Genomic DNA, 122466 nt, shown 5'->3' on the forward strand with positions numbered 1-122466 from the left:
GTACCCCTTTTCACACCAGCATACTGTTGTAAACTGTAACAAAAAAAAACAAATAGCTACAGAATAAAAGTAAAGACATATAACTTGGTGTTTATTTAATTCCACAACTCTAAACTTTGCTTGCTTTGCGGCGTTAATTACTTCATACCTGTCACAATACTAATTACGCTTTCAATAGGAGCCCTTATAATTTTTAGATTCTATTTTGACGTGACCGTGACTCTTATCAGTTCCGGTCAATTAAATGTGATTCGGGATTTATCCAAACACAACACGGGCATGACACTGTTTTAATTTTTATCAGTATTTAAAATATTTCTTACTTTAAAGCAGAATGTTGGGTTGTGATCATCACAGCGCTCTTCACACCCACGCCGCATGGAGTCGTAGGCCTCGTTTTCACCACAAAAGCCATCTTTCCAAGAGTCACTGTTGATGGGCGAAGTTTCGATCCCTTAAAAAAATAAAAAAATAATATTAATACCTATTTCACTAGCTAATATCTAGATGGTGGTGTTGAATAAAAAAATATTACACATATTGGATATACATATATTATTTATACTTACCAATAAAGGCGATGCAAGCGACGAGCAGAACAAGTGCGAACTTTTCTGACATCATGTGGCCTTTAGTATTAACTTCTTTCCTACGATAAAGTTAATTAACGACTATAACTTAGATTAATATTGCAACTGGTTATATAGGCACAACAATTAATTTTGATGACGTAAAAGAGTTACTCAACTATTTTTCTATCTAGCTGTATGCCTAAATATGAACTCTAGTTTGTCATAATTTCAATATTTTCATAATATTTTTCAACGTTTATCGGGCGTACATTCCGATGCGGTTTTCCTGTTTTCAGGTTTGCGTTAGAATTTAAATTTTTAATAATATTTATTATTGATTTTGAATGATGCAATAAACTTCTGCGTTCCCTACCTACTTTACGTCGTGTTTGAAATACAGATATCTTTTCTTTTTTTTGAAAAAGCTTTTGTGGTGAAAACGAGGCCTACGACTCCATGCGGCGTGGGTGTGAAGAGCGCTGTGATGATCACAACCCAACATTCTGCTTTAAAGTAAGAAATATTTTAAATACTGATAAAAATTAAAACAGTGTCATGCCCGTGTTGTGTTTGGATAAATCCCGAATCACATTTAATTGACCGGAACTGATAAGAGTCACGGTCACGTCAAAATAGAATCTAAAAATTATAAGGGCTCCTATTGAAAGCGTAATTAGTATTGTGACAGGTATGAAGTAATTAACGCCGCAAAGCAAGCAAAGATTAGAGTTGTGGAATTAAATAAACACCAAGTTATATGTCTTTACTTTTATTCTGTAGCTATTTGTTTTTTTGACTTATTCTACATAACCTCAATGCAAACGCAACCCGCACTCTATTCGATTCTACCCCTCATCGAGCTGATAGGTTTTTACAAAGCATTGCTTACGTAATGCCATATTTCATATCTTCAAAATCCAACTATGTTTCAACAACCGACCTAGAATGAAAAGTGATATTAAAAGAAACATATTTCTTTTTGATAGTTTTGCTTAACATATTGCAGCTCAACAAATACCGACATCATCAAAATAAGTCAATAAGGATGATGAAATTTGAAGTCAGCTAAATTATTATTTTGTTTTAACTTTAATTCTTCGAATTGTCGATTTTTGACCTACATATTAACGCTCGGTAAATATAATATTAAAACGTGACTAATGACATGTATTATTGTTTTTGAACTAAAAGTTCTCATCACCGACAAAGGAAAAACCAGTGCTCGTTTACCGATAAGGTTTATCAAAATATACAATACAATACCAATTTAATATAGTGGAAACCTAAAACATGCAAACCTTCTCAATAAGACAATTTATAGATAAATTGAGAAAAATATAGATAGCCCGAACTGGGAATCGAACCCAGACCATGTCGGTATCGCGCCGAGTGCTCTACCAGTTGAGCTATCCGGCACTATACTATATTCCGTTCAATTTTATCTATAACTTATTGAGCCACACCGTCCATCGTACGGTATTAACACCAATTTAATATAGTGGAAACCTAAAACATGCAAACCTTCTCAATAAGACAATTTATAGATAAATTGAGAAAAATATAGATAGCCCGAACTGGGAATCGAACCCAGACCATGTCGGTATCGCGCCGAGTGCTCTACCAGTTGAGCTATCCGGCACTATACTATATTCCGTTCAATTTTATCTATAACTTATTGAGCCACACCGTCCATCGTACGGTATTAACACCAATTTAATATAGTGGAAACCTAAAACATGCAAACCTTCTCAATAAGACAATTTATAGATAAATTGAGAAAAATATAGATAGCCCGAACTGGGAATCGAACCCAGACCATGTCGGTATCGCGCCGAGTGCTCTACCAGTTGAGCTATCCGGCACTATACTATATTCCGTTCAATTTTATCTATAACTTATTGAGCCACACCGTCCATCGTACGGTATTAATACCAATTTAATATAGTGGAAACCTAAAACATGCAAACCTTCTCAATAAGACAATTTATAGATAAATTGAGAAAAATATAGATAGCCCGAACTGGGAATCGAACCCAGACCATGTCGGTATCGCGCCGAGTGCTCTACCAGTTGAGCTATCCGGCACTATACTATATTCCGTTCAATTTTATCTATAACTTATTGAGCCACACCGTCCATCGTACGGTATTAACACCAATTTAATATAGTGGAAACCTAAAACATGCAAACCAATATACAATACCTAAAAGTATACTAAATACGAGCTTGTTCCCTGGTGATTGCACCCCACACCATTAACCGTAATGCCTGATGATTTCATACAAACTGATAAGAGCCATGTATAAATAGCCTGACGAATTAAATTACTCCAGAGTGGCATGTACATTGACACTGGCATCATGTCGAACAACATTTTCCTGTTTGCATTTTTCGCTCTCGTCGGCTTGACACGTAAGTACAAATAATATGTGTGATAAATATATCTTTATTATTTAACAATATTTTAGGTATAGAGATGAGCACAAACTATTTTAATTTTTTTGTTTCAAGGGATTGAAGCAATGCCTACTAAAGGAAGTGAAGGGACCTGGGACGTGGATTACGAAGATCAAGAACACACAGGCATTACATGCAGAGAAAACGAGCATTACAACAGCACGCGGATAGAGTGTGAAGATGAGTGCAACGATCGTAATAACAAACTATGCTACCGGGTAAGATATTTTTTGTACTGCTATTACGACTAATCAAGTATGCGTACGTTTCTCTCAAGTAATTTCCAAAAACAAGTCCATAGAGATCAAAGTATTAAAAATTAGATAAACATAAGGTCATTAATCTTCACTTCATATACAATACCTATTATAGTCTTACCTTAATTTTATTTTCTAACTTATTTCTTTGTTACAGTTCCAGCAATTCTGTTGGTGCAACGAGGGTTACATACGAAATTCATCACACATTTGTGTAAAACTTGAAGATTGCCTTAAGGACGAAGAACAGAAATCAGAGACTTTAGCATCCAGTGCCAACAATGATTCTTCAAAACGGCTTGAAGATGATCTAAAATTATTCTCACATGATTCGGTTTCACATACCTCTTTAGAACCTGAAACGCAAGCACAGAAGTTTAACGGAATAATCGATCAAGAAACTCTTGATTTGGTGTTTGGAAAACCTGAAAACTCTTCGGCTGATAATAAACCCTTAGAAACTAAAACGCAAGCACAGAAGTTTAACGGAATAATCAATGAAGAAACTCTTGATTTGGTGTTTGGAAAACCTGAAAACTCTTGGGCTGAAAATAAACCCTTAGAAACTAAAACGCAAGCACAGAAGTTTAACGGAATAATCAATGAAGAAACTCTTGATTTGGTGTTTGGAAAACCTGAAAACTCTTGGGCTGAAAATAAACCCTTAGAAACTGAAACGCAAGCACAGAAGTTTAACGGAATAATCAATGAAGAAACTCTTGATTTGGTGTTTGGAAAACCTGAAAACTCTTGGGCTGAAAATAAACCCTTAGAAACTAAAACGCAAGCACAGAAGTTTAACGGAATAATCAATGAAGAAACTCTTGATTTGGTGTTTGGAAAACCTGAAAACTCTTGGGCTGAAAATAAACCCTTAGAAACTAAAACGCAAGCACAGAAGTTTAACGGAATAATCGATCAGTATACGAGAAGTATAGTCTTCGTTTTTTAAAACATATAGAAGAGAGAAAACTTTTGTTTAGTTTTAATGAGAACGTAAATAGGCAAGATAAGCTGGTACCGCTGACGTCAGTCCAAACCACCAGTAGGCATCGTTATCATTTAAACCTATACCGTAAACGAATAACAGGATAACCGCACATGTTTTTATGCACATTGAATGCCTAAATAAAGGATCGAATACAGAAAATTAAAATTAATGTTAGCTGCTGTTTATACTATAAAAGTAAGACTGTATGCGTGATTGAAGTCGCATAATCGAATCCATATATAATAATATTTACCATAACTACACTTATTAGCAACTCAGTGTTGACTACGAGCATACTGCAGCATGTTGTTAAACAGGATTCCTACTTTTTCTGGTTATTGCAACCATTATTTGCGGTATAAGGCCTTTTTTTTTTAAAGAAAATAAATGATGAAATAAAATAAATAATCATTATCGATCATTACTTTGTTTGATTGTCCTTTATTCGGTATTTTAAAGATGAAAAATCCGGGGATCTCAAGTTTTCTAACAGAAGGTCCACTGTCAATAAATCATTTGACAGAATAAAATAGTTCTACGTCTATTTTTGAGGATTTAAAGCCTAGTCATCCAACAAAATCTCTTATGGTAAACACCCACCCAAATACACACACATGCATACACACATTAATTTTATGGATCTCAAAGGTCATAATTATTCAGCTGCATTGGACAATAGGTCCTTGGTCACTAGTCTATTCAATAGATATTACAGTAAATCATTACGCTAGCAGAAAGTGGTCAAAGCGTTTAAGCATTACATTAACTTCTCATTTCGTAGCAAATTTGCTAGTAGTCAACTCACTTGCACATAAAACGCCTAACACCAACAATTAGAACTTATTAATAATCCGTAATTACTAGCGCATGCGTCATTAACGTCTCGATATGGGATCCCCGCATAACCGGGTTTGCCTTAGTAACATTCATTTATTCCTCTGTGTGGACGTCAAGCTCATCATAACATGTTACTAAACGGAAATATATTGTTTTTCTTATTCGCTGCTATTGATATTACATGTAAGTATAAATAGATCATGTGTGTAACAATAGTATACAACATACCAAGGAAAAAAAGTGGGACATTCCGATCCGAGTGTGTAATTGCCTACCTGTACCAATAGAGAGAGTATTGTGTTTTTTACCAGATCTGCACTTGGAAGTTTAAATGCTTGCCTTTGTTAAATAGGACAAGAATCTAAACATCCAGTGCTTCTATGGTGAACAATGAATTGACTTCTTTATATTCCTAGTGGAGGTTTAACTAAATAGATAATATTTAACATTACTGTTGTTTTTTCTTAAGTTATTGGCGCGCTACCGGCTGAATCTGGTCAAAATGGAGTGACGAATCAATTTGGACCCACAGGGGTACCACTGCAGACAGTTTCTCAACTTCACTATCTACTGTGTGGAAAATATGCAGTTTTAAATAAAACTATGCGAGCTCTGGAAGTTCGTTGCTACGACAACAAGCCAGATCCCGAATACAAGGTAAAACTCTTTATTTTCCTTAACTATTGTTGCCACCAACTCACATCGACCTATTAATTATTAATTCGGAAATAAAGTTGTATAGCTGCGTGGTAACAAATAAATTCTATTGTCATTATAACCTTGAAGCGGAAAGCGATAAAAGTAAACTATTGACGCCTCGTGGCGCCCGTTATATATTTTCATACATCGTACGTTATAAATTGTCATGTTTTCCAGCTTTCTCCGCCTGATTGTGGATGCTTAGATGGTTACATGCGGAATTCAGCCAACGTTTGCATTAAAGCTTCAGACTGCGTTCCAGTGCCCAATGGATCCAGTTCCTCAAGAAGTGAATCAGTGGGCAAAGGCATTGTATTTATTATTTGCAGCGGAGTCGTTGGTATCAGTTACATTATGTCATATATCGTGAACATGTATGCTATTGTGTATGTCTTTCGTTCTCAGTTATCTGCTAAAAATTGGATGGTTAAATAAATTAAATAAGTATCAACTATTACTATTTTGTTTAATTTTCCATTATCTAGTATTTTAGAGATAAAAAGTCAGAAGAATCCAAACTGTCTAACAAAAAAATCTCTGTAAAATAATAATTTATAGAGCAGAATAAAGTTCTATGTCTAATATACGAGTTAACGAATACTCTGTATGCAAGTAAAACCTATTGACTACAGAAAAAAAAGGATTTTTTTCTATCGATACTCAAATTAGCCGTGTAAACAACTCTAACTACAAAACTGTCACTATATACAAAGTGAGATTGACATTAGGGGAGATGAACATACAGTAACACCGCTACCATACGATACCACGAAGATTTTTGATTCGCAGTCTTATACAAGTTACATTAGCAGTATCTTTCACCGATGATCTTTCGGGTTTAAAATTGCAATACTCTGGCGCTAGCTTCTGGATCAAAATATGAAGCAATATTGCACAATTCATATGCAAGATATGTGTTACTAATTTCTTACAGCGAATTTTAGTTAATTTTGAACACTATGACGCAATAATATTGTAAGCAAATCTTACGCAAGCATTGCTTAATATTGTCACTAAGGAACTAGTCCGAAATGTCAAAAATGTCAATTGACGATTCACGACGATTTAAAACTATCAAAAACTTAATCGTTTTAAATTCTCTCGAATCGTTAGTTGACGATTCACCACGATTAAAAACGATTAAAAATTTAATCGTTTTTAATCTTCTTTAATAATCAATTGACGATTCACGACGATTTAAAACGATTAAAAATTTAATCGTTTTTAATCATCAATTGACGATTCATGACGATTTGTGACGATTAAAACAGTTTTAATCGTCACAAATCGTTTTGTTTAATCAGGGTAATTTGAACCAGTGACTCAAATTAGTGTTATCATAATACCTATATCCTGCCGGGACGTTGATAGCGGCTAACATTAGTTCTCGGTATGAGTTTTCGAAGTCATGTTTTCCTGGTTTGGTATCCATTAGGTAGTGTGAGTCAGATAAATAGTAATAGTTATACTACTTTAGTTCTGACCAAGTGTCCCTGCTAAATCCATGCGACTGAAATCTTTGAAAGCAAAAGACAACAGGGTCACTGCAGCCAGCTACCCTAGCGGCAGTTTCTTCAACCAATGAATCCGTGTTTCTGTGATTAACTATCAGCATTTTCCTAATCTTGGCAGTGTCTGAGTACTTAAATAATTTAGAGTTTAAATGAGGGTGTGAAGAATAATACGAATACGTTAATATGCAAAATTATTGTTTATTAGTAATTTATCAGTCCGTTAATTAGTCCAATTTCCATTTATATGTTACGCTCTACATGCCGATGATTGTTTCAGAGAACTCCAAGTTTTCAGATACATTGGGACAGTCTTCAACTTTGATGCAAGTATCTGATTTATCTCTAACGTACCCCTTTTCACACCAGCATACTGTTGTAAACTGTAACAAAAAAAAACAAATAGCTACAGAATAAAAGTAAAGACATATAACTTGGTGTTTATTTAATTCCACAACTCTAAACTTTGCTTGCTTTGCGGCGTTAATTACTTCATACCTGTCACAATACTAATTACGCTTTCAATAGGAGCCCTTATAATTTTTAGATTCTATTTTGACGTGACCGTGACTCTTATCAGTTCCGGTCAATTAAATGTGATTCGGGATTTATCCAAACACAACACGGGCATGACACTGTTTTAATTTTTATCAGTATTTAAAATATTTCTTACTTTAAAGCAGAATGTTGGGTTGTGATCATCACAGCGCTCTTCACACCCACGCCGCATGGAGTCGTAGGCCTCGTTTTCACCACAAAAGCCATCTTTCCAAGAGTCACTGTTGATGGGCGAAGTTTCGATCCCTTAAAAAAATAAAAAAATAATATTAATACCTATTTCACTAGCTAATATCTAGATGGTGGTGTTGAATAAAAAAATATTACACATATTGGATATACATATATTATTTATACTTACCAATAAAGGCGATGCAAGCGACGAGCAGAACAAGTGCGAACTTTTCTGACATCATGTGGCCTTTAGTATTAACTTCTTTCCTACGATAAAGTTAATTAACGACTATAACTTAGATTAATATTGCAACTGGTTATATAGGCACAACAATTAATTTTGATGACGTAAAAGAGTTACTCAACTATTTTTCTATCTAGCTGTATGCCTAAATATGAACTCTAGTTTGTCATAATTTCAATATTTTCATAATATTTTTCAACGTTTATCGGGCGTACATTCCGATGCGGTTTTCCTGTTTTCAGGTTTGCGTTAGAATTTAAATCTTTAATAATATTTATTATTGATTTTGAATGATGCAATAAACTTCTGCGTTCCCTACCTACTTTACGTCGTGTTTGAAATACAGATATCTTTTCTTTTTTTTGAAAAAGCTTTTGTGGTGAAAACGAGGCCTACGACTCCATGCGGCGTGGGTGTGAAGAGCGCTGTGATGATCACAACCCGACATTCTGCTTTAAAGTAAGAAATATTTTAAATACTGATAAAAATTAAAACAGTGTCATGCCCGTGTTGTGTTTGGATAAATCCCGAATCACATTTAATTGACCGGAACTGATAAGAGTCACGGTCACGTCAAAATAGAATCTAAAAATTATAAGGGCTCCTATTGAAAGCGTAATTAGTATTGTGACAGGTATGAAGTAATTAACGCCGCAAAGCAAGCAAAGATTAGAGTTGTGGAATTAAATAAACACCAAGTTATATGTCTTTACTTTTATTCTGTAGCTATTTGTTTTTTTTTGTTACAGTTTACAACAGTATGCTGGTGTGAAAAGGGGTACGTTAGAGATAAATCAGATACTTGCATCAAAGTTGAAGACTGTCCCAATGTATCTGAAAACTTGGAGTTCTCTGAAACAATCATCGGCATGTAGAGCGTAACATATAAATGGAAATTGGACTAATTAACGGACTGATAAATTACTAATAAACAATAATTTTGCATATTAACGTATTCGTATTATTCTTCACACCCTCATTTAAACTCTAAATTATTTAAGTACTCAGACACTGCCAAGATTAGGAAAATGCTGATAGTTAATCACAGAAACACGGATTCATTGGTTGAAGAAACTGCCGCTAGGGTAGCTGGCTGCAGTGACCCTGTTGTCTTTTGCTTTCAAAGATTCCAGTCGCATGGATTTAGCAGGGACACTTGGTCAGAACTAAAGTAGTATAACTATTACTATTTATCTGACTCACACTACCTAATGGATACCAAACCAGGAAAACATGACTTCGAAAACTCATACCGAGAACTAATGTTAGCCGCTATCAGCGTCCCGGCAGGATATAGGTATTATGATAACACTAATTTGAGTCACTGGTTCAAATTACCCTGATTAAACAAAACGATTTGTGACGATTAAAACTGTTTTAATCGTCACAAATCGTCATGAATCGTCAATTGATGATTAAAAACGATTAAATTTTTAATCGTTTTAAATCGTCGTGAATCGTCAATTGATTATTAAAGAAGATTAAAAACGATTAAATTTTTAATCGTTTTTAATCGTGGTGAATCGTCAACTAACGATTCGAGAGAATTTAAAACGATTAAGTTTTTGATAGTTTTAAATCGTCGTGAATCGTCAATTGACGATTCGACAGGATTAAAAAAGATTAAAAATTTAATCGTTTTTTATCTTCTTTAATAATTAATAGACGATTCGTGACGATTAAAAATTTCAAGTCGTCATGAATCGTTTTTAATCTTTATTCGGAACCAGAAATTACAATATTATTTTACGATTAAAGACGATTCATGACGATTTAAAATTTCAAATCGTCATGAATCGTTTTTAATCTTCCATCAGAACCAGAAATTATAATATTATTTTACGATTAAAGATGATTCATGACGATTAAAAATTTCAAATCGTCATGAATCGTTTTTAATCGTAAAATAATATTGTAATTTCTGGTTCCGATTGAAGATTAAAAACGATTCATGACGATTAAAAATTTTAATCGTCATGAATCGTTTTAAATCGTAAAATAATAAATCGTCTTTTGACGATTTAGGACGATTAAATCTGAAACTCCATGACGATTATGACGATTAAAGACGATTAATTAAATCGTTTTGTTTAATCAGGGTAAATTAACCGAAATGTAATAATCGGTTATTGGAACAGGATAGCAGATCAGAGTGGAACGCATTTTCTAACTAAATATAAAGTAGGTTTCAAAGTAAAGCATTAAAGGTTCTACTGACAGCGACTTGATACTCGGATATAGACATTTTTTTTTAAAAAGCCGAGCTGAAAATTACTATTATTAATATATATTGCTATGTATATAACCGTTTAATGATTAATCATTTGTGGTGGCACACAAAAAACCCAAACACACGGAACTGATAAGAGGTAATATTGACGTCTGGTCAAGTTAGGCATGATGTTATTACTCACCATTTCCAGTTGATAACACTGACCGTTTCTAGGCCGAGTAAATGATAGTCCTTATATATGTACATTTAACAGTCATTAATTTAGAAGTAACATAACTTAATTGTAAAATTGTCTCAACTATAATTACTTTACTTTACACAGTATAACTTCGAAAAATACTTGTCACTAATACTATTGCACGACTCATGATGCGAAGCATCTATGCGAATTGCATAATAATGTCAATTCGCTCTTTATAAGACAGACGAATACATGCTGTTTTTTTTAATAAATACGTCACAAAAAGATCCATTTGGTCTGCAGATAGGTAAATATTTACCAGATCATCTTTGAAGACACAATAAAAATTATTTGAATAATAGGCTGCATACAATAAACAAATAACAATAACAATAACAATTGTTATTTATAGAACCGTTTAATAATGAATCATTACTGGCGACATACAAGAAAAACCCAAACAATATGGATCTGATGAGAGGTTATAGGTCTGGTCAAGCTAAACAAAATATTATAACTCATCATTGGCGGTTGATAGTATTGACTGTTTCCAGGCCTAGTAAATGATTTAGAAATAATAATTAAATAGACTATACTAGTAGCATTTATAGCTCGAAATGCCTGTCAGAGTTTCAAAATGATGTTTCATTTGATTCCAACTTGACGGTTTTTTCAAGTGATTCTTAGAGCCTAACTTTAGCCGCAATACTAATTGAAACAACTTTTTTCTTATGTATTCGTTGTTTTTTACTAATGCGCATCATTATAAACGACTTGAGTAATTGCGTTAATTAACTTTTATCATTTATATTCTACTTAAATATCAACTCTTATTTACATTGGTGCCTATGGATTAAAGCCGAATGCTAATAGACGTCTTTAGTTATATTTGAATGAGTAAATTAACGTTTCAAACGATTTAAAGTTGTGATTTCATTGGGTCTAGTAACATGATTAAGCTAGTATTGCTTACTTATTTATGCGTTATTCTAATAGCTTTTTAAATTATAAATCTAAATAATATTTGAATGGGTATTGTTATCGCTGTGTTAAAAACGCGTGGAATCGAAACAATAACAGAATAATAATTTTTTATAGTTTTATTCTTATTATCAGTTACATCACGGGGAAGAATATATATATATATATATATATATATATATATATATATATATATATATATATATACCCCCCCTAAACTGTGTCTCTAATAAAAGCATGAAAAAAAATATTAAATAATTATTTGACCAAAGTTATCAAGTCTAATATCATAATGTCGTAGTATATAAATCAATTTCTTATTCTTTTGTCTAGAAACTTTAAGACAGATATAAAAGAACAGCATAAAAGCACATAAGTGGTGTCATAATATTGCCAGCTAAGCAGAAAATGATTCATTCGAATTGGAACAGAATAACCAACATATCCAAGTTATCATTGCTAACCAATTGAATGAGCTAATTAGTCATTGAATACAATGATTGGTAACATAGTATCAACGATAATCGTTGGAAGTGCTGGAATAGTGGTGAGGATTAGGAAGTATAAGACAGAATTATTATGAGATGAGCGTCTGCTCTGTTTGGATTTTTGAGAGTGACTGTACAATAATGAGTAAGTGTAATCAATGCCCTATGGACTGAGGTTTTGTATGTCCTATACATTATGTACGAGAGAAAATGATGTTTGCATATGTGTCATCGTTCTCAACAATAACTAATCGAAACATATTGAATGATGATATATTACCTATCCTTTGCTTTTAAATAATAATTATCAAATTTAAGAATGAACGAGAATTTTAACACACTAATAATGCCCGAAGCAAGTTTTCATTCAAAATATCGTATGTTATATGTAGAAATTAGTATAGTGCAAACTTTTAAAATGAAAACACTGAAATATATCTCAGATTAAAAACTTTAATTTATTTTAAATTCTAAATTAATATTTGTGATTACTCACCGAAATTATTAATTAGATAGACTTACCATGCGTCCTAAATATTGATAATAAATAACAAACAATTAACAACTGCCCCAAATAATGAATGATAATACATGGCAACTTAAAGGCATTTCTTCTCATTTTTTAAATCAGATTAAGCTAAACAATTAATCAGTGTAAAAATTAGTGAGCAGGCCTAGTGCAATCTTATTGTTTTGCTGATACCGACATAAAAAAATACACAGAAAGAAAATTATAGGAAGTATTCCTATGTATTATGAGAATGGTTCCCATAATGGTATAGGAATTGTACCCATACTATTATAGGAATGGTTCCTATATTTTATAAGAACCATCCCTATATCATTATGGGAACCATTCCCATAATATTATAGGAACAGTTCCTATAATATTATAGGAATGGTTCCCATATCATTATGGGAATGGTTCCCATAATATTATAAGAATGGTTCCCCTAAGAGTACAGGGATGGTTCCTATAAAATATAGGAACCATTCCTATAATAGTATGGGTACAATTCCTATAATAGTATGGGTACAATTCCTATACCATTATGGGAACCATTCCCATAATACATGGGAACACTTCCTATAATTTTTTTCCCGTGAAGAAGTAATTTTCACACTTTTCTTTGAATTAATATTTTCACGATAGCATGGGAATCATTCCCATAATATTATAAGAACCATTCCTAGAAATTATAGGAACCATTCCTATAATATTATAGGAATGGTTTCTCTAATTTCTAGGAAAGATTTCTATAATTTATTGGAATCGTTCCTATATATTATGGGAGTGATTCCCATAGTATTATAGGAAGTATTCCCATAAATTATAGGAACTATTCTTATAATTATGGGTAACATTCCCATAATTATAGGAACTGCTCCCATAATTTATGATCGTCATTCCTATACTGATATAGGATGAAATTTCACAAAATTATAGGAACCATTCCTACAATTTTCTTTCCGTGTAATAACAGTAATGGTAATATGGAAGATATCCCTATAATGTGGGTCAAATTTCTTTTAAATATCGTTGTATTCTCTTTTTTCTTTAGTAAAACTTACCATGTTGATAAAGCAAAATTTTCTATGTCAACAAAGGAATTTCCCCAAGCAAAATGAGAAAAATTCCCATATTTTCACTGATTCAATTTTAGAGAATAAGTATTAATAAACTTTTTAAAAATTATCGCTTACAATATTTACATATAATAAAGAAAAGAAAGAACGATAAATGACATTTTAGTTTTTCTAATAAATATAATTAATATGTAATATATAAAAATACAAAAAAATTGGTTAGTAATTTAACGTAGTTATTTATAAAAAAAATAAAATACTGGTTGATAACATGGGATATGATTATATACAAAAAGTAAGTCAGTACTTTAAAAAACTCGAGTTAAAAGACGCGTTTAGCTGGATTTCCTGATTAGTTTTCCATGTGATAAGTTCCTTTTCAAAGTTCGATTGGTTCTTGGACTTGATGGAACTGAGCCATCTATTGAATAACGGCCGCTTGTGATTTTCATTACTGAAAGGTTTTTTATTCTCGACCATCAATCGGTAATATCGAATAATGGTGTGCACTCCAATCCACAAAATTGATATAATTGAGCCAAGAATTTTCCATACGTCAGAAATATTTTGCGAATGCAAACTGAGTTCTTTTCTCAATCCTTGTTTCCGTGAGTCAAAAGAAAGGAATCTTGGTATTATTGAGTCATAATTGAAATTACAGTAGGGATCCAATACGAAAAAAGTCCATATTATCAATACAAAACTGAATGAAAGTGGTATATTCCAGCCTAATCTTGATCGGAAATCGAATCCTCGTAGAATACGTAGTCCGCCTTTGTCATCTGGAAATATTTGATAATGACAATTTTAAAATTAGAAAGAAAACAATAGACTCAAGTAAAATGGCGGCAAAAAGTTACGAGTTTCAGTATACAGTCACGGTCTTACAAATTTGAATTCATGTATAATTTAAACTGAAGCTATTTTACCAACATTTCTTCCATTTGCGTATGTATAATTTAATAACTCACCTTCTACATTACTGAGAACAGATAACAATATTTGAGTCAACAAAACTAAAACAACAAAAGAAAGACTTCCATCTGGAATAGATATTACTCTTCCCAAATCAACTATAGTTCCATTGTAATTAACAATTTTCTGTTGCGTGTTTTCAATAAGAGTTATATTATGCTGTTTGAATGAATCTACAAAATGTAGTACAATATCTACAGGATTATCACCAGTTATGTATAAAATAGTAAATGAACTGACTAAAAAGACGGTAATCCTCCACTGTGAAGCTAATGCATCTGTATAATGTCGTACAGGATAAAGTTGTTCACGTGCTGTATTGAAAGTACGAATATAACCTAAATGAAAAGAACACACATTATTATTATTATTATTATCATCAGTTGTGTATAATGACCCGCATGGAAAAGCTAATATATACACTGAGAAAAAAAAGTACTACTTTCGAAACAAGAATTTCTTGGTTCAAGAAATCCGTTCAAAATATTTATTTTATTATTATTAATTATCAATTTCTTGAGAAAAGAGCATCAAATTTATTTTTGTTATTATATGAATTTGATATTATATTATGAGTAAACAAAAGAATAGCTTTACTTGAATTAAATAAAAATTATTTCCTTCAATTCTACGAATTCTTGAGACAAAATTATATATTCTTGAAAGTTATCAAGAATATATGTTCTTGTATCAAGTAAATGTTCTTAACAAAAGTATTTTTTTTCTCAGTGTAGTGTTAAAAGTATATAGAAAAATATATGGTGAATATGTGATAAATATATAGCGGCAAAAATATCTATACGGAAAAATATATGTTTTTTACACATATTGGATTATATATTTATAATAATATATTTACCCATATATAATGTTTTGTATTTTTCCATATATATTATCTCATATAATGCTCAACATATTCTTGCCATATAAGTATAATATAATAAACTTGATATATACTTTCATATATTTTGATCCATATAATTAGTGGTATATGGTCTCTATATAATTGATTATATATGAGAGAATTTATATGGTTAAAAATATATGGTTCGCAGTAGATTGGAATTATATTTTGCCAATATATTAAAACTTATATTTTTCGCTATATATTAAAAATTTTATTTTTTCATTATCCTTTTCCGATTTCTACACAATTCCACAAAAAAAAGTCAAGTTTATTATTTGTTTTCTTTTCATGGACCTTACATTTACTGAATAACTAACGCAATAACCTAAGAAAAGTAAAAAAAGTGCCATATAATTTACAATATACTGGAAACCATATATTTTGCAGTATACTGAAAAACATATATAAAAATACAAAAAATACTATATATTAATTAATATACTACTTTCAATATAATATATCAATATAAAGAAAGTTATATTAAAATATATATGTGAAACATACATAAAAAATTCATATATTGATAAATATATTGGTAATATATTCTAGCAATATATTTTTATTTAATATATTATCATATATTAATACGGCAAAAATATTAGTATTATTTTATACATTGTACAATATATCACATTATAATATTAATATATTTTATCATATATGTTTTCACATATAGAGCTTTTTCATGCGGGGAGGCTTTCCATTCCAAAATCGACAGTCACTATTACTATTCAAAATGGCCTGCCTCATTCGTGATCAAATTATTTATTTTTATTATTATAGTTACCAGTAGGACTGAGTATAGAATAAGAAACATCCTGCCAAAATCCAAAAAATATGAAACTAGATGACAGAATGATAATCCAAAAACTATTATCATAAATAGTGCTGTCATGTAACGAAAACACAATATTCTCGATAGCTAAATTTGCTAAAATAATAACATCTCCAACAATAAACACAATGTTATTTTTAGCGTTTCTTCTGTCAGAAAATCTCGATATCAGATTGAGCAGTCCCATGTCAAATACGAACCAAACACACAGCAACCAAAATCGCATAATATCAATTTCCGGTAGGATAACAAAAATCATCAATGTTATTCCAATCACATGAAAAGTTTCGGGAACTAGCACTGATAATAATTGAAGTCTTGATGGTTGTTCTTTTGATTTGTAGAAACATACAAATGAGTTTATCATCTCGGGAACAATGAAAGCAATCATCAAACACGAGATCCACATAATTCGTTCACTTTTAGATTGAACAAGAAAATATTTCTTCATTTCATTTCTGTTGGAATTTTTAATACAGTGCACTGTGTGATTAGGCTCCAATTGTGATGTCATAGATAGCAAAGTGGATCTAGATACAAGACAGCTTATGAAAAATAATGTTCTGTACGAAAATAATGCCAACACTGATAACAACTTGGTTAATTTTCTTTTTAACCTTCTCACTGACGACGGAATACTAGGCAAGCTGTTGAATGATTTATTCATTTTATCCACGAAGCTTAGACTGTAAAAAAAAAATTACCGTAATTAGATGAATTTTTGAATCCAACAATGGTTTTGTTTAAATAATTACCTATTAAAGTCATCATTCGTCAATGGAAGCTTGTCATTGTCCGAGAAATCGTCATCATTTTTTAGATCCGAGTACATATCGTCAATTTTTTTATCCTCAGGCAGCGTTTTATATATACTTAGTCTGAAAAATTATAAATAGTTATGAAAAATAACTTTTAAAATATATCAATTTTATATTTTTTTATCGAATTATTCGAAATTATTGCTGAAATGGAATGAATAATAAATGGAAAATAAGACCAGTCAATTTCATTGAAATCAATATGATATTTTATGAAATGTATGTCTTGATTAATTTTTGTTTGATGAAAACAGAAAATTTTACTGAAAAATGGAAATTAAAAAAATGTAACCATGTCAGGGCAGCTGCCCGAAATACAAGGATCAAATATTCCCATATATGGAGCATAAATAGATTATACGTGGTTTTATATTTTCCATACGTGATTAATATATGTTCCATGTATGAACTATATGTATTGCGTATATGGATCATATATGTTTCAATTATAATTTATATATGGTCTATATGTTCTAAATATGAATCGTATACTCTGATGATATATATTTTATATATGAAACATATATGGATCCGTATATGACTCATACATGAAATATATATCATCTATAAATAAATCATGTATGCTTTTTGAAACCTTAATCTTTCAGTTAAAAAATAAGATATAAAATAGATTTTAGAAAATAATTAAAATATAAAAATATATATATACCCCCCCCCCCCCATTGTAACTAATAAAAGATTAAAGATTTTTAAAAATTTTGTATGCAGTCAAATTTATAATAACAAATATGACAACGTTGTTTCCATTGCGCTAACCGCGATACTCATCAAATACATTTTCAATTAATTTTCATCCAAGTTACATTACTACGACAATATCTTCTTAAGTCATTGAAAAGTCTTAAAGCTTTCTAAATAATGATAAAAAATATTGAACAAATTTTGTTGACATAAACTACGATTATAATTATAACAATGAAAGGAACAAAAAATCAAAATGTCCCTCAGTCGGCCCTTATAGGATCTACAATATTGCAAGATTTGAAGTACCTATTAATGGAAAATAAATTATTGATAGCTGATGTGTTGTCAAATTTTGAGATAACGCTAAATTGTTATTCGTTATCACGAAAAATCCATTTCGCAAGGATAATGCCCTGTTAATTATTATTAGTGAGTTGCAGTATACGGTCTCTGTAGAGACCTTTTACACCTTTGTCTTCAATTGTCTTTTCCTATTATTAGACCCAAAAACAAAACCAAAGAACTTAGAAGATTTCTGTCTCGAATTATTTATTAGGATTACGCAATAGGCATGAATTAAAAAAAAATCTTTAAATTAGAGATTTCGAGCCTCAAATTGCTTTTTTTAATTCTTCCCATACATTTTGATGCCCTAATTTTTTTTACCTAACGCCTTACTTTTTTTTACAGTCAGAGCGGTCATTCTATACTGTACTGCATATGCCTGTGTTAAGCATGTAAACGAACCCACCACAATGACCAGAAAAACCCTAGAAAACCTGGTCGAGTAAAGGCAACCCCTTTGTGGTGACTTCCCGAAGCATTGGACCCGAGATGTACTGAAAAAAATCTTGTTCTTGCGGAGATTTGAATCCATGTACCCGACGTCTAAAGCGCCAAATAATCTCTCACGGCTGGCGCCCGAGACTGCTCGGCGACGGCGTTCCAGTTCAATACCCTATTAGTTGAAAATAACCCTACACAAGCTGTTTTATTTATGTAACCTTCTACAAATCAGTCAACGTTCCGTAATATTTTCTTTTAACCAACCACATATGGTCCATAAATTAATTATAAACTCCAAAAGCTATTAAACCTTTAAGACAACTTTTTTTTTACCTCACGTATTAGCGTTCTAAGTTAATTAATTTAGAGCAATAATCTGATCTACCATAACTTAAATCCGGCAATAAGTATTAGTAATGCAAATTTAAAAAAAAATTACACCCGTTTTGTCATCGTTCATTTCAATGTAAACAAAATAATAATAGAAGTTAATAATAGAAGCGATTTATTATATGCGTCTTGCGATAAACATGTGAGTAAGACGTCGATCTAGATTCTTGGACTCACTCCATCTTAGTATCAATTTACCAGTTTTTTAATTGCAGCAAAAAATTGTGCAGTGGGTTGACCGCTGAGAGGTCATAATAAAAACATCACCTGCTTTATCCCGTAACTACCGAATTTTCTAGGCCAAATTGGAGGACAAAAATTTGTTTATCCATTTATCCCAATTATGTCAAAAAGATAAAACATTATTTTAAATAATAAGTGAACAATGGTTATTAGTAAGTTTATTTTGACAAAAAATATATATGTTGTTAAAGATTCTTATAGAGTAATTAATTACTAAGACTACGGAAAAAAATTGTGGTGCCTAAAAACCATAATATTGGGGTAAAACAATGTAGTAGCGGGTAGTCCAGAATGAAGTAAAAGGTATATTATACGCAGCTCTAACTACTAAATATTCTAGTAAACATGATAACTGTAGTTGGCGTCACTACATGTGTAGTCCCAGTTATTTCAAATGAGTAAAAGCATTTCTTTACACCAATTTGAAGTAATTTTAACAACAGCTGCAGCAGCCACGATTTTTTCCGGGCAATAGACCAATCTTATAATAAACATATTTAAATTTCTTAGAATAATCGAAAACACAAAGAGTTAAGATACAAACAACATAGCATAATTATAGCATGAAATATTCAGTTACCTAATTACATGGTTAATTTACAAAACATTTACACTAGACACAGATGAGCAACAAAACTTACATGAAATCATATGAAAACCAGAAAACAAATACTTAACAGACTAAAAAACTAGTTACGTCACTTTACAATCAAGCATCAGAACACATTTTCACTCATCACTAAATAATCTGGTCTCTTAAAATTTTGGAACTTCATACCGTGCTCGTTACTCTTCTTCTGATAAATCAGCACCTGATGGATGCATAATTTTGTACCACTTCTTCTGCTCCATCAGTGCGTTATTAATTTTCTTTTCAATACGTTCAATGGCAATATCATGGGGTGTCTTCTGAGCATAATTGAGAGCTGTTTTGTTGATTGAGGGCTGCTTGCACAACCATTTAACTAATTTATAGTTGTTGGAATGCACAGCAAGGTGCAAAGGTGTGTTGCCACCTTTCCTTTCCTGGCCATTGATGTCGGCACCCATTTCTAAGAGTACTTTTAATTTCTTGATGGCATTTACTTTGTCTTCACAGACGACAATATGAACACACTGTCTCTGACTGAAATTGTAATCTAATAATAGATGTCGATTGTCGTCATTAATAACCTCTTTCAAGGCTATTAAGTCAATGACGTCTCCTTGACGACTAAAGTAGTGCGCTAAATTATCTCCTCTATCGTTTAAACAGCCGTTCAATACAATTTTGAATCCAGACTTTGCTAACATGTTGCTAATTAAAGTTGCGTTATGGGTCAATATACAGTAGTAGATACCGTATTGAGAACACTGGCTCAAATGACTCGTTGGTCAGTTATTGTTCCATTAAATATCCCTCAGCAGCAAGTTATCACCCAATGCGGATTATTATTATAAAGTTCACAGATCAAATATTATCACTGAAATACATTTGGGGTCTGGCAAATGGTATCAATGTTGACGTCATGCGTAAGATTTGAACTGTCCACTCATGTTGTTTGTTATTAGTTGACGTTAAATAAGATAATAGGTAACTGAGCATTTAACACTTACAAAAATTAAATTGATATGCCTTCATTACTTTCACTTGAAGTTTCGTCAGATTCGTCAATATCGATAGGATCGTCACAAACTGCGCCGTTGACCCTCAAAATCTCCATCATTCTTGCATTCTGACGTTCATATGCAATATGATAGGCCGTTTTGTAAAGGAAGTTTATCGCTCCAAGTTCAACACCGGGTTTCTTACACAGCCATTCGGCCAATTGGTAATTTTCAGTACCTGCAGCAATGTGAAGCAACGTATTACCAAACTTCAGTTCCCGTGAATTTATATCTGCACCCAACATCACCAGTAGTTCAATTTTCATCACGGCATTAGAAACGTCGTACTCCGCAGCAATATGAGTACACTGTCTTCCCTCGTGATCGTACTGGAACAATAGATCTAGGTTTCGAAGAATGACAGGCGCCATATCCACCAGCTCGTTCATATTCCCCGCGCGGCAGATATAGTGGAAAGTATGTCCTTCTTGGTTGACTAATTCTACGTAGTCTATACCATTCCGAAAATGTTCATTCTCCGCCATCGCTACTTTGTTGCACACTTGCGAACTAGAAAACCGTCTGCAATCTTATGAGAGCCAACCGTAACTGATAATCCTAAAATTATTTATAAAAACAAATATCATACATTTGATTATTTTTCTTATTATCCCGATGTTTTTAAGCTTTCATATATGCTTTCGATCTGAGATTTGTTAGTTACTCATAAAAAGACAAATATATAGCCGATATAACATATTATAACAGATTAATCACAGCCAAGAGTTGTAAAAATAAATTCTTATAGGGGAGGGTGGGCAGAGCAGCCCCTTGATGCCGAGACGGCCCTGAAATTCTGATCAAAAAAAAAAATTTAATATACTAATCCATTTTTCGACTGATTTTCTAAAGCTGAAGCAAACTTAGCTACTAACAACATTCAATAATAATAATTTATTTTTCAATTGATAAAATTTTTTAAATAATACAAAATAATATGTAATCTAAAAAATCAAAAAACACGTTTTTTGGGTTCAAAATAATGACAAATAAGAAATATAGAATTGCTTTTTTTTATTAAATAACAATTAGTAATTAAGCTAATCGAGAGAACGATCTATTACACCTTAAAAAATTGTTTTTGAGCAATATGAACTAAAAATAGTTGTCAAGGGAAAAAAATATATTCTTGATGATGAAAACAATTTAAAAAAAAAAATAAGTGTCCATAAATTTGTTCGAAATACGACAAAAGTGAAGTGACCTGATGGTTGAAAGCCACAAAAAAAAATAATTGGCTTAGGAGGGCCGCTCTGCCCCACCCTCCCCTACTTTGATACAGTCATAAAGAATATGTTTCATGTGTCGTTAGCGTGCACCTAATATTACATTTTCAACAGATAGTGGTTAGGTCATTTTTTTTATTCCGCCATTAAATCGCTCATTTTACTACGTATCTGGAATCATATGATACCCTTTACATATCTTTATGTCAACACTTGGTAATAAAAATGCAGTTATTTCTTATCTTAATGTAAATATTAGCGGCAATTTTTTCTGTTATAATTTATTTGCTAAACACTGTACAATATCGTTCGCTAGGCGATGGCTATAAAAACCTATTACTGATTTCCATTCATGCCCTCAAGTATCATCAAGGTTACGATGGAGCGTACGTCAGCACTGAGTTGTAAACGCCCACGTTAAAAAATTTTTTATTCATATCATTGTTTATAAAAGATAACCATAAATTGTTACGATAGGTTATGTAGATCACTATGTCTAGTCGCAATAGTCTATGAGTAATGTGTATAAAAAGCAACGAAAGATAACGCTAAACTGATCTACAGCAATAAACAACGGGGTAACGACCGTCACATGTTTTCGGTAATATTAATGCGCGCCAACGCGTTGTATAGAATTTATTAAAGTATATATTGTTTTGCTCAACGTTCAACGAACTCTTGTCATTATAATATGAATTCAAGGTTACGAAGCTAGATATTTATGCGCGATAGTTTAAACAGGTGATTAATAATGGATTCCACAGCTCATTTTTTGTGCGTGGAGTAGGTCAAAAGCGCTCTAATGGACTACAGTTTATATGTTGAGGTTGGTTTAGCTTTTAGTGATTTTTCGTTTGTTTAATACTGAGGTCTACTAACGTAGATATGAAAGGCGACAAAACGAAATTTATCAAATATAACCTACGCTATGATGAAATCCTACATAGGTCATGTTTGAGAACGATACCTTACTAATTAAACCTTTAGCATCGGGCGTCTCGGTATATAAGCTGCGCTCAACCTAGTTTAGCACCGGCCCACCTGAACATTGAGTAGAGTTTCAAGTTCAAACGCCAAAGGATCAATGCATTTGAGGCTTATAATTTGTGATATAGTAAACCCTTTCCCGGTTGAGCCCCTACTCTTAATTTGAATTGTACGTCTTTGTCATAATGAAAGAGCGCTAGCCTGCTTAGTAAAAAAGGATCAAGAGAAATAGCAGAAGGAGGTACATGTATGCACTTCTACGATTAAACCGTTACTCAAACAGCCTTACTAAGAACTGTGATTAGTTTTATACCCAAACAGCTTACAACGATACTCCTCGAGATGAAATACCAAGAAAGGGTTAACCCATTTGGGCTTGAGTCTCGAAGTATATCAGTGGTCGTCAAGTGGGAAGAGCGCGAATCAAAAAGTGTCGTGGATTTTTATGCATTCAATGTAAGAGTAGTAGTGTAACTTTACGCCCTTTCTCACTTCTTTCAACCCTTCTTTGTGTCCAGCAACAGCGCCGTTATTAGGATTGTTAAAATGACTAAGTTGGATATTGAATGAAAAAAATCTTTTTTTCTGTAACATTCCCACCCGCGAGTACTACGCACTTACTCTAGTTTTACAGCAATCCGCCGAAAAATGGAACGGGGTTTTTAGGCCAACGGTTAAAGGGTTAAGTTTTTCAAAACTACTTTAAAATAGGTAATGATGTAATAAAAAATAATTATGTTGTTTTTTTCATTGCGCAAGCATTATCTTATTGCATGTTTTGCATAGTTCGTAGATATCTGTATTTAATGTCTCACCTTTTGTATCTTATCGTGACCTAAGACGGATGTAAGTGCTACTATTTCATTTTCAGACCTGTATTCAATTACAACAATTTTTAAATACTAGTCGTGTTATTTACTTCGTGTCAAAATAACTTTAATAACATATTAAAGTTATTTAATATGGTGGATGAACAAAGTGAAAATGTTGTGTACGTCGAATTGGCACCTAATATTCTAGTTCCTCAAGAATGGCCTATATGCAGGATAGAAACATTTCTTTTGAAAGTAATTGAAAAATTAATAAATCATTGCCAGCATACGAACCCCATTCTTCAAGTGACAAATATACCAGCCCGGTTGGTCAGACGTGAAGCCATAAATGGGATGTGTTATATTTTTAAAAAAGTGTCCAATGAGTAAGTGTTTCCGAGCGACCTCTATAGCTATAACTGCGACGTGTTTACAAACACTTTCTTAACACATAGTGTCCCACTTGTTTTTTATTCCAGACAAACAATTGGTGTTTATATTTACGAAATAGTGATCCCTGAGAATGGAAGTAACAACACGGCAAAAATAATCAGCGGAAGTAGTTATCACGAAGTACTGGAGCTAGGCTACAGAGGGCCGTGTATCCAATCTAAGAAAATGGCCTGCTACCTACGGCCTCCATTACTTAAGTAAGTTGCCGATTATCTTCAATTTACTTGATAGCAGTCTATATGTCGTATTAGGTTTTACTAATTAGACCGTACAAAAATATTGTTCCTATCTCTAGTGACTTGTCCCGTATCCATTACTGCAAACACATGTGCTATCAGAAATAACGATAAGAACATTTAACCAAATATTGTTTTTACTGATGGCAAAATATAAATGCGTATAATATAGACAAGAATTATAAAGATACATCAATGATAAGGAAATTTTTTTTCAGGATGACCTTACAAGAACACAAATACAGATTTTATGACGATAAACTAAGCCAATGAAGCTCGTGTAGCTGCGAGATCAGATGACGTAAGTTGGCGTATAGATTAGTATAAATATTTGATACCTTGACTTTCAAATGTTCTTTTAGACCATAATAGAGTTTTTCAGGTCTCTGGAAAACAATACTCAAGGCTATTTAGAAGCCATCATAAGCCTAAATATACATGAACCAACAACCCAAAAAATTGGAAAATGATTCGGATCTTCCATTTCTGTTTAACCTATTTTGTTAATTGGTCTTTATCGGTTGACTTTTTGTTGTGTTTTGTTTCAGAGAGACTTTGGCTCATAACATTAACTTACTTTTGGTATCTATCGTCACATATTTTTTATTTTATTATCTTGGTTATTTTGCTAAAGCAACAAGCAGATACTAAGACAGTTCTGAACAATCTACTATAATTCGTCGTATGAAATCCTGTACTTACTCATGAGTTAAAAAAAAAAAAATTTGCAGATTGCATAATACTTTCTAATTACAAACTTGTCCAGTGTTGCATTAAACTGACATAGTTCGGCGGTTCATTTTACACAAACAACTTTGAGGTCAAAAAAGCTATTGTCTTTGACATTGGCAACCGTTGATAACATTAATCTTGTTTACCACGAGTAGCTCCAAGCATCTGTTTCTATTTAAATAAATTTATCAATATTGTTCCAGCACTTGTTTGTAAATTCGGATTATCATTTATTTATACTTATATTCAGGTGCATTGAAAAAGTATATAAAGCACCGTGTTATTCATTTTCATTTATTCTCGTCGCATTCGCGGCTTTGCCAAGTACTTTGCAACGCCCAGCTGCTACATATTTTACTGCAATAAATTTGAAATTTCGAAGAAATGGCCGAGAATTCTCGTTATGTACGTTTGGACGCTAATGGTACGGAAGGTATTGAAGAGCCTAATCCAAGTAGACGGATAAGAAACAAAAGCATTCTTGAGAAGATGTTAAATTCAAACGACGCTGAGAGTCAGCAAGTGGCAAAAAGAAGAAGAGTAGAAGAACGTCCTGCATCTTCATCGAATCCAGATTATGTGTGCATAAATGATGTCTCGATTAACTCACCCGTCACACCAATACCAGCATCTCCATCACCGGCAGCCTTAGACTTTCCTACGATATCTAGAAGAATTTCACAATCATTAGAAAATCTCGCGAATGTGTCTGGATTTCGTGTGGCCACCGAAACTTCTCAAGAGAATCATTTAACTGAGTTTCATTGCTGGTTACTGAGTACTGCAATACTGAATGATTTGAGCTCTCGTTCATTTCTTGGTAACTCGGACGTAGCCCAGATGACAAGTCAAGAGTTGCTGTGTCAGGCCATTGATCTCTATGAGGATGTAGAACAACTATCACCACGGGAACTATTGAATCTACCATTCATTCCTAGTCCAATGCGTTCTAACAGCCAGTTAATGGAGATCCCATTTCTCGATCCTCTGCTGGTTGTATTGTGGAGCATACACCTCGATGAGATTCCTTGGATGCTCAACATCTTACCATGGAGAATCCTGGATCGCCCTACTCGAGCGGGTCGCAGTATTCTCGAGGTAAATAAATCCTATTAGCATAGACAGACATAACCTATTACCCATCACACCCTTAAAATTTATGCTAATCATTAAAATTTGTTTTTCAGTGGATCTTCAGACTTCGGAATCTTCATCAATGGCTGGAGGCAACCAGAGCTCCGCCCAATATAGCACTAAAAATCATCCGTTTTGTTGAGAAGGTTCTACGGTCATAAATAGTATAGTGTATAGCGAGGAAGAAAGCATCACGATCTAAAACAAGCGAGGTTGACAGTCCGAGCTGAAGGGTATGCTGCTTTCACCCAAAATCTAGAGTTGTAATAATGCCATATCATATATTATATTTTGTATCTGATCTGAATGTCAGTTGTCAATCGAAACAAGTCAATTTAAGATCGATAGTGCATGTCTACGTTTAACTTAATTTGTTAATAATCAACTGCAATTTTCGTGTGGCTAAAGTACAGTCAGAAACTGATGTACTGTATAGTGTTTATTCATGATACCAGCATCGAAACAAAGTTTTAGTATCTTTATAGCCAGTCGAAACAAGCTACTTTCAGTCCAATGCCATGAATTAATATTAGCAAACGCGTGAATTGTAGATACCTTCAGTCAGCGGGCGAAAACAAACTTGTTTCGCCCCTTGAAAAAAAGTATTTCGCAATTTAAGCTCTTAGTTGTTTGTTTAATAGTCTTACCATTAACTATTAATTTCATTAACGTAAATGACAACCCGTAAATGGCAGCCAACTTCATCCTGCTCTCAAATCATTTTGCTTCATCCCTTGTCACACGATATCTTATTTTACCATATCTGCACCCAAAATTCAAATTCCTGCCCTGTTTAGACGAAGAAAAGTCGTCCTATTCTTTTATGAGAATGCCTATGATACAAATTAGCACATACGCAATTCTTTCCACAAACAGAGGCAAAAATGTAAATTTTCAGGTGCAAGTCTGGTGAAAAAATGTATGCACACCATAGACGAAGGTAGGACGTCCTAATCAGCGTGTTTGCTACACTCGCTTTCGGTTCGGGTAGGAAACTGCATACATGGGTCGAAATGTTCTATTTTCCTCCCTAGGTGTGTAATATACTAATTCGCTCTAAGAACAGATCTAATAATTTTTCACGTACTAAATCACATTAGTCAGTAAGACTTCGTAGTTCTAATACAAATGATGTTGAAAATTATTTTTATAATATTTACTTAATAAGCGGAATGGTGTAAGATTCCAATTCTATGTTTATTGAATAGAAATAAATAAATGAGTTAACAAGGTCGGGAGTATTTTATTCTTGATATCGTAAGTTTCTGCCACTGAAGCCGTGATGGCTAGTCACATTATGGCCAAAAAAATAACATTAAATATTTCCGAGTATTTTTATAATACCTAATTGATACCTTAAGAAATTTTCTTAATCACGATCACTCCTAGTACCGTTTTTTGAAGTTTGTATGAAATCTTCATACGATTTCTGTCTTCAGCTACTAGGAGCGTTCGTCATTACGAAATTTTCTAGATAGAAGGAATTCAACACCAGGGCTTAGTAAATCGAGATTGATTGTTGTAGATATTTTAATTGTGTGTACAATCAGAGTCTAAAGAAGTTTTCCATTTAAATATTTTCAGTAGGGCAACAACAAAATTTAGTACAGACGCACTAAAAGATGTTACACAAATAAAAAGGAAAAGTCCATTATTTCATAAAATTCACTTAGCTCACGATAAAACACAAAAAAAAAAGTACACTGATCACTCTCATAACACCAAGCAGGAAAGAATTGATGGGTTACTGAATGCGATTGATACAGAGAAGAATGTAGTCGTTGGGGACTGGAGCATCATTCCAATCCTCTATTTTGCGGAACCATAAGAAGGTTTCATACATCTTCGAAACAACTGTTGTATCACCGATAGTTATCACGGCACCCTCCAGCGTGTGATGTTTTGAAAAGTAATCTTCAAGGTCCGTGTGTAATACGTGTTTCATCAACAGCGGAGGGCAAAACTCCCATTCCTTTGGCAGGATACACATTAAGTTACTCATTTTCTTGCACAACGTTATCACAACAAAGACGTCCAATGTGTTGAGTGAGTTTTTCTTTAATGTTTACATTATAACGCAGTCTACCTTTATATTGGAAGAAACAGGATCAATAACCCCAACGTTATTTGTGATGACCGTACGCTGCGAAGGTTGCAATAACCTTATCGAATAATCAGTCGCATATGAGTTGTTTGTCTGTATGTTTTCTTTTTGGATTTTCCGCGGTTGAATTATATTTGCGTATTACTGTTGATTATGCGGCTTTCTAAAGACGATTTGCTTTTAACTAAATGCCAAGTTCTTAAAGCTTTCTTGAGTCTCCATCTAAATCGTCTCTATTATCGGTTGTATATTTGAACAATTATATCATAATTTATTTACATTGAATGGCTTTATGCATTTCAAAGTTATTTTGAAAAACGCGCCAGAATCTAAGTGTAATATACATTGCGCGTGTCATTTATCTGCACATGCGCATCATAGTTTAATGGCGTAGGTGTGCGGTTTAGGGCTTTCAGTCACGTTAATAGAGAAGCACTGTTATAAGAATGATGTTTCAATAAATGAGCCTGGACTTGCTAAAAATTCCTATCGAGTGGTGATGGGATTCTGCCCCTCAATATTTAAATGCGTAATTGCGACTAGACAGAAGAGATTGGCGTTTGAAAAAATAATTTGTGAGAGTCAATTAAGAGATTAAACGGTGGATTACCGAGCTAGTGATGTGGAAAGAGGTTATTCGCATTCAGCTACGGACTGTGATCGGTGATATTCAAACAATTTTTCTAATTATTCATGGAGACACCCATTAATTTTTTAGCACTTGGTCTTGAAACTCTAATCCATGTTAAGATGGGTCGTTGTAGAACTATAGTGGCCATAGTGTATAAACATTCTTAACTATGGTACTGCTGCTACATGCGATACGCGTGCTTTCCATTTGACATATACTGAGACATTTCGAGACTCCCAAGCGCTAAAAAGTTAATTAGACTTTAAACTGTCTCAAATATCGCAATTTTTTATTGTTGATTAGTAATTGTATCTATTATTAAATAAATAGACTTGCCATGAGTCTTAGATATCATTGATAAATAAGAAATAATCATCTAAAATTTTACTAAAATAAATTGAAACTATTATGACAACTTGAATAATGCATTAAAAGTTATTATCACTATTTCAATTTTTCGTCAGTATAAATATTACAATAAAGTTAATATTAATACCATATTTAAATGATTTAATAATCACATGTCCCAATTATTAACCGGTCCTGATATTGTTACTTTGAAATTGAAGCGAACACCTAATGCACATTCAACATGAAGTGTGTAATGTTTTTTTTTTATTTAGTTTTCCTAATTTCAGTAATTTTTAGTAAAGAAAAAAGAATTAACTGCTGAAAATATCTCACTGGACTATTTCGAAAGACCTAAAAATTAGAAAATATTGAGAAAAATTATGGATTGATAGCAAGCCTAGTTTTTATTAACAATTAGGTGAGTAATAATAAATTATGATATTCTGACATCAGAACTCATGCATTGAGTCATGCAATTGATTATATATATATATATATATATATATATATATATATATATATATATATATATATATATATATATACTCCTCCCATTTCACTACTATGAAAAAGGATGAATATTTAAAAAAAAATTCATAATAAAATGAATGGATAGATCAAGTCTAATAATTTTCAGCTGAACGTTCTACTGAACAGCAATCAAACCAGAAATGGAAACCATAAGGGACATTCTTATCACATTATAAAAAAAATCTGCGGTCTTGCAATTGTAATTGGTAAGATATATATATAACCCATTGCCATACAAATAAGATAACTATTCACCAGACTTATTTGATGCCAACGTAATATTTAACTGATAGATAAATCTAATAGCTTTCTGAATAATGAACAAAAATCCTGATCAGATTATCCAGATATGAGCAATAAATAAGTACAATGATACCTAAAGTATTTTGAACTACTGAGTAGCCCGCATGGAAAAATATATATGTGAAAATTATATGCAACATATATGTCACATTGAGGACAATTTTTTATAGTTCCACTCGCTCGAAAAATCGTCAGTATTCCACCACCAGGGGGTTGCCAATGTAATGCACATAAATAGTATTGTGAAAATAAAATTCATTGGTGCATGCCGGAATCGAACCTGGTCCAACGCTGTAGTAAGCAAGTACCTTGTTCGATAGTTTATTGCCAGCCCTGACATATATGTGGCTATATAGTAAAAATATAGACATTTATGCCGACATTGATCGAGAAGTATATTTTTATATAAGTGACATATATAATACAGATATGTTTGCATATATTTTCCCGTTGCGATTATCCTGTATTGCATGTATCTAAAAGTAGTAATAGGTAGCAGGGGAGTTTAGGGCAGAGTGGGCCCTTTAAGAAAAATAATTATTATATCGTTAATTTTTTCATCGCGTTTACTTATTTTTAGACCCTTGATACTTATTTTCACTTCATTGAAACGTCTTTTTTCGCGGCAAAATATTTTTTTACGTTATTTAAAAAAATATATATTTTGATAATTGTAAAATATATACCTACGTATATGCATTCATATATTTAGACATTTATATAAGAATATAAAAGACATATATGCATCCATATAAGTACATATCTATGCAGAAATAGATGCGTAATTATATGTCAGCATGTATGTAGACATATATTTCGACGTATATACGATATAATAATTATTTTCCTTAAGGGGCCCACCCTGCCCTAATTTGCACATTATTTTGCATGTTCGTCAATAAAACAATGCGGGGATAAAGGAAATTCTTATCTAGTTTTAATCCCGGTTTGGTGGAGTATATAAAGCGCTGTCGAACCGAGTAAATCATATTAGTGTTGATATCGCTACCATAATTACAGTAGTGTCTGTACCATCTCTGTAAAAATGTCGCAAATTACTTTAATAATTCTCGTCCTGGCCATTGGCTTCTCATGTAAGTAATAATTCTGATTCTGACCATTGATTTCTCGTGTGACAATTCGTTGCTTAGTTTACCACCTAGAATATATAGATGTTAGCAACAAAATCATATATAAATCACAAACCAAGTTCTTAATACTTCAAATTAAATTGCAATCGCATAAATGGTAATTTAACATAATTTTGGTTATTTTTTAAGGTACCAAAAGCCATCCAATTAACTCTACACGTGACGGGGAGGATTCAGGAACTGATCTTAAGGTAAAAACATCTTATTCTAAACTTTTTCATACAAGTATTGATGATTTAAATAACTAGAGGTTATCGTCCCTGGTTCGATTTTCGACAATCGGCTTATAATGAAGTGGTGACATTTTTATGTTATAGATAATTGCTTGTTTTCAGGATTTTGTCTAAGCGTCCGTAGTTTATTTGTGTGTATGTTTTATTGTGTTGATTCTATAATATTCGAACAGATAGAGACCGATTGAGATCAGTTTTGTGAAATTGGAAAGACTTTATTTTGATTTTTATTCACTAATCAACTATACAAAGAACAATTTCGAAAATAATGGCATAAACCAATTACGTTAAGGACCAAAGACTTTTATTACAGAGTTTGCTATGTATTTATTACAATTTTATAATATATGTCTTCTCTTTCCCAGAATCTTCTAACAGAACCTGCAAACACCACTTATGCTACGAACTCAACGCTTACAAGAAAAGAATTGAACAGTACTATACAGCCGGAAAGAAATGATGAAGGTTCTGCAATAAGAAAAATAATGGCATCAAAAAAAGATGAAAATATTACTGGTCAATCCGAAATCAATACAAGTGCCAAAAGCCAGCCAATTAACTCTACACGTGACGGGGAAGATTCAGGAACTGATCTTAAGGTAAAAACATCTTATTTTAAACTTTTTAATGCAAGTATTGATGATTTAAATAACTAGAGGTTATTGTCCCTGGTTCGATTTTCGACAATCGGCTTTTAATGAAGTGGTGACATTTTAATGTTATAGATAATTGCTTGTTTTCAGGATTTTGTCTAAGCGTCCGTAGTTTATTTGTGTGTATGTTTTATTGTGTTGATTCTATAATATTCGAACAGATAGAGACCGATTGAGATCAGTTTTGTGAAATTGGAAAGACTTTATTTTGATTTTTATTCACTAATCAACTATACAAAGAACAATTTCGAAAATAATGGCATAAACCAATTACGTTAAGGACCAAAGACTTTTATTACAGAGTTTGCTATGTATTTATTACAATTTTATAATATATGTCTTCTCTTTCCCAGAATCTTCTAACAGAACCTGCAAACACCACTTATGCTACGAACTCAACGCTTACAAGAAAAGAATTGAACAGTACTATACAGCCGGAAAGAAATGATGAAGGTTCTGCAATAAGAAAAATAATGGCATCAAAAAAAGATGAAAATATTACTGGTCAATCCGAAATCAATACAAGTGCCAAAAGCCAGCCAATTAACTCTACACGTGACGGGGAAGATTCAGGAACTGATCTTAAGGTAAAAACATCTTATTTTAAACTTTTTAATGCAAGTATTGATGATTTAAATAACTAGAGGTTATTGTCCCTGGTTCGATTTTCGACAATCGGCTTTTAATGAAGTGGTGACATTTTAATGTTATAGATAATTGCTTGTTTTCACGATTTTGTCTAAGCGTCCGTAGTTTATTTGTGTGTATGTTTTATTGTGTTGATTCTATAATATTCGAACAGATAGAGACCGATTGAGATCAGTTTTGTGAAATTGGAAAGACTTTATTTTGATTTTTATTCACTAATCAACTATACAAAGAACAATTTCGAAAATAATGGCATAAACCAATTACGTTAAGGACCAAAGACTTTTATTACAGAGTTTGCTATGTATTTATTACAATTTTATAATATATGTCTTCTCTTTCCCAGAATCTTCTAACAGAACCTGCAAACACCACTTATGCTACGAACTCAACGCTTACAAGAAAAGAATTGAACAGTACTATACAGCCGGAAAGAAATGATGAAGGTTCTGCAATAAGAAAAATAATGGCATCAAAAAAAGATGAAAATATTACTGGTCAATCCGAAATCAATACAAGTGCCAAAAGCCAGCCAATTAACTCTACACGTGACGGGGAAGATTCAGGAACTGATCTTAAGGTAAAAACATCTTATTTTAAACTTTTTAATGCAAGTATTGATGATTTAAATAACTAGAGGTTATTGTCCCTGGTTCGATTTTCGACAATCGGCTTTTAATGAAGTGGTGACATTTTAATGTTATAGATAATTGCTTGTTTTCAGGATTTTGTCTAAGCGTCCGTAGTTTATTTGTGTGTATGTTTTATTGTGTTGATTCTATAATATTCGAACAGATAGAGACCGATTGAGATCAGTTTTGTGAAATTGGAAAGACTTTATTTTGATTTTTATTCACTAATCAACTATACAAAGAACAATTTCGAAAATAATGGCATAAACCAATTACGTTAAGGACCAAAGACTTTTATTACAGAGTTTGCTATGTATTTATTACAATTTTATAATATATGTCTTCTCTTTCCCAGAATCTTCTAACAGAACCTGCAAACACCACTTATGCTACGAACTCAACGCTTACAAGAAAAGAATTGAACAGTACTATACAGCCGGAAAGAAATGATGAAGGTTCTGCAATAAGAAAAATAATGGCATCAAAAAAAGATGAAAATATTACTGGTCAATCCGAAATCAATACAAGTGCCAAAAGCCAGCCAATTAACTCTACACGTGACGGGGAAGATTCAGGAACTGATCTTAAGGTAAAAACATCTAATTTTAAACTTTTTAATGCAAGTATTGATGATTTAAATAACTAGAGGTTATTGTCCCTGGTTCGATTTTCGACAATCGGCTTTTAATGAAGTGGTGACATTTTAATGTTATAGATAATTGCTTGTTTTCAGGATTTTGTCTAAGCGTCCGTAGTTTATTTGTGTGTATGTTTTATTGTGTTGATTCTATAATATTCGAACAGATAGAGACCGATTGAGATCAGTTTTGTGAAATTGGAAAGACTTTATTTTGATTTTTATTCACTAATCAACTATACTAAGAACAATTTCGAAAATAATGGCATGAACCAATTACATTAAGGACCAAAGACTTTTATTACAGAGTTTACTATGTATTTATTACAATTTTATAATATATGTCTTCTCTTTCCCAGAATCTTCTAACAGACCCTGCAAACACCACTTATGCTACGAACTCAACGCTTACAAGAAAAGAATTGAACAGTACTATACAGCCGGAAAGAAATGATGAAACTTCTGCAATAAGAAAAATAATGGCATCAAGAAAAGATGAAAATGTTACTGGTCAATCCGAATTCAATATAAGTACGAATTCTAACTTAAATACTACTACCCACCATGAAGACGCAGTTGTCAGCCCAACTGAAAAAGTTTATGTCCCCAACAATGCATCGTCCGCAGAACTAAACGTATCATCTACTATTCAACCTAAAGAAGCAGATGCAACTACTTCCTCGGCAAATGATATTAAGAAACCTGCCTTTCCGTATTGCATTATACTAATAACCTTCCAGATTGTAACGGTTGGAATGATTATATACTTAGTTTTTCGTACCATGCGTAAGCCTTGTCAATCCGAAAGAGCAATTCCATTAAACACATTCGGCTTTGGAAATAATAGTTCTCACGAGTGATCCGTAATCATTTAGTACTTTCATTATTATTTTTTAAAACTCTTCAAGACTCCACTCATGGAAACTTAGTCATAATTTCCAAGAGCTTTTTCACATTAACCAATATGTAATCTGTATCTTATGTTGTAGAAATTTTTTAAATATAAATTGCTTACTTTGTAGAGTGTAACTCCAAGAAATACCTATTATTAACATTATCTATAAGTTATGGTTAAATAAAGATATTTTTTCAGAACATGTTTTTTGACTTATTCTACATAACCTCAATGCAAACGCAACCCGCACTCTATTCGATTCTACCCCTCATCGAGCTGATAGGTTTTTACAAAGCATTGCTTACGTAATGCCATATTTCATATCTTCAAAATCCAACTATGTTTCAACAACCGACCTAGAATGAAAAGTGATATTAAAAGAAACATATTTCTTTTTGATAGTTTTGCTTAACATATTGCAGCTCAACAAATACCGACATCATCCAAATAAGTCAATAAGGATGATGAAATTTGAAGTCAGCTAAATTATTATTTTGTTTTAACTTTAATTCTTCGAATTGTCGATTTTTGACCTACATATTAACGCTCGGTAAATATAATATTAAAACGTGACTAATGACATGTATTATTGTTTTTGAACTAAAAGTTCTCATCACCGACAAAGGAAAAACCAGTGCTCGTTTACCGATAAGGTTTATCAAAATATACAATACAATACCAATTTAATATAGTGGAAACCTAAAACATGCAAACCTTCTCAATAAGACAATTTATAGATAAATTGAGAAAAATATAGATAGCCCGAACTGGGAATCGAACCCAGACCATGTCGGTATCGCGCCGAGTGCTCTACCAGTTGAGCTATCCGGCACTATACTATATTCCGTTCAATTTTATCTATAACTTATTGAGCCACACCGTCCATCGTACGGTATTAACACCAATTTAATATAGTGGAAACCTAAAACATGCAAACCTTCTCAATAAGACAATTTATAGATAAATTGAGAAAAATATAGATAGCCCGAACTGGGAATCGAACCCAGACCATGTCGGTATCGCGCCGAGTGCTCTACCAGTTGAGCTATCCGGCACTATACTATATTCCGTTCAATTTTATCTATAACTTATTGAGCCACACCGTCCATCGTACGGTATTAATACCAATTTAATATAGTGGAAACCTAAAACATGCAAACCTTCTCAATAAGACAATTTATAGATAAATTGAGAAAAATATAGATAGCCCGAACTGGGAATCGAACCCAGACCATGTCGGTATCGCGCCGAGTGCTCTACCAGTTGAGCTATCCGGCACTATACTATATTCCGTTCAATTTTATCTATAACTTATTGAGCCACATCGTCCATCGTACGGTATTAACACCAATTTAATATAGTGGAAACCTAAAACATGCAAACCAATATACAATACCTAAAAGTATACTAAATACGAGCTTGTTCCCTGGTGATTGCACCCCACACCATTAACCGTAATGCCTGATGATTTCATACAAACTGATAAGAGCCATGTATAAATAGCCTGACGAATTAAATTACTCCAGAGTGGCATGTACATTGACACTGGCATCATGTCGAACAACATTTTCCTGTTTGCATTTTTCGCTCTCGTCGGCTTGACACGTAAGTACAAATAATATGTGTGATAAATATATCTTTATTATTTAACAATATTTTAGGTATAGAGATGAGCACAAACTATTTTAATTTTTTTGTTTCAAGGGATTGAAGCAATGCCTACTAAAGGAAGTGAAGGGACCTGGGACGTGGATTACGAAGATCAAGAACACACAGGCATTACATGCAGAGAAAACGAGCATTACAACAGCACGCGGATAGAGTGTGAAGATGAGTGCAACGATCGTAATAACAAACTATGCTACCGGGTAAGATATTTTTTGTACTGCTATTACGACTAATCAAGTATGCGTACGTTTCTCTCAAGTAATTTCCAAAAACAAGTCCATAGAGATCAAAGTATTAAAAATTAGATAAACATAAGGTCATTAATCTTCACTTCATATACAATACCTATTATAGTCTTACCTTAATTTTATTTTCTAACTTATTTCTTTGTTACAGTTCCAGCAATTCTGTTGGTGCAACGAGGGTTACATACGAAATTCATCACACATTTGTGTAAAACTTGAAGATTGCCTTAAGGACGAAGAACAGAAATCAGAGACTTTAGCATCCAGTGCCAACAATGATTCTTCAAAACGGCTTGAAGATGATCTAAAATTATTCTCACATGATTCGGTTTCACATACCTCTTTAGAACCTGAAACGCAAGCACAGAAGTTTAACGGAATAATCGATCAAGAAACTCTTGATTTGGTGTTTGGAAAACCTGAAAACTCTTCGGCTGATAATAAACCCTTAGAAACTAAAACGCAAGCACAGAAGTTTAACGGAATAATCAATGAAGAAACTCTTGATTTGGTGTTTGGAAAACCTGAAAACTCTTGGGCTGAAAATAAACCCTTAGAAACTAAAACGCAAGCACAGAAGTTTAACGGAATAATCAATGAAGAAACTCTTGATTTGGTGTTTGGAAAACCTGAAAACTCTTGGGCTGAAAATAAACCCTTAGAAACTGAAACGCAAGCACAGAAGTTTAACGGAATAATCAATGAAGAAACTCTTGATTTGGTGTTTGGAAAACCTGAAAACTCTTGGGCTGAAAATAAACCCTTAGAAACTAAAACGCAAGCACAGAAGTTTAACGGAATAATCGATCAGTATACGAGACGTATAGTCTTTGTTTTTTCAAACATATAGAAGAGAGAAAACTTTTGTTTAGTTTTAATGAGAACGTAAATAGGCAAGATAAGCTGGTACCGCTGACGTCAGTCCAAACCACCAGTAGGCATCGTTATCATTTAAACCTATACCGTAAACGAATAACAGGATAACCGCACATGTTTTTATGCACATTGAATGCCTAAATAAAGGATCGAATACAGAAAATTAAAATTAATGTTAGCTGCTGTTTATACTATAAAAGTAAGACTGTATGCGTGATTGAAGTCGCATAATCGAATCCATATATAATAATATTTACCATAACTACACTTATTAGCAACTCAGTGTTGACTACGAGCATACTGCAGCATGTTGTTAAACAGGATTCCTACTTTTTCTGGTTATTGCAACCATTATTTGCGGTATAAGGCCTTTTTTTTTTAAAGAAAATAAATGATGAAATAAAATAAATAATCATTATCGATCATTACTTTGTTTGATTGTCCTTTATTCGGTATTTTAAAGATGAAAAATCCGGGGATCTCAAGTTTTCTAACAGAAGGTCCACTGTCAATAAATCATTTGACAGAATAAAATAGTTCTACGTCTATTTTTGAGGATTTAAAGCCTAGTCATCCAACAAAATCTCTTATGGTAAACACCCACCCAAATACACACACATGCATACACACATTAATTTTATGGATCTCAAAGGTCATAATTATTCAGCTGCATTGGACAATAGGTCCTTGGTCACTAGTCTATTAAATAGATATTACAGTAAATCATTACGCTAGCAGAAAGTGGTCAAAGCGTTTAAGCATTACATTAACTTCTCATTTCGTAGCAAATTTGCTAGTAGTCAACTCACTTGCACATAAAACGCCTAACACCAACAATTAGAACTTATTAATAATCCGTAATTACTAGCGCATGCGTCATTAACGTCTCGATATGGGATCCCCGCATAACCGGGTTTGCCTTAGTAACATTCATTTATTCCTCTGTGTGGACGTCAAGCTCATCATAACATGTTACTAAACGGAAATATATTGTTTTTCTTATTCGCTGCTATTGATATTACATGTAAGTATAAATAGATCATGTGTGTAACAATAGTATACAACATACCAAGGAAAAAAAGTGGGACATTCCGATCCGAGTGTGTAATTGCCTACCTGTACCAATAGAGAGAGTATTGTGTTTTTTACCAGATCTGCACTTGGAAGTTTAAATGCTTGCCTTTGTTAAATAGGACAAGAATCTAAACATCCAGTGCTTCTATGGTGAACAATGAATTGACTTCTTTATATTCCTAGTGGAGGTTTAACTAAATAGATAATATTTAACATTACTGTTGTTTTTTCTTAAGTTATTGGCGCGCTACCGGCTGAATCTGGTCAAAATGGAGTGACGAATCAATTTGGACCCACAGGGGTACCACTGCAGACAGTTTCTCAACTTCACTATCTACTGTGTGGAAAATATGCAGTTTTAAATAAAACTATGCGAGCTCTGGAAGTTCGTTGCTACGACAACAAGCCAGATCCCGAATACAAGGTAAAACTCTTTATTTTCCTTAACTATTGTTGCCACCAACTCACATCGACCTATTAATTATTAATTCGGAAATAAAGTTGTATAGCTGCGTGGTAACAAATAAATTCTATTGTCATTATAACCTTGAAGCGGAAAGCGATAAAAGTAAACTATTGACGCCTCGTGGCGCCCGTTATATATTTTCATACATCGTACGTTATAAATTGTCATGTTTTCCAGCTTTCTCCGCCTGATTGTGGATGCTTAGATGGTTACATGCGGAATTCAGCCAACGTTTGCATTAAAGCTTCAGACTGCGTTCCAGTGCCCAATGGATCCAGTTCCTCAAGAAGTGAATCAGTGGGCAAAGGCATTGTATTTATTATTTGCAGCGGAGTCGTTGGTATCAGTTACATTATGTCATATATCGTGAACATGTATGCTATTGTGTATGTCTTTCGTTCTCAGTTATCTGCTAAAAATTGGATGGTTAAATAAATTAAATAAGTATCAACTATTACTATTTTGTTTAATTTTCCATTATCTAGTATTTTAGAGATAAAAAGTCAGAAGAATCCAAACTGTCTAACAAAAAAATCTCTGTAAAATAATAATTTATAGAGCAGAATAAAGTTCTATGTCTAATATACGAGTTAACGAATACTCTGTATGCAAGTAAAACCTATTGACTACAGAAAAAAAAGGATTTTTTTCTATCGATACTCAAATTAGCCGTGTAAACAACTCTAACTACAAAACTGTCACTATATACAAAGTGAGATTGACATTAGGGGAGATGAACATACAGTAACACCGCTACCATACGATACCACGAAGATTTTTGATTCGCAGTCTTATACAAGTTACATTAGCAGTATCTTTCACCGATGATCTTTCGGGTTTAAAATTGCAATACTCTGGCGCTAGCTTCTGGATCAAAATATGAAGCAATATTGCACAATTCATATGCAAGATATGTGTTACTAATTTCTTACAGCGAATTTTAGTTAATTTTGAACACTATGACGCAATAATATTGTAAGCAAATCTTACGCAAGCATTGCTTAATATTGTCACTAAGGAACTAGTCCGAAATGTCAAAAATGTCAATTGACGATTCACGACGATTTAAAACTATCAAAAACTTAATCGTTTTAAATTCTCTCGAATCGTTAGTTGACGATTCACCACGATTAAAAACGATTAAAAATTTAATCGTTTTTAATCTTCTTTAATAATCAATTGACGATTCACGACGATTTAAAACGATTAAAAATTTAATCGTTTTTAATCATCAATTGACGATTCATGACGATTTGTGACGATTAAAACAGTTTTAATCGTCACAAATCGTTTTGTTTAATCAGGGTAATTTGAACCAGTGACTCAAATTAGTGTTATCATAATACCTATATCCTGCCGGGACGTTGATAGCGGCTAACATTAGTTCTCGGTATGAGTTTTCGAAGTCATGTTTTCCTGGTTTGGTATCCATTAGGTAGTGTGAGTCAGATAAATAGTAATAGTTATACTACTTTAGTTCTGACCAAGTGTCCCTGCTAAATCCATGCGACTGAAATCTTTGAAAGCAAAAGACAACAGGGTCACTGCAGCCAGCTACCCTAGCGGCAGTTTCTTCAACCAATGAATCCGTGTTTCTGTGATTAACTATCAGCATTTTCCTAATCTTGGCAGTGTCTGAGTACTTAAATAATTTAGAGTTTAAATGAGGGTGTGAAGAATAATACGAATACGTTAATATGCAAAATTATTGTTTATTAGTAATTTATCAGTCCGTTAATTAGTCCAATTTCCATTTATATGTTACGCTCTACATGCCGATGATTGTTTCAGAGAACTCCAAGTTTTCAGATACATTGGGACAGTCTTCAACTTTGATGCAAGTATCTGATTTATCTCTAACGTACCCCTTTTCACACCAGCATACTGTTGTAAACTGTAACAAAAAAAAACAAATAGCTACAGAATAAAAGTAAAGACATATAACTTGGTGTTTATTTAATTCCACAACTCTAAACTTTGCTTGCTTTGCGGCGTTAATTACTTCATACCTGTCACAATACTAATTACGCTTTCAATAGGAGCCCTTATAATTTTTAGATTCTATTTTGACGTGACCGTGACTCTTATCAGTTCCGGTCAATTAAATGTGATTCGGGATTTATCCAAACACAACACGGGCATGACACTGTTTTAATTTTTATCAGTATTTAAAATATTTCTTACTTTAAAGCAGAATGTTGGGTTGTGATCATCACAGCGCTCTTCACACCCACGCCGCATGGAGTCGTAGGCCTCGTTTTCACCACAAAAGCCATCTTTCCAAGAGTCACTGTTGATGGGCGAAGTTTCGATCCCTTAAAAAAATAAAAAAATAATATTAATACCTATTTCACTAGCTAATATCTAGATGGTGGTGTTGAATAAAAAAATATTACACATATTGGATATACATATATTATTTATACTTACCAATAAAGGCGATGCAAGCGACGAGCAGAACAAGTGCGAACTTTTCTGACATCATGTGGCCTTTAGTATTAACTTCTTTCCTACGATAAAGTTAATTAACGACTATAACTTAGATTAATATTGCAACTGGTTATATAGGCACAACAATTAATTTTGATGACGTAAAAGAGTTACTCAACTATTTTTCTATCTAGCTGTATGCCTAAATATAAACTCTAGTTTGTCATAATTTCAATATTTTCATAATATTTTTCAACGTTTATCGGGCGTACATTCCGATGCGGTTTTCCTGTTTTCAGGTTTGCGTTAGAATTTAAATTTTTAATAATATTTATTATTGATTTTGAATGATGCAATAAACTTCTGCGTTCCCTACCTACTTTACGTCGTGTTTGAAATACAGATATCTTTTCTTTTTTTTGAAAAAGCTTTTGTGGTGAAAACGAGGCCTACGACTCCATGCGGCGTGGGTGTGAAGAGCGCTGTGATGATCACAACCCAACATTCTGCTTTAAAGTAAGAAATATTTTAAATACTGATAAAAATTAAAACAGTGTCATGCCCGTGTTGTGTTTGGATAAATCCCGAATCACATTTAATTGACCGGAACTGATAAGAGTCACGGTCACGTCAAAATAGAATCTAAAAATTATAAGGGCTCCTATTGAAAGCGTAATTAGTATTGTGACAGGTATGAAGTAATTAACGCCGCAAAGCAAGCAAAGATTAGAGTTGTGGAATTAAATAAACACCAAGTTATATGTCTTTACTTTTATTCTGTAGCTATTTGTTTTTTTGACTTATTCTACATAACCTCAATGCAAACGCAACCCGCACTCTATTCGATTCTACCCCTCATCGAGCTGATAGGTTTTTACAAAGCATTGCTTACGTAATGCCATATTTCATATCTTCAAAATCCAACTATGTTTCAACAACCGACCTAGAATGAAAAGTGATATTAAAAGAAACATATTTCTTTTTGATAGTTTTGCTTAACATATTGCAGCTCAACAAATACCGACATCATCAAAATAAGTCAATAAGGATGATGAAATTTGAAGTCAGCTAAATTATTATTTTGTTTTAACTTTAATTCTTCGAATTGTCGATTTTTGACCTACATATTAACGCTCGGTAAATATAATATTAAAACGTGACTAATGACATGTATTATTGTTTTTGAACTAAAAGTTCTCATCACCGACAAAGGAAAAACCAGTGCTCGTTTACCGATAAGGTTTATCAAAATATACAATACAATACCAATTTAATATAGTGGAAACCTAAAACATGCAAACCTTCTCAATAAGACAATTTATAGATAAATTGAGAAAAATATAGATAGCCCGAACTGGGAATCGAACCCAGACCATGTCGGTATCGCGCCGAGTGCTCTACCAGTTGAGCTATCCGGCACTATACTATATTCCGTTCAATTTTATCTATAACTTATTGAGCCACACCGTCCATCGTACGGTATTAACACCAATTTAATATAGTGGAAACCTAAAACATGCAAACCTTCTCAATAAGACAATTTATAGATAAATTGAGAAAAATATAGATAGCCCGAACTGGGAATCGAACCCAGACCATGTCGGTATCGCGCCGAGTGCTCTACCAGTTGAGCTATCCGGCACTATACTATATTCCGTTCAATTTTATCTATAACTTATTGAGCCACACCGTCCATCGTACGGTATTAACACCAATTTAATATAGTGGAAACCTAAAACATGCAAACCTTCTCAATAAGACAATTTATAGATAAATTGAGAAAAATATAGATAGCCCGAACTGGGAATCGAACCCAGACCATGTCGGTATCGCGCCGAGTGCTCTACCAGTTGAGCTATCCGGCACTATACTATATTCCGTTCAATTTTATCTATAACTTATTGAGCCACACCGTCCATCGTACGGTATTAATACCAATTTAATATAGTGGAAACCTAAAACATGCAAACCTTCTCAATAAGACAATTTATAGATAAATTGAGAAAAATATAGATAGCCCGAACTGGGAATCGAACCCAGACCATGTCGGTATCGCGCCGAGTGCTCTACCAGTTGAGCTATCCGGCACTATACTATATTCCGTTCAATTTTATCTATAACTTATTGAGCCACACCGTCCATCGTACGGTATTAACACCAATTTAATATAGTGGAAACCTAAAACATGCAAACCAATATACAATACCTAAAAGTATACTAAATACGAGCTTGTTCCCTGGTGATTGCACCCCACACCATTAACCGTAATGCCTGATGATTTCATACAAACTGATAAGAGCCATGTATAAATAGCCTGACGAATTAAATTACTCCAGAGTGGCATGTACATTGACACTGGCATCATGTCGAACAACATTTTCCTGTTTGCATTTTTCGCTCTCGTCGGCTTGACACGTAAGTACAAATAATATGTGTGATAAATATATCTTTATTATTTAACAATATTTTAGGTATAGAGATGAGCACAAACTATTTTAATTTTTTTGTTTCAAGGGATTGAAGCAATGCCTACTAAAGGAAGTGAAGGGACCTGGGACGTGGATTACGAAGATCAAGAACACACAGGCATTACATGCAGAGAAAACGAGCATTACAACAGCACGCGGATAGAGTGTGAAGATGAGTGCAACGATCGTAATAACAAACTATGCTACCGGGTAAGATATTTTTTGTACTGCTATTACGACTAATCAAGTATGCGTACGTTTCTCTCAAGTAATTTCCAAAAACAAGTCCATAGAGATCAAAGTATTAAAAATTAGATAAACATAAGGTCATTAATCTTCACTTCATATACAATACCTATTATAGTCTTACCTTAATTTTATTTTCTAACTTATTTCTTTGTTACAGTTCCAGCAATTCTGTTGGTGCAACGAGGGTTACATACGAAATTCATCACACATTTGTGTAAAACTTGAAGATTGCCTTAAGGACGAAGAACAGAAATCAGAGACTTTAGCATCCAGTGCCAACAATGATTCTTCAAAACGGCTTGAAGATGATCTAAAATTATTCTCACATGATTCGGTTTCACATACCTCTTTAGAACCTGAAACGCAAGCACAGAAGTTTAACGGAATAATCGATCAAGAAACTCTTGATTTGGTGTTTGGAAAACCTGAAAACTCTTGGGCTGAAAATAAACCCTTAGAAACTAAAACGCAAGCACAGAAGTTTAACGGAAAAATCGATCAAGAAACTCTTGATTTGGTGTTTGGAAAACCTAAAAACTCTTCGGCTGAAAAGAAACCCTTAGAAACTGAAACGCAAGCACAGAAGTTTAACGGAATAATCGATCAAGAAACTCTTGATTAGCTGTTTGGAAAACCTGAAAACTCTTCGGCTGAGGAACCACCAGCAGAAGTTTAAATCGACGTAAAATAGTCTTAATAACATAGTAATAAGAATCATTCGTTAAAATCAGTGTAATGTTTCCTAGTTGATAAGTAAACTAATGTACGATTACGATACCATATTCATGTAATACAATAAGAGAGATAAATAAAAAATAGTTTTTAAAAAGTAGAATTTGTATTTGACATCTGATTTTCTGTTGTATTTGACATTACTACCCCTATAAGTAGTCCATCAAAAAGAACTGTGGAAGGTTCTAGCAACATGCAATCCTACATGGACTTCTCTTATCATTATCCATAGAATAATTCTCATGTATGAAGAAGAATCATTCCAACACATTTCCGTCAAACTTGAGTTCTACTAGAATCTATTTGGAATCTGTTAGAGTTGTTTTATGATGCCTAGATTGTAATGTTGAAAATTTCTGCCTGGCAACCATTCCTAGTAGGGCTTGACAATATATGTATGGAATCTTCATACATTTCCAGCTATAGGGTACTAGTAATGTTCGTCAAGTCGAAAATTTCAGTGTAGAAGAATTTGAACATGGTTGTTCAGTAAAGTAAGACTAAATAAAGTAAGACAGATCAAAAACCGTCATGGACTCGTATTCAAATAAAATGAGAATAGTATTACTGTGTGTTCCAAAAAGATTTAAGTCTCTTACAAAATATTGTATCTATGTAACAAGTTTCACTCAAAATTTATTTCCTTTTTCAGCTTATAGGACGAGAAGTATAGTCTTCGTTTTTTAAAACATATAGAAGAGAGAAAACTTTTGTTTAGTTTTAATGAGAACGTAAATAGGCAAGATAAGCTGGTACCGCTGACGTCAGTCCAAACCACCAGTAGGCATCGTTATCATTTAAACCTATACCGTAAACGAATAACAGGATAACCGCACATGTTTTTATGCACATTGAATTCCTAAATAAAGGATCGAATACAGAAAATTAAAATTAATGTTAGCTGCTGTTTATACTATAAAAGTAAGACTGTATGCGTGATTGAAGTCGCATAATCGAATCCATATATAATAATATTTACCATAACTACACTTATTAGCAACTCAGTGTTGACTACGAGCATACTGCAGCATGTTGTTAAACAGGATTCCTACTTTTTCTGGTTATTGCAACCATTATTTGCGGTATAAGGCCTTTTTTTTTTAAAGAAAATAAATGATGAAATAAAATAAATAATCATTATCGATCATTACTTTGTTTGATTGTCCTTTATTCGGTATTTTAAAGATGAAAAATCCGGGGATCTCAAGTTTTCTAACAGAAGGTCCACTGTCAATAAATCATTTGACAGAATAAAATAGTTCTACGTCTATTTTTGAGGATTTAAAGCCCAGTCATCCAACAAAATCTCTTATGGTAAACACCCACCCAAATACACACACATGCATACACACATTAATTTTATGGATCTCAAAGGTCATAATTATTCAGCTGCATTGGACAATAGGTCCTTGGTCACTAGTCTATTAAATAGATATTACAGTAAATCATTACGCTAGCAGAAAGTGGTCAAAGCGTTTAAGCATTACATTAACTTCTCATTTCGTAGCAAATTTGCTAGTAGTCAACTCACTTGCACATAAAACGCCTAACACCAACAATTAGAACTTATTAATAATCCGTAATTACTAGCGCATGCGTCATTAACGTCTCGATATGGGATCCCCGCATAACCGGGTTTGCCTTAGTAACATTCATTTATTCCTCTGTGTGGACGTCAAGCTCATCATAACATGTTACTAAACGGAAATATATTGTTTTTCTTATTCGCTGCTATTGATATTACATGTAAGTATAAATAGATCATGTGTGTAACAATAGTATACAACATACCAAGGAAAAAAAGTGGGACATTCCGATCCGAGTGTGTAATTGCCTACCTGTACCAATAGAGAGAGTATTGTGTTTTTTACCAGATCTGCACTTGGAAGTTTAAATGCTTGCCTTTGTTAAATAGGACAAGAATCTAAACATCCAGTGCTTCTATGGTGAACAATGAATTGACTTCTTTATATTCCTAGTGGAGGTTTAACTAAATAGATAATATTTAACATTACTGTTGTTTTTTCTTAAGTTATTGGCGCGCTACCGGCTGAATCTGGTCAAAATGGAGTGACGAATCAATTTGGACCCACAGGGGTACCACTGCAGACAGTTTCTCAACTTCACTATCTACTGTGTGGAAAATATGCAGTTTTAAATAAAACTATGCGAGCTCTGGAAGTTCGTTGCTACGACAACAAGCCAGATCCCGAATACAAGGTAAAACTCTTTATTTTCCTTAACTATTGTTGCCACCAACTCACATCGACCTATTAATTATTAATTCGGAAATAAAGTTGTATAGCTGCGTGGTAACAAATAAATTCTATTGTCATTATAACCTTGAAGCGGAAAGCGATAAAAGTAAACTATTGACGCCTCGTGGCGCCCGTTATATATTTTCATACATCGTACGTTATAAATTGTCATGTTTTCCAGCTTTCTCCGCCTGATTGTGGATGCTTAGATGGTTACATGCGGAATTCAGCCAACGTTTGCATTAAAGCTTCAGACTGCGTTCCAGTGCCCAATGGATCCAGTTCCTCAAGAAGTGAATCAGTGGGCAAAGGCATTGTATTTATTATTTGCAGCGGAGTCGTTGGTATCAGTTACATTATGTCATATATCGTGAACATGTATGCTATTGTGTATGTCTTTCGTTCTCAGTTATCTGCTAAAAATTGGATGGTTAAATAAATTAAATAAGTATCAACTATTACTATTTTGTTTAATTTTCCATTATCTAGTATTTTAGAGATAAAAAGTCAGAAGAATCCAAACTGTCTAACAAAAAAATCTCTGTAAAATAATAATTTATAGAGCAGAATAAAGTTCTATGTCTAATATACGAGTTAACGAATACTCTGTATGCAAGTAAAACCTATTGACTACAGAAAAAAAAGGATTTTTTTCTATCGATACTCAAATTAGCCGTGTAAACAACTCTAACTACAAAACTGTCACTATATACAAAGTGAGATTGACATTAGGGGAGATGAACATACAGTAACACCGCTACCATACGATACCACGAAGATTTTTGATTCGCAGTCTTATACAAGTTACATTAGCAGTATCTTTCACCGATGATCTTTCGGGTTTAAAATTGCAATACTCTGGCGCTAGCTTCTGGATCAAAATATGAAGCAATATTGCACAATTCATATGCAAGATATGTGTTACTAATTTCTTACAGCGAATTTTAGTTAATTTTGAACACTATGACGCAATAATATTGTAAGCAAATCTTACGCAAGCATTGCTTAATATTGTCACTAAGGAACTAGTCCGAAATGTCAAAAATGTCAATTGACGATTCACGACGATTTAAAACTATCAAAAACTTAATCGTTTTAAATTCTCTCGAATCGTTAGTTGACGATTCACCACGATTAAAAACGATTAAAAATTTAATCGTTTTTAATCTTCTTTAATAATCAATTGACGATTCACGACGATTTAAAACGATTAAAAATTTAATCGTTTTTAATCATCAATTGACGATTCATGACGATTTGTGACGATTAAAACAGTTTTAATCGTCACAAATCGTTTTGTTTAATCAGGGTAATTTGAACCAGTGACTCAAATTAGTGTTATCATAATACCTATATCCTGCCGGGACGTTGATAGCGGCTAACATTAGTTCTCGGTATGAGTTTTCGAAGTCATGTTTTCCTGGTTTGGTATCCATTAGGTAGTGTGAGTCAGATAAATAGTAATAGTTATACTACTTTAGTTCTGACCAAGTGTCCCTGCTAAATCCATGCGACTGAAATCTTTGAAAGCAAAAGACAACAGGGTCACTGCAGCCAGCTACCCTAGCGGCAGTTTCTTCAACCAATGAATCCGTGTTTCTGTGATTAACTATCAGCATTTTCCTAATCTTGGCAGTGTCTGAGTACTTAAATAATTTAGAGTTTAAATGAGGGTGTGAAGAATAATACGAATACGTTAATATGCAAAATTATTGTTTATTAGTAATTTATCAGTCCGTTAATTAGTCCAATTTCCATTTATATGTTACGCTCTACATGCCGATGATTGTTTCAGAGAACTCCAAGTTTTCAGATACATTGGGACAGTCTTCAACTTTGATGCAAGTATCTGATTTATCTCTAACGTACCCCTTTTCACACCAGCATACTGTTGTAAACTGTAACAAAAAAAAACAAATAGCTACAGAATAAAAGTAAAGACATATAACTTGGTGTTTATTTAATTCCACAACTCTAAACTTTGCTTGCTTTGCGGCGTTAATTACTTCATACCTGTCACAATACTAATTACGCTTTCAATAGGAGCCCTTATAATTTTTAGATTCTATTTTGACGTGACCGTGACTCTTATCAGTTCCGGTCAATTAAATGTGATTCGGGATTTATCCAAACACAACACGGGCATGACACTGTTTTAATTTTTATCAGTATTTAAAATATTTCTTACTTTAAAGCAGAATGTTGGGTTGTGATCATCACAGCGCTCTTCACACCCACGCCGCATGGAGTCGTAGGCCTCGTTTTCACCACAAAAGCCATCTTTCCAAGAGTCACTGTTGATGGGCGAAGTTTCGATCCCTTAAAAAAATAAAAAAATAATATTAATACCTATTTCACTAGCTAATATCTAGATGGTGGTGTTGAATAAAAAAATATTACACATATTGGATATACATATATTATTTATACTTACCAATAAAGGCGATGCAAGCGACGAGCAGAACAAGTGCGAACTTTTCTGACATCATGTGGCCTTTAGTATTAACTTCTTTCCTACGATAAAGTTAATTAACGACTATAACTTAGATTAATATTGCAACTGGTTATATAGGCACAACAATTAATTTTGATGACGTAAAAGAGTTACTCAACTATTTTTCTATCTAGCTGTATGCCTAAATATGAACTCTAGTTTGTCATAATTTCAATATTTTCATAATATTTTTCAACGTTTATCGGGCGTACATTCCGATGCGGTTTTCCTGTTTTCAGGTTTGCGTTAGAATTTAAATTTTTAATAATATTTATTATTGATTTTGAATGATGCAATAAACTTCTGCGTTCCCTACCTACTTTACGTCGTGTTTGAAATACAGATATCTTTTCTTTTTTTTGAAAAAGCTTTTGTGGTGAAAACGAGGCCTACGACTCCATGCGGCGTGGGTGTGAAGAGCGCTGTGATGATCACAACCCAACATTCTGCTTTAAAGTAAGAAATATTTTAAATACTGATAAAAATTAAAACAGTGTCATGCCCGTGTTGTGTTTGGATAAATCCCGAATCACATTTAATTGACCGGAACTGATAAGAGTCACGGTCACGTCAAAATAGAATCTAAAAATTATAAGGGCTCCTATTGAAAGCGTAATTAGTATTGTGACAGGTATGAAGTAATTAACGCCACAAAGCAAGCAAAGATTAGAGTTGTGGAATTAAATAAACACCAAGTTATATGTCTTTACTTTTATTCTGTAGCTATTTGTTTTTTTGACTTATTCTACATAACCTCAATGCAAACGCAACCCGCACTCTATTCGATTCTACCCCTCATCGAGCTGATAGGTTTTTACAAAGCATTGCTTACGTAATGCCATATTTCATATCTTCAAAATCCAACTATGTTTCAACAACCGACCTAGAATGAAAAGTGATATTAAAAGAAACATATTTCTTTTTGATAGTTTTGCTTAACATATTGCAGCTCAACAAATACCGACATCATCAAAATAAGTCAATAAGGATGATGAAATTTGAAGTCAGCTAAATTATTATTTTGTTTTAACTTTAATTCTTCGAATTGTCGATTTTTGACCTACATATTAACGCTCGGTAAATATAATATTAAAACGTGACTAATGACATGTATTATTGTTTTTGAACTAAAAGTTCTCATCACCGACAAAGGAAAAACCAGTGCTCGTTTACCGATAAGGTTTATCAAAATATACAATACAATACCAATTTAATATAGTGGAAACCTAAAACATGCAAACCTTCTCAATAAGACAATTTATAGATAAATTGAGAAAAATATAGATAGCCCGAACTGGGAATCGAACCCAGACCATGTCGGTATCGCGCCGAGTGCTCTACCAGTTGAGCTATCCGGCACTATACTATATTCCGTTCAATTTTATCTATAACTTATTGAGCCACACCGTCCATCGTACGGTATTAACACCAATTTAATATAGTGGAAACCTAAAACATGCAAACCTTCTCAATAAGACAATTTATAGATAAATTGAGAAAAATATAGATAGCCCGAACTGGGAATCGAACCCAGACCATGTCGGTATCGCGCCGAGTGCTCTACCAGTTGAGCTATCCGGCACTATACTATATTCCGTTCAATTTTATCTATAACTTATTGAGCCACACCGTCCATCGTACGGTATTAACACCAATTTAATATAGTGGAAACCTAAAACATGCAAACCTTCTCAATAAGACAATTTATAGATAAATTGAGAAAAATATAGATAGCCCGAACTGGGAATCGAACCCAGACCATGTCGGTATCGCGCCGAGTGCTCTACCAGTTGAGCTATCCGGCACTATACTATATTCCGTTCAATTTTATCTATAACTTATTGAGCCACACCGTCCATCGTACGGTATTAATACCAATTTAATATAGTGGAAACCTAAAACATGCAAACCTTCTCAATAAGACAATTTATAGATAAATTGAGAAAAATATAGATAGCCCGAACTGGGAATCGAACCCAGACCATGTCGGTATCGCGCCGAGTGCTCTACCAGTTGAGCTATCCGGCACTATACTATATTCCGTTCAATTTTATCTATAACTTATTGAGCCACACCGTCCATCGTACGGTATTAACACCAATTTAATATAGTGGAAACCTAAAACATGCAAACCAATATACAATACCTAAAAGTATACTAAATACGAGCTTGTTCCCTGGTGATTGCACCCCACACCATTAACCGTAATGCCTGATGATTTCATACAAACTGATAAGAGCCATGTATAAATAGCCTGACGAATTAAATTACTCCAGAGTGGCATGTACATTGACACTGGCATCATGTCGAACAACATTTTCCTGTTTGCATTTTTCGCTCTCGTCGGCTTGACACGTAAGTACAAATAATATGTGTGATAAATATATCTTTATTATTTAACAATATTTTAGGTATAGAGATGAGCACAAACTATTTTAATTTTTTTGTTTCAAGGGATTGAAGCAATGCCTACTAAAGGAAGTGAAGGGACCTGGGACGTGGATTACGAAGATCAAGAACACACAGGCATTACATGCAGAGAAAACGAGCATTACAACAGCACGCGGATAGAGTGTGAAGATGAGTGCAACGATCGTAATAACAAACTATGCTACCGGGTAAGATATTTTTTGTACTGCTATTACGACTAATCAAGTATGCGTACGTTTCTCTCAAGTAATTTCCAAAAACAAGTCCATAGAGATCAAAGTATTAAAAATTAGATAAACATAAGGTCATTAATCTTCACTTCATATACAATACCTATTATAGTCTTACCTTAATTTTATTTTCTAACTTATTTCTTTGTTACAGTTCCAGCAATTCTGTTGGTGCAACGAGGGTTACATACGAAATTCATCACACATTTGTGTAAAACTTGAAGATTGCCTTAAGGACGAAGAACAGAAATCAGAGACTTTAGCATCCAGTGCCAACAATGATTCTTCAAAACGGCTTGAAGATGATCTAAAATTATTCTCACATGATTCGGTTTCACATACCTCTTTAGAACCTGAAACGCAAGCACAGAAGTTTAACGGAATAATCGATCAAGAAACTCTTGATTTGGTGTTTGGAAAACCTGAAAACTCTTCGGCTGATAATAAACCCTTAGAAACTAAAACGCAAGCACAGAAGTTTAACGGAATAATCAATGAAGAAACTCTTGATTTGGTGTTTGGAAAACCTGAAAACTCTTGGGCTGAAAATAAACCCTTAGAAACTAAAACGCAAGCACAGAAGTTTAACGGAATAATCAATGAAGAAACTCTTGATTTGGTGTTTGGAAAACCTGAAAACTCTTGGGCTGAAAATAAACCCTTAGAAACTGAAACGCAAGCACAGAAGTTTAACGGAATAATCAATGAAGAAACTCTTGATTTGGTGTTTGGAAAACCTGAAAACTCTTGGGCTGAAAATAAACCCTTAGAAACTAAAACGCAAGCACAGAAGTTTAACGGAATAATCAATGAAGAAACTCTTGATTTGGTGTTTGGAAAACCTGAAAACTCTTGGGCTGAAAATAAACCCTTAGAAACTAAAACGCAAGCACAGAAGTTTAACGGAATAATCGATCAGTATACGAGAAGTATAGTCTTCGTTTTTTAAAACATATAGAAGAGAGAAAACTTTTGTTTAGTTTTAATGAGAACGTAAATAGGCAAGATAAGCTGGTACCGCTGACGTCAGTCCAAACCACCAGTAGGCATCGTTATCATTTAAACCTATACCGTAAACGAATAACAGGATAACCGCACATGTTTTTATGCACATTGAATGCCTAAATAAAGGATCGAATACAGAAAATTAAAATTAATGTTAGCTGCTGTTTATACTATAAAAGTAAGACTGTATGCGTGATTGAAGTCGCATAATCGAATCCATATATAATAATATTTACCATAACTACACTTATTAGCAACTCAGTGTTGACTACGAGCATACTGCAGCATGTTGTTAAACAGGATTCCTACTTTTTCTGGTTATTGCAACCATTATTTGCGGTATAAGGCCTTTTTTTTTTAAAGAAAATAAATGATGAAATAAAATAAATAATCATTATCGATCATTACTTTGTTTGATTGTCCTTTATTCGGTATTTTAAAGATGAAAAATCCGGGGATCTCAAGTTTTCTAACAGAAGGTCCACTGTCAATAAATCATTTGACAGAATAAAATAGTTCTACGTCTATTTTTGAGGATTTAAAGCCTAGTCATCCAACAAAATCTCTTATGGTAAACACCCACCCAAATACACACACATGCATACACACATTAATTTTATGGATCTCAAAGGTCATAATTATTCAGCTGCATTGGACAATAGGTCCTTGGTCACTAGTCTATTCAATAGATATTACAGTAAATCATTACGCTAGCAGAAAGTGGTCAAAGCGTTTAAGCATTACATTAACTTCTCATTTCGTAGCAAATTTGCTAGTAGTCAACTCACTTGCACATAAAACGCCTAACACCAACAATTAGAACTTATTAATAATCCGTAATTACTAGCGCATGCGTCATTAACGTCTCGATATGGGATCCCCGCATAACCGGGTTTGCCTTAGTAACATTCATTTATTCCTCTGTGTGGACGTCAAGCTCATCATAACATGTTACTAAACGGAAATATATTGTTTTTCTTATTCGCTGCTATTGATATTACATGTAAGTATAAATAGATCATGTGTGTAACAATAGTATACAACATACCAAGGAAAAAAAGTGGGACATTCCGATCCGAGTGTGTAATTGCCTACCTGTACCAATAGAGAGAGTATTGTGTTTTTTACCAGATCTGCACTTGGAAGTTTAAATGCTTGCCTTTGTTAAATAGGACAAGAATCTAAACATCCAGTGCTTCTATGGTGAACAATGAATTGACTTCTTTATATTCCTAGTGGAGGTTTAACTAAATAGATAATATTTAACATTACTGTTGTTTTTTCTTAAGTTATTGGCGCGCTACCGGCTGAATCTGGTCAAAATGGAGTGACGAATCAATTTGGACCCACAGGGGTACCACTGCAGACAGTTTCTCAACTTCACTATCTACTGTGTGGAAAATATGCAGTTTTAAATAAAACTATGCGAGCTCTGGAAGTTCGTTGCTACGACAACAAGCCAGATCCCGAATACAAGGTAAAACTCTTTATTTTCCTTAACTATTGTTGCCACCAACTCACATCGACCTATTAATTATTAATTCGGAAATAAAGTTGTATAGCTGCGTGGTAACAAATAAATTCTATTGTCATTATAACCTTGAAGCGGAAAGCGATAAAAGTAAACTATTGACGCCTCGTGGCGCCCGTTATATATTTTCATACATCGTACGTTATAAATTGTCATGTTTTCCAGCTTTCTCCGCCTGATTGTGGATGCTTAGATGGTTACATGCGGAATTCAGCCAACGTTTGCATTAAAGCTTCAGACTGCGTTCCAGTGCCCAATGGATCCAGTTCCTCAAGAAGTGAATCAGTGGGCAAAGGCATTGTATTTATTATTTGCAGCGGAGTCGTTGGTATCAGTTACATTATGTCATATATCGTGAACATGTATGCTATTGTGTATGTCTTTCGTTCTCAGTTATCTGCTAAAAATTGGATGGTTAAATAAATTAAATAAGTATCAACTATTACTATTTTGTTTAATTTTCCATTATCTAGTATTTTAGAGATAAAAAGTCAGAAGAATCCAAACTGTCTAACAAAAAAATCTCTGTAAAATAATAATTTATAGAGCAGAATAAAGTTCTATGTCTAATATACGAGTTAACGAATACTCTGTATGCAAGTAAAACCTATTGACTACAGAAAAAAAAGGATTTTTTTCTATCGATACTCAAATTAGCCGTGTAAACAACTCTAACTACAAAACTGTCACTATATACAAAGTGAGATTGACATTAGGGGAGATGAACATACAGTAACACCGCTACCATACGATACCACGAAGATTTTTGATTCGCAGTCTTATACAAGTTACATTAGCAGTATCTTTCACCGATGATCTTTCGGGTTTAAAATTGCAATACTCTGGCGCTAGCTTCTGGATCAAAATATGAAGCAATATTGCACAATTCATATGCAAGATATGTGTTACTAATTTCTTACAGCGAATTTTAGTTAATTTTGAACACTATGACGCAATAATATTGTAAGCAAATCTTACGCAAGCATTGCTTAATATTGTCACTAAGGAACTAGTCCGAAATGTCAAAAATGTCAATTGACGATTCACGACGATTTAAAACTATCAAAAACTTAATCGTTTTAAATTCTCTCGAATCGTTAGTTGACGATTCACCACGATTAAAAACGATTAAAAATTTAATCGTTTTTAATCTTCTTTAATAATCAATTGACGATTCACGACGATTTAAAACGATTAAAAATTTAATCGTTTTTAATCATCAATTGACGATTCATGACGATTTGTGACGATTAAAACAGTTTTAATCGTCACAAATCGTTTTGTTTAATCAGGGTAATTTGAACCAGTGACTCAAATTAGTGTTATCATAATACCTATATCCTGCCGGGACGTTGATAGCGGCTAACATTAGTTCTCGGTATGAGTTTTCGAAGTCATGTTTTCCTGGTTTGGTATCCATTAGGTAGTGTGAGTCAGATAAATAGTAATAGTTATACTACTTTAGTTCTGACCAAGTGTCCCTGCTAAATCCATGCGACTGAAATCTTTGAAAGCAAAAGACAACAGGGTCACTGCAGCCAGCTACCCTAGCGGCAGTTTCTTCAACCAATGAATCCGTGTTTCTGTGATTAACTATCAGCATTTTCCTAATCTTGGCAGTGTCTGAGTACTTAAATAATTTAGAGTTTAAATGAGGGTGTGAAGAATAATACGAATACGTTAATATGCAAAATTATTGTTTATTAGTAATTTATCAGTCCGTTAATTAGTCCAATTTCCATTTATATGTTACGCTCTACATGCCGATGATTGTTTCAGAGAACTCCAAGTTTTCAGATACATTGGGACAGTCTTCAACTTTGATGCAAGTATCTGATTTATCTCTAACGTACCCCTTTTCACACCAGCATACTGTTGTAAACTGTAACAAAAAAAAACAAATAGCTACAGAATAAAAGTAAAGACATATAACTTGGTGTTTATTTAATTCCACAACTCTAATCTTTGCTTGCTTTGCGGCGTTAATTACTTCATACCTGTCACAATACTAATTACGCTTTCAATAGGAGCCCTTATAATTTTTAGATTCTATTTTGACGTGACCGTGACTCTTATCAGTTCCGGTCAATTAAATGTGATTCGGGATTTATCCAAACACAACACGGGCATGACACTGTTTTAATTTTTATCAGTATTTAAAATATTTCTTACTTTAAAGCAGAATGTTGGGTTGTGATCATCACAGCGCTCTTCACACCCACGCCGCATGGAGTCGTAGGCCTCGTTTTCACCACAAAAGCCATCTTTCCAAGAGTCACTGTTGATGGGCGAAGTTTCGATCCCTTAAAAAAATAAAAAAATAATATTAATACCTATTTCACTAGCTAATATCTAGATGGTGGTGTTGAATAAAAAAATATTACACATATTGGATATACATATATTATTTATACTTACCAATAAAGGCGATGCAAGCGACGAGCAGAACAAGTGCGAACTTTTCTGACATCATGTGGCCTTTAGTATTAACTTCTTTCCTACGATAAAGTTAATTAACGACTATAACTTAGATTAATATTGCAACTGGTTATATAGGCACAACAATTAATTTTGATGACGTAAAAGAGTTACTCAACTATTTTTCTATCTAGCTGTATGCCTAAATATGAACTCTAGTTTGTCATAATTTCAATATTTTCATAATATTTTTCAACGTTTATCGGGCGTACATTCCGATGCGGTTTTCCTGTTTTCAGGTTTGCGTTAGAATTTAAATTTTTAATAATATTTATTATTGATTTTGAATGATGCAATAAACTTCTGCGTTCCCTACCTACTTTACGTCGTGTTTGAAATACAGATATCTTTTCTTTTTTTTGAAAAAGCTTTTGTGGTGAAAACGAGGCCTACGACTCCATGCGGCGTGGGTGTGAAGAGCGCTGTGATGATCACAACCCAACATTCTGCTTTAAAGTAAGAAATATTTTAAATACTGATAAAAATTAAAACAGTGTCATGCCCGTGTTGTGTTTGGATAAATCCCGAATCACATTTAATTGACCGGAACTGATAAGAGTCACGGTCACGTCAAAATAGAATCTAAAAATTATAAGGGCTCCTATTGAAAGCGTAATTAGTATTGTGACAGGTATGAAGTAATTAACGCCGCAAAGCAAGCAAAGATTAGAGTTGTGGAATTAAATAAACACCAAGTTATATGTCTTTACTTTTATTCTGTAGCTATTTGTTTTTTTTTGTTACAGTTTACAACAGTATGCTGGTGTGAAAAGGGGTACGTTAGAGATAAATCAGATACTTGCATCAAAGTTGAAGACTGTCCCAATGTATCTGAAAACTTGGAGTTCTCTGAAACAATCATCGGCATGTAGAGCGTAACATATAAATGGAAATTGGACTAATTAACGGACTGATAAATTACTAATAAACAATAATTTTGCATATTAACGTATTCGTATTATTCTTCACACCCTCATTTAAACTCTAAATTATTTAAGTACTCAGACACTGCCAAGATTAGGAAAATGCTGATAGTTAATCACAGAAACACGGATTCATTGGTTGAAGAAACTGCCGCTAGGGTAGCTGGCTGCAGTGACCCTGTTGTCTTTTGCTTTCAAAGATTCCAGTCGCATGGATTTAGCAGGGACACTTGGTCAGAACTAAAGTAGTATAACTATTACTATTTATCTGACTCACACTACCTAATGGATACCAAACCAGGAAAACATGACTTCGAAAACTCATACCGAGAACTAATGTTAGCCGCTATCAGCGTCCCGGCAGGATATAGGTATTATGATAACACTAATTTGAGTCACTGGTTCAAATTACCCTGATTAAACAAAACGATTTGTGACGATTAAAACTGTTTTAATCGTCACAAATCGTCATGAATCGTCAATTGATGATTAAAAACGATTAAATTTTTAATCGTTTTAAATCGTCGTGAATCGTCAATTGATTATTAAAGAAGATTAAAAACGATTAAATTTTTAATCGTTTTTAATCGTGGTGAATCGTCAACTAACGATTCGAGAGAATTTAAAACGATTAAGTTTTTGATAGTTTTAAATCGTCGTGAATCGTCAATTGACGATTCGACAGGATTAAAAAAGATTAAAAATTTAATCGTTTTTTATCTTCTTTAATAATTAATAGACGATTCGTGACGATTAAAAATTTCAAGTCGTCATGAATCGTTTTTAATCTTTATTCGGAACCAGAAATTACAATATTATTTTACGATTAAAGACGATTCATGACGATTTAAAATTTCAAATCGTCATGAATCGTTTTTAATCTTCCATCAGAACCAGAAATTATAATATTATTTTACGATTAAAGATGATTCATGACGATTAAAAATTTCAAATCGTCATGAATCGTTTTTAATCGTAAAATAATATTGTAATTTCTGGTTCCGATTGAAGATTAAAAACGATTCATGACGATTAAAAATTTTAATCGTCATGAATCGTTTTAAATCGTAAAATAATAAATCGTCTTTTGACGATTTAGGACGATTAAATCTGAAACTCCATGACGATTATGACGATTAAAGACGATTAATTAAATCGTTTTGTTTAATCAGGGTAAATTAACCGAAATGTAATAATCGGTTATTGGAACAGGATAGCAGATCAGAGTGGAACGCATTTTCTAACTAAATATAAAGTAGGTTTCAAAGTAAAGCATTAAAGGTTCTACTGACAGCGACTTGATACTCGGATATAGACATTTTTTTTTAAAAAGCCGAGCTGAAAATTACTATTATTAATATATATTGCTATGTATATAACCGTTTAATGATTAATCATTTGTGGTGGCACACAAAAAACCCAAACACACGGAACTGATAAGAGGTAATATTGACGTCTGGTCAAGTTAGGCATGATGTTATTACTCACCATTTCCAGTTGATAACACTGACCGTTTCTAGGCCGAGTAAATGATAGTCCTTATATATGTACATTTAACAGTCATTAATTTAGAAGTAACATAACTTAATTGTAAAATTGTCTCAACTATAATTACTTTACTTTACACAGTATAACTTCGAAAAATACTTGTCACTAATACTATTGCACGACTCATGATGCGAAGCATCTATGCGAATTGCATAATAATGTCAATTCGCTCTTTATAAGACAGACGAATACATGCTGTTTTTTTTAATAAATACGTCACAAAAAGATCCATTTGGTCTGCAGATAGGTAAATATTTACCAGATCATCTTTGAAGACACAATAAAAATTATTTGAATAATAGGCTGCATACAATAAACAAATAACAATAACAATAACAATTGTTATTTATAGAACCGTTTAATAATGAATCATTACTGGCGACATACAAGAAAAACCCAAACAATATGGATCTGATGAGAGGTTATAGGTCTGGTCAAGCTAAACAAAATATTATAACTCATCATTGGCGGTTGATAGTATTGACTGTTTCCAGGCCTAGTAAATGATTTAGAAATAATAATTAAATAGACTATACTAGTAGCATTTATAGCTCGAAATGCCTGTCAGAGTTTCAAAATGATGTTTCATTTGATTCCAACTTGACGGTTTTTTCAAGTGATTCTTAGAGCCTAACTTTAGCCGCAATACTAATTGAAACAACTTTTTTCTTTTGTATTCGTTGTTTTTTACTAATGCGCATCATTATAAACGACTTGAGTAATTGCGTTAATTAACTTTTATCATTTATATTCTACCTAAATATCAACTCTTATTTACATTGGTGCCTATGGATTAAAGCCGAATGCTAATAGACGTCTTTAGTTATATTTGAATGAGTAAATTAACGTTTCAAACGATTTAAAGTTGTGATTTCATTGGGTCTAGTAACATGATTAAGCTAGTATTGCTTACTTATTTATGCGTTATTCTAATAGCTTTTTAAATTATAAATCTAAATAATATTTGAATGGGTATTGTTATCGCTGTGTTAAAAACGCGTGGAATCGAAACAATAACAGAATAATAATTTTTTATAGTTTTATTCTTATTATCAGTTACATCACGGGGAAGAATATATATATATATATATATATATATATATATATATATATATATATATATATATATATATACCCCCCCTAAACTGTGTCTCTAATAAAAGCATGAAAAAAAATATTAAATAATTATTTGACCAAAGTTATCAAGTCTAATATCATAATGTCGTAGTATATAAATCAATTTCTTATTCTTTTGTCTAGAAACTTTAAGACAGATATAAAAGAACAGCATAAAAGCACATAAGTGGTGTCATAATATTGCCAGCTAAGCAGAAAATGATTCATTCGAATTGGAACAGAATAACCAACATATCCAAGTTATCATTGCTAACCAATTGAATGAGCTAATTAGTCATTGAATACAATGATTGGTAACATAGTATCAACGATAATCGTTGGAAGTGCTGGAATAGTGGTGAGGATTAGGAAGTATAAGACAGAATTATTATGAGATGAGCGTCTGCTCTGTTTGGATTTTTGAGAGTGACTGTACAATAATGAGTAAGTGTAATCAATGCCCTATGGACTGAGGTTTTGTATGTCCTATACATTATGTACGAGAGAAAATGATGTTTGCATATGTGTCATCGTTCTCAACAATAACTAATCGAAACATATTGAATGATGATATATTACCTATCCTTTGCTTTTAAATAATAATTATCAAATTTAAGAATGAACGAGAATTTTAACACACTAATAATGCCCGAAGCAAGTTTTCATTCAAAATATCGTATGTTATATGTAGAAATTAGTATAGTGCAAACTTTTAAAATGAAAACACTGAAATATATCTCAGATTAAAAACTTTAATTTATTTTAAATTCTAAATTAATATTTGTGATTACTCACCGAAATTATTAATTAGATAGACTTACCATGCGTCCTAAATATTGATAATAAATAACAAACAATTAACAACTGCCCCAAATAATGAATGATAATACATGGCAACTTAAAGGCATTTCTTCTCATTTTTTAAATCAGATTAAGCTAAACAATTAATCAGTGTAAAAATTAGTGAGCAGGCCTAGTGCAATCTTATTGTTTTGCTGATACCGACATAAAAAAATACACAGAAAGAAAATTATAGGAAGTATTCCTATGTATTATGAGAATGGTTCCCATAATGGTATAGGAATTGTACCCATACTATTATAGGAATGGTTCCTATATTTTATAAGAACCATCCCTATATCATTATGGGAACCATTCCCATAATATTATAGGAACAGTTCCTATAATATTATAGGAATGGTTCCCATATCATTATGGGAATGGTTCCCATAATATTATAAGAATGGTTCCCCTAAGAGTACAGGGATGGTTCCTATAAAATATAGGAACCATTCCTATAATAGTATGGGTACAATTCCTATACCATTATGGGAACCATTCCCATAATACATGGGAACACTTCCTATAATTTTTTTCCCGTGAAGAAGTAATTTTCACACTTTTCTTTGAATTAATATTTTCACGATAGCATGGGAATCATTCCCATAATATTATAAGAACCATTCCTAGAAATTATAGGAACCATTCCTATAATATTATAGGAATGGTTTCTCTAATTTCTAGGAAAGATTTCTATAATTTATTGGAATCGTTCCTATATATTATGGGAGTGATTCCCATAGTATTATAGGAAGTATTCCCATAAATTATAGGAACTATTCTTATAATTATGGGTAACATTCCCATAATTATAGGAACTGCTCCCATAATTTATGATCGTCATTCCTATACTGATATAGGATGAAATTTCACAAAATTATAGGAACCATTCCTACAATTTTCTTTCCGTGTAATAACAGTAATGGTAATATGGAAGATATCCCTATAATGTGGGTCAAATTTCTTTTAAATATCGTTGTATTCTCTTTTTTCTTTAGTAAAACTTACCATGTTGATAAAGCAAAATTTTCTATGTCAACAAAGGAATTTCCCCAAGCAAAATGAGAAAAATTCCCATATTTTCACTGATTCAATTTTAGAGAATAAGTATTAATAAACTTTTTAAAAATTATCGCTTACAATATTTACATATAATAAAGAAAAGAAAGAACGATAAATGACATTTTAGTTTTTCTAATAAATATAATTAATATGTAATATATAAAAATACAAAAAAATTGGTTAGTAATTTAACGTAGTTATTTATAAAAAAAATAAAATACTGGTTGATAACATGGGATATGATTATATACAAAAAGTAAGTCAGTACTTTAAAAAACTCGAGTTAAAAGACGCGTTTAGCTGGATTTCCTGATTAGTTTTCCATGTGATAAGTTCCTTTTCAAAGTTCGATTGGTTCTTGGACTTGATGGAACTGAGCCATCTATTGAATAACGGCCGCTTGTGATTTTCATTACTGAAAGGTTTTTTATTCTCGACCATCAATCGGTAATATCGAATAATGGTGTGCACTCCAATCCACAAAATTGATATAATTGAGCCAAGAATTTTCCATACGTCAGAAATATTTTGCGAATGCAAACTGAGTTCTTTTCTCAATCCTTGTTTCCGTGAGTCAAAAGAAAGGAATCTTGGTATTATTGAGTCATAATTGAAATTACAGTAGGGATCCAATACGAAAAAAGTCCATATTATCAATACAAAACTGAATGAAAGTGGTATATTCCAGCCTAATCTTGATCGGAAATCGAATCCTCGTAGAATACGTAGTCCGCCTTTGTCATCTGGAAATATTTGATAATGACAATTTTAAAATTAGAAAGAAAACAATAGACTCAAGTAAAATGGCGGCAAAAAGTTACGAGTTTCAGTATACAGTCACGGTCTTACAAATTTGAATTCATGTATAATTTAAACTGAAGCTATTTTACCAACATTTCTTCCATTTGCGTATGTATAATTTAATAACTCACCTTCTACATTACTGAGAACAGATAACAATATTTGAGTCAACAAAACTAAAACAACAAAAGAAAGACTTCCATCTGGAATAGATATTACTCTTCCCAAATCAACTATAGTTCCATTGTAATTAACAATTTTCTGTTGCGTGTTTTCAATAAGAGTTATATTATGCTGTTTGAATGAATCTACAAAATGTAGTACAATATCTACAGGATTATCACCAGTTATGTATAAAATAGTAAATGAACTGACTAAAAAGACGGTAATCCTCCACTGTGAAGCTAATGCATCTGTATAATGTCGTACAGGATAAAGTTGTTCACGTGCTGTATTGAAAGTACGAATATAACCTAAATGAAAAGAACACACATTATTATTATTATTATTATCATCAGTTGTGTATAATGACCCGCATGGAAAAGCTAATATATACACTGAGAAAAAAAAGTACTACTTTCGAAACAAGAATTTCTTGGTTCAAGAAATCCGTTCAAAATATTTATTTTATTATTATTAATTATCAATTTCTTGAGAAAAGAGCATCAAATTTATTTTTGTTATTATATGAATTTGATATTATATTATGAGTAAACAAAAGAATAGCTTTACTTGAATTAAATAAAAATTATTTCCTTCAATTCTACGAATTCTTGAGACAAAATTATATATTCTTGAAAGTTATCAAGAATATATGTTCTTGTATCAAGTAAATGTTCTTAACAAAAGTATTTTTTTTCTCAGTGTAGTGTTAAAAGTATATAGAAAAATATATGGTGAATATGTGATAAATATATAGCGGCAAAAATATCTATACGGAAAAATATATGTTTTTTACACATATTGGATTATATATTTATAATAATATATTTACCCATATATAATGTTTTGTATTTTTCCATATATATTATCTCATATAATGCTCAACATATTCTTGCCATATAAGTATAATATAATAAACTTGATATATACTTTCATATATTTTGATCCATATAATTAGTGGTATATGGTCTCTATATAATTGATTATATATGAGAGAATTTATATGGTTAAAAATATATGGTTCGCAGTAGATTGGAATTATATTTTGCCAATATATTAAAACTTATATTTTTCGCTATATATTAAAAATTTTATTTTTTCATTATCCTTTTCCGATTTCTACACAATTCCACAAAAAAAAGTCAAGTTTATTATTTGTTTTCTTTTCATGGACCTTACATTTACTGAATAACTAACGCAATAACCTAAGAAAAGTAAAAAAAGTGCCATATAATTTACAATATACTGGAAACCATATATTTTGCAGTATACTGAAAAACATATATAAAAATACAAAAAATACTATATATTAATTAATATACTACTTTCAATATAATATATCAATATAAAGAAAGTTATATTAAAATATATATGTGAAACATACATAAAAAATTCATATATTGATAAATATATTGGTAATATATTCTAGCAATATATTTTTATTTAATATATTATCATATATTAATACGGCAAAAATATTAGTATTATTTTATACATTGTACAATATATCACATTATAATATTAATATATTTTATCATATATGTTTTCACATATAGAGCTTTTTCATGCGGGGAGGCTTTCCATTCCAAAATCGACAGTCACTATTACTATTCAAAATGGCCTGCCTCATTCGTGATCAAATTATTTATTTTTATTATTATAGTTACCAGTAGGACTGAGTATAGAATAAGAAACATCCTGCCAAAATCCAAAAAATATGAAACTAGATGACAGAATGATAATCCAAAAACTATTATCATAAATAGTGCTGTCATGTAACGAAAACACAATATTCTCGATAGCTAAATTTGCTAAAATAATAACATCTCCAACAATAAACACAATGTTATTTTTAGCGTTTCTTCTGTCAGAAAATCTCGATATCAGATTGAGCAGTCCCATGTCAAATACGAACCAAACACACAGCAACCAAAATCGCATAATATCAATTTCCGGTAGGATAACAAAAATCATCAATGTTATTCCAATCACATGAAAAGTTTCGGGAACTAGCACTGATAATAATTGAAGTCTTGATGGTTGTTCTTTTGATTTGTAGAAACATACAAATGAGTTTATCATCTCGGGAACAATGAAAGCAATCATCAAACACGAGATCCACATAATTCGTTCACTTTTAGATTGAACAAGAAAATATTTCTTCATTTCATTTCTGTTGGAATTTTTAATACAGTGCACTGTGTGATTAGGCTCCAATTGTGATGTCATAGATAGCAAAGTGGATCTAGATACAAGACAGCTTATGAAAAATAATGTTCTGTACGAAAATAATGCCAACACTGATAACAACTTGGTTAATTTTCTTTTTAACCTTCTCACTGACGACGGAATACTAGGCAAGCTGTTGAATGATTTATTCATTTTATCCACGAAGCTTAGACTGTAAAAAAAAAATTACCGTAATTAGATGAATTTTTGAATCCAACAATGGTTTTGTTTAAATAATTACCTATTAAAGTCATCATTCGTCAATGGAAGCTTGTCATTGTCCGAGAAATCGTCATCATTTTTTAGATCCGAGTACATATCGTCAATTTTTTTATCCTCAGGCAGCGTTTTATATATACTTAGTCTGAAAAATTATAAATAGTTATGAAAAATAACTTTTAAAATATATCAATTTTATATTTTTTTATCGAATTATTCGAAATTATTGCTGAAATGGAATGAATAATAAATGGAAAATAAGACCAGTCAATTTCATTGAAATCAATATGATATTTTATGAAATGTATGTCTTGATTAATTTTTGTTTGATGAAAACAGAAAATTTTACTGAAAAATGGAAATTAAAAAAATGTAACCATGTCAGGGCAGCTGCCCGAAATACAAGGATCAAATATTCCCATATATGGAGCATAAATAGATTATACGTGGTTTTATATTTTCCATACGTGATTAATATATGTTCCATGTATGAACTATATGTATTGCGTATATGGATCATATATGTTTCAATTATAATTTATATATGGTCTATATGTTCTAAATATGAATCGTATACTCTGATGATATATATTTTATATATGAAACATATATGGATCCGTATATGACTCATACATGAAATATATATCATCTATAAATAAATCATGTATGCTTTATATACTCGAGTCACAAAAATTAAGGGATAAGGTAAATGTCCCTATACCGGAACAAGACCCAATACCGGAACGATTTGATAATCATTATATTATATTTCAACTCGTACGCGATGAAACTAAATAAAACTTTCTTTATTTGAAACCTTAATCTTTCAGTTAAAAAATAAGATATAAAATAGATTTTAGAAAATAATTAAAATATAAAAAAAAAATGTAAATTAGAGCAATAGTCTCGGATTCATGACTTTTTCATGTCTCTTAATGGTTTTGCTAAGAAATCAGTCAATGGTATTAAGCTTATAGAAAATGCATAGAATTACTTTTCAATAATTTTTTTTTTTTGTATATGCATCTTGAATGACATAAAATTCAAGAAAACATATTAAAAATATGAAAAAAATAGTATTATTATATTAATTTTACTGTTCGTCTATTGGTACACCAAAATGAACCCGTGCCCAGTACCGGAACAGCCAATCATATTAATGTTATCGATAGACATTAACGGTGAGTTTTATTGACTGGCTAAATCAAGTACAACATTAATTATTTCTGGAGCCCTAATATTTAATGCAGTATGTATAATTGTTATACGAAATATATTAAGTATAGATAAACTCTAATTTAAATCATACAAAATTAATTTTTGTTTTTAGTTTTTTTTTTCAATTATTTTTCTAGTATAACCTCAAATGATTTATTTTGTTTCTATTCTTTAGTTCAAAATATTTATTTTCATTAAATATTCAATCATTTTAAAATTTTAAATACATTTTACATTATGGGTGTGATATAGCAGACATCAGACAAATTCAAAATTATTAATAAATCGAGTAAATAATTAATAATATAAAATTTTAAAAAATGCAAATTCAAAAAATTTTGAAATTAATAGTGCTTTTTTTGTAAATATTATTTTTTTAATTATTTATCTTATTTATTTATAATTTTAAAGTTCTCTGACGCCTGCTACATTCATACTCGTTTTACATTAATATTATTTAATAATTATTAATATTTTCACCATGAATAAATGCAAAAAATAACTTATTTTATTTACTGTTCCGGTATTAGGACAACCGAATTCCCGTATTGGGACACGGCTATTTTAGCGTTCCGGTATTGGGTCTTTTGGGTGTCATAGAAAAAAATTTTTTTTTTATATTAAATTTAAGAAAAATGAACTAATTTGATTATTTTTGAATTGGTAAATGTCTATTCTATATGATGTAATAAATTATTTTGGTTTATAATTTATTTGAATATTTTTAAAACGATAAAAATCAGTCATATACCCTTCGTCGTTCCGGTATTGGGACATTTACCTTACTGAAAAATTTAAAAATTTTAAATGATTTCTAACAAGCCATAACTTGAAGGCATTATTATTAAAAAGCATTAAATTTCCTGAAAGAACTTCATGTAAAATTATAAAAAAAAACTTATTGAAGCCCGTAGACCGTATATGAAACGAGCAAAAATTTGGGAGTTTTTTTTTTCACAGTTTTCTCAGAATTATTTCGGAACCATGCATGAAAAAAAAATTATTAAGTTTAGATTTAAAATTTCAATACTTAAAGCTACAATTTGTTTCTTTTGTTTTTGCTATGTGACATTTTTTTCCAAATTAAAGTCTGTTGAAAATCATTTAAAAATTTTGAATTTTTATAACATCTTAATTTTCGTGACAAAGAATTTGAATCATCAAATAATTATTTTCTGATTAGTAATAATTTAATTTAGCCGCATTTGTTTTTGCAAAAAACTATCAGGCAGCTTTAAAAATTTGTTTTATAATTTTCTAATTAATAGTTAGATGTCTCATTTTCAATACAAAGAACATTTTCACGCATGCGCACAAGTATATTGCTGTCTCACTTCTACATTATACTACTGTATTTATTTGGAAAAACATGGAATGAATAATTTCACAGGAAATTTTGCAAAACTTATTAAATATGTTTTTTTTTGTCGACAACTAATGCAATAAATTTAAAATTTATTTTATTTTAATTTCATAAATATAATTTACGACATATATATTTATATATATATATATATATTTAAACATATATAAACACCAATGAGATAACTCATAGGCTTATGAAATAAAATTGAACAGAGTAGATTAATTTTCAAAAATATTAAAAATCACTTACTTTTTTAATATATTAAATTAATATTGTTTTTTTGAGGATTAAACATTTACACAAGGCGGAAAACGCTGAAAAAACTTAGCGTCACTATGCCACGGACAGATACACATAAAGTACAGCGAGAGAAAATGTGATTTTGACCATTTTGGTCCTTTGCTTACACAAAACCTAATCCTCGGACTGACCTGCTGAGAATCCTGAGAATAACAATATCCCCACTTTTTTCTCTTGAGTTTGACGTCACATAAAATTCTAACATTTTAAAAGGGATGTTTTGAAGGCACTATTTTTAGAAATAAAATTACAGCGAGCAGGCTCAGTATATAGAAGTTTCATTTTAATGCCAAATTAATTTTTAAAAATCGGAAAAGTTTATTTATTTAATAAAAAATCTAACGATTTAATTAAGAATTAAATTATTTTACTAAATACAAGAAAAATTATTTGTTATGATAAATTAAAAAATTTGATTTAAATAGAAATTAATTTTTTTTTTTGGTATCATTATTTTTTAGTTATAAAAAATATGTGAGGCAAAATGGCCCGCATGATGACAATAATGGTGGGTATAAATATATATATATATATTTTTTTCTCACAATGCAGCGAGTTGGGGCGGGGTTTCGTAATGTTCGGCATTGTTTGACAAAATAAAACATTATAACATAAATTTTGAAAATGGCAAAATGAGATCTTCTGCAAAAAATATATTTCTAAACGGAATTTACCCTACACCATTAGTGTCCATATGACCTATCTCCCCCCCTCCATTCCTATGTGTAGATTGAGTTCATAAATAAAATTTAAAACGACCCATTTTGCCTCGCATTTTTTCGTTATCTTATCTAATATCCCTTAAATATATAACAATAATTTTTGTTATCACAAATTTGATAAATTTATTTAAATTTATGGTAACAAAAATCACAAACTTAAATGCAGAAAAACAAATAATTTATCTATAAAATATTAAATTTTAGAAAATTTTAAATAAATTCCATTTTTCGGAGCTAACAAAAAACTTCTGGGATTAACTTCATATGGAATTTCTGTTTTTTCGCAAACATCCACTTTGAAGTTTTCAAGAAGTTTTATAAGACCAACTTTTGTTTGATGGTTGGCAAATCTTGCACCTAAAAAATAATTATTTACTTATATTGTAGAATACTTTTCTATAGAGTAAAGAATGATATTTACCAATACAATTTCTTGGCCCATCACCAAAAGCCAAAAAACTCATCGGGTGCCTCGCAGCAATCTCCTCATCAGTGAATCGATCGGGATTGAATACTTCTGGGTCTTTGTAGACTGCAGGATCATGATGGATTGCCATCACGGGGATCATGACTCGTATATCTTTTCTGATAGTTACGTTTGTGTCAGTAAATGTATAATTGGTGTCTGCACGTCTGATTAAAAACGTTGCGGGTGGATATTTTCTCAACGTCTCTGTAATTATTATTACTCATTAATATCATTACACATTGAAAATCGGCTATATCTGAAGCATATATGGATTATATATGTTCTATATATCGTTCATAGATACCCCACAGAGAGAAAGTCCTAAAAGTCCCCAAAAGAAATTTTTGTTCTTATAAACTAAATTAGGAAGGATGAGAATGACACTGTCCATGTAGCCTGTAACGTTTTTTCTGTTGAGGACTACTTCACGCAATACTAACGTTTTTTGTTCATTATAATGTCCTCTAGTAGGAGGAACCCTAAAAAGGCCTAAGAAAAATATTACTTTTGAGTTATGATGGCGCAGAGGGCGCAAGAAGATCAGAGAGGATGCAAGTCCATGCATTTTTATAAAAAGTGGCCGTAACTTTTCATTTTTTGGGTATAATTCCAGACAATACGAACGTTTTTCATCCCTTATGATGCCCTCTAGTAAGAAAAACCAGAAAAAGTCCCGAGGAAATTTTTTTTCTTTAACTAGAGACTCGAAGCGAATAGGGGATGAATAAAGCCGCCTGCCTACTTTTACTAAAAGTAACCCAAAATTTTGCTCTGGTTGGTTATATAAAATCTTTTTTTGTTCGTTATGATGTTCTCTAATAGTAAAAACCCAAAAAAACATTACCTTTAAAGATCATATCCATGAATTTCATATTTTTGACCAACTCATAACTGAGTCTTCCATCATTGCTCTTGAGCACTCCTCTAATTTCATCCCTCAATTTATCCTGATAATCATGATGCTGGGCCAACTCATAAAGCGCATTACTCATTGTCGTCGAAGAAGTCTCAAATCCCGCCAAAAAAAATACAAATAACTGTGAAGTCAACAGCGTGTCTGTTAACTTAATATCTATTTTATCCGGATTATCTTGTAACTCCATAATCAAATCAATGAAATCATGTTTAACGACCTTATTAGCCCTGCGGTATTCAATAGTGTCCTTCATAATATTTGTAAAAAAGTTGGTTACCACACTGTCATGCATTATGGGCGCCAGTAATCTGTACAACCATGGTGCGGCCTCTCTGATACGGAACCTTATTAATTTTTTCCAATCAATATTGAAAACGTATTTTCCCATCTTACGAAACTCACTTTCCTCATCAGCCATTGCGTTCAATTGAAGCCCGAATGCGCACGTGCCAATAACATCTGTCGTAAAACGTGCTGTTAAATCTCTAACTTCAATTATTCCGTCACTTTCTTTGTTGACTATTTTGGTAACGTAATCTTTGAAATTATCCCCACACTCTACCAATAAATAAAACATTTCTTTCAATTTACCAGAGGTAAATGCCGGTGACAATTTGTGACGTAGCGGCCGCCATTTCGTGTGGTCAAGATTCACAAGATGCTGCGACAGTGGCTCCGCATGTTCGAATGTTTTCAAACCACGGTCAGGAAATTTCGAAAAATCTCGTATGAATATATCTCTTAAAATATTCAAATCTCTTATTATTAACAATGGCTGCCGGCGTATAAATACTCCAATAAATTTATCATTTGGATATTGAGCATAATAATCATCAAGCCAACGTCCGAATGATTTTTTACCCATCAATACATCTTTGAAATTACCGACCAATGGTGAAGGATCCGGCCCCGGTACATTGCGTTCACGCCAATAACCGTAAGTTGATATTGACCAATAATAAATAATTAATATTATCAATAACAATGTGCAAAAAAATTCTATTATCATTTTTAATTTTTAATTTCATTAATCAAAGCATTAAATTAAAAAAAATTTTTTTTTTTTTTTTCAGAAAGTTGATATTTTATTTTTTAGGTTATATGAATTTTTTTTTAATTTTTTCACAAGACACTCTTATATATCACACTATTCGCTGCATTTATCAATGATGATTACAGTCGGCAATTTACAAGGTTACAGTCAAGTTTAAACACACAATTAATTATAAAAATTGATTAATAATTTTGAATATTTTTTTATGTATAATTTAAATGATTAATAAACTTTTTAATTGCGCGGGAAAATTTAAATATTTATTTTTAAATAAAAAATTACTTATTACCATTAAAAAGAAAAAACATCTTATAAATTAATTTACTTGTGTTTACGATTTGTAAATGCGATAAAAGGTTACTGGCAAGCCTACTGATTCACTACGTCGCGAGTTCTCTATTACGTCTGCTTGAATGTGTTCGTGGGTCAAAATTGTAGTGGTGTATGAGGGAGGTGGCACATGACCATGAGCGCGGCTGTTAAATGAGTTATGAGTAATTAATGATAATATAGTTATATCAAGATTTTTATTTTTTTTGCGGTTGAAATTGTTTTTATTTTTCAATTAGCAATATATGAAATTAAATGCCTCGCTTATATGAAATTATGATTTTAAAAATTTTTAAATAATGGCATGATGAGACTGAAAATTGTAAAATAAAAAATTAGTAGCAATTTTGCACTTGAAAGAAATAAATATTTTTTTTTCCGAGGAAATAAATTATTTGGATAAAAATTAAAGCTGGATATTGATTCGACGGCCACGCGTCTGTGAATTAAAAATTTATAAAAACAAAAAAAAATGAGCCAATAAAATTTTTATACTTTTCATACAAATTTTTCTATTTACTATCTTACAGATTAATTTGAAAAATAGTATCATAAATTATTATTTATGTCACTCATTCAATACATATCATATATATTGTCTCAATAATATTTATTGTACAAATACAATATTATAATTATGTAAATTATTCAAAAATCTCATCCGATCTATCTAATAGTGCAAGTCATGTAAAAAATACATCATAGATGCAATGTCAACTTTTTTTTTATATACATTGATAATTCCTCAGGCAACAAAATCCTGACGTATTATTGCGGTTACGTAATTACTCAGTCAGGTAAGACAATCTATTAAGATAAAAGTCCTTATAGGGGGGGGGGGGGGGAGTCCAAACGAGATACATAAGGGAATACTAAGTTTTCGAAAACTTAAAACCAAAAAAATTTTTTTGTTTAATGATATTCGAAGTGAATACAAAAAATTTTTAGTTGCCGTTGAAAAAAAAAGTTTTCATTTTTGCGGGAAAAATGGGGTACCCCCTAGAAAAGGTAAAGAAAAAATTCGGGATTTTAAATGAATTTTATTAAATTAAATTTTTTTGTTAATGCACATAAAGGAAGATTACATTTTACATTATTGGATGCAAAAGAATATTTTTAACAATTTTTATCATAAAACAAATATCATCAATATTTTTCGAGTGACATTAGATTTTTGAAAAAGTTTAACAAAGAAAATTAAAAATAATGGTCAATTATATTTACGAAAGTGTTTTTTTTTTAAATTTAATTTTAGGGGTATCCTGTGTTCCCCCCCCCCCCCCCCCCCCTTCGTCCCTTATATATTTTTATAAGGGAATGACGGGTAGAACGAGACCGCTAAAATAATAGTGGATTTTTCACGTAAGCACAATTTTTTGACTGGAGTGTCGTTCTCATTTTCACTTTAAATTGATTTAGTTAGACTTATACCTTCATAAATAAAATTCTATAAAATTATTAAGGAGATTTTTTAATATTTAAAAAAATTCCATTTTTGGGTACCAACAAAAATCCTCGGCGATTCAGCTCATAATTTAAATCTGTCTTATCACAAATATCAACAGTATGATTGCGCAGAACTGTTATCAATCCTACTTTTGATTGCATAGTTCCGAAACGTGCGCCGATGCAATTACGCGGGCCGTCTCCAAACGACAGAAAAGTCATTTCATGTCGTTTCTTAATTTCTTGCTCACTAAACCGCTCGGGATCAAATTGATTTGGGTTTGGAAAGTACTGAGGATCACTTTGGATTCCGTATATTGGAATCCAGACATCAGTATTTGCGGGAATTGTCACGTCGGTGTCTGTAAATTTGTAGGAATCAATTGAACAGCGGGTCAAAAATGGCAGCGGTGGGTATTTTCGTAAAGTTTCTGAAAAATATGAAAAAATTGGGTTAGTCATCTCAATTTTTTACCATGTACTTGAGTTCGAATACCTTTTATCACTTTATCTAGATACTTCATATTTTTGATATTGTCATAAGTTAATTTTCCATTTGTTTGAATTAATTCGTTGCGAATTTCTTGTCTTAACTTTTCCTGGATCGATTTATTGCGAGCTAATTCGTAAAGTGCGTTACCGATCGTTGTTGATGATGTTTCGAAACCGGCAGCGAAAAATACAAATAATTGGGCTGCTAATAATTTATCTGTTAGTTCTGTAAAATAAATACTTTTAGATTTTTTCATTTTCATACTTTTTAAAATCAATAGAATTATTCGAGATAAAAAAAAAATTTGTCTGTGCCCTCATGGTTCCTGGATTGATACCGGAAGTATCAAGACACACAAAAAGTTTCAAAATTCGTATTTTTTTATTTTCTTACATTTTGAAAATTGATAGAATGATTCAAAAAAAAAAATTTTGACTTTGCCCTTATTGCTCCTGGGTCGATACTGGGGACTGAAAAGGCGAATCCAAAAATTTGTATTTTTTCAAAAAAAATCTGTACTCTCGTATGGCTCTCGTAATAACTTCGGAAACCACAAGGACACAAAAAAAATTTAAATTTGTATTTATTAAATTCAAATTTCCAGATGATTAGACAATAATTTTTTTTGTACCATCTTATAAAAACTGTACCATACAAATAAAATTTTCCGGAGCAATGTCACCGAGTCGAATTTATAAAATATATTTGTCATAATAAAAACAAAAAAAATATCAATCATTACCAATATCACCAACTTTATTCGGTTGATTCTTCAATGCCATTAATAAATCGATAAAGTCATGTCTCACGATACCATTTTTCTTGCGATAATCCATCGTGTCCTTGGTAATACCAACAAAGAAATCAACCATTTCTTTATCTCGAAAAAAATAACCCACTATTTTAAAAAGCCCGGGGGTGAAATTAGCCAAAATACCCCTGCCAACATTTTTAAAATTTAATTCAAAAATTCTCTTGCCCATTTTACGAAACAAACTGTCATCCTCCGCAAGTGCATTCGCTTGAAGCCCAAAAGCACAAACACCGATAACATCTGTCGCATAACGGGCGGGGATGTCACGCATATCAACAATTTGATTTTCAAATTTATCTAAATAACTTTCCATCTGATCAGCACACTCAAGTAATAAATAAAACATGTCTTTTAATTTTCCCGATGTAAATATCGGGGACAATTTCGAACGCAGTAACCGCCATCTCTTTGGTTCTAAATTAAACAAATGAACTGACAAAGGATCATGAGATTCATTTATCGTTTGCCCGCGATCAACAAATTTACTAAAATCTTTTATCAAAACATCTTTTATTAAATTTAAATCATTTAGTACCACAACTGGATTACGTAACTGATAAATTCCCACCAATTTATCATTTTTGTATTCCATATAAATTTGTTGGAGGTATGTTCCAAAATTATGTTTTCCGGTCATGATGTCACTGACAGTTCCAAAAGGTATTGAAGGTTTTGGTCCATTCACGTTACGCGATGACCAAAAGTTCCAATTATTTGTATAATAATAATAAAATATTATTATTGATACAATTATTAATGTTAATTCTAATAACATTTTTATTTTTTTAATTAACACAACACTTTTTATTTTCAGTTAGCAAATGTACAATTTTTCACTACTGCGCATAAGCTGACATTGATAAATGAATTAAATGACTTTTAATGTATGGTTATATAAAGCCAACACTAGAGATATATTTCCCTACTCTTATTTGTAAAATTGTGTTGTCATATGTCGATTAGCTGGATGACATTGCAAATTATTACATGTATTTATAAGTATTATGATCATAATATTCTTATAAACCTAAAAAAAAAAATTTTTACTTGACGACAGCATTAAATGTGTTTATTATCAAAAAATTATATTTTGAAAAAAATATATACCAGATTATTATTATTTTTTTTTCTAAGTTTTATGAGTAAGTGTATACAGAAAAAATGAATTTTTTGACGCCAAAAAAATTTTGAATATGAAACGAAAACGAAATTTTTCTTAAGACTAGAAAAAATTTTTTGGCTCCAAGAATTTTTTTTTTCTGTGTAATTAGTAATGTATTTAAATGTAATTTTTTATATTAAATATTTATTTATTTTTAAATTATAGAAGGGCCTACGCCACAACTGACTTTCCGGAGTGCAACGAACACCCCCCCCCCCCTCCAAAACTTGGCAAAAAAAATTTGTCATCGTAGTATATTTTCATGAATTTGATATGACACCGAGTTTTATATTAATATGAGATAACTGGGGCAAAATGGACTCCCGAAAAATTTGGAAAAAAAAAACTATAATTGATAAATGCATCTTTACGGCATTTACCCCAAAAATTCCAAGGACCTGATTTTGACCTTTTTTTGTAACATGACTCACAAATTATTTTTCGAGACCCGTTAATTACTATAGAAAATATCATAATTGGATAAATTCAACCAACAGTCATCAAAAATTTTCATTCTATAATTTATTTATGCAGCATCAGGTACATGGTCACGAATAGATAGCAGGTTAGATCCCATTGCATTATCTGGGCATTTCTCTAGTTATCAGATAAAATCCTCTGGTTTTATTGACAAATATTGCAATTTTAAAAATACAATTTTCATGAAAATTTTTTTTCTGAACAAAAGATCTTAAGTTTTTAAGAATATTAGTATTTTCTTTTTAAATTGTCTAATGAGCAGTTTGAATAAAAATTACAACTCAATTATTACACACAACTTAAGGAGGTTCGACCGATACTAGTGAGTCAAAGTAGTGTTTGAATTTTTTTGTTTGCTAAATTCTTTTAATAATTATGAAAATTCATTATGTTAATTTATAATAACATAACGAATTCATAAATTAATATTCATTACATATTTAATTACAGAAAGTAATGAAATGACTTGGTTATTTTTGACTCATATGATTTAGTAAGAAGATTTGGCAACAGCGCGTTCTAACTTCTTACAAATCGATATTCAAATTAAAGCGGGAAAAATTTATTTCTAATCTTGTCTCTCTTATTAATGTATTTCTATCTTTGTTTTTTCTCTCAGCTGCTTCCGCGACGTTGCCAAACCCTCAATAATATGTATCTCTGTCGATAAACGAGATTAAATAATAAAGTTTAACTTTAATTATTTAAATAATTACAACGGTAACACTATATTGTTAAAATCTTATCATATTTCAAAAATATTCAAGTTTATGGCATGTGGTTTTTTATTTTTTAAACTTGGGAGGTTAAAAATGAAAATAATCGAATAAGTCATGCCGGGAGCTTGTCCGCCATAAGAGCCTGTGTATAAGAACTTTAAAAACGTAATTTTTAAATCTATTTTCGTAAAAAATTAGACGGTGGGTTATATTCAAATTTTGAGAACATATAGATGAAGTACTTCTATATATGTATACTAAGTTTCAAATCTTAAAGTTGGAAAATCCTTTTTACATTAGATTCGATCGAATCTCCTTAAATGTATAGATATGTAAGAAATTAAATTTTTTATAAAAAATATAGATGTCAATTTTTGCATTAACTCAGTAGTTCAATACTTATTTGGAATTAAAATAAAACGTCAATAAGTTTAAATTCCATTGAAAATATTATTTTTTTAAAACCATTAAATTCAATAATCACAATAATTTTCGTGTAAGTAGTCATAATAATAACAATCAAAAGTGATAAATTTATATAAATGATAAACGAATAGTAAATCGAGAATAATATATAACATAATATATTATTTTAATTTAATAAAAAAATAATAATAATAATAATAATAATTGATATGATAAATATGAATTACATTTTTTTCAGTGATATTATTTTTTTTTTTGTATTTTTGATACTTAGTTATTAATATAAAAATAAGATAATATATTATTTATATTAATGTATTTTATTACTAATTAATTAATATGCTTGGAAGTTACTTTTAAGAACGGTTTTCAGATAATTTTGTCCCAGCTTTTCTCTGAAATAAAAGCTCTAAACGCAAAATAAAGACACAGACCCGATGCTTTACTCTATGAACTAGCGAAGTGCACTTGAATTTTTTGATAACTTCCATTTGTTTACGAGAAAAGCTTGGACAAAGTTCCTATTTAATGTACAAGTGCAACAGAGATAGTACCGCTTATCTAGTTGAGTGTGAATAGAGAAACAAATGAAAACGCGTCTTAAGTAAAATAAGAAATACATTAGAAAAAAATTAATTATTATTTTAGTAACATTCACTCATGTAAAATATACATTTCCACTCATTTTCAGACCTTACTTCATATTTTAAATAATTATAATTGAGAGCAGTGATAAAAAAATTATTTTAATTATGAGCATAATGAAAAAAATTTTTATAAACATCACGAGTTTGATTAAAAAGTCAAAAGTAATAATAATAACAATTAGTGAGGTCAATGTCATTATGATAAATATAAAATTCGTTTTTTTTTTTTTTTTATATATTTAAATTTAATAAATCTAAATTTTTTCGAATTTCAAATAGATTCCATTTAATGGCGCTAATAAAAATCCAGTTGGATGAATTTTATAAGGTATGTCTGTTTTTTCACATACATCAACACGGTATTTTTCAAGAATTTTAATTAAACCCACTTTTGATTGATGATTAGAAAATCTTGCTCCTAAAATTGGAAAATTTATTTTTTTAACGATAATAGTAGATATTTATATAGTCGAATTCCATTAACTCGGAACTTCCCCTCAATCTTGACCCCCACTACGAGCTACGCGGTCTCCCACTCGATGCTATACATTTGTATGTTACGATGTATGTTTGTGTATGCATAATTCATGTAGATGTAAGTACGCATGCGTGTAGTTTACTCCTTAAAGGAGAAGGGGCATTCAATATGTCGGAATTCCCAGGAAATTTTCGCTTTACCGTAGACTAACTGTTCGAGTTAATAGAATTCGACTGTAGTAATTAAACATAATTACCAATACAACTTCTTGGTCCGGTACCAAAAGGCAGCCAAGTCAATGGATGTCTTGAAGCTCTGCCCTCTGGTGTCCATCGCTCGGGATCAAAGACTTCTGGATTTGGATAAATATGAGGATCGCGATGAATCGCTAGAACTGGTACCATTACCTTCATATCTGTTGGTATCGTAACATTTGTACCAGAGAAGGTGTAATTACAGTTAGCACGTCTCACTAATAACGTCGCTGGTGGATAGAGTCTCAAGGATTCTATAAATAAATATTATTTACGTGTTAATTTTAATTACATCAACAATTTGATTTCGAATTTTCAAATAACCCGCTATAATCAGCACCGCCCATTCATGCGTGCGCATATTCATAAGAACAACAACGCCACCTGCAACTGAGGTGGACAAAGCTCCGCCATTTTTTACTTGCTACGCTTCGTGAGTTACAAATTCTTATTAGCAATGATATTATGCAAATTAATAAGTATATATGTTAATATTTTTTTTTTCTTAAATAATTTTGAGTAAAATTATTTTATTGCCACAAGATTTTTCTCAATTAGTCGATTAACTCGAAATATGAATAAATAAAAATTATTATAACTTTAATGTCTTGGGCCAATTACTAAAATTTACTGAAGTTATGTTCGATTTAATTTAAAAATAGATAAAAAATAAAATTACATTGAAAAAAACAAAATTAAGTAAAATCAAAATTTCGTATTTTTTATAAGTAACTAAAAATCTACTCGATAAATAGATCCCAAAATTGAAGAATATCATACTACCACAACTATTATTAAATACATCCCTATAAACTCACCTCTAAATACCATATCCATATATTTCATAGACTTAATGATGTCATAAGTAATTTCACCATTACACGCTTTCAACGTATCCAAAATTTCAGCTCTTAACTTATCCTGTACATTTTGATGCAACGCCAGTTCATAAAGCGCATTACTCATTGTCGTCGACGAAGTTTCAAATCCCGCCAAAAAGAAAACAAATAACTGTGACGTTAATAGTTCATCAGTTAATTTAATTTCAATTTTATCCGGATTGTCTTGTAGTTCCATTATTTGATCAATGAAATCATGTTTTACAACATTGTATTTACGTCTATGCGCGATAGCATCCTTCATAGTGTTCATAAAAAAGTCAACAACCATTTTATCCTTCATAGCAGGTCCAATAATTTTATAAACAGCCGGAAATAATTCACGTACACGAAACCGAAATAATTTAAATGAGTTCACTTTAAACACATATTTTCCCATACGACGAAAGTCACTATTATCATCGCTCATAGCATTCATTTGTACACCAAATACACAAGTTCCAATAACGTCTGTTGTAAACCGCGCTGTAAGATCACGTACTTCAATAGGTTCATCCTTAGCAACGGTTTTTTCTAAGTAATCTTGAAAATAATTACCACAATCACGAAGTAAATAAAACATTTCTTTTAATTTGCCGGATGTAAATGCCGGTGACAATTTATTTCTCAGTGGGCGCCATCTCGCATGCTCCAATTTTATTAAATTTTGTGACAAAGGATCCGCATGTTCAAATGTTTTTAATCCACGATCATGAAATTTTGAAAAATCACGTATAAATACATCTTTTATTAAATCTAAATCTCTAAGTATCAAAAGTGGTGTTCGCCGTACAAATACACCCACCATCGGTTCATTTGGAAATTCATGGTAATATTTAGCAAGCCATTCACCGAGTGATATTTTACTAAATAGTACATCACGAAAATTACCAATAAATGCTGTTGGTTCTGGACCAGCTACACCACGTTCAATCCAAAATTTAAATGTCGCTGTTGTATACCAATATAAGAATATCAAAAATGCTATAAAACATCCTATATATTCGATCAAATTCATTATTTCGGTATCTGAAAAAAAAAAAGTTATTTAGTATAATTTAGAAGTATCGAAGTCGGGATATTAAAATTTAACAAAACGTCGCTAAAATCAAATGTATGAAATTTCATATAATTATATTTTGACGTTAATTATTTTAGGTAATGACAATAATGAGTAATTTTTAAAAATAATGACTGAAAAAAAAAAAAAAACTTACATGTGATGCAGTGCAACAACAAACTTGCGATGATGAAGTTCAGAAAGATCGTATTAAACTGGTTAACCGAGATATATTCGTTGAAAGCGCAAACAATTTATTGATAAGCCATTAATGTACTCGATTATAACATATCGTTCCTCTTTTATTCTGAATTCATATTTATGTTTTTATTTTCTAAGGAGGAAAGTATACACATTTATAATCTAATCACAAAGGTTCTTCAGGATTATCGTTAGCATATTTTTTTAAAGCATTGGATTCAATATACATCTGATGACAATTGCAGTTATGTAAATTTTTACCACGCTTTTAAAAAAATACAATCGAGGGTGCAAAGTTCTGTAATTGTTTTTCAAGATTATTATCTTATAGGGGATCCTTAATGTTAGTATATAATTATTTAACTGTTGGTGTTAATTTTTTCGTTATATTCAGAGCTGAATGAATTTTTTAATACCCTTCTTAAAAGAAACGATTTAAAACGATTAGAAAAAAAATTTTTAAATACATTTCAATGCTTTTGAGTACTTTGAATAATTTTGAATCACCCTTTTTATTGGCTTTTAACATTGTAAATCGTTGCGAATCGTCTGTTTTAATCAAAGCAGGTAATTCAAATGTTAGGGTTATTTTAAAAAAGAGTGATCTATAGAGGAATTTCGAAGGCTATTAATTTTAAAAAAAATTTAATCCCGTGACAATGCGTTACTTTCATCCCTGGTTCTGTTAATTTTTTTGTAGGCCGTTATAAGTTACCAGAGAAGAAATTGGAATAACCATGTATAAGCTAGTATGTGATCAGATATGATCGTGTATATGATTATAGATGGCTTTAAATTTAATCTAAATATATGTGATCATATAAAAACAGACGGCATTAGACATGATCTATAATCATTTGTGACAGTGTCTTTGTATATGATCGTATATGGTCATGTAGGCTCTAAACTTGATTTGGACTCATACACCGTTAAAAAAATTGTTTAAATTTTCAAAACATTGTATATAACGCAATAAACACATCCATTTGTGCTTGAAATTTCATTACTAATTTCATATAGAATTTAAAATACACGTTTTTGAATTTTCAAATCAACACTTTGGATTTTCAAATACTTCGTTTTAAATTTTTAAATACAATTTTTTTAATATTCAAATACTTTGTTATTAATTTTCAAACACTTTCTTTTTAATTTTCAAATAGATGTATTTGAAAATCTGAACTGTTTATTTTAAAATTCAAAAGTGTATATTTTAAATTTTATACGATCGTTACAATGAAATTTCAAACACAATTGTATGTATTTATTGCGTTATATACAATGTTTTGAAAATTCAAACAATTTTTTTAACAGTGTATGGTTACATGGAAATTAAAGACTATTAGGTATATAAAGTAACAAAATGTTTATTGATAAAACTTCAAAATTTTATAAACTGTCATCAATTCCATAAACAACTTTATAAATTTTTTTTTTTTATTTACCATTGTTATAATATAATATAATATAGCGGGTGATTATATTTTTTTTTCTTAAACGTTTAAAAAAGTAGAAGGTAAATAAATATTTTAATATTTAAATCACTATAAAACAACATTATGTTTATTAGCATTATGCTATATCAAATTTAATACTGTGTACTGTCAATGATGTTCAGTTCAGTCACAAGTCTTATTTACTTTATATTATCGAGGAAATAAAAACTTAACAACAATAAAGTCTGATGTACACCGCTCACATTACTCAAATTTATTATATATTTAACTAATTAGTATTAATACACAATCCTTGATTACTGAACGCGCAGCACGTCACGCGCCGAAATTTCATATACAAGTATCTGAATTTTCAAATAAGTATTATGAAATTTCAAATGGAATTATCAAAATTCAATGTGTCTTAGAATTTTCAATACTTGCTTTGATAATTTAAAAAACAAGTATAAATTTTAAGTACGTTTATTAAAACTCATTTTCTTTTTCTTAATTTTAAATACCAGCTTGATTATTAAATTACGTACATTAAATTTGAAGCTTTTTTTTTATTTAAAATACAATTCAAATATCTAGTTATGAAAATTCAATTCCTTTTGTATTGTAATTTTAAAATTATTTTTTACAGTGTATGTAATCATATAAAACCAGATGGCATTAGGCATGGGCAATAATCATATATAATAATGTCTCCGTACATGATCATGTAAGATATAAATTTTATCTGCAGTGATATGTAATCATATAAAAACGCATGACATTAGACATTACCAAAGATCATATCCCTGATTATGAAAAATGATTTGAAATGATTTAAAATAATTTGAAACGACTAATATATAGATATACACTTAACATGGGTTAAATCATTTTTCTTAATCAGGGATATGATCATATATTATCATATAAGTTATGAGTTTGATATATATGTAATCACATACGATCACACATGATAGCGGACATAATTATAGGTTAATATATATGATCGATGATATTATCAGATATTTTTAGCTATGAACATATATGATCTTAACTATATGTAAATATGTATATTTTTCTTCCTGGATAAAATAAATTTTTATTTTATCATAACAAGACATTGTGGGAAATAACGTGATAACAATTCCAATAACAATTTAATTATGAGTTATATAAGCAACATTGAATTCTTATCATTTTGAAATAGTTTTCTTATAATTAGAAATAAATATTAAGAGTTTTATTATAGAAGTTATTAAATAATCATTAAAATTGCTGATAAGTCAGAAAAAATTAAAAATATGAAATGACCTATTGCATCAGAAGTTTTCATAATTTTTTTCAGTTTATGAGTTTTAGAAGAAAAAAAAATTTTTTATGCTTAATTTCAAATTAAAACTGCTGATCATATTATTTGGACAATTTGGAAAACCAAAAATCTATTTTGAGAAAAAAAAAAATCTGAAAAACAGTTGACACTGCGGAACAACCCCTTCCTGTTGTTTCCGAGCTCAAGAAGCTCAAAGTGTTTATTCGTAAGTTATAATAATAAATAATAATAACGAAGTAATTAATAATAAAATAAATAGTAATTAATTATTACGATAAAAAGTTCATTGATTGATACAATAAGAATGTAAATAAGTTCTAAATAAAGATTCATTGATGAAAAAAAATCAAGTTTCATGTATTTCTGTACATTCGAATTATCATTAATTCTAATTAATTGCTTTATAAAATATCAATAAAAACCGTATTATTAACAAAGTATCGATCGGTTATTGAAAGTTGTAAAAACAACGAATGAATAATGTGCTTACATAATTTCTAGGGTTATTAAAAATTTTATCAAAGCAATATAATATAACATTATTAATCTTAAAGTGCATTGAGATGCTTCGTGACACTGTTTCAAAGGTCGCTGTTCTTCGTACAGATTGATAATTAAGTTTTTATCAGCTATAACCTATATTTATATGATTCACATTCTCTGAACGTATTTGAATTATTCTTTTGGAACTCTAGAATATTGCTTAACCTTTTTATTATTTATTTTATTTGTTTTTTATTTAAAAGAAAATTATTATTTCAATTGCGCAATTCACTTTGTTGATTAATTACTTTTTAATTAAAATTCCCTCGCGGTTTTGGAAATACCGAAATAATACCGGAATTGTACGGTATAAATATCGCATAAATATGGTATTACTCGAGTTATTTTGGCCAGTTTTTTTGCCGTATTATTGCCAAAAATTTACGAAATAAATTCAGAATATTTACGGCAATAAATCAAAAAAAATACGGTATTTTCACAGCATTAAAACCGTAATTATACAGCATATTTATAGTATATTTTCGGCATTTCTGCAGCATCTAACCGTTCTACCCAGAAAAAAATTTATATATAATCGTACAAAATTTAATGTAGTTATATCTAATTTTATATAATTTTATATAACCTTATAAAATTATATGCAATAACTGTCATGAAAAAAAAAAAAAAAAAAAAAAAAAAAACCGTCTACTCGTGGACTCGATCCCGAGACCTAATCGTTCAAATTCTGAGTTGGTAGCCATTATGCCAAATCACTTACTTGAAAGATGTTACTAATTGTATTCAGATGGATACAAACGAACTTTAAAAAATTGAAAACATCAATTTTCACAGATAGTTATTTTCACTTACATTTTTTTGTTTGAGTAAGAATTGTGTGAACCAATAAAATAAAATAAAAAATATTACATTTTGCAAATTTTCGATGATGTTAAATGCAGAAGCGAACAAAAAATAAAATCATATTTTTTACAATTTTCTATTTCATCAGCGTAAATCTGGCAAAATTGCAGGATACTGACAGTATTATTATCACAAAAACAACGATTTCATTATTGTAACATTATCGTATAATAGTTTTTATACAGCATTTTATTGGTAAAAGTTCGTCATTTTTACAGTTTTTTTGGTAAAAGTTCGGTATTGTTATAGTTTTTTTACAGCATTTTTTCGGTAAAAGTTCGGCATTTTTATAGTAATATTACTGTAGTAATCTGGTAACTCTACAGCATAAGTGCAGTAAGTATATGGCATAACTGCAGGAAAAAAACTGGCCAAAATAACCATTTTAATACCAAATTATTACGGTAAATTTACGGCATGTGCATAAATCCCGAAAATTTACGGCATTTTTACGGCATTCGCAAAACTGCGAGGGATAATTATCTTCTTTTTTTTATTACTAGAAAGATGTTGTGCACTGCCATTATTTTTTACCTCTTGTAATGTTGTGATATCTACTACCTTCCACGCGCTCCTTATGAAAAAATCGCTATTAAAAATATTCATCATGGATGCCTATTGTCCCTATTGGCTTCTAACATGACCAACCATTCCCATAGCAACCGTTGCCGTAATAACAGTCTCCATAACAACCGTTGCTATGGCAACCGTCTCTATTGTGACCGTTGCCATGACGACTATAAGCGTTGACATAACACCAACTTTTTTAGGATAGAGTACTATACAATAATAATTTATTGGCTCCTATTTTATTTGTATTTTTTGAAAAATTCTTAGGTTATGTTTTACGTTTATCCAAAAACTGGTTGCTCCTTTCCGTTCAATTGATTTTGAATCTGAATCAATTCAAAATAACGTTTTCAAAAACGGTATTGAATCGGATCAAGATTTTTCCATTCGTATTTGGTTGTTCGGTGTGTTATTAATTTTTTAATTTCAAATGACTATTTAAGAAATTTTGTAGTTGAATTAAATGTAAAAAGAGTAATGAAGTATAATATCTAGTGAGGTAGGAATTGCGAGCATGGGTCACTATCATAACAAAACTAATGTAGAGACATTTATGTGGCCTAGCCTGGGCAGGGAAACAAACCTGGCGCCCAATTTTCGGAATCTTTTTCCGGGCGCGACTGTTGTAAATTAAATTATCAACCGATTTAATAAATTATTTCGGCATTAAACTTCTTATCCCTTACTCTGGGCTTACCTACAATTATTTATCAGCATCACCTTTTTTAAAATGATAAACAAACAAATTTTTAAAAAAATTTAATTTTTGCTTTATTCGAATCTGTAGTTTAAAATTCGCTCTCACAATCGTTTTTATTTTTTTAGCATCCGACTAACCTATAACTACCCTAGTACATTTTTACTACCATTTAGTTTTAATATTTCAAATAATAATATCACAGTGGCGCCCATTCTATAATCTTACCAACACTCCCATTCTCAGTTAACATTTAAATTTAATTAAATTATTGACATATGGCACAACTTATTAATCTCGTCTTACATTATTCAACAGAAATGGAAAAATAAATTGAGAAGAATCTAATTTTTAAAATCATGCATATTTTCAAAAATATAATTTTATGTCATTATCGACATTGTTATCGACGATGTTTTTACTAATCTATGAGAAGCACTGGATTAGAACGTGCCTATGACATGTTACAGATAAACGAGTATTTTTTACTACAGATACAAAGAGTTCATAAAGTTGCAAAAATCATATTTATTATGTATTTGCGTTTCATGATACATTTTAGCAGAACTAGTTGTTGTTTATTAGAATATCGATTCACTATACAATCATATAAATGTAAACTTTGACATGCTCCTATTTTAACAAGCGTATTGCCTGCATGGTTTATAAGATAGCCCGAATTCAATACTTATCGCTATGGAAATTTAACTTTTTACATAACAAGGGAATTATCGATTTTAATCTAATTCTTAAAATTTCAGTTTTTATTAATCGTTGATGCGATTCAAGATTTTGGCCCAAAAAGTCGAAGAAGTGTCCATCTGCTGCCGTGTAATCTGTAACTTTAATTCCCAACATTTTCAGCCTTTCGTTTTCAAAGTTACATTACTGTATTTGTACAGACTTCTATATCTTTGAGTCAGTCACTAAATTAAGGTATTCCAAGTACGTTACTCACATGGAGAATTGAGTCTCTTTTCTCCATGTTCAATCAGTAGACTTGAGTTCATAACCGGGGGAGATATGAGACAGGGGTTTTTTATTTTGAAAAAAATATTCTATTTCCCAACAGCTAAACCAAAACTCAAGAATCGAATCGACTGTCAAAAACAAAAATTGAAGACATTCCCCCTCTATGACTATAAAAATAGTTGTGTACAAATTCACACGTTTGTAAATTAGGGGAAGTGTGAATTAAGGCGTTCGACTTCTGAGCAGAAGTGGGGGTACAGGAATTCTTGGAATTGTATTCCCCTACTCCTTTGTAGACGAGTTCATAACACGGTTCGATTGTATTTATCTATTACTATGTATGACCTATATAATTGTCATTATAATTTTGATAAACAAAAAAAAACTTGCATAATCTGGCGAGTGTTTAAGATACCCCCCCCCCTCCCACTAGTGTCCAAGTAGTTACTAATAGAGTGAGTGACTGTATCGGCTGGATTTCCTAAAGCTTATTTCTGTCTATAATAGACAAAAATATACACATAACAGACATCTGTACAAATCAGTGTGCTGGTAAGATAGAAATTTGTAAATTATCACAGGACCAATTTTTCACCCTGGTAGCCTGACATTGCTCTACAAGTGTTGCAGTGAAACATTTACGGCTAACTTAACGAGAAAGTTTCTGGTAAGCTTGGCTGAATAATACTTTCCTTTGGCTTCGGAATACGGCAGTAGCTTGAATGTAACTTGACAGAAAAACTTGCCGTCAATTTGAAGTGAAACTTTCAATCAAATTAACGTCTTTGTCTGATGTTGATACTTGTAGTCAAATTGAATAGAAAGTTGCAGACAATTTACTATCAACTTAAAGGTAACTACTTGCTCTCCAACACTTTTCTTTGTTACCTTTAAAATACGCAGTAGCTTGTAGTTAACTTATGGTTAGGGTGACTATCAGGGGAAATGTAAACTTTTACCACCATAACAATAGGTCGTCGTTAGCTTGCCGTCTGCTGGCAATCAAGGTATTTATTGAGAAAAGTGTCACATATAGTTACCCTGATAGCCAAGTTGGCGAGAAACTGACGAGAAACTTGCAGCCGCAACTGGACATCAAGTTAGCCGCCAACAGTTGGTACCTCCAATAGTTGATTGACATTTTTTGGGAAAGTTGGTAGCAAAAGTTGCTTGCAAAAGTTGGCAATCATAAGTTGACGGTAAGTTTCCTTTCAATTTTCTCAGAAACTTGCATTCCAGTTGCGGCTTCATACTGGCGCCAACTTTCTGAGAAATTTGACGGTAACTTGTAGCCAGAAGTTGCAAAAGCTGAAGTTGTCGATAACTTGTCGTCAAGTTGGTCGGAAACTAATGAATGACCAACTTTTTCACGATCAACTCGTGTTATCAGGGTATATATAGAGCATATATGTAAAAGTTATGGAGGATAGAGGTACCTGCAATTGTGTGTAAGACACGATTTGTGCCGATTGATCACCGAGCCGAAGAGGTTGTCAACACAACGAGCGTCTTATACGGAATCATACTCGATAGATACATTATTATTTGTAAAATAGTCGACAAGCACATTAATGGATGCCTATGTACAAAAGGTAATATAGGGCGCTTACAAATATATGATAAAAAATTATGTCACAAGATGACTCAGAGAGTTACTTCGATATTTTTTGCACATAACCTACAGTACATGCAACTAAAAATTATTTTTTGTACGCTGACGTCACAATTTCAACTATTAGATATTTTTATCACCTGCCGTGGCCTACATTTTGAGTATGTGTTACAAAAAACTAATTGTCATTGCGTTTTTTAAAAATTACTCATATACAATGTATTTTTTCGTAATATTTTAAATAAAAATTCCCCTAGTGGATCTGAACTACGGTAAATTACCGTATTTAACTGCAATCTACCGTAATTAATGACAAATTTGCCGCGATTTACCGCAATTTGCTGTAGATCGCCGTAAAATGCGGTAATTTACCATAACTTACGGTATATGAATACAACTTACCGTGATTTACGGTAAAATGCCGCATTTTACAATAATTCTTCTGAATAGCGTAAATTACGGCGAATTTGCGGTAAAAATGCCGCATATTGCCGTAATTTTTACGGTGAATTGCCGCAATTTTATCGTAAATTTGCCGTTAAATCTGGAATTCTACCATAATTTACTGTAAATTATGGTTATTTACCGTAATTTGGGTCTACTAGGATCAGAACTAATGAAAAAATAATTAAGTCGATTAGTTGAGATATTTATCATACTTACAATAATTACAAGCTGTGGCGGAAGTGTTATTTTTTAATTCAATTAGAGCTCGGGGCATAATGATTTTAATTAATTAGCTTAAAATTACACGGTATTTACTTGATAAAAAAATTTAGTTTTGAATTCATCTTGTTTTAGTCTACAATAGAAGTTATTGAAACAAAATACACGTGAGGTAATCAGTCAAGAATTTGAATACAATAGGAAAGTGCTTGACGCTTTCGCTTGAGATGGATGTTAATAATATGAATGAATTATTATTGCTTAATTATTTTAACAACAACACCATTAACTGGCGCTAAAAGAAAACTACGGCTATTAATAGTATAATTTTTATCAGTTTGTTCGCATACGTCGACTTTGTGGTTTTGTAAAATTTTAACGATGCCAACTTTCGTTTGCATTTGCCCAAATCTTGCTCCTGTTAAATGAAAATAAATCAATTTTTATTGATCAGTGATAAAAAAAATATGATCATAATTATTTATTATTTTTAGTTACCGATGCAATTACGTGGGCCGTCACCGAAAGACAAGAAAGCCATTGCTGGGCGTTTTTTAATTTCCTCTTCACTAAAACGCTCGGGATCAAAAACATCAGGGTCTGGATAATACTTCGGGTCACGTTGGATCGCAAAGCTTGGAATCCAAACGGCAGTACCCTCAGGTATCGTCACTTTAGTACCAGGAAATGTGTACTTACTGGTCGATTTTCTCATTATAGATGTCACTGGTGGATATTTTCTCAGAGTTTCTATGTGTAAAGAAAAGTAAATAAATTACATATCAAATAATATGAGAAATAGATAAATAAACATACCATTGAATACTTTATCAAGGTACTTCATATTTTTAATTCCGTCATATGTTATCACGCCTTTGTTATTTTCCATTTCTTCTTTTATTTCATCTCGTAATTTATTTTGTACATCGTGATTCTGTGCAAGTTCAAAAATACAGTTGCTCATTGTAGATGACGAAGTTTCGAAGCCCGCAATGAAGAAAACAAATAATTGAGCAGCAATCAGTGAATCGGTTAATTCTGAAAATTATTAAAATATTATGTGTTTTGTTATTTACGCAGAAAAAGAACTAAAATTGCTATTAATTTTGTTTTTTATCTGGAAAAATCTTAGGTTACGAATACATTATATCGATAATAGAAATTGCACAGCAAAAGGGAACGAATGGATCGCTAATGTAAGCAGCCGTACAACAACTGTAGCCGCACGTGCCACAACTATAACCATACGTATTTTTACTGTAGCCGTACACACCACTCTTATAGCTGCCCCTACCACTTATAGCCGGACATATCGTGCTATCAGAACTGCGATGATCACAGTGATAACCTTACAGTTAGGTACTTTAGCCGTACGGAACACTATCGTAGCCGCACGGATTGCTACTGTAGCCATACAAACTACTATCATAACTACAACTACGACTTATAGCCGCACATATTGTGCCACCAGAAACACGCCGATCACTGCGATAACCTTACAGTTGGATATTTTAGCCACCCGGGTCTCTATCATAGCCGTACAGATTACAACTGTAGCCTCACATTTATTGCTTCATTGTATTATAGCCGTACAAATCGCTAAGGTAGCCTTACATTTAGGCAGCGTAGCCATCAGTACCTCTACTATAACCGTACGGATTTCTAGGGTAGCCGTACGGATTACTGTTATTATAATGTTCTCTAATTAATATTTTGAATTTTTTACGATCGTAACTTACCAATATCTGTATTATTTTTACTCCAATCTTCTTTTAACCCCGCCAACAAATCAATGAAGTCATGCCTCATAATTCCATTCTTCTTACGATACTCAATAGTATCTCGAGTGATTCCGATAAAGAAATCGTTAAGCTCATAATCTGTAAACCAGCTACCAACCACATCATATAATTTAGGCGCGAAATTTCTCAATCTAAATTTTACAAAATTCTTCGGATTATTCTCAAAAATCCTCTTGCCCATCCTACGAAACAAACTGTCTTCCTCCGCGAGTGCATTAGCTTGCAGCCCAAAAGCACAAACTCCAATGACATCTGTCGCAAATCGGGCACTTATTTCTCTAATATCAACTTGTTTATCATCAAACTGGTCCAAATACTTATCCAACTGGTTTGCACACTCGGTCAGTAAATAAAACATGTCCTTCAACTTTCCAGATGTGAACACTGGCGTCATCTTGGGTCTCAGCACACGCCATCTCTTGGCTTCAATAAAAAACAAGTGCGCAGTCAGTGGCTCGTGTTTTTCGTGTATCTTCAACCCGCGGTCCATAAAACATTTGAAATCTTTTATTAAGACATCTTTTATTAATTCCATGTCGTTTAACACCAAAACTGGCTCCCATCGAGTGAAAATTCCCACCATTGGTTCATTTGAATATTCATCGTAAACTTTTTTCAAATAACTACCAATTGATAATTTACCAAATATCACATCTTTTATAGTTCCTAACAAAACTATCGGTTTAGGTCCTACTATACCACGATCTCGCCAAAAATTATAAGTCGATGTAAAATAATAATAAAGTAAAATTAAAATAACCACTAGGCCAATAATCAGTTCCATTGTTATGTTTTTTATAAATATTAAATATTATCTATGCCGTGTTTTTTAAACAACTGAGTAACCAGTCTACTGCGTACTATCATTTATACAAAATAGTTGCCATGCATATATTTTTTTCTGGTATTTGTTAAGATGATTGTGCACAATTTATTGTCGAATCATTCTGACACATGATAATTATATTGTTGCCCTGGTATTTAGTATGAGAACACAAGATTAAATGTGTAAAGTCATATCTTAGTTATAAGTAAGTGTAATTTGAACTCTGTACACATATATTTGTATAAATATAAGAATAAATCACATTGTTTGTCCTAATAAAGAATATTACTAATGATAATATTTTAAAATTATTAAACTTTGGGTGATTCCTTTTATAGAAAACGAATGTGACTGATATATATTACGTATATTACATATGAGTGACAGTTATGTAAGGAGATAGATAATTGGAAAGTTGAAGAACGGGATTATTTGATAAACTTGTTTTTAAACAAGGTCTTCTGTGATGCTCTGCCGCTCTGATAGATGGCGAGGCAGATGCATCTTTGAAAAAGAATTACGCTGATTTTCAGCTCTAGTGATAAAGTAATTTCTCCAGGGTATAAAATCTGAGAACCCCAAAACTAGTAAATTTTTTGCATTATGAATTCAAAGCTAAAATTTTCTTGAGGCGAGAAAGAATTTCCTTAAGCCAAGAAAAAACTTTTTAGGACAAGAAAAAATTGTAAAAATTTAAATTTGACCTTTAATAACTTTCGAAATATTCAATTTATCAATAATTGATTAAAGCCTTTATTTGTAAAGCATTAGATTTTCTACAAAAATACCTGTTTACCTTTTCGGCATATCTATTCGTCTATCAGTTATAAAATTCCAAAATTTAAAAAAATTTTCCGATGTCATTTACATGGAAAAATTATTCTACTAAAACTTTTGAAAGTGTGTTCTTGAAAAATAAAAAATAGTCGATTTTTTTAAATCAATCTAATGTACAGTGTAGTTCTTTTTATTATAACTTTATTGTATTTTGTACTATGAAATGAAAACAAAAATTTTCTTAGGACTAGAAAAAAATTTTTGCGAAATTACTCCTGAAAAAATGAGCTCCCTATTTACTCCGTATGCAGAGTGAATTATTTTTTAAGCTCCGAAATTCCGGGTGACAGAGTGAATTCGGATTTAAATAAAATCCGCAATCATTCCTGACTTTTTACAATGTAAGTTAATTACATTGATTTAAAAAAAAAAATTGATCTTTAAATTTGTAACAAAAAATGAAGTTTTCAAGCCTCTAATTATTGCTAATTTTAAGTAGCGTACCGTCAACAGACACGTGGCTCAAAAGCCCCAGCACTCATACCGATTAAAAGTAAAAAATCTTTAAAAATAAATTGATTGATGAACAAATAATGACAAGTTTAATCAGTAGTTTACGATAAAAGATAAAAAAAATGAAATAAAATTTTTTATTTATTGCGAGACAAACATTATCAAGGTCTCGTGTTTTGTAACCCTCAATAAATATCGAAAATACAAAAGACAATTATCTTCTTACCATTTGTTTAATATTTACATATTTATACGATTATTTAAATTTTAATAATTATATCAGTGATCATAAATTTAAAATAAATATATACGTTAATTAATCTGGGTTTAATAGATTAGTGTATATATCTATTGATATGACAATGTTTTTTTTTAAATATTTATTTTGTCTATTCAGTCGAATATTTTTTTATAAAGCATCATCAGCTATTATCACTTAATTTGATTGCTTCACAACCAAGTTCATACACTCGATTATGTTATCATTACAAATGGGAACAGACACTCCCATTTTTTATAATCACTTAATTTTTTTTATTGGTGATAATAAATGTAATTGTATCTTCAATTTAATTAATCTTTTTTTTCTATGTGTAATTGATATATTTAGCAGCTTAAAGAAACGATTATGGGTATAGATTTTATTGGACTTTGTATCAAGGATAAGACAGAAGGGGAAATGTCAAGTCTATTTTATTTAAAACGCTATGGTATTTATCTGTATATATTATTTTTACTTTCCTTTCTAATATTTATATACTAATTAATAGACGTAGAAAAATTACCATAAGAATTTATATGAATTTTCTAACTATCAACCGCGGAAAATTTTCAAAGCCTCTTTTTAAATTTTAAGCGGGAAATATTTTTGAATTTAAAAAATTTCAAATATTTTTCCCTTAAAGTTCCCATAACTTCCAAACTATTGAGTTAAAAAAAATCACACAAACATTTTTTATAGAAAATTTTATTGCCTACAAATTTGTTCCTGTAAATTTTTACCGTATCTCTGATATTTAAGTCACAATTTAAATTTAAAGTAATTAAGAAAAATTAACAAAAAATATTCAACAAAATTTTTTATATAAAAAGTTTAAATTTTAGCTAAACTATCACAGATACAAAAAAACTCGTCAGACAAATTTTGTTGGAAATTAAATTCCCTACAAAAAACCATTGATTAATTTTTGACGTATCTCTAATAGATTTCAAGATAGCAGCATTTAAACTTAAAAAGTGTGATAAAAAATGTTTCTTGTCATTAATGTTGTTATTGTATTGAAATTAAATTAAAAAATAATAACAATAATAACAAAAGGCCTATTTTTACGAACAGCTGATTTATTTGTATACAAAGCACACTCAAGCTAATAGTGCGCAAGTTAAAAACTACATATGTCGTTTCATTTCCATTTCGTCTTTCGTCAACTATTAAATTCATGGTGGGGATACGAAACACGGTCGATACTAAAACCGTGTGTTGAGCAAGAACCGCGTTAGTACGTTTTACGTGTTCTCTTGATCAAAACATTAATAAAAAAAAATATCCCTTTAATAAAAAAAAAACATAAACATAAATAAAAGCCATAAATTCAGTGACCTTGAAATAAAATAAAAAGCCTTCAATTAATTAATTTGAGGCCTTATGTAAATTTTCAGTTGATTAAAAAAACAAATTTTATGAAAACAAAATTAATCGATCGATTAATTAAAAGTTTAAATTAAATTTAAAAAAAATATAAACCATATGACTCATTAGTGCGTGAGTTTAAATCGTGTGTGGAATATTTCCACGAATTATTCGAGTCGTTTTTCTACGAAGACGCTCTGAATTTGGGACAAAGACGTCGGAGTTTCTAGAGGTCACTACTGGTCTCGGGTGTTCAAAATAAATAATTAAAAAAAATCTTTATATATTTTTACTTTCTACAATCACAGCAAATTTAAAATTTTTAATCTCAATAACAAATAAATAATTAAATAAATAAATTAATTAATTTGATAAGATTATAATTGAAATTGATTTTATAAAATAATAACCAACTATGTAATCGTATCGTTACGTAATCAATTAAAAAAAAATAATAATAATTAGAGACTAAATAATAAAATAAATAAATAAATCATCTGCCATTTGGTTGATTTGAAGTTTTGTTAAATTAATCACGTAATTAAAAATCACAAACTGGCTCCGGAAGTGAGGATAAGACAAATTGGAATGAGGGAGGACTTGTTGTCAATAATAAGACACACAAGCAGTGACCATTTTTCTGAAGAGCTTTAGCACATGGTTTAATAAGGCACTTAAACGCCAATATTTTTTGTTGTTATTCTAATTGAGTATTTTTTTTATTTGACTTAAATAAATTTTTTTATACCTTTTTTTTTATTTTATTTTTTCATAATTTATCATTGGTAATAAATAAAATAAAAGCAATAATAATAATAATATTGGTTTCGTTGACTTAAATTTAACGGATTTAAATTTATGATAATTACATTTTTGTATAAATAAATAATTTCAAAAAAGTGTTAAGTGCGTTGATGTAATGCCCTGGGTTGCTGCTTGTTTAGATCTTCTTGCTGGTCCCGTACTTGGCTATTGTCTTGCTGTAAGAAGACTAGCATTACAAGTGGGATTACTGCAAGAAGCTGCTAATAAAATAAACGAAGAGTTTATTATTAATAAGAGCAATAATAACAAATTAGAAATGGCTCCATGTACTGAAGACAAACGTCCAGGTGAAAAAAAAATTTTTTTTTTTTTTACTTTTCATTACTAGGATTAATTCATAAGTTTTATATATATGTATAAAATGTTGATAGAACATTGTCGTTAACACAGGATTCAAATTTTGTAAAATTTTAAAAAATTTGATATTTTGTACAACCACAAATTTTTAAATTTTGGAATTCTACAAAAATTTTGTTTAAATTAGAGAAATTTTCGTGAAATCATTTTCTTTGATACTGGATTCAAACTTATGGCTTCTATACGAATTTCATGAAACTTTATGGAATTTTTTAAAATTGTATAAAATATTACAGAATTTTATGCAACTTCTTCAAACTTTTTGAAACTTTCTATGAAATTATATAAAAAGATTTTTTCGCAAGTATATATATATATATATATATATATATATATAGTCTTTCAAAAATTTTAAATCAAGATTTAAATTTCTAAATGTCACTTAAAAACTTTTTCCACTCAAAAAATCTCGAAATCATTAAATGACCTTTAGAAATTTTTATTTTGAAGTTAAATTTTTGAGAAACTTTTTATTTTTTATTGAGTAACATTTGCAGCAATGAAAAAAAAAATTTAATAAAATATGAAATACAGTCGAGTCGCGTTATTAGTCCGGCTTATATCTTTTTCTATTAACAAGACTCACGTTAATATGAGAGAGGCACTAAGAAGACTTATAACGCGACTTGACTGTACTTAAAAATTCTTCAAAACTCTTGCGACCTCTCAAATTATATGAGAACTTTTTGTTCCACTAAATTTTTGGGCGGTCATACCGTAAATAAAAAATTCAAAATTTTTTTGTCTTCTCAAAGATGTACACATTTTTTATTACACTATCCCGCAGTAAAATATAACTTAACTTTATCCTAGTTAAAGAAAAAAAAAGTGCAAATTGCGAAATATTGAAAAAAGTCACTATCTATTTTTTTTTTTTTTTTTTTTTTTTTTTTTTTAATATAAAATATAATATTGCGTTTTGTTATCGAGTGATAAATATTAATGAGAAAAGACAAAAAAAACATAATAAATAAATTGTGGAGTCAACAAGGCATGACCTTTCATTAATCTATTTAACCATTGCTATTACACTTCTATTTGTTAATATTATTTTTACTTCCTATAAAAAAAAAAAAAAAAAAATTTAATCTGCAAGTAACAAGTACTCTCATTAGATAAATGGGTATATACCCATGATTTACAATTATAACGGTAATAATAATTTTTTTTTTTGCAATTTATCGATAGAAGTAGAAATAAAAAACACAAAATTCAAGGTCTTATTATTTTTTATTTATATGTTTACTTCTTAACCAGTCGTGAGGAACAGGTTTTCAAGAGCCCTTTGTTTTGGCCAATCATAGACTTTTTTTTTTTATTAATTAATTCAAACCACGAATTTTTTAAATAAATAAATAATTATTATTTTATTCGTGCACTAGAAAAAAAAATTGTATTTCATATAAATGTATATAAAATATACTATTCTATATAAATGTCTATAAATTCACTACTTAAAAATAATGACAGATAAAATTAAACGAGGTAATTGTAGTCTATCACATTGTTAGTTAAAATATATGACAATTGATTAATTTCAATGATTCAAATTATAGAGATAAATTATATGTATATAAATATATATATAGAAAGCTAGATAGTTATCAATTAATTTAAAGTTTGGAAATATCTTCGCATAAATATAAGCTGGATCATTGTGTGATTTAAATTCATCAGACGTACATAAAGTAATTTGACTTCCTATTAATTTATTAATGATATATAGCGTAGACATGTTTGACTCAACAGGAATAACGTGATACTAGTATTTGAAATGCTTTTGTATTTTATTATTAATTATTCATTTTCTTTAGTCATATCAGCTTATCAGTATTTTTTTTTTATTAAAACATAAATTTTTATTTTGTTATCATTTATCATTTATTGATAAGTTATTATTGGAAATAGTAATAAACACTGGAATTCGATTTTATCAATTTTGTAATTAACGATAAATAAAATCGATGTTTTCCGTTACTGTAAATATGATACTAATGATACTTTTTTTAACTTTCAATAGATAATCTCGTGTCTGATGATATTTATTATCGCATTTACTAATCATAATGTACATGATAAGAGTAATCTATTAATAAATTTAAAAAAAAAGTGTCGCACTTTGTGAAAGTGAGTGATAAAAAAAATTTATTTTTAATTGTGTAATCAATTCTTCAATTTTCAATGAAAATTTGAAAAATATTGTAAATGAATTTAAAATAGTCAAACTAATAAAGAATAATGTGTAGTGAGGTAGGAATTACAAGCATGGGTCGCTATTAGAACAATACATGGAAAATAATAATTGGTAGCAGCTACCGGTTGGATATTGGTAGCCACTACCTATTATTTTTCGGTGGCAGCTACCAAAATAATTGGTAGCTGTGACCAAAATAATTGGTAGCTGCTACCAAAAATTAATTGGTAGTAGGTACCGATTATTTCAGTAACTGGTACCGAAATAATCAGTAGCGGCTACCGAAAAATAATCAGTAGTAGCTAGCAATTATTTTTTTCAGTATACTAATGATTTATAAATTTTTTTCTAAGCAAGTTATATCAATTATTTTTGAATACTTTAATCGCGTAGTATTTCAAAATTTATGTGTGAAAAAAAGGCTTAAATATAAAAAGTATATCAAGATTTTTCCATCCGTATTTGGTTGTTCGGTGTGTTATTAATTTTTTAATTTCAAATGACTATTTAAGAAATTTTGTAGTTGAATTAAATGTAAAAAAGAGTAATAACGTATAATATATAGTGAGGTAGGAATCGCGAGCATGGGTCACTATCAAAACAAAACTAATGTAGAGACATTTATGTGGCCTAGCCTGAGCAGGGAAACAAACCTGGCGCCCAATTTTCGGAATCTTTTTCCGGGCGCGACTGTTGTAAATTAAATTATCAATCGATTTAATAAATTATTTCGGCATTAAACTTCTTATCCCTTACTCTGGGGTTATCTACAATTATTTATCAGCATCACCTTTTTTAAATTGATAAACAAACAAATTTTTTAAAAAATTTAATTTTTGCTTTATTCGAATCTTTAGTTTATAATTCGCACTCACAATCGTTTTTATTTTTTAGCATCCGACTAACCTATAACTACCCTAGTACATTTTTACTACCATTTAGTTTTAATATTTCAAATAATAAAATCATAATGGCGCCCATTCTATAATCTTACCAACACTCCCATTCTCAACTAACATTTAAATTTAATTAAATTATTGACATATGACACAACTTATTAATCTCGTCTTACATTATTTAACAGAAATGGAAAAATAAATTGAGAAGAATTTAATTTTGAAAATCATATATATATTTTTATATCATAATTAATTTACATTTTTCATATTAATGCCACAATGGCGCCCACTCTATACATTTACTCTCATCCTAAAATATAATTCAATTATTATAAATTATTCATAAAAATTATGTCAATGTTAATAATTTACAAATAAACCTCAAATTTTCCTGACGTTAAAAAAAAAAAAAAATAAGTGACGTTAATTTTTTGCATATCAACAGACTTTTTACTGATTCATATTCATTCACCGAACAATTAATCATAAATTATTTATTTTTGCATTCACGTGCCCATCACTTTATAATGTATTTTATTTTCTTAATGAAATGGCAGAAATAAAAAAAAAAAAACCAAAACAGCATGTAAGCGAAAATATAAAATCAGGCATAATAATAACGCGCAAATATTGTCGGTTTGAAATAAAAATAATGTATTCATATATAAAATAACACAATGATGTGCATTGTACATAAAAATAATAATATGTATATATTATTTCACCAAACTTTCCGCTTATTTTGTAAAGAATACAGCAGCTAAGTTAACGTCAATGTCTGAAAATAGTATGCAAGATAGTTATATACATATATATATATATATATATATATATATATATATATATATATATATATATTAATGTACATTAAATATTTATTCAGTGCTCTGGTGAGTGTCTAAGTAGTTAAGTCGTAGGAAAATTTGTCTATTTAATTTAAACATTTAGTGTTATTAGTTATGTGTATTATTGGTAAAAATAATATATTCTTCTTTAAATTAATATTGACAGAAAATTATTTAAGTGAATGATAATAATTCATTTAAATTTAAATTATTGATTATCATCTGATAATAATCAAAGAATTTATCAGCTGATTGATAAATGATTTTATATTTTTTTTACTTATTAATTTTAGAATCGACTCAAGAGTCATCAACAAGAGCACAAGGTATTATAAAATCACCGAGAAAATTTGTGGGTGTTGTTATCGCAACTTCCGGTTTACCTGCACGAGGAAGAACACAAGTTGCACAAAGTCTTGCTCGACGACTTAATTGGAATGGCGAGTCTGCTAAAGGTAATATTTATTTATATAATTTATACGTATGTGTGCACAGTAAAAATTAAATGATGCAATAAACAGAGACTCGAACTGACGGATAAATTTAAGTGGCATTCAAACTATTATTTAAATTTTTTAAATATTATGACCCTGAAATTGTCTAATTAATTATTATATTAATTATAAATATTAAAAATGACATAAATAAATTATGCGTTTTTATATTTTATATTTATTATAATAAAGTCTTCATTACGTATTCATAGTAATAATTATTTGTGATAATTACTATCTATTTATTGTTACTATAAATAGATAGTTACTATCAACGGTAATTTGATATTTATTGTTGTTAATTTTTTAATTAAATAATTAAATAGTTATAATAAAATAACTAAAATAAGAAATTTTTCTCACTAACATCACTTGTTATATATATATTCGACTGATTCAAAAAAATCGACTATTTTTTGTTTTCTTCATTATATCGAAAATATTGTTGGAAATGACGAAAAAAAAATACTGTGAAAGTTTGAGCTCTTATTATTAATATTAACAGCTGCCGCATCGCAATTTTCTATTTCCCGTTTAAATAACATGGAAAAATTTATTTTTTACGCTTTGGAATTTAGTAGCTCACGGTGGGACCAATACTTTTGAATGTTAAAGACATATTCTTATGGGAAATTTAACGCTCTATAAAAAAGGTGTCTTATAATTTTTCGATATTTTTATTTCTTCAAAAGTTATTCGAAGTCAAAATTAGATTGACAATAAATTTTTACATTTTTTAAATTTTTTAACGCAACCATCAATTTTTTCGGAAAATTTTATAGGACCTTTTTTGTAGAGCATTTTATTTCTTATAACTTATCTTGGAGAAAATTTTCGATATTTTTCACAAGTCGTAAGTTATTTGCAATTAACTGAAAATTTCAATATAATTACTTTTAAGCTATATTATTTAGATTTTTTAAGAAGATTTCCAGTTAGTTGCAAATAACTTACGACTTGTGAAAAATATCGAAAATTCTTTTCAAGATAAGTTATAGTAAATAAAATGCTCTACAAAAAAGGTTCTATAAAATTTTCTGAAAAAATTGATGGTTGCGTCGAAAAATTTAAAAAATGTAAAAATTTATTGTCAATCTAACTTTGACTTCGAATAACTTTTGAAGAAATAAAAATATCGAAAAATTATAAGACACCTTTTTTATAGAGCGTCAAATTTCCCATAAGAATATGTCTTTAACATTCAAAAGTATTGGTCCCACCGTCAGCTACAAAATTCCAAAGCGTAAAAAATAAACTTTTTCATGTTATTTAAACGGGAAATAGAAAATTGCGATGCGGCAGCTGTTAATATTAATAGTAAGAGCTCAAACTTTCACAGTATTTTTTTTTCGTCATTTCCAACAATATTTTCGATATAATGAAGAAGAAAAAAAATAGCAGATTTTTTTGAATCAGTCTAATATATATATATATATATTTTATAAATTTGAAGGCATTAAAAAAATGTATATCATTTTATTTTATACCCGGACTATTTTTCTGGCCGACTGTTTTTATAAATAAATATATAAGCTAATGTACGATCTGATATTAATAAAAGTTTCTAGATATAAATAAAAAGTTTGCTACTCACGGGTTTAATAATCACTTTAATTTTACCACCAGGCGTACTTACACAGTATTAATATTTAATTCACAAAGTGCCCATAATCCGCATCAATAAACGCAACGTCAATAGAATAATCTAAGCGTATTTTTTCGGGCTGATTGTCTCTGAAAAAAATAGTTTGCATTAACTGTTGAATATTTAAGTGTTTAAAATTACGAACATTTTGAACTCTAACAAATATTTATATCTTCATACTTGCGATCCCTAACAAATATGATTATTATTTATTCTGCGCGCATCTATAATCATTTTTTCGCTTATCTTAACAATTTCAAACAAAGCATCTATTTTATTAATACACAATATATATTTATAGCTTGATGTCAACGGTAACTGCTTTCGGTTGAAAGATAAATGAATATTAATACGGATTTAAATACATGTGTCACTAAAACGAGTATTTTATTCATGTTGGGCTTTATCGGTCTATTGACCTCGATCACTTGAGATAGATTGATTGCGTCATATTAAATTGGCAAAGATCAGGTTTTAACATAAAGATATTTAAATACTTCGGTATTTAAATAATTACACTAATGCAACATTGTATAGTGGCAATAATTTCTTTAGTTAATACAGCTTTTAGAGAGAATTATTTACTTATTTTTTTTTTTTAACTCGCAGCCTTTTTTTACATAAAATTATTTTTGTTTTCTTGGGATTAATTGTCTGTCCACTTTCAAAAAATAAAAAAAAAAAAAAACACTTTATTTCTTATGGATTGAGTTCCCTCAGAAATTTAAATTTTGTTTAGTTGAAACAAAGCTCTAATATTTCAAAACTTTCTATAAAAAATTTTTTTTTGTGGAGTACACCTTTTCTGAAAAAAAATTCTAAAATAAAAAAAAGCGCTACTGATGGGCCTTCTGGTCACTTTATTTACTACCGGTAAAGCAAATTTACTTAGTGTCGGTAACAGAGTTTTATTTACAGGCGATAAAACAGATTTGCCGATAACTTATGGCTGTAACTTCACTTGCAACTTAATATCCTAGATTAATTTAGTTCAAATAATTATAAATATATGAAAGTGATGAAAATGTTACTTTAAAAAGATATATATATATTTAATTTCCAGTAATGCGAGTTAGTGATTATCGTCGTAAAAAATTGGAATTATATGGAACCCATGAATTTTTTCGAGCGGACCACGCAGCGAATTCAGCACTGCGACAGTTGGCAACACGCGACGCAATGCACGACTGCGCTGGTTGGCTCTCATCTGGGAACTCCGTAGCTGTAAGCACTTAGTTATATGTGAACATTCATTATTATCTTATTAAATTTTTATAATCATAATAATCATTAAAGAAAATAAAAAAATGAAGAAAATTGTTCACATATGAAATAAGAAAAAAAAGACGCAAATCTTAAGATTTTAAAAAGTCAGTAGACTTTTTAAAAGACGAGTTTTGTTTATTTTTTTGTCCATAAAAAAATTAAGATCCTAGACGGTTGCCTGGTGACTAAGGACCAACGACGCGAGGTATTCGACTACTTCACGGTGCAACTGGGCTACCGGATCCTCTTCGTCGAGTGCGTTTGCGACGACCCTGCGGCTCTGGAACGTAACTATCAGGAGGTTATTCATCACAGTTTGGACTACGCGGGTATGGACCCTTTCGCCGCAGTAGAGGATCTTAAATTAAAAATTGACCATTACGTCCGGGCTTGGGAGCCGATGGATGAAAAAAATTATCCACGGGTTACTATCGACACTGTCACTATGGACATCAAGGCTCACAAAGTAACTGGACATATTGAGACCAGTGTATTGGGTTATCTCGGTAGTGTCACTACTAAACCACATACATTATATTTTTCACGTGTAAGCTATTAATTTTTATTTTTATTAAATTATTAATTTTTATATTTTTGGTCTTCAATTTTTTTAAATTAATCATAAGATTGACACAAAATAATTTTTAAGTACACGTAAACAAATTATCAGTAGCAGCTAACGATTTGTATTTGGGAGCTGCTACCGAAAAAGTGCGTATCTGCTACCAAAATAATCGGTAGCTATGACCGAAAAATAATTAGTAGCTGTTACCATAATAGTCGGTAGATGTTACCAAAATATTCGGTAGCTGCTACCAAAAAAGTGCGTAGCTGCTACCAAAATTATCAGTAGCTATGACCGAAAAATAATTAGTAGCTACTTATAAAATAGTCGGTAGTTTACCAAAATAGTCGGTAGCTGCTACGAAAAAACTCAGTAGCTGCAACTTAAATATAGTTGGTAGCTGCTACTGATTATTATTTTTTTTTTTCATGAATAATTTCAAAAATTGAAAATGATTTTTTTTTTTTTTTTTTTTGATGAAAAATAATTCAAAATTTATATTTAATTTTAGCATGGAGAGAGTGAGTATAACGTAATAGGTAAAATCGGAGGTGATGCAGTACTAAGCTCACGTGGTGAACGTTATGCTCAAGCATTAGCTACAAGGATAAATTCAATGCATATACCAGATCTACGTGTACTAACAAGCCGTCTAAGAAGAACAATAGCGACGGCACGTGGAATTGAAGCACCACAGGAACATGTCGCTGCGCTGAATGAACTAGACGCTGGTGTATGTGAGGGACTTTCTTATGAAGAAATGCAAGAACATTATCCTCAAGTAAGAAACAAATTTATATACTATACTACAGTTCGTTATTTAATTCAAATTTTTCTAGAAACGGGGTAAAATGGCACATTACTTTAGAGAAAAAAGAAAATATTATTTTTAAACCGATTACTGCTTCCGGAAAATAATGGGGCAAGCTGGTCAACCTAGACATTGTGGCCAATTTCCAATTTTTAATAATAACAGTTATTTTTTTTAATTATTCATAAAGAATCTGAAGAGTCTGAGGTAAAATGGGCCGTAACTGCAACAAACTTTTTTTTTACTTAAAATTAAAAATTTTCCGCACTGTCGGGCTGACCAACTTGCCCCAACTTTTTTTTTATAAATAGTAATTTCGGATTTTCTAAAAGATAAAGTTAAATTATAATTAAATTTTTTTAAGTTTAAACCGTAAGTATTAAAATAAAAAATAAAGAAATTATAAGAAAAGAAATTTGTGATTTTTATATAAAATCTATTTATTACATCGCTTGATTATACAGATGTAGATTATTATAATCGTAATTTTGTTAACGACAAATAGATTTAAATGGTTTAGCAAAAGCTTTGCCAGCAACTTTAGCACAGTGTTTTGAACAGCATTCCCAATTAGACATACACTGTAATAAAATATATAATTAATTAATTAATTAATTAATTAATAATTAGTAATTGCGATAGATTCAAATTTCAAAAGATAATTACTGATAAACCAGGTCCTTTGCATTTTCCTTGTGCTCCATCGACAATTTGTGGCATAATTACAGCGACAACAACACAAAGAACGACGAAGATAATCATTAACTTGGACATTTTCAAATACTGAAATTATATATTAGACTGTCATATTGCAGAAATATTTTTTATCAGAAGTGTTAAAAATTATTTAGAGTACGCTGAAAAAAATCATGGAAGCCCTTAATTATAATTTTAAAATGTCGCTGAAAATTTAATGACATTTGTCATTTAAAATACAGAAATAAATATTTTTTTATCGTTTATTGTTATTTTTTATAATAAAATAATTATCTTATGGTCTTGTTAATCATACAGCGTTGAAAGGCATTCAATTATCTACAAAAAAGCCCAATGAGTAAAATTTTTATGCCAGAAAGTTTTTTAGTTACGGAGAGTGAAAGTTTATTTTTAATAAAAATTTATCTGAAATCACTCACGACAGCTCAAATTTTTAAGTTACATAAAAAAAAAACGACTATTTTTTTTTATAATCATATGGGCTACAAAAAAGCTCTGAAGGAACAAATTGATAAATTATAAATTTATGAAGTTTTAAGGATTTTAAAATAAAACAATAACTAAATAATTTAAATATTTTTTAAAACATTTTAAATTTAATGATCTGCAAAAATATACAGCATATGTGTCATCAATAAGGTAAAAATATTTTTAGCTCCTAAAAAATAACAATAAATCTATTAAAATAATTTATTTATTTTTATGGTAAATGTCATTAAATTCCAAGCGGGCTTTTAAAATTACAACTAAAAGCCGTGCTTCGATCATTTTTTTTGTGTTTACTAGATAATTTTTAAAAAATGACTCAAAAATTCAAGAACATAAAATTTACAAAAAATCTTACCTCAATTTTCTTTACTCAAATCACCAGTAGACTTATAAGTTCACTCAGATAAACTGACGTTTACTTGACTCAATAAATTCATTTTTTTTTCCCGCCTATTTATACTGAATTTTTTTCGTTATCAAGATTTCATTTATTATCAAACTAATTTCATCATTTATTGTCTATCTGCTACCAGACGATAATCCCATAACATCGCACTTATTAATCATAATAATGAATCATACATACTACAGTAAATATTTATTACGTGCTCCGTAAAATGATTGAGCATCGGCGTCACAGATTAATTAAACAACATAAAAATAATTAGTCATATTTTTGACGCAATGGAATAAAATTTGAAAATTAATTACGCAGTAATTCAGTACTCAGTATAGACAATTCATGGTTTATTAATTAACAATAATCAATAAAAAATTTTTAAATATATACTTTTTTTAGACAATTACTTATATGTATAAACCCATCAAAATATAAAAATTCAAATCCAGAAAAAAATTGAAGTAGTTTTTATTTTAAAATTCAATTTAAACTAAAACTATAAAAGTTACAAAAAAATTTTTGAAACAAAATCTATAGGAAATTTAATTTTCTACAAAAAAGGTCCTCATACTTATTAACGTATCTCTGATAGTTTCAAAGTTACAGAGCAAACAAATAAGAACAAATAAATTTAAAAACTCCAATAAATGAAAATTTACTTTTTTTACTTAAAGTTGTAAGTACAGTGAAATAAATAGACATACGTAAAAATTTTATAAGACATTTTTTGTAGAGAATTTAATTATCTACAAAATTGCTCATATACATTTTAGTCATATCTGTAATAGTTTAGCTGGAATTTTAATTTTTTTACCGTAACTTTAAGGTGTGAAAAGAATTTAAGCGACCAGCGAAATGGATGAGGGTAAAAGAAATAATAGATGTAATTTTTTTAGGAGTTCGCGTGGCGAGACCAAGACAAACTACGTTATCGTTATCCATGGGGTGAAAGTTACGTCGACATAATGCAACGAGTTGAACCTGTGATAGCAGAGCTGCAACAGTCAAATAATATTCTTGTGATATCCCACCAAGCGGTACTCCGGTGTTTGATTGGTTACTTCATGGACAAAAAACCAGAGGAGCTGCCATACATGGAAGTACCTTTACACACAATAATTCGCGTATCGAGCTGCGGTTTTAATTATCGCATTGAATTTATAAAGTTACCTATTGAATGCGTCAATACAACGAGAAACAAACCTATTAATTGCAATGCTAATCGTACAGCTAATGACGCATTGTTGACAGTACCCGCACATCTTGATCTACCAGATCCATGGAGAAATCCTGGTAATGGTCCGACACTTGTACAACAACACTGAGCCGAAATGAATAAGAAGGAGTCATCTTCTTCGACTTCTTCTTCTTCTTCTTCTTTGTTAACTACTTCCTCTTCTTCTTCTACTTCTTCTTCTTCTTCGACTTTGTTATTAAAAAAATTAACAAAACCATAAGTACTAATAATTATTTTTTTTCTTGTTAATTAACTTTTGGTTTTTTTTTTTTTTATAAATTAATAAATATGAATTTTTTTTTTTTGATATTTTATGATCTTGAAGTCAGGAGATAATTAAAAAATTACGGATTTTATTTTCCAACAAATTAATTAAAAAAAAAAAAAATGCATATGAAGAAAATTACAAAAGCTATGAGTGCAATTTTTTAAAATATTTTTTTTTTATAATTTATCCTTTCTAAAAAAAGTCAAAAAATTATTAATGACTAATTTGAGTACCATAAGTTTTAAAAGTGTATGAGAACTTAGAAATTTGAATAGAAGTTATGATTTAATAGGGGACTGATATTTTAAATGCAAAAAAAAAAATTTTCATATATTATATATTATAATTATATATACTCTATTATCGATGATTATTTAAAAGAGAATATAATTACTCATTAATAAGAATTTTGAAAAACAAGTCCCCTTAATTATTGAAATTTTTTTCATTGTGCCAATTTATGAATTTAATTACAAAAAAAAAAATTTTTTTGCGTAATTATTTATTTTTATTAAAATTTTATAATTTATGCATTTTAAATATTAAATTCTCAGTACATTACTTCTAACTATTATTAATTATATTAATTATTGATTAAATAATGACAGTAATACTCTTATATAAAAATAAGAATAAAAAAAATTGTTTTTTTCAGAAAATAAAAATTTTATATATATATATATTCAAAAAGGTTCAAATAGTGTATTAATTATTAATTATTAATTACTAATTAGGTAATATAATAATCGTAATTAGTGATATATTTTTGTAGCAGCTAATAGATTGTTAAATAAAATAGTACATAATTAAAAATATTTTCAAAATATTATACTGTACTAAATAACAAAAAAAAGTTGAAATATTCAAAAATTAATTTTCAAAAAAAAAATTTTTTTTTTTATTAGATTCTTGTTTTTTTTTATTTATTAATTAGAAATATAAAAAATGTGTCTCTTAGAAGTAAATAATTAAGCGATTATTATTAAGAAAATCTGTATATGTAATGAGTATTTAAAAATAAATAAAATAATGTTTTTTTTTTATAAAAAAAAAATTTTTTAATAATTCACTGAATAAATCATTTTTTTATGGAAAAATTTCACACTTATTTTTTAACATCTTTTAATGTACGGACTCGATAAAAAATTAAATAATTGCGTATAATTACGCTCCCTGATCTTTGGGTACAGAGAGAATAATTATTTACAAGTAGAGCTCCGCTTATTTTTGACAAGCAATTATCCAGTATTGAACATATCGCTGGATAAATTTTGTCAGCAAGTATGTAACCGTGGATTGACGACACTTTTTTGATTACTAGATAACAAACTGCGGGAAGTAAGACGTAAAAATGATTTAACATCTGAATTAATGCATTTTGTTGATACTTTTATACAGAGTTTCTTTAATTATTATTCGATTAAAAAGTTTTAAATTGTCAAGATGCACAATGGGACATAGAACGTCAATGGATTAATTGATTCTCAAGTCAACCATCAATACTTAAGTCATATGTATAAAGTGCCATAGGTGACAGTTTAGTCCCGAGTACGCCAGCGGACCCATCAGTGAGCCCGACTTGGCGTACTCTGCCGCAGACTATCTTTCTATTAACTCGGTCGGAGTCACAAGAATGTAGTGAACTTGGTTGCATTAACTCGGTAACAACCCAAGGTGGATAGTAACTTATCCCTATGCATCTACTCACATCCTTTGGAGTTGTAATAATATTTCCCGAGTGATAAAACTACTGACGAATTACCAACATCAATTATTTAAAGTTTGTACTTCAGTTAGACCTTCAAGTCGCTGCCGTCCATCTTACGGCAATGAATAAATAATATTATTATTTTAAATTTAAAATTAATTATTTATATGAATTTGTAAAGACGACAAGTCATCGAGGCTATTTTTCAACCGTAAGGATACAAAGTTAGAGCCGCTAGTTGTAATTTAGATTCTTTCGCTCTAATTTTTCTCAATCCGCCGTAAAACTGAACAGGTTACTAAGAACCATTTTGCCCCACGTGATAATAAAAATCTTCTGTCGACCATTTTGTGTTCAACGATTTCAGAAGAGTTTAAATATGAAAATTTGGTTTACAATTCTATATAAAAATTTTCAAAAATTGTTATTAATAAATAAATACTCGTATAAAATAAAAAAAATTAAATTATAAATTAAATACTATTTTATTCCATACAAAAGACTAGAAAAAAATTTCCATTTGACTAGATAATTATTAAGTACAAAAATGCTGACTAGCTCGCTCACAAATATTTGTTAATTAATACATTAATTAAAACTAGAGTCTCATTAATTTCAACGTGTAATCCCGCTGCTTGACAGCTAAATGCAGATCCAGTCCTTTCAGCATACGATGACGTAACTCATATTCATTTGTCAATGTCTCGCGTCTTGTATTTATCGTGTTATCATTACCATTGTGATGATTACTACTATTAACCGTAATATTGTCATTATTACTCACGTATTTGGGTGTATGTTTTACAACATTACGCATAAAGTCAACAGTAACACGTCTACATGTATCGTAACCAGACAGTTGTATACTTTTGTCACGTACGCGATTTAATTCACTTGGTTGTGGTTTTGTCGCACGTTCAATTACTGATATCATTGATTTTGATGATCCTGGTAAATCTTTGAATACATTCGTCAGTACTTCACGCATTACGTTTTCATCTGTATCATCACCTTGAAAAAAAAAAATTTTTTTTATTATTTATCAGGAAAATAATAATTTTAATTTGTGGAGATTTAAGTCCGAGATACTGCCTTAGGCCTCCGTAGATCTATCTAGATCTGTATAGATCCACGTTGATCAAAGCGGAAAGAAGCAAATTATTGAACTGAGAATTAAAATTTTTTTTTATTTAAAAGAGATCTCAGGGGCTGGTAAAAAATAATTTTAAAAAATTTTGATCTAAAGAGATCTAGATGAATCTCAGTAGATCTAAATTTATGTCAATGTAATTATTAAAGTACAAGTTGAATATTAATTACTAAAAATTTTAGAATGTCCGTTTTATATGGAAAAAATAATTGGTAGCAGGTACAGGCAATAATCTGTTGCAGCTAATGATTTGTTTTAGCGTGCAGTGGGACAAAAAGTCCTAAGAAAATTTTTTTTTTATGTATAGACCAGATGAGGATGACTGTCTATGTGTTTTATGGAAAATAGCCCGTAGTTTTGCTCCTATTAGGAATTTTTCTGCACAATACAAAAATTTTTTGTTTCTAATAGTGTCCTCTAATTGGAAATCTTGAAAAATTCCTGGTAAATTTTTATTTTAAGCCATCGACTCAGATTTCCTACCGATTTTCTGTAGAATTCCTTTAGAGGCAATGTAGTTTTGTTCCTATTGGGAACACTTTCTCATGATATAAACCACTTTCATTCCTAGTAATGTTTTCTAACCGAAAAAACTCGAAAAAGTCCGGGAAAAAATTTTTTTTTTTTTTTTTCAAAAGTAATTGAGTCCCGATTTTCTATCGAATTTTTGTGGCCGAAATTAGTTTGATTTCTATTGGAAATACACGGAGATAAAATTATGGTAACAGTTACAATATATTATGGGAATGGTTCCCATACTGCATGGTAACTGGTTTTTTTGAAATGTTGATTATAGGAACGGCACCCATATATATTATGGTAATCATTCCTATAATTATGGGTATAATTCCCATATGGTATCGGAATAGTTCCTATGGAATCATGGTAATCGTTACCATGTAACTATGATAATGGTTACCATAATATTTAGAAATTATAACAAATTTTTTTTTTTTTTGTAACAAGCGTTTTTTTGTATACTTAAAATTTTGTAATATACGAAAAAAAAACGCTTCTTACAAGAAAAAAAATCTGGGCGTCGGTTGACCCAGCGGACCAGCCCCAAAACTTCCCGCTGTTTTCGACCTCAAAGAGCTTGAGAATGCTATCACATGCAATTGTTTTTTTACGATCTTTTCAAGCTCTATCAAGTTACCTGTTATGCTGAAGTTTGAAAATTTAAGAATCGAAAATCATCAATGAAGCGGTTTTTAAAATTTAGTTCCTGATTATGTTCAGTACAATAAGTGTATTGAGGCAGAAATCAATGTCAGGGATCAAAATCAAGATTTAAATAAGTTTTGACTCATGTAAGAAACAATAAAATATGAAATATCCGATAAAAATATTAAAAACTACGTTTTATCGATTTTTTTGTTGATAATATGATTTAAACTAAAAACCAAGTTCGATGACATTATATGATCAAAAGAAACCATAAAAAAGATGAGTTGGTATGATATCAGGCACATTTTAGTACGTTATATTATGATTTATCCGGAAAAAATAACATAAAATGTTATTTTTTTAACTTTTCAACGCCGATATCTTTTGAACTAATCAATCGATTTTGATAGTTGACGTGGCAATCGGCGCGTTTTATTGAATTCTAGAGCTGATTAGATTTTGATGTCGATCGTATAAGTCGTTTTTTAGAAATCAATAAAAAACTAAAAAAAAATTTTTTTGTTTTTTCGTAATTCGCACACACACACACACTCGGACATCATTCTGAAAATAGTCAGAATAGCTTCCTAGGACCTCAAAACGTCGACATCTGATGAAAACTCGATTTTCGAAAATCGCGGTGAAAACAATAACTTCCCGAAATTTTTGAAAATCGTCGATTTTCTTAGCGGGAAGTTGAAAAATTTTTATAATTTCTAAATATTATGGGAATTATTACCATGATATTATGGTAACCATTCCCATAATATTATGGTAATCGTTACCATAATATTATGGTAACGGTTACCATCATATCATGGTAATAATTTCCATACATTATGGGAATGATTACCATAATATTATGGTAACCATTACCATAATATGATGGTTATGTTTACAATAATATTATAGGAATAGTTACCATAATATATAGGGCTTATTCCCATATACACTTAGGAACCATTACAATGTGGTTATAGGATCGGTTACTATTTGCTTGTGGGAACAATTCCTATGAGTATGGTAATCATTACCATGATTCTTTCACATGGGATATGGAAACTGTTACCATAATGATAGGAATTGTTCCCATACTTATGGAAACTTTTCCCTGAAAGTATGGGTCTATATCCCATAATCCCAAGTAATCATTACCATAACGGTATGGGATGATATTTCATAAACGTACTAGGAACAGTTACCATAATTTTCTCTCCGTGTAGGAAAATTTTTTTTTGAACTTTTATAGAGTAGCCCGTAATTTTGCTTCTGTTCGGAGTACCTCCACAAAATATGAGCGTTTTTTGTTCTTTATGGTGTCCTCTACACGAAAAAAAATAATTGCTAGCTGCGACTGATTAATTCACTTGCAGTTACAGAAAAAAACTTTCAAGTCAGCCAACCTCCCCTAGTTATATATATGATATTTTCTGTTTAAAATTTTACACAGACCAATTTACCCCATGTACTTCATGGTAATATTTTAAAAAAATTAAAATATAATAGAAAATTAAATTAATAAATTACCTAATTCACTAGTATTATCATTAAAATATGTATCATCATTAACCGAATTTTGTAATTCAATTATTTTTTTTAGGGCCAGCTGTAAATATTCACGCGTATTTGGTTCTTGTTTTTCTTCATGTTCTCCATTTTTTTCTTCATTTCTGTTACTTCCTTTAAATTTTTTTATTTTGTCATCTTCTACCAAACATGGAGCCTAAAAAAACAGCCAAACAATTAATTAATAAAATCAATTAATTTTAATTAAAGTACTTTACGAAAAATAGATCCAAAATCTCTACTCTAAAGTACACAGTTCGAATCCCATTCACTGCACTTTTATTTTTTTTTTTCATTTCTTACAAAATAAAAATAATTCTGCGATAAAAATTTTTATTTTTTCGTACAAAAAAATTTGTTAAGTTTGAATTCTTAATCGTGTTGCCTCCAAAATAATAAATTTTCACATCAAACACACTAATTATTTTTTTAAAAAATTTTTTTACACTTCATGACTTAATAAAAAAAAAAAAAAAAATGTAATTAGTCCGTATGAGAAAAGAAATAAAAATATTAAGGGTGTACTTACAGAGCATGATCTTTTCATTGTGACAAGTATTTAATAATACAATATATATATAATTTTTTTTTGTTTTTTTTTTGATAAAGTATTTAAATAGAAAACAAATTTTTTGAAATTAATAAATGGAGTATAAATTAAAAATTATTTTTACTCAACACTTTATTTGGTAGTTAGACGCGATATGTTGGAGAACAAACCGTTATATTAATACTGTGTAGAGTAAATGTAGTATGGGGGTGATATATCTGAAAGTGGCGCGTGCCTTAACCCCCACTCTTTGTGTGATCAACAACCCCCTCGACAGCTGCATATTTCGTTGACCCTTAGGGTTTAAATGTGTGAACATGTGCGTGTGTAAGTGTGTGTATATTAAAGTAGGTAACGGTCGAAACGATTCGATGAATTATTTACAGGGCAAAAGTAGAGTAGACACGGAAAGTAATCAAGACAAATTTAAAAAAAAAATTCTCTAGATTACTGAAGTTTAATTATTGAGATACCGAATTTCGGGTATTTTTAAGGGTTGAATAAGACTGTACTTCTTCATTTGTACATCAAATTTTTATAAATAATTTGTAATAGATAAATGATATCTAAGGATAGAAGTCTTAGTAAAGTTATCGAGTGGGCGCCATTGTGATATTAATACTTGGAATATTAAATAAATTGTAATAAAAAAAAATTTCAGGGTAATTCTAGGGGTAGTCGGATGCTAAAAAAATAAAAATAATTGTGAGCATGAATTTAAAATAAAGCAATGGTATAATTTTCGGAAGCATATATTTTTTTATGATTTAAGAAAAAGGTGATCTTAAATATATATAACTAGATTTTTTTTTATCTATTAATAAGCTATTTTTATAACTACTCTTATTTTTTTAGTAATCAGTTTGAAGGAGGACATAAAATTAAATCATTATAGAAAATACAATTTATTGTTATTATTATTATTATTATTATTATTATTATTATTATTATTATTATTATTATTATTATTATCAAAAAAAAATTAAGTCAGCTATATCAGAGATACTATATATATATATATATATATATATATATATATATATATATATATATATATATATATATTAACATAAGCAATGAATTTTTATTTGCGATATATTTACTTAATATTATTGTTTCCATGTAATTGAAAGCGATAATAATATATTTTAAATGACTTACCAACATAAATTAAAAGTAAACACGATGGCATTGATCGTTATTATCAACAAACTGGTCTCCCTGCTTACAAAATCCGATAGGTTCTTATAGCTGTATGTATAAGGCCCTATACTTAACTAAAGCACTTCTCATAGAACTCATTCATTCTTATAAAATCTCTATAGGAATTTATGAGCATCTATTGGATCCTATGAGATTTTCTAAACAGGGCTATTATAAACAACACTATCAAATATCAGTACATATATAAGTGAAATAAAATAAAGATTTAAAAATCATATTTTTCAAACGTACTATAGCCTAATAGTATTTTGATAGACGTTTTATATAAATCTATATCTTAAGTTTCCCGGGTCAAAAAAATAACTTAAATTTGACTTGAATGTATACTAAGTGGGTAAAATTAGCCAAAAGTATGTCAAATTTGGATGGAAAAAACGTTTGATTTTGACTTGGTTTTGGCTAGCCTACTTAATATCAATATAAGTCAAAAAAGTCAAACTTGGCTTGGTTTTGGCTTAGTTGACTTAAATTCAAGTCAAATTAAAATTCTTTTTCGACCCGGACTTACACAAATCTTTCCAGTCGTCTTTTTGTTAGAAGTCCAAGACAAGATTATTCCATAAGATGTCTTAAGTAAATCTGTTGCAAGACTTGACCAAGAAACTTAAGTAAGACGCAAGAGATCAGATCTGTTGCAGAATTGATTAAGATCCCTGCATATCGTTACTATTTCTCTATAAGCCACAGGTTCTGCGTCTAAACTTCAAGCGATTCGAGAAAAAATCTTATGGCTCAAACAATTCTGCAGCAGTTTTTATCTAACATTATTATTGTAACTGTCTTGCTTGAAAATTCTTGCAGACTGCAGTTGCAGATTTCCCTTTCTTCAAGTCTTTTAAAAAAATCTTTGGTAAAACTTGATGAAATCTTTGCATAGAATTCTTATCGATTACACCTTATTCAAGTCTTGTTCAAATCTTCCGTAAGAAATTCTCTGAAGACTTCGTCAATAACTTTACTGAAAAAAATAATCGGTAGTAGCTATCGGTTGGTAATCGGTAGCTACTACTGATTATTTTTTGGTAGCCGCTACCAATTATTTTGATAATGGCTACCGATCATTTAATAGCTGCTACCGAAATAGTCGGTAGCTGCTACCGAAAAAAAATCAGTAGTAGCTACCGATTGCCAACCAGTAGCTGCCACCGATTATTTTTTTTTAGTGTTCAAGATAATGCTACTAGTAAATATTAGACTCAGTTTCCAAAGGGTTTAATTCTGAAATTTTTTTTTACTTCCATAAAATTTTTACTTACTACTCAAAAAATTTTTTTTTCGAAATCATGTTTTCTTATCTTATATTTTCATCCATTTATAAAAAATTTATCATTGTCTTATACTTTTAAGACCAACATAGCAACCAATTTTTTTAATAAAAAAACAAAAATTGAGGAAATAAATTTACAAAATTATATTTGATACCCCAATAACTTGTTTATTAAATAAGAATAATATAACAAATAGCAAATCATAACTCCATTAAATTAGTTACAGTAATACGGACGCTAAATTAATAATAATAATAATATGAAGTTGAAACAAATCATTTTTAAGCTCTCTTGGAATAATTGTAATAACAATATGTGATTAATAAATATATAGATAAATATTATATTTTGAATACTCAAAAATTGATAGCCATTAAAACGATAATAATAATATTAATATTGATAAGTAATTAATAAAAAATGTATTTCATCCCACAAGATCATCAACCTTATCCAGAACTGGATCAAGAACTGGTTTCACGAGTCCACCAGCAAGGGGAAGATCATCAACCATTTCTTCAACTTTTTTTATTATACTTTTATTTTCTTCACCACCAGCAGCTTCATCGTCACGTTTCATAACTTAAATATAGAAAAGGTTTGTTAAAATAAATTTTATAAAAAATTATTTTTTTAATAGTAATAATTATACTTACTGCCGGCATTGATGACATAAATACATGCCATCAGTACAAAAAAAATAATCAGCTTATTCTTGAACATTTTTTTTTGTGTTACTTTAGTGTTCGAAAAATTGATGCTGTTCAAATGACGACAGGAATTAGACTAAAGTGAAAATTTTTTAGTGGTAATTACATTTAATCGACAGTACTGTAGAACCGGAAGGTCATTGTAATTAGCGACTAATATTGTTCTGATAAGTAACATCAATTTTTCGTTTACGTAAAAAATAATTGGCTGATAATTCGAATGGCGAGTTGATAAGTGTAACAACTTTGGCTTATCGTTCACCTTGAATTCTGGTGGTATATTTTCTTTTTAGTGATATTGAAATATTCAATATTTTTCTATTTTTATCTTACTGAATTTTCAAAAAAATTTTTTATAAAACAGCGAGATGATCGGTCATATATTTATTTTTACATGGTCAAGTTGGTCCCCAATTATGGGAAGTGTTCCTATGCATTATGGTATGGGTACAATTCCCAGAAAAAAATTTTTTGAAACCAAAAGGACCTATAGTTTAAATTATGCGCCTTTTGAGCTTTCAATTTTTTTTTCCCAATTTTTAATTTTAGAATAAATCTACAATATGATTAGCAAAAAAAAAAATCTGGGCGTCGGTTGACCCTGCGGGCCAGCCCCAAAACTTCCCGCTGTTTTCGACCTCAAAGAGCTCGAAAACATTAGTGTAGATATATTTTCGAGCTCTTCGAGCTCGAAAATGCTATCACATGCAATTGTTTTTTTACGATCTTTTCAAGCTCTAACAAGTTACCTGTTATGCTGAAGTTTGAAAATTTAAGAATCGAAAATCATCAATGAAGCGGTTTTTGAAATTTAGTTCCTGATTATGTTCAGTAAAATAAGTGTATTGAGGCAGAAATCAATGTCAGGGATCAAAATCAAGATTTAAATAAGTTTTGACTCATGTAAGAAACAATAAAATATGAAATATCCGATAAAAATATTAAAAACTACGTTTTATCGATTTTTTTGTTGATAATATGATTTAAACTAAAAACCAAGTTCGATGACATTATATGATCAAAAGAAACCATAAAAAAGATGAGTTGGTATGATATCAGGCACATTTTAGTACGTTATATTCTAATTTATCCGGAAAAAATAACATAAAATGTTATTTTTTTAACTTTTCAACGCCGATATCTTTTGAACTAATCAATCGATTTTGATAGTTGACGTGGCAATCGGCGCGTTTTATTGAATTCTAGAGCTGATTAGATTTTGAAGTCGATCGTATAAGTCGTTTTTGAGAAATCAATAAAAAACTAAAAAAAAAATTTTTTTTTTTTTCGTAATTCGCAAATATTTTCGAGTCTATTCGATCAAATAATTTGAAATTTCTAGAAAAGTTGATGGCCAACAAGCTCTTTCGATTACCACCTCAACCATCCAAATCGATTCATTAGTTCAAAAGTTACAAAGAGTTTACATACACACACACACACACACACACACACATACATACACACACTCGGACATCCTTCTGAAAATAGTCAGAATAGCTTCCTAGGACCTCAAAACCTCGCCATCTGATGAAAACTCGATTTTCGAAAATCGGGGTGAAAACAATAACTTCCCGAAATTTTTGAAAATCGTCGATTTTCTTAGCGGGAAGTTAAAAAATCGTTCTATCGGTTGACCCTGTGGGCCAGCCCCAAAACTTCCCGCTATTTTCAAGCTTCTTAACTTCAAAAATATTGCTGTGAATACATTTTCGAGCTCCTTGAGCTTGAAAATATTTTTTTATGCCTTGGTTTTAAAAACAAGTTAGATGAAAATTATCTAGCTCTTGGGCCAAAATTAGCAAATTGAGGCTCGGTAGCCCAATATTGTGCCAAGACAGGTCCCGTTGTGAAAAGTTTTTTTCCTACAAGGGTAGTAGTGAAAAGTGATCACTTACCTCGGCTGTTATAAAATTTATTATCTATGAAATAACTGAAGTATGACAATTTTCACATTCTCAATTATTTTTATCAATTTTTATCACGTAGACTGCGAGGTTTACTTAAGCATTTTTTGCTATGGATAAAAATATCCTGAAAATATTTAATCTGCCATGTAAATGACCACGGCGAAAAGTTTAATAAGGAAAAGCGGGAAAAACGAACCACTTTAAAAATTTTTTTTCAAAAATTATTTTTAATTTTTCAGTGGACTCAATTATTGTTGACCACAAAAAACAAATATGGCATTATAGTCGTTTTGTTTTTAAATAAAAATAATTTTTTTTTCTTACTTTTTTTTGGAATGTTTAAATTATAGATATTAATAAAATAAACTATTTATTATTTATATATATTTTTATTTATTTATCAAACAAGTAAATTATTCATTAGTGTAAATAATTTAGAAATAAAACTAAATCATAGTTTAGAGAATAAAAACTATCCAATGTATTTGTCAAGACCATCGAAAATAGGATTAGTTATAGGTGTTATGAACATGTTAACAAAAGGAAGACCTGCGAGGAGCTTTTTAATTTTAATAAATAATCCTTCAAATTCTTCGTCCGATCCAGAGCCTGTTGACTCTGTACTTGGTGAATCTGAACTCGGTGAATCCATAGGTCCTGAACTCATATCCGCTTGACGTTTGACAGCTAAACAAAAAAAAAGTTATAATTTTTTTTTATGATAAAATTGTTAATTTTATCTAAAAATACTATATCTATAAAAAAAACTAAAGCTTCATAACAAAAAAAAAAAAATAATTTTTTTATTTTATAAAAACATCAGAGAGGATTCGAACCCTCGACCTTCAGAATTAAGTGTAAGGAAGAAATGCCAATATCTCGCGACCAAATCAACCGAATTTAAAATTTCTGCTGGAATCCACTCAAGTAATTGAAGCTTAGAGTACATGAGTTTCAAATAAGTCGTTTGAATAATTATTTAAATTTAAATTTCAGTAAATGTACTTACGGTTTGCGCTGTTTAAATAAACACAGCTAATTAAAATAACGCAAAGGGCTAATTTAGTCTGATACATTTCGATGGATGAATATTTAAATATGACGGTGAGTTAAAATGAACTAAAGTGTAATGCAGGTAAAAATATAAACCTGATCTTCATAATAACGATATTTATAACAACAATAATAATTATTATTATTATTATTTACGTGGACGATAACTATTGCACGAGTATATTGATGAACCGAACATTTTAAAATAAAATTTGTAAATTGCGTTTACGTCATTACCTTGTAGTTAATGTCTCTGTCTGTGTGACATCGGTGGTATGTATATATATGTTGGAGCTTATCATATTCTAATTATTGTAACTTGTATTGTTAACTGTGTTCTTTTATGTCCCTGTCATTGCTTATTGGTTACTGTATAGGTTTTTTTATTATCGTGGACTATGACAAGGAAAGTCGAGAAGGACGAAGTAAATGAGCTTTTAAAGATAACAATGTTCATATGCGAATATGTTTCAACTTTGTTGTTTTCCTTAAGCAATTTTTTTTTAATAAAATATGTTTGT

General features: G+C 30.6%; 17 protein-coding genes and 1 long non-coding RNA gene across 23 annotated transcripts; 8 read left to right on the plus strand and 10 right to left on the minus strand.

Annotated features, from left to right (window-relative positions):
- Nucleotides 1-2424: 2424 nt before the first annotated feature.
- On the plus strand, nucleotides 2425-4698 carry LOC128668990 (uncharacterized). Its single transcript, XM_053742877.1, has 3 exons — nucleotides 2425-2984; nucleotides 3084-3247; nucleotides 3444-4698. Exons 1-3 carry the CDS (start codon nucleotides 2912-2914, stop codon nucleotides 4236-4238), a joined length of 1032 nt encoding a protein of 343 aa, XP_053598852.1. The 5' UTR covers nucleotides 2425-2911; the 3' UTR covers nucleotides 4239-4698.
- Nucleotides 4699-4789: 91 nt separating this feature from the next.
- LOC128668991 (serine protease inhibitor swm-1-like) lies at nucleotides 4790-8532 on the minus strand. Its single transcript, XM_053742878.1, has 3 exons — nucleotides 8244-8532; nucleotides 7998-8128; nucleotides 4790-7707 (listed from the first exon to the last, which is right to left on the minus strand). The coding sequence occupies exons 1-3, from the start codon at nucleotides 8296-8298 to the stop codon at nucleotides 7582-7584; spliced, it is 312 nt and encodes a 103-aa protein (XP_053598853.1). The 5' UTR covers nucleotides 8299-8532; the 3' UTR covers nucleotides 4790-7581.
- A 5469-nt stretch (nucleotides 8533-14001) lies between these two features.
- LOC128669013 (uncharacterized) lies at nucleotides 14002-17453 on the minus strand. The gene is made up of 4 exons (XM_053743070.1): nucleotides 17243-17453; nucleotides 16440-17173; nucleotides 14742-15083; nucleotides 14002-14552 (listed from the first exon to the last, which is right to left on the minus strand). The coding sequence occupies exons 1-4, from the start codon at nucleotides 17317-17319 to the stop codon at nucleotides 14071-14073; spliced, it is 1635 nt and encodes a 544-aa protein (XP_053599045.1). The 5' UTR covers nucleotides 17320-17453; the 3' UTR covers nucleotides 14002-14070.
- Nucleotides 17454-19554: 2101 nt separating this feature from the next.
- On the minus strand, nucleotides 19555-20735 carry LOC103579106 (NF-kappa-B inhibitor cactus). Its single transcript, NM_001414762.1, has one exon. The coding sequence runs from the start codon at nucleotides 20720-20722 to the stop codon at nucleotides 20216-20218; it is 507 nt and encodes a 168-aa protein (NP_001401691.1). The 5' UTR covers nucleotides 20723-20735; the 3' UTR covers nucleotides 19555-20215.
- Nucleotides 20736-21006: 271 nt separating this feature from the next.
- Nucleotides 21007-21850, minus strand: LOC103579105 (uncharacterized). The gene has a single exon (NM_001414761.1). It carries the CDS (start codon nucleotides 21559-21561, stop codon nucleotides 21031-21033), a length of 531 nt encoding a protein of 176 aa, NP_001401690.1. The 5' UTR covers nucleotides 21562-21850; the 3' UTR covers nucleotides 21007-21030.
- Nucleotides 21851-24203: 2353 nt separating this feature from the next.
- LOC103579104 (uncharacterized) lies at nucleotides 24204-25542 on the plus strand. Its single transcript, NM_001414981.1, has 4 exons — nucleotides 24204-24487; nucleotides 24581-24751; nucleotides 25009-25091; nucleotides 25173-25542. Exons 1-3 carry the CDS (start codon nucleotides 24252-24254, stop codon nucleotides 25061-25063), a joined length of 462 nt encoding a protein of 153 aa, NP_001401910.1. The 5' UTR covers nucleotides 24204-24251; the 3' UTR covers nucleotides 25064-25091; nucleotides 25173-25542.
- LOC103579103 (uncharacterized) lies at nucleotides 25539-27189 on the plus strand. The gene is given in 2 exon segments (NM_001414766.1): nucleotides 25539-26620; nucleotides 26710-27189. Coding segments are annotated over 2 exon segments (822 nt in total). The 5' UTR covers nucleotides 25539-25906; the 3' UTR covers nucleotides 26818-27189.
- A 3113-nt stretch (nucleotides 27190-30302) lies between these two features.
- On the plus strand, nucleotides 30303-36369 carry Glc1.8 (uncharacterized). Of its 2 annotated transcripts, XM_053742768.1 has the most exons (7): nucleotides 30303-31670; nucleotides 31857-31918; nucleotides 32326-32559; nucleotides 32967-33200; nucleotides 33608-33841; nucleotides 34249-34482; nucleotides 34890-36369. In XM_053742768.1, the coding sequence occupies exons 1-7, from the start codon at nucleotides 31622-31624 to the stop codon at nucleotides 35388-35390; spliced, it is 1548 nt and encodes a 515-aa protein (XP_053598743.1). In that variant the 5' UTR covers nucleotides 30303-31621; the 3' UTR covers nucleotides 35391-36369.
- A 102-nt stretch (nucleotides 36370-36471) lies between these two features.
- Nucleotides 36472-38639, plus strand: LOC128669008 (uncharacterized). The gene is made up of 3 exons (XM_053743023.1): nucleotides 36472-37030; nucleotides 37130-37293; nucleotides 37490-38639. The coding sequence occupies exons 1-3, from the start codon at nucleotides 36958-36960 to the stop codon at nucleotides 38186-38188; spliced, it is 936 nt and encodes a 311-aa protein (XP_053598998.1). The 5' UTR covers nucleotides 36472-36957; the 3' UTR covers nucleotides 38189-38639.
- Nucleotides 38640-44043: 5404 nt separating this feature from the next.
- LOC128669049 (uncharacterized) lies at nucleotides 44044-46780 on the plus strand. The gene is made up of 3 exons (XM_053743226.1): nucleotides 44044-44599; nucleotides 44699-44862; nucleotides 45059-46780. Exons 1-3 carry the CDS (start codon nucleotides 44527-44529, stop codon nucleotides 45521-45523), a joined length of 702 nt encoding a protein of 233 aa, XP_053599201.1. The 5' UTR covers nucleotides 44044-44526; the 3' UTR covers nucleotides 45524-46780.
- Nucleotides 46781-52181: 5401 nt separating this feature from the next.
- On the plus strand, nucleotides 52182-59635 carry LOC128669070 (uncharacterized). 2 transcript variants are annotated; one of them, XM_053743254.1, is made up of 3 exons: nucleotides 52182-52740; nucleotides 52840-53003; nucleotides 53200-54454. In XM_053743254.1, the coding sequence occupies exons 1-3, from the start codon at nucleotides 52668-52670 to the stop codon at nucleotides 53992-53994; spliced, it is 1032 nt and encodes a 343-aa protein (XP_053599229.1). In that variant the 5' UTR covers nucleotides 52182-52667; the 3' UTR covers nucleotides 53995-54454. The 2 variants fall into 2 exon arrangements, 1 of the variants encoding a protein (XP_053599229.1); XR_008404600.1 differs by lacking the exons at nucleotides 52182-52740; nucleotides 52840-53003 and adding exons at nucleotides 53010-53119; nucleotides 58806-59635 and having other exon boundaries at nucleotides 53200-58515.
- Nucleotides 59636-63740: 4105 nt separating this feature from the next.
- Nucleotides 63741-70063, minus strand: LOC103580220 (chitin synthase chs-2). Of its 3 annotated transcripts, none has more exons than XM_008561901.2 (5): nucleotides 69793-70063; nucleotides 66982-67104; nucleotides 66179-66912; nucleotides 64481-64822; nucleotides 63741-64291 (listed from the first exon to the last, which is right to left on the minus strand). In XM_008561901.2, exons 2-5 carry the CDS (start codon nucleotides 67056-67058, stop codon nucleotides 63810-63812), a joined length of 1635 nt encoding a protein of 544 aa, XP_008560123.1. In that variant the 5' UTR covers nucleotides 67059-67104; nucleotides 69793-70063; the 3' UTR covers nucleotides 63741-63809. The 3 variants fall into 3 exon arrangements, with proteins under 3 accessions (XP_008560123.1, XP_008560121.1, XP_008560124.1); XM_008561899.2 differs by having other exon boundaries at nucleotides 69975-70062; XM_008561902.2 differs by having other exon boundaries at nucleotides 69951-69961.
- Nucleotides 70064-70105: 42 nt separating this feature from the next.
- On the minus strand, nucleotides 70106-73427 carry LOC103580231 (probable cytochrome P450 6a14). The gene is made up of 3 exons (XM_014444285.2): nucleotides 71879-73427; nucleotides 70987-71238; nucleotides 70106-70922 (listed from the first exon to the last, which is right to left on the minus strand). The coding sequence occupies exons 1-3, from the start codon at nucleotides 72957-72959 to the stop codon at nucleotides 70759-70761; spliced, it is 1497 nt and encodes a 498-aa protein (XP_014299771.1). The 5' UTR covers nucleotides 72960-73427; the 3' UTR covers nucleotides 70106-70758.
- A 1204-nt stretch (nucleotides 73428-74631) lies between these two features.
- Nucleotides 74632-82429, minus strand: LOC103580230 (uncharacterized). Its single transcript, XM_053743223.1, has 7 exons — nucleotides 82349-82429; nucleotides 81072-82160; nucleotides 80256-80507; nucleotides 79795-79939; nucleotides 76016-76887; nucleotides 75277-75498; nucleotides 74632-75211 (listed from the first exon to the last, which is right to left on the minus strand). The coding sequence occupies exons 2-7, from the start codon at nucleotides 82147-82149 to the stop codon at nucleotides 74793-74795; spliced, it is 2988 nt and encodes a 995-aa protein (XP_053599198.1). The 5' UTR covers nucleotides 82150-82160; nucleotides 82349-82429; the 3' UTR covers nucleotides 74632-74792.
- Nucleotides 82430-91046: 8617 nt separating this feature from the next.
- LOC103580219 (probable cytochrome P450 6a14) lies at nucleotides 91047-94119 on the minus strand. The gene is made up of 4 exons (XM_008561898.3): nucleotides 92819-94119; nucleotides 91896-92117; nucleotides 91578-91829; nucleotides 91047-91497 (listed from the first exon to the last, which is right to left on the minus strand). Exons 1-4 carry the CDS (start codon nucleotides 93663-93665, stop codon nucleotides 91334-91336), a joined length of 1485 nt encoding a protein of 494 aa, XP_008560120.1. The 5' UTR covers nucleotides 93666-94119; the 3' UTR covers nucleotides 91047-91333.
- Nucleotides 94120-96481: 2362 nt separating this feature from the next.
- Nucleotides 96482-110257, plus strand: LOC103580218 (6-phosphofructo-2-kinase/fructose-2,6-bisphosphatase). Of its 2 annotated transcripts, none has more exons than XM_014444281.2 (6): nucleotides 96482-97739; nucleotides 102041-102202; nucleotides 104950-105110; nucleotides 105316-105699; nucleotides 106229-106498; nucleotides 109031-110253. In XM_014444281.2, the coding sequence occupies exons 1-6, from the start codon at nucleotides 97547-97549 to the stop codon at nucleotides 109457-109459; spliced, it is 1599 nt and encodes a 532-aa protein (XP_014299767.1). In that variant the 5' UTR covers nucleotides 96482-97546; the 3' UTR covers nucleotides 109460-110253. The 2 variants fall into 2 exon arrangements, with proteins under 2 accessions (XP_014299767.1, XP_053599119.1); XM_053743144.1 differs by lacking the exon at nucleotides 96482-97739 and adding an exon at nucleotides 101792-101874 and having other exon boundaries at nucleotides 109031-110257.
- Nucleotides 106510-109024, minus strand: LOC128669023 (uncharacterized). The gene is made up of 3 exons (XR_008404579.1): nucleotides 108090-109024; nucleotides 107195-107311; nucleotides 106510-107109 (listed from the first exon to the last, which is right to left on the minus strand). It is a non-coding gene; the product is annotated as an uncharacterized LOC128669023 (long non-coding RNA).
- Nucleotides 110258-111885: 1628 nt separating the features above from the next.
- Nucleotides 111886-115910, minus strand: LOC103580217 (uncharacterized). The gene is made up of 3 exons (XM_008561894.2): nucleotides 115760-115910; nucleotides 115192-115387; nucleotides 111886-112358 (listed from the first exon to the last, which is right to left on the minus strand). The coding sequence occupies exons 1-3, from the start codon at nucleotides 115775-115777 to the stop codon at nucleotides 111946-111948; spliced, it is 627 nt and encodes a 208-aa protein (XP_008560116.1). The 5' UTR covers nucleotides 115778-115910; the 3' UTR covers nucleotides 111886-111945.
- Between the last annotated feature and the right edge of the window lie 6556 nt (nucleotides 115911-122466).

This window comes from Microplitis demolitor, chromosome 2, assembly GCF_026212275.2.
Source record: "Microplitis demolitor isolate Queensland-Clemson2020A chromosome 2, iyMicDemo2.1a, whole genome shotgun sequence".
Classification (NCBI taxonomy): domain Eukaryota; kingdom Metazoa; phylum Arthropoda; class Insecta; order Hymenoptera; family Braconidae; genus Microplitis; species Microplitis demolitor.

Bases quoted from the DNA above. Each gene is read 5' to 3' on its own strand.
- LOC128668990 (XM_053742877.1), top strand. From the start codon at position 2,912: ATGTACATTGACACTGGCATCATGTCGAACAACATTTTCCTGTTTGCA. The intron at 2,985-3,083 runs GTAAGTACAAAT...TTTTGTTTCAAG, and splicing joins CGCTCTCGTCGGCTTGACAC to GGATTGAAGCAATGCCTACT. The intron at 3,248-3,443 runs GTAAGATATTTT...TCTTTGTTACAG, and splicing joins ATAACAAACTATGCTACCGG to TTCCAGCAATTCTGTTGGTG.
- LOC128668991 (XM_053742878.1), bottom strand. From the start codon at position 8,298: ATGATGTCAGAAAAGTTCGCACTTGTTCTGCTCGTCGCTTGCATCGCC. The intron at 8,129-8,243 runs GTAAGTATAAAT...TATTTTTTTAAG, and splicing joins CGCTTGCATCGCCTTTATTG to GGATCGAAACTTCGCCCATC. The intron at 7,708-7,997 runs GTAAGAAATATT...TTTTTGTTACAG, and splicing joins ACCCAACATTCTGCTTTAAA to TTTACAACAGTATGCTGGTG.
- LOC128669013 (XM_053743070.1), bottom strand. From the start codon at position 17,319: ATGTACTCGGATCTAAAAAATGATGACGATTTCTCGGACAATGACAAG. The intron at 17,174-17,242 runs GTAATTATTTAA...TTTTTTTTACAG, and splicing joins ACGAATGATGACTTTAATAG to TCTAAGCTTCGTGGATAAAA. The intron at 15,084-16,439 runs GTAACTATAATA...CTTTTCATTTAG, and splicing joins TTCTATACTCAGTCCTACTG to GTTATATTCGTACTTTCAAT.
- LOC103579106 (NM_001414762.1), bottom strand. From the start codon at position 20,722: ATGTTAGCAAAGTCTGGATTCAAAATTGTATTGAACGGCTGTTTAAAC.
- LOC103579105 (NM_001414761.1), bottom strand. From the start codon at position 21,561: ATGGCGGAGAATGAACATTTTCGGAATGGTATAGACTACGTAGAATTA.
- LOC103579104 (NM_001414981.1), top strand. From the start codon at position 24,252: ATGGTGGATGAACAAAGTGAAAATGTTGTGTACGTCGAATTGGCACCT. The intron at 24,488-24,580 runs GTAAGTGTTTCC...TTTTTATTCCAG, and splicing joins TTTAAAAAAGTGTCCAATGA to ACAAACAATTGGTGTTTATA. The intron at 24,752-25,008 runs GTAAGTTGCCGA...ATTTTTTTTCAG, and splicing joins CTACGGCCTCCATTACTTAA to GATGACCTTACAAGAACACA.
- Glc1.8 (XM_053742768.1), top strand. From the start codon at position 31,622: ATGTCGCAAATTACTTTAATAATTCTCGTCCTGGCCATTGGCTTCTCA. The intron at 31,671-31,856 runs GTAAGTAATAAT...TTATTTTTTAAG, and splicing joins CCTGGCCATTGGCTTCTCAT to GTACCAAAAGCCATCCAATT. The intron at 32,560-32,966 runs GTAAAAACATCT...TCTCTTTCCCAG, and splicing joins ATTCAGGAACTGATCTTAAG to AATCTTCTAACAGAACCTGC.
- LOC128669008 (XM_053743023.1), top strand. From the start codon at position 36,958: ATGTACATTGACACTGGCATCATGTCGAACAACATTTTCCTGTTTGCA. The intron at 37,031-37,129 runs GTAAGTACAAAT...TTTTGTTTCAAG, and splicing joins CGCTCTCGTCGGCTTGACAC to GGATTGAAGCAATGCCTACT. The intron at 37,294-37,489 runs GTAAGATATTTT...TCTTTGTTACAG, and splicing joins ATAACAAACTATGCTACCGG to TTCCAGCAATTCTGTTGGTG.
- LOC128669049 (XM_053743226.1), top strand. From the start codon at position 44,527: ATGTACATTGACACTGGCATCATGTCGAACAACATTTTCCTGTTTGCA. The intron at 44,600-44,698 runs GTAAGTACAAAT...TTTTGTTTCAAG, and splicing joins CGCTCTCGTCGGCTTGACAC to GGATTGAAGCAATGCCTACT. The intron at 44,863-45,058 runs GTAAGATATTTT...TCTTTGTTACAG, and splicing joins ATAACAAACTATGCTACCGG to TTCCAGCAATTCTGTTGGTG.
- LOC128669070 (XM_053743254.1), top strand. From the start codon at position 52,668: ATGTACATTGACACTGGCATCATGTCGAACAACATTTTCCTGTTTGCA. The intron at 52,741-52,839 runs GTAAGTACAAAT...TTTTGTTTCAAG, and splicing joins CGCTCTCGTCGGCTTGACAC to GGATTGAAGCAATGCCTACT. The intron at 53,004-53,199 runs GTAAGATATTTT...TCTTTGTTACAG, and splicing joins ATAACAAACTATGCTACCGG to TTCCAGCAATTCTGTTGGTG.
- LOC103580220 (XM_008561899.2), bottom strand. From the start codon at position 70,048: ATGTTAGAATTTTATGTGACGTCAAACTCAAGAGAAAAAAGTGGGGAT. The intron at 67,105-69,974 runs GTCAGTCCGAGG...ATAATTTTTCAG, and splicing joins ATTCTCAGGATTCTCAGCAG to ACTAAGTATATATAAAACGC. The intron at 66,913-66,981 runs GTAATTATTTAA...TTTTTTTTACAG, and splicing joins ACGAATGATGACTTTAATAG to TCTAAGCTTCGTGGATAAAA.
- LOC103580231 (XM_014444285.2), bottom strand. From the start codon at position 72,959: ATGATAATAGAATTTTTTTGCACATTGTTATTGATAATATTAATTATT. The intron at 71,239-71,878 runs GTAATGTTTTTT...TAATAATTACAG, and splicing joins CATGGATATGATCTTTAAAG to AGACGTTGAGAAAATATCCA. The intron at 70,923-70,986 runs GTAAATATCATT...ATTATTTTTTAG, and splicing joins TGGGCCAAGAAATTGTATTG to GTGCAAGATTTGCCAACCAT.
- LOC103580230 (XM_053743223.1), bottom strand. From the start codon at position 82,149: ATGAATTTGATCGAATATATAGGATGTTTTATAGCATTTTTGATATTC. The intron at 80,508-81,071 runs GTGAGTTTATAG...ATTTATTTATAG, and splicing joins TATGGATATGGTATTTAGAG to AATCCTTGAGACTCTATCCA. The intron at 76,888-79,794 runs GAAATTCGAAAA...GAAAATAAAAAG, and splicing joins CCATTAAATGGAATCTATTT to TGTTGTGTTAATTAAAAAAA.
- LOC103580219 (XM_008561898.3), bottom strand. From the start codon at position 93,665: ATGGAACTGATTATTGGCCTAGTGGTTATTTTAATTTTACTTTATTAT. The intron at 92,118-92,818 runs GTAAGTTACGAT...AATAATTTTCAG, and splicing joins TAAAAATAATACAGATATTG to AATTAACCGATTCACTGATT. The intron at 91,498-91,577 runs GTAACTAAAAAT...TTCATTTAACAG, and splicing joins CGGCCCACGTAATTGCATCG to GAGCAAGATTTGGGCAAATG.
- LOC103580218 (XM_014444281.2), top strand. From the start codon at position 97,547: ATGCCCTGGGTTGCTGCTTGTTTAGATCTTCTTGCTGGTCCCGTACTT. The intron at 105,111-105,315 runs GTAAGCACTTAG...AAAAAAATTAAG, and splicing joins CATCTGGGAACTCCGTAGCT to ATCCTAGACGGTTGCCTGGT. The intron at 105,700-106,228 runs GTAAGCTATTAA...ATTTAATTTTAG, and splicing joins ATACATTATATTTTTCACGT to CATGGAGAGAGTGAGTATAA.
- LOC103580217 (XM_008561894.2), bottom strand. The intron at 112,359-115,191 runs GTAATTTATTAA...TTTTTTTTCAAG, and splicing joins TGATAATACTAGTGAATTAG to GTGATGATACAGATGAAAAC.